The sequence below is a fragment of the Armigeres subalbatus genome, unplaced genomic scaffold (assembly GCF_024139115.2).
Source record: "Armigeres subalbatus isolate Guangzhou_Male unplaced genomic scaffold, GZ_Asu_2 Contig1232, whole genome shotgun sequence".
NCBI lineage: Eukaryota > Metazoa > Arthropoda > Insecta > Diptera > Culicidae > Armigeres > Armigeres subalbatus.
In genome coordinates, this window is record NW_026941993.1 from 37,051 (window position 1) to 181,229 (window position 144,179).

A 144,179-nucleotide genomic window follows, 5' to 3' on the forward strand; every position below is an offset into this window, starting at 1 on the left:
GTCGCTTGAGTCCTTAGCGAAAACTACTTTTCCCGTCCCACTCATCGCACTCCTCGGATTCTCGCAGCCACATTTTCCACCATCTAACCACTCACGCAGTAGGCCAACTACAGTAGTGCGACCGACGAGCACATAAAGGAAGGAAGGAGGAAAAACTGCCGGCGCCTGCCCAACCCATCCAACCTTCCTTGCGTGCTGCACCCTTTTGCCTGTCATCATCGCATCGTCGGTCGCTCGGTGAGTGAGTGCCAGTGGTCTTTCCGCCCGACCGAACCCGACCACGCACAACATAAAACCCGAACGGACGATTTTTCCGCCCAGCACGGCCGATGTCGACGGTGTTCGGTTCAGTTCTAGGTTAGCTCCCGTTCGGTTCGGTTCCATTTTCACCCGAGTTCGTCCCTTCGTCCCGTGTTGATGTGCGAGAGGGGGAAAAACTGACAAAGCAAAAAGGGAGTTGGTGGTGCCCGAACATAAAGGGAAAAGGGAAACAAGAAAGAGTAAACAAATGTTAAGAAGAAACGACGAAAACTGCAATATTCTGCAAACATAGCTAACAGTTGTTCGCTCGGGTTCTCGGTCGGGTCGTTAAGGGAATCGTTCCCTATGCAGTGCAATTGGATTGGATTGGAGCAGTTGTGATTTTTACGATTTGTGAATAAAAATCGTAAGAGTTTTAGGAGTTCTTAAGAATTTATTCACATCTCGATTCGATGGAAATGGCCAGCAGTAATTCAACAAAAATGTGAGTGTCTTTTCCGGGTAACGAAGAGATCAGTGAGTGGGCGGTGGGATGGAAGGGGGGTGTGAAGTAGAAAATCGAGAAGTTTGTCTCGTCGTGATAGACGTTGATTTTCAATAAGAGAGTGTGCATCGGACGCGCCAAGAGGAAATGCGTTTGAGGAAGAGCGGGGTGCAGGAAATTGAATCGAATGACGGTGTCGTGCAGAAGCCGATGACGACGCTGTAGAATAGAACAAAACGCGACCGAACGGAAGGATGAAGCGCTTTTTAGATGGCAAGGAATGCACATCGCTGACGCGCGCGTGCATCGACGCAGCTGTTTGATTAAAATTCAATTAAATTACCGAGGGGAGAGGCCCGGCTAGACCGCCATTGGCTTCTAGTTGAGTGTGCGGAGTAAAGATTAGGTTTATTGATGGCGCAGCGAAGAACCGGAGAGAAACAATGGAAAAAGTGTCATGCGATATGAAATATATGCAGTTGAACCTCCATGAAACGATATTAGAGGGACCATGGAGCACAAGTTTGTAGCAAAACACGCAATCGCAGTAACTCAGGAAATGTTTTTAATGTGTAAAAATTATAGAACAGTAATTTATGAGCAATTGTATATCAGCGATACATATAAATATTGTATATTTTTTAATCATTTATGGAAGAAGAACATCCCATTATTTATACAAGCCTATCACCACATATGGATTGACAAATACACGTTCTGCTTGTCAATTCTTTTTTATTTATTTAGAACTTACATATGTTTACACATCTTTTCTACGAGACAACAAAGTGCTGCATTGATCTCTTCTGGTAATTAACTTTGAATGAAATCCAAATGCTGTTGCTTTTGACGCCAATGTTGATGATCGTACTCAAGGAATAATTGCACACCTGACGGCTTAAGAATCGAAGATTTCCACCAGCCTTGACAATTATTCTAATTTTCAACAGTTGAACGTTATTCATCAATTTTTTCAAATAGCTTATCAACATTACTTGCATTAGTGGCAACTCGGCCATGCGAAAAATATTTTTTTGTTAAATAACTTAGCTGTACAGATGCATAGCATATGTTTCCGAAATGCAAATTGATACTAAATTTGCGAAAAAGAATGCACGTGTCTTGGAGGGCCTCAAATATCAACCATGATAACTATAACAAGACCACTTTTTCCCCAAACTAGGCCTTTAAGTGGTCTTGTTGTTCAGTCGTTATCACGCCTATCTAGAGAGTAGGAGGTTGAGGATTCGAGTCCTTTTAAGACATACAATTATGCAGCAGTGGATGATGAAATATCTAGTAACTAGCAAGGAGCTCTAGCCCAAAAAGTTCAAAAAACGTCCGAAGAATGTCTTTGTATGGGTCTTTTTAAAATCAACTTTAAACTTCCCACTAATTACTTTAAAAAATTATCTAAAAATTTCTTAAGCTATTCAGCCCAAGAATTTCTTCAACAACCCTTTCCGAAATTTATTCGAGAATTCCTTCAGGAAGTTCATTGAAAAATTCACAATTCGCAATACCATGAGAATTCAAAAAATCATCCGTAAGTATTTTCACGAACTGAAAAAAATCTCTTCGTGAATTTCTCTAAGCATTTCTTCAAGAAATCCCACATTAACTCTAGGGCGTTCAGGGAAGCACTTGTGGAGGAATTCCGAGAGGAACTTCCGAAAGAAGGAATTCAGGAGGAATTTCTGAAGAAACCTCCCGAGGAATTTTCGGGGGAACTTCCTAAAGAATTTCTGGAGGAACTTCAAGAGGATTTTTTGACGGAACTTCCGGAGGAGTTCATGAAAGAGGATTTTCTGGATGAACTTCCGGAGGAATTTCTAAAGGAACTTCCGGAGGAATTTCTGAAGGAACTTCCGGTTCCGGAGGAATTCCTGGAAAAACTTCCGGAGGAATTCATGAAGGAACTTCCGGAGGAACTCCTGGAGGAACTTCCGAAGGATTCTAGAGAAGAACTTAAGAAGGAATTCCTGGAATTACGAATCTGAACGGAGGAGTATCTGAAGGAACTTCTGGAGGAAATTCTTTAGGGACTTCCAGAGGAATTCCTGGAGGAACTTCCGGAAGAATTGCTGGAGGAACTTCTAGAAGAATTTCTGGAGGAACTTCCAGAAGAATTTCTAGAGGAACTTCCGGTGGAATTCCTGAAGGAATTTCAGGAGGAGCTTCCGAAAGAATTCTTGGAGGAATTCCCGGAGAAACTGTAGAAGCTTCCGGGGGAAATCCTGGAGAAACTTCCGGAGGTATTCCTGAAGGAATTTCTGGCGGAGCTTCCGGATGAATTTCTGTAGGAGCTTCCATAGGAGTTACTGGAGAAATTTCCGGAGGAACTGTAGAAGCTTCCGGGGGAATTCCTGGAGGAACTTCCGATGGAACTCCTGGAGGAGCTTCCGGAGGAACTCCTGAAGGAACTTCCGGAGGAACTCCTGGAGGAACTTCCAGAGGAATTCCTAGAGGAACTTCCAGATGAATTCCTTGAGAAACTTCCGGAGGAACTTCCGCATGAATTCTCGTACGAACCTCCGGAGGAATTCCTGGAGGAACTTCCGGATGAATTTTTGAAGGAACCTCCGGAGGAATTTCTGAAGGAACTTCCGGAGGAATTCCTGCAGGAACTTCATGGAGGAATTCATGAGGAATTCATGGAGGAACTTCCGGAGGAACTTCCGAAGGAATCTATAGAAGAACTTATGAAGGAATTCCTGGAACTTGCAGAGGAATTGCTGGAGCAACTGCCGGAGGAATTCCTAGAGAAACCTCTGGAAAAACTGAAAAACAATAATAGGTTAGAGGAATATCAACGAAGTACGGGTTGAACTGGGAAACCATAATTACGGTTTCACGTTGACTTTGGGTTCATTCGCTGTCGAATACGGCACATGCAACATTTAAATTGCAGGGCACCCTTACAAATGTCAAGCCGGCAAGCATCTCCGAATGATCCTGTTCGCCCTACAGAACCGAGAACGACATTCAACGGATGAGTGTAGACCCGTTAAGCCAAAAACGTGTCTACGAGGCCAGGAACGGTCTTAAAGCCTTCGCCAAAGTTGCTCAAGCAAACGGATCGTCATGAGTAAAGTGTTTATTAATACGGTCGAATTCCTTTTCTCGATCGATCGATTCACCTCGACCCTCGTGGGTAGAGATTGCTGAGTTCGTAATGTGATGTGTCGCATTTGGAAGCTATTTACAAGCTGACAGAAAAGCGAAGCATTTGTATCAAGTTTATCTCGGAGGATATGATGTTAGAGCCTCGGAAATTCAAATACATTAGTAGTAAAACTGTGGAGGTGTGTATGATGGTAGCTGGAGGTAATATTCGTTACCTTCGAGTGTTTGATCTATCACCACCGGAAGTATCAGACAACGCACTTTCAGCGGTTCTCAACCAGTACGGAAAAGTGCATCGTACGATTCGCGAAAAGTTTCCGTGAGGCGTGTACATGGAAATGGAGATCGAAGTGAACTTCCGAAGCGTAAAAGTTTTTCACGACGGTTTAAAGAACACGTGCTTCTTATGCCAAATGACAGGACATCGTCAAAACATTTGCCGTACGAGGAAAATTCGAGAAACGGCATACAGAATAAGCATCGCACCTGAAAAAAGTCAGAATTTGTGGAAACCGATGACGAATACAGGACAGGACATTCGGAATTCCCAACTGGTTGCAGCTGGTCAACGACTTCAATGTAGTTATGCAGCAAAAGACACGGAAGCTAGAGGCAAGCCAGCGTCGAGCTCAATTCGCTTCGTCAGCACCGAGTGTGCTCCGCCAAGGAAGAGTTCACACAAGATTAAAAAATAATTTTATTTTAATTGTATTCGGCTCCGTAAAGTTTTAAGAAACGTCTGAGCCTTAATAAACAAATGATTAACAAAAAAAAAGTTGCCCAAGAAGGTAAATTTAAGCTACTCGACCATATGAACAACCGGATCGATAGGAAAATCTACCAGCTTAGAGAGAAAAATAAGACCATCGACATTTTTCACAATTCGCATTGGCTGTCCTCAAATTAAAATTATCCAAGCAAAATTACGGAACATCAGGGAATTAAGGATCTTCGAAAACTAGTCACGCAATCCGTTAACCCAAACTTCAGAGAAACAGTTCACAAACCCTGATATTTCTGCCGTTGAAAAACGTATATTTATTTATTTATTTATTTATTTCTTCGTCTTGAATTATAAAACTCCTCAGACTGCTTCTTATCTAATATTTCTTATTCTATTCTTAAAAACTAGTTTAGACACAGTTTTCCAGAGGGTTGTTAAAACCATATGACGTCCTGTGACGCTGAATCATAATAAGATTGCGTTCACGCAGATGCCGAGAAGGAGCGTGAAACGTAACGTTTTGCAATAAATATGGACACTGCACGACATTTTTTAAAATATCAAAAAAAACAGCCTTTGCAGATTAGTCCAACGAAGCGCAAGTGTCTCCAGGCCTATAAGTTTGCAGCGGCTGGAATAGTCCGGGAGGTTTACAGGATCATTCCAGGGAAGCCGACGGAGGGCGTATCTGATGAAACATCGTTGAACCTTTTCAATCCTGATAGATTGTGTCACGTGGTATGGGGACCACACACATACTGCATACTCCAAGATACTTCGCACCGTTGAACAGTATAGTGCTTTGAGTGCATAGATGTCCGTGAAGTCCTTTGTATTTCGACGAATGAAACCCAATGCAGCAAATGCTTTCGCGGTAGTCATGCTGATGTGCTCATTAAAACGAAGCTTGGTATCAATGGTCACCCCCAAATCGCGGATCAAATCTACACGTTCTAATTGAGTGGAACATATCGTATACCCATTTTCGATCCGTGTATTTCGGCAAGAAAACGATATAGCTTTGCATTTGCTTATGTTGAGAGCCTTTCCATTTTCCGTATAACCCCCAACTGTAATACGGAGAGTCATCCCATACCTCGACCTGAACAGAATATACAAAGCAATGCGTAATCGTCAGATTCGCCGGTTACCAATGGTACAGCACCTAACAAACACCTAAGCGGCAAAACAGAAGTGTTACATACAGTCGCCTTTCCACTTCTCGATATTGAAGGGACCATCGAGATAAGGAGAGATCGAGAATGGTAGAAGTATTGAAATAAGTACTAGATCGAAAAAAGTTGGTTGCTATGAACAGTGACTACGAGCCAAATGTCATCTCATACTGCTGATGTGTTTGTTATTGCCCAAAGATGGTCTAGTAGCTTAGAAATTTGAATATATCTACATAGGGAGAGTGAATCCTGAATGAAATATGACCAGAACACAGATATAGGAAGATATCGAGATAGGGAGGTTATCTAGATGTAGAAAGCCCAAATATATGTAGATCGAAGGGACTGAGGAAATCATCGACATAGGGAGAGATATCGAGATATAGAACATCGAGATGTGGAGAGTCGACTGTAATTCGGCACATTTTCAACTCGAAATTAATTTTTTGGACAAAAATCTAAAACCAGGAAATAATTTTTTTTAAATTGAATGGATTCGATTCGTTGTTTTGACTAAATGGTCAATCACTATGTGATGGTTAGTCAAAATATATTAAAGGATGAGAAAGCCGTTTTGCTATTTTGTAAAAAATACAATATAATAGTAATGAATGCCTTTTATATATTCAAACTAGAAAAATTTCAACGCATAAATCAAAACGGTCTCGACAAAAATCCGGCTGGCTGGTTCCATTCTTCGCCGTCCCGATCACTGAGTGAGTGTCATTCCCCTATTTTTTTAAAACAATTTTATTATGCTGCCCTTCCACACCGTTCCGGGAGGGAAGTGCGTGTCGTGTGTCCACATGCGACGACGTGTGTGTGTTTGTATTCGTCGTCTGTTGCCGAAGTGTATCAAATTGCATTTCCTGTGATCGTCCAAAAAATATGAAATCAGCTGAACCTGATAGTCCGCTGCGTGAACTCAGCGACGAAGGGGGAAACAACGTGGTGGATCCCAGCGATATTCAAATTCATTAAAACTGATGATGGCGGTAGCGACATGCATGCCAACGAACTGACGAAGAACCAACCATGTCAGTGAGTGAGAATGAAACCCGCAGACGGAGTGAGAACGAACGAAACTTTTAAGCAAACGATTATTATGTGAAACAGACGCAATGTCACGCAGTGTGCGAATCATATTTATGGTTTACTTTAGCGTCACTGCACAGTTCGGTTTGTCAGTTGTCAGTCACTCAAATATGCAGCAACTGTGAACGACAAAGACCCGAAAAGGGCAAAAAGTGTCCTACACGGGGCGAATATGTTCACACACACAAGGGTTACAAACATAGCGATAGAGAGACAGAAATGGAATAAAGGATAATGTTACCAAGTTTATGGTCACCGATTAACATCGAATTAGCGAGGGGGGGATTTATGTAAATATGGGAAACATACCTCGCGTGGTTACGCGTTGTGAGGACGAAATTTAGCACTGATGCAAGCTGACTCCGGTGTTACAGTCTGTAATGTTTGAAATTCAATGCCAACCGGTTGGAATATTTGCATGAAAATGAATTTTAGATTAAGGTAAAATGTGCTGTACGAAAATGCTATTTCGGTTCTCGAGACAAAACTGTGAACACCAGCATAAAAAGAGGAAAGTTATGAAGTTGATTTGCGGTTCAAATGTCAAATGTAGAGCAGCTCCACACTAACGATCAATGTCCACGCTACTTTGTGATTGACAAAGCAATCGAATTGCAATCACTTTCCAGAATCAATGTGGACAATGCGAAAGTTCTAATCTATGAAGAACCAAAGACGGCGTCAGCCGCTTCCTTATGGTATTAAATATGTGCAATATGCATACAAGGTGTATTATAGGAGTAGGAAAGAACGTTAGTCTGATGTTCGTTGTTACCAAGAGACCGAATATACCTCCTTCCAGAGATGCATGTCGTAAACCTTATCACAAAAACAAACGAAATATTCAAATTATTTATGGTTGGTGTTAAATTTGTGATTCTTACATAGAATTTATGATGATATACGAATAATTTTTCTCAAACATGAGTAGTGAGTACAAACATGAGTAGTAGTACTATGATTACAAAAGCTGCGTAACTATAAAAGGACCCTCGATAGCAAGTACCAATTCCAACGAGTCTGGTTCACCAGGGGCAGCTTCCACAGTGATATCGGAATCCATAGGAAACCATTGCCAATAGAAGCAGGGCGGTGCACCAAACGGTGCTGGTCTTCATTCTGAAACTGTCATGTATGCTAAACTTCCGATGGGAACTGACTATCACGATACGGCCGTTGTCCTTCTTTTATACGGCTTGAGTTTTTATCTCAATGCATTCTGCATCCGCTTCATACTTGGTCAAATGTTGACTTTGGTCAGCACATGATGACGGTAATAAAACATAACTAAGCTTTATTTAGTGCAGCTGATAGCAACCATAACCATGTTAGATTACTAAAACTTTAAAATCCCTACGTTAAAATTACTGTTTTTATTAAAAACTAACAGGCAATATGTAATCAACGAGAAACAGTTTGACATGATCATGTTTCAGAATTGTATATCATTTTCAACTGTTAACAATTTTGTCAATTTCTCTGAACCATTCCAAGGAATTTCAAAATACAAGTATCAGACTTCCACAAAATAAGAAAGTCGTAGTCCTAATAAGCAGGCTAATCAATGCGATGTTACATTTCTGTTTAAAATGTTTACCAATATGTAATGTTTAAAGTTTAATAACAATTAGATTTTTTATCGTGGGATTAACTCATTACCAAACCAAAACCAAATCAGAGCCCATAATGAATGAGGGAAATACAAACCGCGTAAAAACGTTCTTATGTGTAAATGCTAATTTGAACTGGATAATTTATCCATGTTTCCGGTTTGTGCCGGTTTTGGTCACGCTTCTGTGCGACGCGTGAGCTGTTATCAGCGCGGCTCCATACCACCAAGGTGCTTATCAATGGAGGTATGATACTTCTTCAAAAGCGTAAAAACTATAACGGTTACATAATATTGAATTTTAATCTTTTTTCGGTCAAATGTTATACATGAATTCAAAATTGCATTTAAAAACTTTGTAGGCAAAACTGGTACACTCCCCCATAGTAGAAGCTATTTAACATTTTGAATGAATTTGGTTCAAAACATGATATAGTAAAAAACTGCGCAGAAGAAATTGCGTTTTGGTTCATGAGAATGCTATCGCACATTCTTACCTAACTTGGTTGGTATTGTACTACTCGAGAGGGTAATTTAAAGGCCTTTTGAAAAAAAAAACAGTTTGTTATGACGAATTATTTATGTAGCATTGCAGTTTGCCAAATACTTAGGATTGAGTTATACTTCGAAAGACAAAAAAATACTCACGAAAGACAAAAAAAATCTGGATTTTCCTGTTCTATTTTTAAAGACTATTTTTACGATAAGAAAAAACAGCATCCAAAATTGAAACCTGGCTTTGCGTGTCTGCCAGTAACGTAGCTGGTTTGACTTCTTTCCTTTTCCGCTTTCGTTGTTGCCTTGGCATCTTCGATATCCTTCAGTTAATTCCTTTCCATGGGTTCACCTTTCCATTGGTTCACGGTCATTTGGCCGAAGCCCACTAGGCTGAAAGTTGTTTGTCGAATATACCATTCGGCCGAACAGACCATTAGACTGAAAGAGTAATTTGTCCGAAAGAGTCATTTAGCCGAGATAATCATTTGGCCAAAAGGGCCATTTGGCAGAAAGGGTCATTTGACCGAATGGGTCATTTGAAAGATCATTTGGTCGAAAAGATCATTAGGCCAAAAGGGTCATTTGGCTGAAAGGGTCATTTTACCGAATAGGACATTTGGCCGAATTGGACATTTGGCCGAATAAGATAGACCTGTGCGCCGCCGTCGCCATCAAAAATGAATCGACGCAACACCATATGAAAATTGACCACGCCGCCGTATATTTTTTTTTACCACGCCGATGGCATTTTTCCTGTAAGTCTAGATTTATCTAGCGTCTGTCGGATACACACACAAAAAAATTACAAAAATTCCTTGGTGAATTCTTCATGAAAAGGGAGTTTCCCGGAGCAGTTCCTTGAGGAATTTTGTAGAGAAATTTCCAGGGGAACACAAAGAGATATTTCTGGAAGATTCCTTGATAGAGTTTCTTGTAGATATTTTTGAGAGACTTTTTGGAGAATTTCTTAAGAAGTATCTGAAGAAAAGAGGGGTGAATTTCCGAAGTAATTTCCTTATGATATTTCGGAGGAGTTCTCAAGGAAATTATCCGGAAGAATCCTGTAAGGTTTTCTGGGCGAATTCTTGATGAAATTATTTAGAAGTTTCCTTGGGAATTGCCGGAGAGATTCTTGGAAGAATTTGTGAAGAAGTTCTTGGAAAAAAAAATCTGAAGATATTCCTTTAGAGGAGCATATGGAGGAATTCCTGGAAGAACTACTGGAGGAATTCCTGGAGCTTTTGAGGATTATTGTGTTGAGCTTAATGTAAAATTAAAAAAAAAATTAATCCACCTAGCGGTGATGGTGCCTTTCTCGTTTCTTTCAGTGAGTAATTTCTACACTTTTGGTGAAAAAAGTATTTTGACCATAACTTCTGAGCCTATAGTCCGATCTAGAGGCCTGAATAAGAGAAACGCGGATAGAAAATATGACTCTGCCAACACTGTATTCAATCTTCTTCATCAAAGGATAACACATGAAAAGGAAGAAATGATTTATGTAGATAATATCTTACAATCCCCTATTTTATGTGTCCACATCACATAACAATAGAATCCTATAAACAATGGAATTTCATTTCATAATCTATTTATAACTTGCATATATTATTGAAAACTAATGTAAAATACATTCAGTTTTGTTTATTGAAAAATGGCACTGAATCGAATTTGGCCGTTTTCAGTATTTAAGCAAACATTTTGGCTGCTTGACAGGTCTCCTGCTTGATTGGCTGCTGTTTTTTGACGGTTCGATTGGCGGCACATACCTATCCACGTTTCTCTTATTCAGGCCTCTAGTCCGATCCGGCCAATTTTCAACAGGAAACAATGGGACCGGATTCTGCATCGAATGCAACTTCTTGCGATCAAATCGGCTGAGGATACATATGTGACTAAAATGGCCATAACTCCATAGTCCGATTCCGTCAATTTTAAATACGAAACAATGGGATAAGATTCGCACGTCGAATGCAACTTGTTGCGAGAAAATCCGTTAAAGATAAGTGCCTGATAAATGAGTGAGAATTCTGTACGTGTGTCTTACGTAAAAAACATAATTTTAGCCATAACTTCGAAACCCATAGTCCGATTGGGCCAATTTTCAATACGAAACAATTGGGCAAGATTCTACGTCGAATGAAACTTGTTGCGAGTAAATCAGCTAAGAGTAAGTGCCTAAAACGTGAGTGAGAATTTTTCTTATACATAAATATATTTTGGCCATAATTCCGAATTCCATAGTCCGGTCGGGCCAATTTTCAATACGAAACAATGAGACAAGATTCTACGTCGAATGAAACTTGTTGCGAGCAAATCGGTTAATGATAAGTGCCTGAAAAATGAGTGAGATTATTTTGCGCGCGCACACACACAGACATCACCTCAATTCGTCGAGCTGAGTCGATCGGTATATAATACTATGGGTCTCCGGGACTCCTATCAAAAGTTCGTTTTGGAGCGAACATAAGGTACCCCGGGGCAAGTGAAAATACGGGGTAAGTGGGTACTATGGCTTCCGATTAATCGGTGAACGTTTTTAATGGTAACAATGTTCTAGAAAGATGAAGCAGAACTTTCAACGATTTCACCTGACACAAAAATATTTGGAATCAAACCCATTTTCGGCCCCATACTAATACTATTGCCTGATCATGACTTTCTACTACCGCGAAAGGCTATTACTTTTATTTTATTTCAATGGATTTTCAACACAATAGTCGTTTCTATATCCATCATTGATGTGGAAAATGAAATTTTTTGGCAATTAAAAAATAATGTGACATTGGAAACGATTTAAAAGTTTTGATTAAAGCCAAAATCTTAAATTTTTACTCGTACTTGAGTTTTAACATACATGGGGCAAGTGGGACATATTTGAACAACATTTTCGATAGAGCTGTTTTACCTGTTTTTAGATTGTTGTCCAGTGAAAAAACACTTCGACACTCATATATTATATGGATCTGAATCAAATGCAGTTGATATTGTTGGTTTCGTTGTTAGGAAGTATTGTAAAGTTGATTAACCAAATCTGTATTTTACTTCCTGAAAATGATCTCCCTCATGAAAAAAAAACAATGGTAATAACTATGCGAAATTTTCCGTTGACAGTGCAAACAATCCATTTATTCTACAATAGATCAACAGGTTTTGTCTTGTGTTTTGCTATTTTTAAACTTCGCATCAGATTAACAGTTTTCCAGATAAATAAAGTGCTTAAGACATAAATTGGCCGTTCTATTACAAATTTACAACACCGCCTGAATAAAAACGTTCCTTTTGAAGTTCTAATTTGATATTTTGTGTTCTAAACAGAGAAACATCCATTCGAAAGGTGATCAAAGATTTGCTTATCCTTTCCATCCAACACATTTGGTAAAAAAAGTAAGCTAATGGAAAGCAAGGCAACAGCCAATTGAACAGTAAACCGGCTGTTGTCTTGTTTTTATATTTGCTAACTTTGCGATCCCTTTCTTTTTGCATAAAAAAAACAAAAACGTCTGACAAGCAATCAACCTCCATCCATGATCAGAAATACTACGATTCAGAAATTATATGAACATTTTATCTACATTCTTCAAATAAGTTACGTTCGACAGTATAAAAGCAGAATAGGGTCCCACTTACTTCCCCGTTTGAAGGGGTAAGTGGGTCCCACAGGTAAATTTATTTATGTCACAAACAATATTTTTGTAACTGAATAAATGGCTTACAACACGTCTACACTTCAACAACGGAAGCATATTATGATGTATCCGTGGTTAACGTCCTGAAATAGCCTGTTTTCTAAGTATGCGTTAACAATTTTGCTGAACTTGCGTTTTTTAGGTCCTACTTGCCCCGGGGTACCTTTTATAGCCTTTACGTATACTATGTATACGAGAAAGGCAAAACACACAAATAGAGACATAAAAAAACTTTCTGAGGATTTGCTGGAGGAACTCCTAGAGGAACTTCAGAGGAATTCCTGAAAGAACTTCCAGAGTAGTCAACCGTCTAAGACGAGTTAAGTAACTCCATTTAATTCCACCAATTAATTTTCGATATCTTTGCAGATACGTATTTCAACCACAACTGTGTGGTCGTCTTCAGTGTCTCGTACTTGACTCGACTGACGAGACACTGAAGACGACCACACAGTTGTGGTCGAAATACGTATCTGCAAAGATATCGAAATAATTGGTGGAATTAAATGGAGTTACTTATCGATTGAATACATTCCACTAAAAAGAGCTGAAAATTCCAGAGGAATCCCTAGGGGATCATCCGGAGGAATTCCTGGAGAAACTTCCGGATGAATTTCTGGAGAAATTTCCGGAGGAATCCCTGGAAGAACTTCCGGAATAATGCCTACAGGAACTTCCGGAGCAATTCCTAGAGGAACTTCCTTTGGAATTTCTGGAGGAACTTCCAGGGGTATTGTTAGAGGAATTGCTGGAAGAACTTCCTTTGGAACTCATGGAAGAACTTGCAAAAGTATTCCAGGTGGAATTTTCGGAGGAATTCTTGGAAGAACTTACAAGGGAACTCCTGAAAGCTTCCAAAGAATTCCGCAGATTTTAGAATAGGTCTAGAATAGTACATTTGGCCGGATAGATCATTTGACCCAATAAGACATTTGGCCGAATAGGACATTGGCATTTGACCGAACATGTCATTTGAAAAGTGAGAAATGAAGAGTGAGAAGTGAGACGTCTCACTACTCATTTCTCATTTCTCACTGCTCACTGTAAAAAGTGAGAAGTGACAAGTGAGTAATGAGACGTCTCACTTCTCACTTCACTTTCTCACTTTCCACAGTTAGAATTGGAAAATGAGGAACGTCACACATCTCACTCCGCATTTCTCACTTCTAACTATGGAAAGTGAATAGGGAGATGTCTCACTTCTTACTCCTCATTTCTCACTTATCACTGTAAAAAAGTTAGATGCGTGAAGTGAGTAGTTAGACGTCTCACTCCTCATTTCTCACTTTTCTTGGTAAAAAAATAGAAGCGCGAAGTGAATAGCAAGACGTCTCATTGCTCACTTGTCACTTCGCACTATTTACAGTGAGCAGTGAGAAATGAGAAGTGAGTGTGAGACGTCTCTCTCCTTACTCCTCATTTCTTATGTTTCAAATGACATGTTCGGTCAAATAATCTACTCTGCCAAATGTCCTATTCGGCCAAATGTCCCTTTCGGCCAAATGACCTTTTTCAAACTTGTATACAATTTCGAGAAAACAGAATCCATTCACATATTCTAAAGTAAGCAATAAAATTCTCTACACTGCAAATTTTCAACGTAGCCTTCAAGGTCATAAACAAGCTTTTGGCTTTTTTAATGCTATAGTAGATGGCGAATCCCTACTAGTGTTGCACGGCACACTTCGATCTGCAATGGAAACTGTTTTGGAAGCAGAACACAAAATCTCCGCCTTCACAACATTCCCTTAAGAACAATCCTCACGGAATCCACATTTGAAAGTACTCAAGTTTGTAAAGGCCCATCACTCAATACGGAAGCAACGCACTTTGAGATTTTTTTTATCTGTTCAACACATTGACGGGAAAATTTCCCCAAAATATTATTTTAGAGATTGTATTCGTATTTTCCACGGGAAATATTTTTGTCAGGCCTACTTCGATGATTTCGAAGCAATCGAATATTTCATTTCTGCTCTATATGGGTCATTCCGCGCCAAGTGACCGAGAAAAAGTGAAAACTTGCAGGTGAATACTATGAATTCCAACCAAAATAGGTGTATCTACTTACTTTGGGCCTACATTTCGAAAAAAACATTTGATCCGACCGTTTTAGCCGCCAAACACTCCTCCTATTTTTGAAGATTTTCAAAAACATGCCATTTTCAATAATCGATATCTCCGCCCCTGATAAAGCTACAAAAACGTTAGTACCAGTTTTCCGCTTGAAATTTTGTGAAGATCTTACAAAAATATTTCAGATTCAAAGCAGTGTTGCCAACTACATTATTTTTATAAAAAAAATAAAAAATAGCATTTTTCTCAAAATACGTATAAATATTTTTTTGATTTCTCATCGGATTTGAGTTTATCAGTCAATTTCCTATCAGGAACACTTATCGTTACAAAGTAAAATGAGCAGTTACTGAGTTATGACGGTTTTAGTTAGGGATAATCGAAGGTTTTCATTCAGCATATCGTTCAATTCGTTCTGTAAAGGTAAACAACTATGATAATGCAGTTTTTTATTTTTATTCGAAAAATTTACAAAAAAAAAACATATTTTTACAGCACATAATGCTTTTGAGGCCAGTGATGCCAGATTTCAACTGAATGTTTCAATGGTTTAAAGTTATTTTCGCAATTCCTGTTCATAAATCCTGGTTTACAGTTCGTCTTTGTTTGATAAAACGGCCTACTTTTCCATACCAACGAAATGGGTGATTTAATGACCATTATGCAACTCAAATGGGTTGCATAAATTTCATTAAAGCACTCATTTGGGTGCTGTAATGACAAACCAACATTAGGACAGTAGTTACATGACTACATTTTGCTCAATTAGCTCTGCCGGTGGGCTACAAAGGTTCAGTTTCAATAGATCTTTAAACGAGGGAAATGCTTTGATTCCTTTAACTTCAAGTTTCAAGGGAGATCAAGTTTTGCTCCCGTAAACATCAGTTTGAAGTACTCGTGGATTACACATACACATAATGTATGAGTGCCTGCTGCTCCTGCTAAAACGCATTCGGGCCGATGTTTGTCGAATTTGATGAATCCAATTTTGTAAAAAAAAAATTCCTTAAAGAGGGCAATATTTCAGTAAGATTCGCTAGAACCAAACGCTTCTGCTTCTGCACCCGTTTTCCTCCATCACGCACGCTTTTGTACTCTTTTTTCCTGAACTTTTTGTACGATTTCTTGTTGGAGGGGATTACCCCTCTTAAGATTGAGGCAGCACAAAATACCTTTTGTGTCAACGCATTTTTTCATGTTCCTTACTAAGCGTTCTGAACACTGAAATTCGTCTGAAGATAATAAAATTTTGATAATTATGTCAGAACATAAATTTATAATCAATAAGGGTTGGCCCATAAACCACGCTACATTTTCGAACCCCATCTTCTTTAATTCCTTAGTACAGATGTTCCCAAACTTTTTGTTTGCGACCCATAAGGTGCAAAATGAATTGATTTTTAGAAATTTAATAAAAAGTGAGTTATATTGAGCAAATTATAATAAATTACTTTATATTGGATTGGATTTGGATTGGATTTCATTTATTGGATTTGGATTAGTTGGATTGGATTTAGATTTGGATTGAATTTCAAACGATTTGGATTAGTTTTGTATTGGATTGAATTTGGATCAGCTTTGGATTGGATTAGATTTGGATCTGAATTGGATCAGATTTTAATTGGATTTAGATTGCATTAGATTAAGATTGAATTTGGATCTGATTTGAATTGGATTTGTATATGATTTGACTGGATTTTGATTTGCTTTAGTTTGAATTTGGTTTAGATACGGATTGGATTTCGAATAGATTTTTCAATTGAATTTATATTGTTTTTGGATTGGACATGGATTTTGACGACCAGCTCAGTTCAGCATTCATATTTTCACTTGTTTTGGATACCTAAAGAAGGCTATTTACTTCTAAAAATTTGTTGTTCTTTAGTCATTCGTTTATTAGTATTCCAAATCTAATCATTACTTATAAGATTCAAATCTAAAAGCTGGTATACATTTTTAGGACAAAAAAGGGACTCAAGTATGAATTAAGAGTTGTCTTTCGCGGCATATCAATATCAATCTTTACAAAATTTCAAGCGGAAAACTGGTACTGATGTTTTTGTAGCTTTATTAGGGACGGAGATATCGATTATTGAAAATGGCATGTTTATAAAAATCTTCAAAAACAGGGAGGAGTGTTTGGCCGGAGGGGCGGTCGGATCAAATGCTTTTTCGAAATGTGGGCCCAAAGTAAGTAGATACACCTGATTTGGTTGGAATTCATAGTATTCACCTGCAAGTTTTCACTTTTTCTCGGTCACTTGTCGCGGAATGACCCAAATAAGATTTACTAAAGCTGCCATATCTCAGCAACGGCGCATTTTACTTTGTAACGATAAGTGTTTCCGACTGGAAAAAGTCTGTTAAGCTCGAATCCGTTGAGAAATCGAAGAAAAAAATATACGTATTTTGAGAAAAATGCTTTTTTATTATTTTGTGAGAAAAATAATATAGTTGGCAACACTGCTCAGCATTTAAAGTATTTTTTCTAAAAACTTCATCAAATTTCAAGCGGAAAACTGGTATTAAAGTTTCTTGTAGCTTTATCGGGGGCTAATATATCGATATTTGAAAATAGCATGTTTTTTAGAATCTTCAAAAACAGGGAGGGGTTTCTGGTCGAAGGGGTGGTTCAATCACCATGGTCATATGGTTATTCAAAATAATGTACCAAAATTAATATGTGCTAGGTATTTTTCATTATTTTTAAATAGGTTAATTGCGCGTGCTCGGTCACTTGGCGCGGAATGACCCATATTGTAAACAGCATCTGCTATTTCGCTGTCACACAACATGCACTTACTGATCCTATTTCGGATAGGACGTTTTGTTGAAACGAAAAGATCAAATATTGATATTCCCCTTATAACTATTTCGTATGACTTTCAAAGGTCTGTTTTCAAAGCACTAATTAAAATCTTTTGGAGTATTGTGTATATTTAAAAAAAAAGTCACAGAATCCTACAAGAAAAGTAGACTAAAATCTGTATTTATATTATTTTATTTAGCTCAACATATTTATTCCATTTATTTGTTTTGATTACAATCTACTATCAAAAGTAAAAACAAGGCTCATAAAACCAATAAGGGCCAAAATAGCACCGACGCTTAACTTGTAACTGTTCTGGCGATTTATGTGTCGTATCCGTAACGATAGTTTGTCCCGGTTCGACTGCTCCACTAATAGCCGGCACAGCAATATCCGAAGGTGCGGCAAAGCCATTCGCGGCCAACAATACCACAATGCACAGTATACTGGCGCTTTTCATTCTGAAATTGAAACGCGAAATATCTGATAAGAACTGACTGTCAAGATGCACTGTCTTGCTGCGTTTTATACTGCTCGTACTTAGATAAAACATGGATTTTGTGTGCACAGTCTTCTTCTTTATTTGCATTACAACCCTCACTAGTCCCACTGAGACATTGCCGCCTCGCAGCTCGGTGTGCATGAAGCGCTCTCGCAGTTATTAACTGCGAGTATTTTAATCAAATTAATCATTTTTGAATTTGTATATCATGAGGCTAACATACACCCAAACTGCAGATGGCGAGTTTTGTACATTTCTGCTTAAGAACCTCACATAAACTATTGTATTGAAATCTAACAATTGTGTGTTATTTTAATACAAAAAGCTTCCTTTTCTTGTATTAAAACCTTGCAGAATGGTAAATGCCAAGATTTTATAAAATAATTGTCAGATTTGTTTTTTTGGCTTCCTTTTCTTGTATTCAAACCTTGCAGAATGGTAAATGCCAAGATTTTATAAAATAATTGTCAGATTTGTTTTTTGGGTCTAGATTTCGGAAAGCCTCATCGGATGTCGCTGCAATCAAAAACTTAACGATGCACAGTGTGACGAGGATCTTCTTGGAAAATTTCCGATAAGGAATGAAAGCTTGCATACTGCTCAAGTTTAGATAAAAACTGGATTGTGCATTCGGACTTGTTGATCAAATGACCACTTCTAGAATGATGAAATAATGTCATGCCTATACTTTCGAACGATATCAAAGTGGAAGATGCGTATCGTCGATTCAAAAGTTTATATCTTACTAACCTTCCAACACGAGCACACTTCTTAGTCAGGATGTTAAAGGACATAGATGTTTTGTCAATCCCAGAATGGATGTATATTCCATGATAATTTAACTTTTTTTTAAATCTATGGTTTAAAATAAAAAAATATAGAAGTAGATCACGGAACTTCTCACTTAGAAGGAAGTTTTCTTCTTTCTTCGCTGATCTGTTGAATTAAAAAAATGAGCTCTTCTTAAATTTCGATTTCTTTTTTGATGCCCAATATACATTTTATAATATTATAAATAGACTTCGAAAGGCTGGTTGGGCAATATTGATTTCCTAAAACACATTGAAAATAAAACCTGTTCTCTTGTTTTTGACAACCACTGTATTTAAACTCATCGAATCACCACCATCTCTATATAATTTCGGTTAAAATATCGATAATCACTCCATCACATCGTGTGTATCATATTATTGACTACGCTATGTTCACCAAGTTATACAAAATAGAAAACACACTGTTCCAGGTTCCGGTGATCTTGGTTTAATTCCGTCAGCCAATCCGAGATCTTGATCCGAGAGGTCCGCATCGGGCGATGCTGCTGCAAGTGCGTCATCAGAGGCACTTTCCCGAGCCAAATCCGCAGGTGCGGCGAATCCATTGGAGATCATGGCTATCAAAGCCAGAACTATGAACAACTTGGCGATTGTCTTCATTTTTGGAACTGTTTATTGACTGTTAACTGTTTGATTGCAACTAGCCTTCGCGTTCGACAGTGCTTCTTGTTTTATATTTTGATTTGTTTATTTTTGCCTTTCTCGTACTTTTTTATGCATAAAGTACTATGTTTGAGATGCACTTCAACTCGATACGATAACTCAATACAGATACTTGTTAGAAACGTCAAACGGAAATCGATAATGCTTGTTATCATTTAAAAATTACGTAAGCGGAAAGAATTTTTTTTCAGTCAACAACAAACAAAATCTAACTGAGCTGAACTGAAACTGTACAAAAAATGGTATGGAAAGGCAAAACTTCCATCCCGGAAATGAACTTTTAGAACACCCAAGAATGCATGCATGCAACTTCAAAATGTGTAATACAGTTACATATGCTTAATCGCTGAATTCGGGTTCTGGAAACATGGGAGATAATTTTGTCAATAAAAAAAAATCGAAGTAGTAGGACCAGTGGGAGCTCCTTGGTGGAGAGTTGACACGTTGTAGGATAAAAACTCGGCGAAGGTTCTGCTGAATTGCGTTACCTGTGCGTCGGTGACTTCCAATGGGTCATCGCAAAAACCCGAAAGTTCCTCTGGCTAATCTCTATCCTTTTAATCACTTCCGTATAAGTGTACTGACCTTTTACCTTATGGGCCTCTTCCACCACCTTCAGCTATTCACCTTCACATCCACCATCGCCTTATGCCGAGCAAAAGTCTTCATTTTATTAATAGATTACATTCACAATTGTCGTAATTCGAGCAACGCCTACTTTCAAATCCACCATTGCCTTAATCCGGGCAAACGCCTATTTTTAGAAGAAATCATATCCACCGTTGCCCTTATCCGGACCTACGCCTAGCCTACTTTTAAATAAGTAGTCACATCCACCATTGCCTTAATCCAGGCGAGTGCCTACTTTTAAAGAAGGGGTCATATCCACCATCGCCTTATGCCGAGCAAACGCTTTCTTTTAAAGATTAGATCACATAAACCATTGCCTTCCTTAATAGGAGCAATCGCCTACTTTATGAAAAGAGGTGGCATCCACCATTGGCTTAATCCAAGCAAGCGATTATTTTTAAAGAAGGGATCACAACCACCTGTGCCTCAATTCGATCAATCGCCTACTTTTAAATAAGAGATTACATCCACCATTGGATCAACCGGGCAATCGCTTACTTAAAAAACTCAAACTTAATCCACCTAGCGGCGATGATGCCTTTCTCTTGCATAGTAAAATGTATCACATAAGAAAAAAAAATCACTTTAGGGAAAATCGCATTTTTTCTATCATTTTGCACATTTTTGTATAAATTACTATGCATTGCCACCAAACTTTAAAAAAATCTGTTTTGAATTTTTTTTTTTCCAAGAGGAAAAAACAATGATTTTTCAATAATTTCGAAATACAGTGCCAGATCGGGCCCTGATTTCATTGAAAAGATTATATCTGTTTAATATTATTATCAAGCTGTATTATATTCACCATTCCGGGTTCTTAGCGCTGTTCTCAATTATGCCAAATGTCCGTTATGTCAAATGACCGTTATGCAAAATGGTCTTTATGCCAAATGACCCGCTCCCGCTTGCTACCAACCATGTCAATAAATATAAATAATAGTTGGTAGAATGATAACAAAAATTTACATTAAATAGTAAATCGACGTAATGAAATCCAAAAAAATGGCGACGTTACTTTCAAAGCGTTAATTTTTACACAGGCTGTGCAATAAAGCAAAGATGAGAAAGTAGTTAAATAATTGGGAAGTATTGAGATTCGTATCGAGCTTTCAGAGGTATCTATAACAAAAGGTCGAAAGGATAAAAGGTCGTCCTCCACCTGATCGATCCACCTTGCCCGCTGTGCACCTCGCCTTCTTGTTCCCGTCGGATCTTTGTCGAGAACCATTTCACCGGATTACTGTCCGACATTCTGGCTACGTGCCCAGCCCACCGCAGTCTTCCGATTTTCGCGGTGTGAACGATGGATGGTTCTCCCAATAGCTGATGCAACTCGTGGTTCATTCGCCTCCTCCACGTACCGTCCGCCATCTGCACCCCACCATAGATGGTATGCAACACTTTCCTTTCGAAAACTCCCAGTGCGCGTTGGTCCCCCACGAGCCTCGTCCAACTCTCGTGTCTGCAGAGAAATACCGATCTTATAAGTGTTTTGTAGATAGTCAGTTTTGGTACGGCGGCGAACTCTATTCGATCGGAGCGTCTTGCGGAGTCAAAGTACGTACGATTTCCAGCCACTATGCGTCTCCGAATTTCGCTGCTGGTATCGTTATCGGCGGTCACCAGTGAGCCCAAGTACACGAATTCTTCAACCACCTCGATTTCGTCACCACCGATAGAAACTCGTGGTGGGTGGCTCACATTGACCTCTCTTGAGCCTCTTTCTATCATGTTTTTCGTCTTCGACGTGCTGATAACTAGTCCAATCCGTTTAGCTTCGCTTTTCAGTCTGATGTAGGCTTCCTCCATCCACTCAAACCAAATAACTGGATGGACTTCGTAAAAATCTTACCACTCGTGTCATTCCCTGCCCTTCATATTGCTTCCTCCAAAGCGATGTTGAATAGCAGACACGAAAAACCATCACCTTGCCGTAACCCTCTACGGGTTTCGAAGGGACTCGAGAATGCCCCTGAAACTCGAACTACGCACATCACCCGATCCATCGTCGCCTTGATCAACCGTATCAGTTTATCCGGAAATCCGTTTTCGTGCATTAGCAGCCATAGCTGGTCCCGATCGATTGTATCATATGCGGCTTTGAAGTCGATAAATAGATGATGTGTGGGCACGTTGTATTCGCGGCATTTCTGCAATACCTGACGTATGGCGAACACCTGGATTGTGGTAGAGCGTTCACCCATAAATCCCGCCTGGTACTGCCCACGAACTCTCTTGCAATTGGTGTTAGTCGGCGGCATAAAATTTTGGAGAGTACCTTGTAGATGGCGTTCAGCAATGGGATTGCGCGGTAGTTGCTACAATCCAGCTTATCGCCCTTTTTGTAGATGGGACACACGACACCTCCCATCCACTCCTGCGGCAGAACCTCATCCTCCCAAACCTTGGTAATCACCCAATGCAGCGCTCTGGCCAGTGCTTCATCACCGTGTTTAAACAGCTCTCTCCTGGTGGTTGGTCAACCCCAGGGCTTTGTTGTTTTCAGCCGGCCGATCTCCTCCTGGATTTCCTGGAGATTCGGGCCGGAAGTCGCATGTCCTGCGCGCGTGCTCCTAGGTTCATTACCATACCGCCACCGTTGTCTGCCATATAGCCATTCAGGTGCTCTTCGTAGTGCTGCCGCCACCTTTGGATCACCTCACGCTCGTTCGTAAGAAGGTTCCCGTTTATGTCCTTACACATATCGGGCTGTGGCACGTGGCCCTTACGTGAACGGTTCAACTTCTCATAGAACTTTCGTGCGTTATTAGCGCGGTACAATTCCTCCGTCTCTTCACGGTCTCGATCTTCCTGCTGGCGCTTTTTCCTCCGGAAAATCGAGTTTTGTCTGTTCCGCGCCCGTTTGTATCGTGCCTCGTTCGCCCTCGTGCGGTGTTGCAGCAATCTCACATTCGCCGTCATACCAGTCGTTTCTCTGATCCGGAGCCACCATGCCTAGTGCAGCGGTTGCGGTGCTTCCAATGGCGGATCGAATATCCCTCCAGCCATCTTCAAGAGATGCTGCGCCTAGCTGCTCTTCCGTTGGGAGTGCCACTTCCAGCTGCTTCGCGTAGTCTTGGGCTAGTCTACCGTCCTGTAGCCGCCCAATGTTAAGCCGCGGCGAACGACTCCGACGCGTGTTGATCACCGTCGAGAGTTTTGAGCGCAGACATACTGCGACGAGGTAGTGGTCGGATTCAATATTCGCACTGCGGTAAGTGCGTACGTTCGTGATGTTGGAGAAGAATTTACCGTCGATTAGAACGTGGTCGATTTGGTTTACCGTTACTTGATTAGGTGATTTCCATGTGGCCTTGTGGATATTCTTACGGGGAAGAAAGTGCTTCGGACTACCATTCCGCGGGAGGCTGCAAAGTTTATGCATCGTTGGCCGTTGTCGTTCGATACGGTATGCAGACTATCCGGTCCGATGACCGGTCTATACATTTCCTCCCTGAGCGTTCATGTCACCGATGACGATTTTGACGTCCCGCAGTGGGCATCCATCGTATGTCTGCTCCAGCTGCGCATAGAACGCTTCTTTCTCGTCGTCGAATCTCCCTTCGTGTGGGCGGTGCACGTTGATGATGCTATAGTTGAAGAAACGGCCTTTTATCCTCAGCTTGCACATCCTTGCGTTGATTGGCTGCCACCCAATCACGCGTTGGCGCATCTTTCCCAGCACTATGAAGCCGGTTCCCAGCTCGTTGGTGGTGCCACAGCTTTGGTAGAAGGTAGCCGCTCGATGCCCGCTTTTCCACACTTTCTGTCCTGTCCAGCAGATTTCCTGCAGCGCTACGACATCGAAGTTGCGGGGATGTAATTCATCGTAGATATCTAAATAGTTCTGGTTGTTGCTTTGTTTTAAGAAATGAATGAAACTTGTATTGATTCTCTCCGTTTAGTTTCTTGTCTAGTTCGACCTTTTGTCCCTTTCGACATTTCGACATCTTCTCGACCTTTTGTCCCGTCCGACGTTTTGTGCTTTTGACCTTTTCTCTCTTTTGACATTTTGTCCATTCGACCTTTTGTCTTTCGACTTTTTCCCTAACCCCTTTCAGAGGCACATATCTCAAAAAGAAAGATGCAGGAGGAGTGGACTATTTTCCCACCTCTGTTACGTCAGGCATTAAAAAAATAGTTTTCAGATTTGTTGCTCATCTCTTATTAGGGATTTATGTGCCGAAAAATACGAGGTAAAGGCTAAAACAGCTAAAACGGCATTTCGCGAATCAGATCTCTGGTCCTACCATATAGCTTTTCGTCCGCTAACACACAGTAAATCAGATAAGATTGCTTCGCGCTGCATCAAATCGTCTCGAAAGTTAATTCTGATTACTTTTTGTTTCTGAACCCACAATGATTGCCTTGAGAATTAAATAAAACACACTTGTTAGAGAAATTGATATGTTTACTTCACTATTTATTTGGTTAGGATTTTCCTAAATTAAATATTTTATAATATGCGTAAAAACTTAGCAGGCGTAATCATCAAGTTCCAGTGTTCACTATTGTAGTAAGCACTATTCACTATGCATTGTTACAGGAAGAAGCAAGGCCGATAGTACGGCCCAGGATCACCAAACAAACTGCACAGACGTCTACTTTGCACTATCTTCGGTATCTCCGCATCCTGAAGGTCCTGTTCGGCTGCTGCTTCCCCAGCCGAAGTGTCAGTGATTGGCGGAGGAGCGGCAAATCCATTGGATATCGAGGCCACCAAAAGCAACGTGATGCACAGTAAGGCGATTGTCTTCATATTTTAGCACTGGTGATGTTGACTTCCAGATAGGAACTAATCACGACCGGCTATCCGGCTGCTTTTATACTGCTTGAAATTAAACAAACAGTGCCTCTTGTATCTGTAATAGGGTAAAACGACGTATCGTTGAAGTATTCTCTGTTATAATAACTCACATATAATAAATTTTATACAGATTTCGCAAGATTCTCATATAGAACTGTAAGAAAACCTCTCATTCGCTGCTTTGGTGTACCAATGGGCTTCTTCGTTCTATTATCGTGGTCGCCAATATTTAAATTATCCGTAATAGGTCGTGTTACTCTAGTTGCTCAAATGACCTATTTCTCTGACATGATAAAATAACCCATTACTGTCTTGTTGTTGACTTCGTCAACTCTTGTCTTGTTAATTGTGTCAACTTTGATTTGAACGTGGTACGAAATATGAATTTGCACGGTATTGATAGCGTTCCATCAGTATCTTCCTGAGTTTAAAAACATCATCATTTATTGGCGTACTATCGCAACGTCAACTTGTATTACCAACTTTCTTATTTCATCTGGTCAACTTACAATTTGGAGATGATTCATGTGCTTAGCTCATCGGGAGTCAAAAGCTGTAATGATCCAGATGTGAGAAATTGAAGATAAATGGCGTGATAGATTTAAAACAGCAATAAGCAATTGCATAAAGATCCACGGCGTCAAAATAATACCCAAACTGTTGGCATCTTACACGTCTAGGCTGAATGATTTTTTAACTGTGGTAAATCTAAGGAAAATATACTCAGTTCTGATTATGTTTTAATGATTTCTGTACCAATACAATCAATTTATTTTGTATCATTTGGTCGGGGTTCTGCAAAATCACATCAATCGACTGTATGACTGTTCGTAAAAGGAAAACATAAATTAATTCATATCAATTCATGCGGACAGTTGTTGTAGGATATCCTCAGTTATGGGATTGTGATTTGTGATCAATTGAAGCTGAGCAAACTTGAGCAAAAAAAAAATGAATATTTTCATTAACGTTCGTTGAGGAGTCGCGGCAAGTTTGCTAAGTGAGGAGAACATGTGTGGGTCACGATACTAATGGCTCGGCTATTCTTCTTATCTGAAGTAAATAATATCTCCAATGACGTCTATTTGGATCGACCCCAGATCAACTGAATATAATAATTACTATGTCTAAACTACTGACAATAAAAAGCCAGACTACTTGAGTTATATAAACACGGTTAACGGTGAGATGCTAGTAAAGACAACCACTATCACTAGCCAGTTTAATTTATTTTCTCGCCCATTATGAATGTGTTTCAACCATAAATTTTCTTCTAACTTTATTAGACGACGTTGTAATGTGCTACACCAGAAAGCAGAAATGTGCAAATCCAATCCGCAATTTTGTCCTTAAACGCAATTTCCATGTTTCCCATTTTCATCCTCACTCTCGCTATATGTCGGACTCGAACCGCAATAATGCACCATCCACGTACTCGGCACCGTCACAAAAGGACCCTTTTGGGTGCAAATGCAGCCCAAGCGCGTACACTGTGCCACTGCACTGCAAGTTGGCATTCCTGTTCCAGTGTAAGTGATAAATGTGCCAGAGAAAACAGAAACAAACATGCAACTAAATTGTAATAAATTCCAGAAGCATTCCTCTTCGCGCGTTCCACCGAATGCATTTTTATTAAGAGACACTCCACTTTGAACCGTCGTAACGCATGCAATATTCCTACCGCCGTCCATTGCCATCATCTTCATCACCGTCAACATCAGTGTCACCAAAGAATAATGTGTCGTTGCTTTAGATCTTCGTGATTAATCAGAAGTGACTGTGAAATGCAGTGAGTGAGTTCTCCGGGTTTGCTGCTACTGTTGAAGAAAATGAGTGAACTTGGTGGAAATCGTCGAATTATTTTCGCTCGCTTGGATTGCTTCACGATGGCGCACGACAACGGAACCCAACTATACGGACGGGATGTGTACGTATCGCTTTTCTATCCCCATGCACTGTAACAGTTGAGACCAAATTTGATTGACCCAAGTATAAATTGTATATTTGCAATACAAGGGAATTGAAATTTTCGGGAATTGTCATCCTTTATATAGTTTTAAGTTTTTCAAAAAAAAAGAAGCAAAACGGATTATTCACAAAATTGAGATTTCACTGTACTTTCAACCGAACTTGTATATATTTGTAATTAATTATGCTCGGATAGTGCTTGCGAGGGGATCTACATTTCGTCGAACACACCATAAATAACGCCAAGCTTCGTCGTAAATAAACTTGGCGATACAGATAAATTTTGCCAAGCGCGAAAGCGAATTACGCTGACTGCGAAACTTTCGTGTCGATAAAACACACACCCACACGGCCACGATAATTTTCTTTGTTTCGAAGCGCAAGTTTTATCCAAAGTCGAAAGTTTTAATGGCTTCCTACCGTAGAGAATTAGTGGAACCTAATTTTGGTGGCAAGCTGATGAAAGTTTTTCGTTCAATACGAGTTTTTTTATTATTCCGATTTTTCATTCTCGCTGTAGAAAGGGGAATTGAATCGTGGGAAAATGTCCCTTCGTCCGCGGGTGCAGCATCCCATTATTGTCGCAGTAAGTGATGGCGATGCAACGGGCAGTGTGCATTTTCTCACCGACCGAACAAGAGCGAAAAGAGTCCTACTTTTTAAAGGAGGGGGCGTAAAAGAAATCACTGAAATGGAAGCACCGCCGTAGCGGAAGTCCGAGAAAAGTGATTAAAGAAAAAGTTTTGAATTTCAATGTGCTGCTGCTCCTTCTACTCCGTTTGCTTGTGATGCAATGTTTAGGTGAACGGAAGAACGTTCACAGCATTCTATAAATTGGATATTTATGAGATGGGAATGGTCTGGTAGCTACTATAGTTGCTATAGCGGATTCAGAGGAGGAGCACCATCCTCCTTGTTTTAAAGACAAGCTCATTGCCAGCCATTTCTAAAGCAAATATCTTAACGGGCAATTGCGCAGGACTATCAATCACGAGTACCATCAAAAGCAAGTGAAAGACTTTATCAGCTTAGAAATTCAGTTCTATCCAAATGAGCTTAAATTTGCAAATTTTAAAATTTATTTTTTTAAATATAATTAAAAATGTATGATGGGTTTATTTATATATAGATAAACATAACATAACGTCGAATGATATTTAGTCGAGTGACTTTTGGTCGAAAGGATATAACGTCGAATGGACATTTGGTAAAATGGAGATTTAGTCGAAAATGAAAAATGAAAAGTCCACTAGAGACGTAGGATATTTGGTTAAAAGGACACTACGTTGAATGGACATTTGGTCAAGCTGACTTTCGAATGAATCAGTACATTTCGTCGAATCGATATTTGAAAGAAAGAATCTTTGGTCAAAGATAATTAAAAATTAAATGTTTATTGCCGTGTTTCAATAAGTCACATAATTATTGCTCCAATAATGACCAAAGAATGATATGAATATGAATAATAAATAATAGGATAACGGTTAACAATCCGGACATGAAACTGCCTTTGGAGAATCCCTCTCACCAACTACAGAGTCACCTACACCTACACTACACCTGGTCAAAAGAAATTTAGTTAAATGATGTTTCGTCCAATGACACTTGTCCTGTGGGGTTTGAGTAAAATGCCTTCAGCGTGTGTCAATAGTATCACACATCAGCGTGTCAATCGGCGAGCAGTAAGCCATGACTTTGCCTCTTCTAGTCAGACCTCCGCGGCGTGCACACGCATCCACGGAGAGTCGCTGTCCTAACTTCGTTCCGGCCATTTAGGGTCATTAGGGCCAGTCTATTTTTTGGATCCTGTCGCTGATTTCATGAGGTGAGTTGAGTTCAAGTGGTTAAACTGTGACGAGTGATATTTTTCAGTTTGCAGAATCACAAGGCCATCGATCGAAGACCGGAAAATGGTTTGTGGTTTGCTAAATCACAAGACGCGTCTCGAAGACCGTCGGAAAATGGTTTGTGGTTTGCTAAATCACAAGAAGCGTCTCGAAGACAGTCGGAAAATGGTTTGTGGTTTGCAAAATCACAAGACGCGTATCGAGGACCGCCGAAAAATAATGTGTGGTGGCGCGTCTGAAAGACCGCTGGAAGAATGGTTTGTGGCCTGAAAGACCGTAAAAAAATGTTTGCGCGTCTGGAAGATCGGTGGAAATGGTTTGTGGTTTAGAAAACTATAAGGCGTGTCTGAAAGGTGGCCGAAAAAACTGTTTGTGAAACTACAAAGTGCGTATGGAAGACCAACGGAAAATTGTTTACGATCTAGAAACTTTCCAAAGTCCTACGAGCATTGATTTTGATTAAAACAAATTTAGATTTCATGAAGCCACTTGGCGACGTACATGAGACTACCAGTTGAGCTATGATGTAATGAAATCTGAGAGAAATGGAGAAATATTCAATGCTGTACTGTTCTGAACTGTTCGGAAAGCCAAATATCTTATATATAAAAATGAAATGGTCTGTGTTCGTATCCGCATAACTCGAAAACGGCTGGATGGATTTTTTCATTTCTTCAGCAGAAACGTTCGTTATAGTTCCCGACTGGTTTATATAATATTTCCCTATGCGAAAACTACGAGTAAAATTGAGTAAATCGTGAAAAACTAAAATTGTGATTTCTAAGCGAACTTTGCATGGGCAGTTCGGAACGCACATTCTCGCCTACTATGCAGGACAACGTCTGCCGGGTCGACTAGTATTATCTAGAAATTAATCTTGGAATGTACTGACTTAGTAGCCATAGCATGATTACCTGTAGGAGCAGATATCTTGGAATTTGAAAAATTAATAAGGATTTTACAAAGCTATTCGGAGGGTTTAATATTAAACCACACTGGTGGCAAGTGTACGGTTTTCAATATCTGATGATGGCTGAATGAAGTAAGCCGAAACGAAATATAAAGTTTAACGGTGACCGAAACCCCACCAAATGAAAGCAATATAGTTTATTAAAACATTCAATCATTTTGTTTAAATAATGATACACACGGCTGAGGAGGGCCCCGAGAATCCTTTAGTGATTCCGACGGAAATTTTCCGACGAGAAACTCCAGAGATTTCGACGAGAATCCTCCAAGCATACCGAAGGGAACTTCCTGAGATTTCGAGACGAGCCAGCCCAGGGCTGAAAGTCTCGCTAATAAAGACACAAAAAAACTTCCTGAGATTCTGAAGGCAATCCACCAGGGATTCTGACAGGAATGTTTCAGGGATTCCAAATGCTCTCGGGATGTCGGCGGAAATCTTTCAGGGATTCCGTCGGAAATATTTCAGCAATTCCAACAGGAATATTACAGGGGTTCCGACAGGAATGTTCCAGGGATTCCAATAAGTATATTCTAGGCAAGGGGTGTCTCACAGCTATCGATGGCAGCAAATTTCAATCGAAATAAAGTCGATTGATATTGATTTTTATCAGAAGGTACTATTTGATCAATATTGCAACACACCTTCTGTAACACTGAACTGTAATTTTGATCTTAGCTAAACGGGGACTTTACGTACGTTACCAATGACATTGACCGGATTGTTTATTTTTCCATCATCAAATAAACTTGGGGATGATTTCTGAAATAGCCATTTTTGTGTACCTATATCCATGACTAATAAATTGTTTTCTAATTTTAGGTTTTAGTTGGAAAAATATGCTTGAGGACGATACTAAACGGAGCTTAGATGATTTATAAGAAAGTCCTACCCAGTGCTAATTATTGTATTTGCAAATATAGAAACTAAGCTTTTGCAATTGCCGGCGGCCGTAAACGTGATAGTTTATTGTCGAGTTGTTTCATTGAAGTAAATACAACTTTCATATTCTTTGAGCTCATTGTTCATCTATATTCGGCAGCATTTTCATATAGTTGATATGGTTTACTCTTTTCAGAGACCGTTCGAGACTTAATTGATATGATCTGACGTGGTTCCCGTGTAGAAACACTTGAGTATTATATTCCATTTTCTAAACTCAAAAATCACGAGTCGTTCTTTCGTCATCAGTTCAATTCAATCTGCGAGTTGTGTGGTTGAAGTCCTTAGTCCATACTTCAAACTACAAAGATGTTTCTAATGTATTTCGCTAGGTATTTCCTGTAGTGAATAAATTTACCTCGAAATCGAATGCGCTATTATTGAACTATGGTTTCTGTTCTGGTGTATAATGACAAAGAATTGTTTGGGCGCAGCTGTAGATGAACTCAAAAAGCAGCAACACAACGTATCTATCAAGAGACAGGACGAAATTTCTAAAAAGTACACAGCGTGCACTGGCACTTTAACAATCCAAACGCATCACATTTTTTACTACTCTGTGTTGGAAGTGACGACATCTATGCTATGAGTCATCAGACAGAATTCACTTATTGCATTCTTAAAAAAAACTGTTTCCGGCTAGCTCTATATATGTTTTCTATCGGTATTTAACAAATTCGAGAAACTTAACATTATTTGTGCGGGCGTCGTCATATTTTGACAATCACTGTTCGATCTGACAGATGTAAAAATCGTTGCGTTGCTAAAATCAACTTTTAAGCCTAAATAATTTCGATTTGCATCGAAATAAAGTCGCTTCGGTTGCTTGATTAATTTTCAGCAAATCAATTCAATTTATTCCATGTGAGACACCCCTTGATTCTATGGATCCTCCAGGAACTCCGACAAAAATATTCCAGTAGTTTGAACAGGAATGTTCCATGAATTCCAACGTGAATGCTTCAGGAATCTCGTAGGCAATGTTCCAGGGATGTAGAAGCAAATTGAAAAGGATTCCAAAGCAATTTGTTGGGGGATCCCGAAGCAAGTCGCCGGGAGGGACCTCGTTTCCGAAGGGATTCCGAAGCAAATCGTCAAAGGGATTCCGAAGCAAATCGTCGAAGTAGCCTAACACAAATCGTCAAAAATCTTTGAACGATTCCGGAGGAATTTCGAAGCAAATCAACAAGAGATACTGAAGCAAATCATCCATGGATTATGAAGGGTCTCACCCACAGATACCCAAGGGTATCCTTCAATGAAACCGAATGGACTGCAGTGTGAATTCTTTTGAATTCCATTTGGAATGTTTCGATGAAGGAAATTATGAAGATTATCATGCTGCTAGGCAAGCGAAAGCCAGCTGTAAAACTGTCACTTTAGTCCGTGATGGATGACCACATGTCTTTGACTGCTGGTGATGTATCACGCTTGCTTTGATTGATATTATGGTGGCTCTCCGTTATTGTTCATATCAAGCTTACTTTGATGCTTTCAAATCAATTATGTAGATATTGCTTTTTTATAATTAGCATCAAGTGCAATTTCACAGTGATCTTTTTCAAAAATGAGAAACGAGCTCATTTGTCTTCCATTCATTTCATTATGATAGGGTGAATATGGGAAATAATAAATTTGTCTTCAAACTTTTCCAGTAATTCATTATGCAATATGTTAAAATTGATATCACTGCTAACGCCAATACTTTCATGTTAAGTAAAGTTTGTTGCAGTAAGTAAAATGTTTCTATGTAGGAAATAATTCGATCTAGTTTTGATAACACGTCAAGCCTTCAATTTGGTTCAAAACCATAAGGAAATGCCCTACCAGGGTCTCCAAATTATCCATTTACTAAAAAGTTTGACCAATAACCGACTTGTTATGCTAACATGCACAAAACAGAACTGAACTACTGAATCTACGGCCGATACAAAACATGTTCAATCGCACACTCATAATATTATATAACTAAATAAAATCAATATTTTTCTTTCCAAGGCAAGCACAACTCAACCAAAAAATGAAACTAGTTAAAATAACACGTGCGAAACTCGATTTGTTTTGAAGCACTAGTAAACCTCCTACAGTATTTGACAAACATATGCAACTAAAGTTATTGATCTATAATCGAACAAATGTCAATGAATACTTAAATATACATAATGTATGAAAAAGAAGGAAATCGTGCTGCAATTTCCTCCTGGACAAAACAAATGCAACATTGTATGTCAATTACTAAAAAATACTTTTTCTTCAATATTTCGTGGCGAATCACTTGTTTTCGATTTTGTACAATGCCTTGGTGGCAGGGACTCACTCAGGTTGTCAATGAAGGTTTCTGTAATCGCTTCCCAATCTTTTTGAGGATACTCAAATTGTTTATCTTTGTTTCTTAATCAATAACGATCCATACTTCGATCCTCAATTGTTGATCGTAATCTGGCTGAAGGGAAGCGGGAACCACTTTGAACACCTTATAACATTTGACGGTTTACTATATGTGGCTGTCGACATATTGCCCGATTGCTTTGATTACTATTGATGTGACTAACAGATGTGATTCGCTTTAGGCCTACTTCAATGGTTTCGAAGCAATTGAATATTTGATCCAAAGTGTATGTAATTAAGAGTGGCGACACTGTCAGAATTGGAACAAAATTCATCTGTCATTCCCATACAAAATCGTGTTCCAAACGAGCAGGAGACATGTCAAATGCGGCACATGTCGCCACTCTTAATTACATACACTCTGATTTGATCTATACACGGGTAGAAAAAAGTATCTAATTTTAGGTACTTTTTTTCTCTTGCATCTCTCTCCCTCTTCCCTTTGTTGTCATAAAATGAAGAGCATAACTACTCAACAAGGGTAGTAAAGTGCAGAAACAGTGCTGTAGTTGTGAACTAAAAGCTAGTTAGTCGGCAAAAAATAGGGGCGTTACCACACATAGGCAATAAAAGGGGCGCACACGACTCCGCAGAAAGTGAGAACGTCATAAAGCGCCTTCCATGACCAAAATGAAATCTACAACCACAAATCATAAATAAAGACCCAGGTACTGAAAGATTGAGCAATACATCAGAGGGTGGGTTGGGGATGTTTTGTAGTTGCCATACTCCTAGGTGCAGGGGCCCATGGAGTGTCAATTGGCACATCAGGATCAATACCAGTGAAGTCCTGATTATGGCATTCTGGCCGCGAGTTAACGACAAGATATCGCAGTAATAGTAATTGTATTTTGTAATATTGTGAAAGCGAAGGCTGGCAGTCGGACATTCTACTCTTTTAGTAGAGCCGGGTGACCCTGACTTGAATCGGCGAGTGGGCTAATGACTAGCCTGTCTTCCGCTCGTCCGTGGCGAGCCTTGTAGCACGCTGTCTAATCCTGGCACCAAGCTTTTCCTTCGGGGTGGGAGTAGGCTCAGATGCCGTTTCCAAACTTGCGCTGATCTGGATCTGAACATGTAAGTGTAAACCAATGCATGAATACCTTGCATACCGATAGGTATGCAAAGATAACCATGGGATCTTTGAGGGTGACTACTTCAGTAGGATTCGACGACAGCCACATGGGGGGCCTAATAATAATGAGTGATTGTGATGAGTGAAAAATTAATGCTACCTAACGATAATGAGTTATTCAAAAATTAATAATTAATTAATAGCCCCAGAGTTTCCTGGCACGTTCCGCAAGTGACTACGGGATGCGGGTGGTCACCGAGCATCTCGATAATATCATCAAGTTCGCGAGTGCAAGGCAGAACATCAGTAAGGAACTGCAACAGAACCTTCGGATGCTTCGCTCGAGTTGCAAGACAAGAACAGGACGCGTTTATCAGGGTGGTGGGAAGAGAGAAGGCCGACAAAGGTGACCAAACTGATGCTTTCTGCTGATGATGATGATGATGATGAGCGACTATGGCCCAAAAGGCGATTGATTTCGCCCTGACGGCCTCATTGGCCGGCCTGAAACAGCAAGGGCAGCAATCCGGCGAAGACGCTCAGAGCAAAGCCAAACGACGTGCGACCATAAAGGCAAAACGTTGTCTGGACGGAACAGATTGGGATACATAGGGCATCGACCCAAGAAGGCGACTTCTCGGCCCAAAAAGGCGAAAGGCGCCTACCAGACCCAAGTCACCGGGCCAGAAGAGGGTACCAGCCGGCCGGTGCCATCGGCACAAGAGACCGAAAATCCATGGCAGCTGGTCAGTAGGGCAAAGCGAAAGTGGAGCGTATCTCGACCTGCAAGAAAGCAAAGGATAAAGACGAGGCCTTGTTGGTGAAAACAGATAAGGAAAAGTACACCGAAGTACTTAAATCGATGCGGGCGGCAGAAAAGCTTTCGGTGCTGGGTCAGGACGTACGAAGCGTCAGACGCACCAAGACCGGTGAAATGATCTTGATTCTGAAACGCGGAACGCAGGCTAGTGGGACATACTATAGGAAGTTGGCCCAAGAGATCTTGGGTGACGACGTCAATGTGAGGTCGTTGGGTGCGGAAGTGACCCTCCAGTTCAAGTAACTGGACGAGGTTACGAACGCGGACGACGTCGTCTCTGCCATCAGAGAGCAGTGCGGCACAGAGGTTGAGAAGACCTCTGTACGCCTAAGAGGCTTTGGCACGCAGGTAGCCTACCTTAGATCACTCACGGAAGCCAAAAAAAAGTCATAGAGAATGGAAGTTGAAGATCAGCTGGTCAGTATGCCCAGTAAGCAAACTCCAGCCGCCATCAGTGAACAAGTGCTATTCGTGCTTAGAGTCGGGGCACAAGTCCTACGACAGTATGGACCCAGACCGTAGTAAGCTGAGTCATCGTGCGTTGTGGTGAGGAAGAGCACAAGGCGCAGGAATGCAATAAGGCACCAAAGTGCCTCATCTGCGCCAACAAAAAGCAAGCATGTAACCACGTTTTGGGTGGACCTTCGTGTCCTATCGGAGAGACAAACAAGAAGAAGCCGTGCTAGTAACACAATTGAATTTTAACCACTGTACATCTGTTCGACTCGTACAACGTTCCTGTCGTCAATTAGGTGACGAACGGATTTAGGATGGCGGCTATTTGCACAACGGGACGGTATCTGCTCCAAGAGGTGGTACATTCTTCCGCTGAGGGTGTCGTGATGGCCAAGATCAACGGTGCTTACCCATACGCTTAAACCTGGTTTAAGCACTAAGCGGAGGGGAAGAAATCGGCCCTAAGACTCATTGGCCAATTTGTAATAGTTTCTGGGTGATCTGCGAAAGTTACATCTGTTCAGGGCCAATCCCAGACCGTTTGGAAATGCCCATATTTCTGCGTATACCTTACGGATTTTCGATCAGCCAGCATTGGTCATCATACTAGTTCTAGTTTCTGGGGAAAGGATAAAACATGATGGAAGTAAACGTCACTTAAAATGACAAGCAGAAGAAAAAATGCATTAACATACCCTCGAAAAATCCGGAACATCTCCGGTGGCCAAGGACCAATCTGAGGTTTTGGATAAGGACAAAATACTAGAAAAGTTTCCAATCCGCCAGTGTGTTGATCGCGTATGCTGCCACAAAAATTGAATCTCCGTAGACTTCTAAGGTCATAGGCGAAGCCGACGATCTTGACATCAGAAGGGAACTTTAGCTTCAGAAGTCCGCCGTACATAATATTCCATAATACCGGGTCGAATAATGAGCCTTGCGGTACTACTGCATTAATTGGAGCACTTCTCTGACTGGCATCGGTGTCGTATAATAATATACGGTTCTGAAAATAGCTTAGAATATATAGAATACCTCGCCTTTTACATTGGATCGCTATCTCAGCGGTCTTTACCACGCTGTCAACGTCAAACGTGGACTTATCCTTACGAAACCCGAACTGATTGCTTGCGAGGCCGCCCGTACCCTCTGTGTACGGGCTCAGCCTTTTGAGGATGATCCTCTCCAGCAACTTGCCCGTCATGTTAGACGGTTTCCCGGCTTTCGGTAACAGAACCAACTTCTGCCTTTTCCATCTATCAGGAAAACTACTACAGTCATGGAGACATCTCTGCATAGATGTTCGCAATGATTCCTGCCTTGAGAAGGGTGTTCGGAACTCCATAAGGCCCTGGAGCCACCATTTTGGCCTACATACACCCGAATACTAGAATAGAACGACTAACTCATGTCAAAGACTTGGGCGTAATTTTGGATTTCAAACTAACGTACAAGATGCACATCTCGTACGTTGTGGGCAAGGCCTCCAAAACCCAAGGCTTTATCTTTCTTTGGCCAAAGAATTTTCTGACATTTACTGTCTGAAGTATCTGTTTTGCTCACTGGTGCGGTCTATACTGGAGTATTGCTGCGCCCCGTTCGGAATGCAGAACAAATTGAGTCCGTGCAACGACGTTTCCTACGATTTGCTCTGCGTAGACTACCGTGGAGAGGTCCATTACGCCAGTCAAGTTATAATATCTGCTATCGGCTTATCGATCTGGAGCTGCTAAGGAATCGCCGTAACATTGCTTGGGCCGTACTGGTTACAGTTGTTTCGCAAGGCCAAATAGTTGTAGCGATATTTTGAGCAACATATATCAACGTACAGCCGAGGACACTTCCAAATAACGCTATGCTAAGAAGGCCATTTCGTCGGACTAACTACAGTATGAACGGTAGTATTGAAGGGTTACAGCGGTTATTTATTACGGTATCAACAATCTTCGACTTCAACTTGCTTTATCAGACGCTGCGTCGGAGATTCAAAGAATTTTTCTCATCGCGTCAGGTCATGTTTGAACTCAAATTTTTACTGTAGGGGCCTCCATGCTGATCACGTTTGGACTCCAATTTGCACTTCAGACGCATCAATGCTGTTTGATAAATACTTGATCCACTATGAACGCCTCGACAGGTCACGTTTGGACTCATATTTTCACTGCAGGCGCTTTCGTGCTGATTGATAAATACTTGTATATAAACGCCTCGCAGGTTATGTTCGAGCTCAAATGTGCACTATGAACGCTTTTTTGATGCGTAGATTGGTATTCAAATATGATTTTTTCATCAAATTCTGTATCAAACAATTCGTTCATTTCGAATCATCTATAATTTTAATATTCCTCTTTGTGGATCACATCATAACCGGCAACGGAAAGTGCTTCACATCGTCTTGCATAAATTATGTAAGCTAATATTACAATATAAATGTTACACTGCTCTAGCATTTTAAGAACATTTAAATTATAATTTTGAAAATAAAAATTAACTCGAGGTAAAATATAAAGCTTGTTAGTCGCCGACTAACTCCGACCCCCCGCAACTACAGCACTGGTGCAGAGTCTATTATATAGATTTGCGCAAAGAGGATCTTCTTACACTTATTCTGAATGATCTTCTTGTTATTCTGTTTGCAACTTTCATTTTTGTTCAACCCTTAAAGTGACTTCACGGGAGTGTTCACTGCTAAAGTTTTTTTTAATTCGATAACCAAGTCACCCACAGAGTGCAAAGTTTCTTTTTGCTACTTTATTGGGGGGTGTATTGAAGTTTTTTGAAGCTGTTTCTAGAACAAATCTAATACATTTCAATTCATGCGTTTTAATTCGCCATAATAATCATTAGGCGATAACAATACTTCCGCCTTACCAACAAGCATTTGTTTACTTTGCTCGATAGGTAGACGGTTTGACAGTTAAATAGATAGATTTGGCTTCACTCTTTGCGTAACTCTATATATAATAGACTCTGGTAAAGTGTGGGAATCCAACGTTAAGTAATCTCATGTTTACAAAAGTTGAGTGAAATTTACCTAACTTTTAGTTAGTTTCTATTTAAAATTAAGTAAACCGTGTATATTAAACGGCAAGTGCTGTTTTACTGCCACACAAAGATCTCACAGAGTTGTTCGATGGGGTTGAGGTGATTGAGATGACCAGTTCAGGTTTAAACTGTGAAATCACTGAAATCACGATTTTCACGGTATGTTTTAGATTGTTAATTTACTGATGGCAAACATGTATCAGAATTTGCAGAATAACACCTTCAAGTATATTGTTTGTACATTAATCAATTTTATAAATCAAACCAAGCTGGAAAACATCTGCAGACCAGACTAGACCAGATAATTATATTGCCTCCTCATGTTTGACGATCTTTTGACAGTATCGTAGATCCAACAATTTTCCAAGCGGTCTCTGCGCACGTGATCGCTTAACTGTTTACCATTTCTAAATACTCCAACTAGTATTCGATTGAGCAAGCAGGTGTACTTTCTTCTGATCCTTGAATGATATCAGGTCTTCTATCAGGCAGAGCGCCGGACGCTACCAATATTGTGGAAAGCCTAATATGACCAGTTCGAAACCTTGATATGCTCTGGCTGCTCTCTAAGATTTTCCATCTCGATCCCACAGACAGTATACCCTTGTTTATCTAAGTCGACCTTGCCCATTATTTAATAATCCTGCTACCGACCTACGTAGAACTTCGGCGCTTGCGCCCCTTTAGAAACGCTGTGAAATAGAATTTTTACATTACCATTAGTGGAATGCCAACTCCTCGCTCCGTGCCAGTAGACACGAGCCACTGGAGATAGACAGGTGCCAGCCACCGTGCGCCGAGTCCGGTCCCCTTGCACAAAGAAATTTCTGCAATCTCCGGATGTGACAGAACCGTAAGCGGCGGGTTTTCGGTAAATAGCCACCAATACACGATAGCGAAATGGAAGGTTCCCTGCTTCAGCGCAGACAACCTCGGCGGGTGTAGAGGGGAGGTGCCAGAAGGCGATACGTTGGTATACCAGCTCTTGGTGTTCTGTACAGGTAACCTCGAGCCCGTACAGCGGACTGCTGTCGATAAACGGCTGAGCTATCCTGGACCGGATGGTCCTGTTGTGTGTCCTGTGTGGCTTAGACGGTGTCTTAATCGAATTGATCCTAGATCTGCAGCCTTTGATCGCTCTAAACTGGCGGTTGAAAGCTAGCCCTCGGTTAATTGAGGTCTCAGAGGCCTTCATAAACTTCGGGTTGGGAATAGCCTGGTCGTTTAGTTAGGACCGGCAAAACAGTGGCGCCCGTTAAAGACGTGCCAACGGGCTCTTCTCCTGGCTGACATTGTAGACCCCACCAATGAGGCCCAACAGTAACCGGCGCTAACAGCTGCTTGGGTTCGGATCTGCGTTCGGACAGGAGTGTCTCCGGCAACAATCAGAATATCATTTGGGTAGACAAAGATGAAGATCTTTTTGAAAAGCTTTTGAAAAAGTACGGTTGAACGCCTCCAAGTTATCTAAGGGAATTAGGAAGGTTTCCGGGAACACATCCCCTAGGCTAGCGAAGCATGCAAAAGATCCGTAACCGGACCGAAACATATGTTACCGGAAACCGTATCTTCCGTTCCTTTCAACCACCTTGGAGAGACTTGAAGCCAGGGGCTAAGTCATCCGAGAAAGGATAGTATAGGATAAGGATAGGTTTCTTGTGGCAATCGACCTTGTGAAGATCGGGAAGTAGTCACGTGGAAAAGCTGGCGGTCCAAAAAATCCCCTTAGGTTGGATCAGAAAAAATGTGTCCGCCAACTTTGAGGTGAATAAAATCTTTAGTTCCCACTTGATTACGTTGGTACGTTCTCGGAGCTCGAAGACTGGTTGTGACGAATTTACTGAATCGAATAATTCTCCTCATTGCTTCCTCTTGGAATAGAATAGGATAGGAATAGGATAGGAATAGGATAGGAATAGGATAGGAATAGGATAGGAATAGGATAGGAATAGGATAGGAATAGGATAGGAATAGGATAGGAATAGGATAGGAATAGGATAGGAATAGGATAGGAATAGGATAGGAATAGGATAGGAATCGGATAGGAATAGGATAGGAATAGGATAGGAATAGGATAGGAATAGGATAGGAATAGGATAGGAATGGGATGGATGGGATGGGAATGAGGATAGGAATAGGATAGGAATAGGATAGGAATGGGATGGGAATGGGATAGGAATGGGATAGGAATGGGATAGGATAGGAATGGGATGGGAATGGGATGGGGAATGGGATAGAGATAGGATGGGGAATGGGATAGGAATGGGATAGGGAATAGGGATAGAATGGGATAGGAATAGGATGGGAATGGGATGGGAATGGGATAGGAATGGGATGGGAATAGGATAGGAATAGGATGGGGAATGGGATGGGGAATGGGATGGGAATAGGATGGGAGATGGGATGGGGAATGGGATGGGATAGGGAATGGGATGGGATGAGATAGGATAGGAATAGGATAGGAATAGGATAGGAATAGGATAGGAATAGGATAGGAATAGGATAGGAATAGGATAGGAATAGGATAGGAATAGGATAGAAATAGGATAGGAATATGAATAGAATGGGAATTTCCTGCAAGACCTTTGCATTTCGCGTTTCGGCAAAAATTGCAATAATCTTATGTATGTACCGTGGGAGTCAAATTTCAGACATATTCAAACCACGTAGACTCCAATTAGTATGGAAAAATTTCTTAAATATTTCATTGAAATATTTTATCAAGCACGATCGAAATAACTAATGATTCCAGCTTAATTTAGAATGGTTATTATTATTTATCTTTATTAACGAGACTTTCGGCCCTTGGCCGGCTCATCTCGTTTTAAGAATGGTTCCATTCTAGTAAGCTATACTAATTCAATGCGACGAAATAATTTAAAAACGATATTCCGATGAAATATTGCATAAAATGCTTTCATACACCATTACGATTTTGTTGTAGGTAGTCGTGTTGCTGAAGATAAAAGTGTACATAACTAGACTTGCCGTTTCTCGTTTTCCAAGTTAGATGTCTGATATCGTTACATACATCAAGCAAATGAAGGCATAGATAATGTATGATGGAAGTAGTTTATAAACTCCCCGGAACATCCATCACGTGTGTGGCAAACAAGCAGAAAAGTGACTGAGCGGGCTGCTGGGCGGGGGTTTGTGGTAAGCGCCACTCACGCACCACATCCCATTTTCATTCTGGCATGCATCCGTTTTGTTTTCGTCATCGCTCTTTTCCGTTTGTTTTTCTCTCCGGGGATCACGGCTGGGAATGAATTATGTACCTCTACCTTTACAAGAAGCGTCGGAACGCATGGAGCACTCACTCACTGTTAGAAAACGCTTCAGATTTCCCCATAGGCGGAAAATCTCCGAAGAAGGGAAAGCAATAAAGTTATTATTACCATTCTTGGTGCTGTTATTATTGTTAGTGCTATTATTTAGTTAAGTGCAGTCGTTTGGCATCTGTTTGAGTCGCTGATGCTGTTTGCGATACGTGAGCGATTTTGTTTTCTCGGCGCCGCGGCCGCCCATCCCAGGGTCCGATGTCATCTGCGCACACAATTATAGCACGGTGTCTGAAGCTTGGTTGTTATCCAACTTCTTGGCGTAATATGTGAGAATCATTTAGTAATTTTAATGAAAAATATCAAAACGATATATTTTAAGCTTGATATTCAAATAATAAGGCAACAATGATAAAAACAATTTACTCATTCAAAACATTAACATAAGATTTACATTGTCTGAAAAACCATTTTATGATAGACTTGATTCTAAAATAAAAATATGCCTGACATGCAAAAATTTAAAATATTCAATGGGTCTTGAATAAAAATTGAAAAGCAGACGATTCAAAATTTCTGAAGCAGAGACGAGTTCTGCTGATATTCTCGATTTTAACACCGTGCGCAAGAGAAGATCGAATGTTAGTGCAGTTGGGCGGGAATGGCTTTCGTTTGTTTTTGTTTCTGTCTCCCACTTTCCATTAGTTACAGTGTGTGAAGTTGATCTAATTAAATGCGAGAAGATTGCACGCCGTTTGTCACTCCGCATTCAGAAGTCAGTCGGTTGTCACGGCAACGCATCAACGAGCACAGCAGACTGCGGGATAGGTTCCACCGTGTGATGCATTGACCTGTCGCCCCATCTAGACGAGGTGTGACTAATCAGTCGTCTAGAGTCTACGATTGCTTTGATGATCGCGTTTTTGTTTTGTTGTTATACCATAGCGATATTTACCTAAATCACCTTTCTCATTAGGCCAAAAGAATGATTCATTAGGTGCAGAAATGGGTAACCCTCTCGATGATTGCATTGCATAAGTTTCCTTAGCAGGAAGAAACATCATCAAAGAAAATATATTTCGAGCTCCCACCACCCACTCGGGGGCATAACCAAAACCAATGAACGACGACAAGCAAAACGAGAGAAACCCAAATTGCCCGGAAAGTTTTCTTTTGCTTGCTGTTGTTCCTGCCGCGCCGCAAGCTGCTGATCGTCAACGAACTTAATTTCTACATGTCATGCAATTGCAATTTCGATAAGGCATCCCAGGAGCCAACGACTTTCGCACAGCAGGCACTCCAGCCCACAGCCACATGGTTTGCTTCGATCTTCGAGAAGCAATTTATGCAAATATTGTTCTGCACAATCTGGTTCCGTTTTTGGTATTGACCAAACGAAAATATTCGGCACAGTGGTGTTCTGCCTGGGTCATTGAGAAGTTAGTTTATGAAGTTGGTTAGTTCTGATACACAATCGACCGCACCCAGAACGTCACACCTAAAATGGTTGAATATTTATTTCATTGATTCAAACGGCCTGTCCAAAATTCAACCTTAATTAGCCATAAAAGCCAGCAGTTGAACATGTTAAGGATATAGGACTTCGTCACGCACCTTCTTGAACGGGAAATCCTAATGTGCAAAAACAGAATCGACTCGACTTTCTGCGCCAACGAACGGAGACGGCGAATGCGGAAGGTCGGCACCATACCATTCCTACCACAGTCTTATGATGGTGTTCAACGAAACGAAACGAAACGAGACCTGTGCTGACAACCGTCGTCAGCGAAATTGCGAGGATATTGAAACAAACAAAATACCTAAATCAATTATTTCAGTTTCTCATCTTAGTTTTCCATATTGGTTTCAGTTTGCTTGTTTTGTTCAACGTCTACTTCATGGTTTGATTTAGTTGAAGCAAAAGCGTGCTGTAGCACGAACGCAATATTGGAACAAAAACGACCACTTTTCCAAATTTGTGTTAGGTATGGAAAGATCTGTTAATTATGTAACGCCAAATTTTGAACTTACAAACCTATTTTGGAAAGAATGTGTTCGCGTTACTGGAAAGATTTTTGGAATTTTAAAAGCTTTCATGAATGCTGATTTTTTTATTCCGATTATTCCGATATGAGTATTAAATTACTCCTTATTTGAAATTCTGATGTTTCTCGTGGGTTCTCAATGGCGTTAAATAATCAACAATATTCATGGGCACCAAGAATAATCACTGATGTCGTTACAGAATATTCGTTGCTAACAGACTCAGTGGAAGGGTAACCTCTAATATAACAAAAAGCTGAAAATCCACTTGGTAGGACATAGAGGTGTCCATGACCGGGAGTTTAATCATGACCAACATTTGTTGATTTCAATTTTCTTACCACACTTGTGTCCAAGAGTTGTTCCCAGCATCAGCATCAGAAGCATAACCATAACCATAATTGAAATCACTGAAACAATGGTGCTCAGTATCTATACCTTCTACAAACGAGTGCCGGACTGGTGGACATTTTAATTTAATTAGAGTAAGTTCAAGAGATAAACCCGATTGGATTATTAAACCGTGTCATGCTCCCAGACCATAATCCGACACAAAGCATATCCAGCATAGAGGAGAAAAGTTGCACCCCAGCGTGACAATTACGTCAATTCACGCGTAAATAATCACTTTTATCTCGTCCATTACCGGGCGAAGTCGGCTTTTATCTCCAACAATCCAATCTCTCAAACGACTCAAAATAGCCTACTTATTCATACACGTCATTGTTGGAAGGTTGATACATGCCTATGACTACTTGGATGCATACAAGAGTCGCCCCAGCCCACTGCAACACAAAACGGGGGGCCACTTGGACTGGACGATGATGGTACGCCTTTCACCAGAACTATTCTCAATTCCCATATCAGCAGCACTCCCATTGCAGCACACATGCAGGAAAAGCACATATGACCACCGAGGACGAGGACGCCAGCACACCGTTTCATTTTCACAGTCCAGTGAGAGGGGAAAAAAAGCCGACCCATCCGCCCCGTATGTGGTGATGTGCGGAAAGCAGATACCATAGAAACCGGTAACTGCATCGGATTAGTCTCCCGGGAGGAAGTGGTGCTTTATTAATACACAGCCGGACCGGGGGCTGCTGGGCGGCCGGCCGAGTCATATCCTTTTTTGATTGCCGCTTTTATGCAGGGGGATACGATGCAATTTCCTGCTCACTGTAATGCCGTGGTAGCCCGACCAGTCGGCATGCAACGGAATGCTAGTGTGCGTTAGATTCGAGCAATGGGAGCAAAACTAGAGCACATAATTGCAAGTTATGACTACACTTCCGGAATGCAATTTTCCATGCAATCGGCTGTAATACTGCCGCTGAAGGAAATAATTGCAATTGCGAGCCGTCGGCTGGAATGAATTTTTTTCGAAATGAACTTATTGACTACTATTAAGTAATAAAATTTGGATGTGCGAACTCGTAAAAGTCAATACTTCCAAGCATTTTTTTTTTGTTATTAATTTTTTTAAAGAACAAAGTAAACATTATCGTCACGCAAATTATTATGAGGAAGTAAAACAGTGGAACAGTTTGAATTTGTTTAGATAATTTTTCTATTTTCAATTTAAATTTGCATTTTTGCATTATTTTTTGTTAAAGCAAAATGGTATTCATTTTTTTCTAACAGTGATTATAGTTGCGTGGAGAACAAAGGACGACGTTCATGTCCTCGCTTTTCACTGCGATAAAAACACGAAGTGAATATCTGGATGAAAGCAACTATAAAAGTTCAAAGCATCCGTAGCAAACAGCTAGTATTACATATTTAACTTCTATGGAATCTATCTGCAATATAGACAGACGGACAGATGAAAAAACGTCAACGATATAAATGATGAAATAATGACCGAGTGAGCATAGGACGAAGCCATGTTAAGGTAAAACTGTCCATAATTCAAATAAATTATACCTCGCATTTTCAGAGGCACCAATCTCGATAAAGAAGCGATTATTACCTGTCATCTGTTTTATTTTGGCTTTGCTGCCTCGCATCCGAAGGTTCACTTCCGCGCCTAACAACTTCACATCGACGCCGCCCCTCGGTACCTTCTGGACAAGGTTGGCGCGTCTGATGCTTCGCACATCTACTCCCAGAGCCGGAAGTCTTTCGGCCGCTCGCATCGAATTCTGGACTTCAGCGTATTTTTCCCTGTCGGTTTTAACTAACAAGGTTTCACTCTCACCTCTGAGCTCTGTTCGGTCTACTGTGCCGATGGTACAGGCTCCTGAGGCCCGGCGACTTGAGTCGTGTTGGTGCCTTTCACCTTCTTTTTAGGCCGAGAAGTCGCCTTCTCGAGTCGATACTTCTCAGGCTCCACTGCTCTTTTCATCCTTTTGGAAGGAGACCTTGCCAAACTCCTTTTTACGAAGGGGTTTACCACCTCAAAAGCCCTGCCAGCCCTAGCTTTCACAATATCTCAATATCCAAAATAAGGTCCGTTAACACGCGGCCGGAATGCCTAAACTGGGCTGTTTATGTCTGTTTTTTATGTCTTTATGTCTGTTTTTTTTTACACTTTCGTCTGCGCTTCCTAGCAAAACTGCTTGAGAAAATTCACCATCTCCCCTTGCTGCCAGCCAGGGGGATTGGGCTCTGGGGATCACGTTTGCTAGGTTACCTAATAGAGTTTGGTAATCCTTACTTTTAGGGAAACTTGCTTTCACTGCGTAGGGAGGAAAAACCTCGTCTAAAAGAAAAAAAAAAGCTACTTTCCTTGCTTCGTAAACTTGCTTTCCCCGGGACCGCCAGAGTTCGTGGATTATATGATCTGAATTTTCTATTTTTTTTCATAGTGTCTTTATAGTTGAACTTCTCCGGCACGACAACTTAAAATTACTTCGGAGAAGACAGCCTGTTGTGTTGTTGAGCACCACTCTTTCGTCCTACTGCCATCTCTTCATTGAACAATTTTTCACCATCTTTCTCAAGTTTCTGGAGCCTTTCCGCTGTTAGCACTCAATATCTTCTGCCAGAGTGATGCATAAAGGGACCATCCCGGTGATAACGCATACTGCTTCCGACGATATCGTTCTATACGCGCTAGCGACTCGTATAACCATCAGCCGGAACGCACTTTGTAACCTTCTACTGTTCCGTTTGGTTTCCAGCACATTACTCCAAGCAGAAGTATTACTCCACACTGCAGTATCGATGACGAGACACTGGCTAGCAGACGCTCTGTGCTGCTTTTTGAACCGCCGATGTTTGGCATTATCCTTGCTATTGCGATCATAGAATTTTCGCAGACCTGCTTTAATGCAATCATATGTGCACTAACGACGATCTCCATCTGCTGAATCACTTTGTAGTTGTTGCCTAATAGCACCTGCGTCTTGTGGTGAGGTGTCTGCAGCTTAACTCCGTACATCCGGCTCTCAATCGTTCCTATCGTTCGACCCACGGTTTTAACTCTTCCTAGGCAGTGGCCATGTCAGGACAAGTCAACTTCCACCTGATCGATCCACCTTGCCCGCTGTGCACCTCGCCTTCTTGTTCCCGTCGGATCGTTGTCGAAAACCATTTTCACCGCATTACTGTCTGACAATCTTGCTACGTGCACGGCGCACCACAGTCGTCAGATTTTCGCGGTGTGGAAAATGGATGGTTCTTCCAGCAGCTGATGCAACTCGTGGTTCATTTGCCTCCTCCACGTACCGTGGTACCGTCCGCCATCTGCACCCCCACCATAGATGGTACGCAGTACTTCCCTCTCGGAAACTCCCAGTGCGCGTTGATCCTCCACAAGCATTTTCCAAGTCTCGTGTCCGTAGAGGACTTCCGGTCGTTTTGCGTTTTGTAGATAGTCAGTTTGGTACGGCGGCGAACTCTATTCGATCGGAGCGTTTTGCGGAGTCCAAAGTACGCACGATTTCCTGCCATGATGCGTCTCCGAATTTCTCTGCTGGTATCGTTATCGGCGGTCACCAGTGAGCCCAAGTACACGAATTCGTCAACCACCTCGATTTCGTCACCACCGATAGAAACTCGTGGGTGGCTTACATTGACCTCTCTTGAGCCTCTTCCTATCATGTACTTCGTCTTCGACGTGTTGATGACTAGTCCAATCCGTTAAGCTTCGCTTTTAAGTCTGATGTAGACTTCCTCCATCCTCTCAAAGTTACGTGCTATGATATCAATGTCGTCGGTGAAACCAAATAGCTAAATGAACTATGTGAAAATCGTACCACTTGTGTCAATCCCGGCCCTTCGTTTTACCCCCTCACTTATGCTCACCATTGACGAAGGACTGCAGAACGTGATGTCCATGATAAACTACTTCCCATCTCTCCGAAATGTGCTAATGGAACCTTCATTGCACGATCGTACATCTAGCTTCGCCAGAATGTATCCTTTCCTATTAGCTACTACTACCCCACTCCACAGCCCAGGTATTGAAATCACCTCCCATTACTACCGGCATTTGTCCGATCAGGTTGTCGGTTAACCGCTCTAGCATCTGGCTGATCTGCTCCACTGGCCACCTTGGAAGTGCATAGCAACTGCATATTGCATTGCGTGCAGTATTTCGCAAAATGATCTGTTTCACAGCATTTCTAACACATTTAGGATCTGTCCGGACTTTTACAAGCCCCTGCCCGATGTTGCGTTGCGTTGTAACGGAGTATTTCGTAGATTGCATATTGATAGCTGTCATGTCAACTTTCTTACCATTGCTACCGTTGCTGGCCACGCCCATCTTCTCCAAGTGAAAGGAAGGAAATGATGATATGACATCTACTTAAAGATAGGCCAGCGACTCACTGACGCCCTCATAGATGTCAATGAATTGGATGGTTGGTAGGGATGTGGCTTAGGAGTTTATCATTATAAGCAAATGATAGAAAATTTGTGAAAAGACGTTGGGAGTGACTAAGATATTTATGACACTCCTGGCTGATGATTTTCATCGGAAGGGGCGAAGGTATTAGCCTTGCCCTGGCTTAAGCCAAGGTTTAAGCGCCTTTGCTTGCTCTCTGAAACGATACAGAGCAAACATAAATTAAATCATCATATGTCTCATTTTGATTATTGAACGAATACTATGAGGGCGAATATATGAACAATAAAATGACCATTTCAACGTCAATCCAATGTTCCAACAATGAAGATCACAAATGAAAAATGATGGTCTTGACGTTAGGAAAAAAAATATGGAATGAAATGTTGAATAAATATTTACAGCCTGCGGACTCGATCGAATCCAATTTTCATTTGGTTTTGCTCGAAACCCGCAAATTTCCTCTAAGTGTTCGATGCACAACGTTATGATTTCCTCACATTGAATTCTAATGATAATTATTATTATGTTTTTTTTAAATTCATGTAAATATTATTCTCACAATTTCACACCTTTTCATACGTTGCCATTTCATCAGTTATTTGCTCTGCTGATCGGACCCTTCCCCAAAAATGTATGAAAAACCCAGATTAATCCACCTAGCAGTGATGATGCCTTTCTCGTGCATTATAAAATATATTGAAAGAATCACATTAGAAAGGTCAAAAAAGCTCTTTAGGAGAATAGATCACATTTTTTCGATCATTTTGCATGTTTTTGTATTAGTTAAAATGCATCGCCACCATTTCCGGAAAAAAAATTTTTTGGTTTTGAATTTTTTTTTCCAAGGGGGGACCCTTGGGAAAAAACAATGATTTTTCAATAATTCCAAAATGCAATGTCCGATCGAGCCAATTTTCAATAGCAAACAATGGGACCGCATTCCCCGTCGAATGCAACTTGTTGCGAGTAAATCGGGTAATGCTAAGTTCCAAAAAGTGTGTCTACAAAATTTGTACACATACACACATACACACATACACACATACACACATACACACACACACACACATACGCACATTCAGACATCACCTCGATTCGTCGAACTGAGTCGATCGGTATATAAAAATCGGCCCTCCTATCAAAATTTTGTTTTTGAAGCAATATTATAGCCTTTACGTACACTTAGTGTACGAGAAAGGCAAAATGACTCCCGATGAAACATTTTTTAATTTATCGGGCTCGCCCTCTACGTGGCTAGATCTTATCAATTTGTCGGTCTAACCCATCTACCACAGGCCTCCAAACACCTACCTCATGATTTTTCTCAATTTTCCGTGAATTGCTTCCCAGGTTCAACTCAAATAAAAAAGCCAAAAACAAACAAAAACAGTATTCACCCAGTTGAACGCGTCCGTGCTATAATACCGAACACTGAATTATGGTAAATCTATCGTAATGAATATTAGGACTGTATAACACAAAATATGGTGAAAAGGGACGGGAACGGAAAAGAGGGACGGAAAAGACGGAAAGGACGGAAAAGAGGGACGGTAATGAAAAAAGTGTACTTACCAAATCTATTTTTTTTTCAAGTTCGTTTATTTGGTAGGCTCAGGCGTGTATAACACTTTACGGAGCCATGGTTCTTTATGATATATACAATCAATATCATTTAATTTTTCAGTTAGTAAGAGAGGGGTAGAAGCCAGCGTACTCGTGGTGACTCGAGGTTAGTTTACAATGTTTAAGGATGGACGGGGCTAAGGATTTGGGATCAGGGAATTTCAGCTTCTCATCCGGGTATTTGGCGTCAGGGACGATGTGGCGTGTCGTCGTGCTCGAGGAATGGTTCGACTGGGAGCATCTTCCGGATGGCAAGAGCTATGGTGCTCTACGGAACAGAAAGCAGAGACTAATCACAAAAAAAAACTTTGAAGAAAGAAAAAAAAATAAACTATTAGATTTTGATATCAGAAGCACAAAGAAAACTATAAATGGCCTGCATATAGACCACATCACGATCTCCCAAAACATCTCGAACTTCCCTGAAGGGTTGTTTACCTCGGGCCACTAGGGTATCCAATAATTGCTCTCTGGAGGCATCGTTTTCCGAGCAGGACCAAACTACGTGATCGATGTCATCATAACCGGCTCCGCACCTACATAAGTTGCTATCGACAAGGTTTATTCTGTACAGATATGCGTTTAGTGAATAGTGATTAGACATAAGTCTCGACATCACGCGAATGAAGCCTCGACTTAAGTCCTCACCTCTGAACCACGCTCGCCCAGAAACTTTTGGAACTATAGAAAATAGCCACCGTCCAAGTTCGTTGTGTGTCCAATTTCTTTGCCAACTTTGAAGAGTACTCTGACGGACTAATGGGAAAAACTCGTTGCTCGAGAATTGTCTATCATAAACCTCACCTTCCTGTGCGCCCACCTTTGCGTTAGCGAGTCTGCCTTCCCATTGCCGTAGATTGAGCAGTGAGAAGGGACCCAAACAAAGGTAATCTTGAATGATCTTTCGACCAAAACACGCATCTGCTCTCTTATGTTTGTAAGAAAGTAAGATGCGTGCTTAACAGGTTTCATCGACCGGAGTGCCTCGATAGAACTAAGACTATCCGAGAAGATGAAATAATGGTCTACGGGCTGAATTGAAATTATCCCCAAAGCGAAGTTAATTGCTGCCAGCTCAGCAACATAAACCGAACACGGTTCCTGAAGTTTTCGGAAGGTGGTTGAAGTTACATTGAAAACACCGAAGCCAGTGGATCCGTTGATGCGAGAACCATCAGTGAAATATCTGTTATTGTAATTGACATGTTCATATTTTTCAGAAAAAAGTGAGGGAATAGATATTTGTCGAAGATGATCTGGTATTCCTTGAATAGCATGTTTCATGGACAGATCGTATACAATTGAGGAACTGTCTTTGGTGAAGTGAACTCGAGGGGGATTATAACACGGAAGACAAAGATCTGATGATATGTAGTTGAGATAAACTCTCAGGAATCTTGAACGACAAGTTAGTTCAAGCATATTATCGAAGTTATCTAGAACAAGTGTGTTACTTGTTCCACATTTAATGAGTATTCTTAGTGAGAGCTCCCAGTAACGGTGCTTTAAAGGAGTGACTCCAGCAAGCACCTCCAGGCTCATGTTATGCGTCGAATGCATGCAGCCAAGGGCAATACGCAAACAACGATACTGAATTCGTTCCAATTTGATCAGGTGGCAATCAGCTGCTGAGAGGAAGCAGAAGGAGCCATACTCTAAAACAGAGAGAATAGTCGTTCTATAGAGTTTGATGAGGTCTTCCGGGTGAGCACCCCGGAGATAGAACGTAGAAAATGGATCCTTTTTCGGCATTTTTGTATCAAATACTCAATGTGGAGTTTCCAGGTACATTTGGAATCAAACACGACCCCAAGGTATTTAGAAGATAAAGATTGGTTGATGTCATCATTCAACAGCTTGAGTTTCAGTTGAGCAGGATACCGCTTCTTAGTACACACAACCAACTGAGTTTTTGCGGTGAAAACTTGATCCCTAAATGCCTGGCCCAAACAGTCAGATTATTTAGGGTACTTTGCAATGGTCCTTGCGAGACAGCTGTACATGGACCTCTTAGAGAGACCACGGCATCATCTGCAAGTTGTCTGAGCGTGCATTATCCTTCCAAACAATTGTTAATATCTTTAACATAGAAATTATAGAGCAAGGGACTTAAACATGATCCTTGGGGAAGGCCCATGTAACTATTTCTGGAAGTTGTCAGAGTGACGAGTGTGAAGTTCATTTGTTTTTCTGACAACAAATTGTACAAGAAATTATTTAAAAATACAGGTTGTCCATTACTGTGCAGATTGTCTGACAGTACTTCAATGGAAACTGAATCAAAAGCGCCCTTAATATCCAAGAAAACTGAAGCCAATTGCTCCTTGTGCGCATAGGCCAGCTGTATATCTGAAGAAAGCAACGCTAGACAATCGTTTGTTCCTTTACCTTTACGAAATCCAAACTGAGTATTTGAGAGTAATGCATTTTGTTCAACCCAATGGTCGACTCTTGAAAGGATCATTTTCTCCAATAATTTTCTCATGCATGATAGCATGGCAATCGGTCGGTATGAATTGTGATTAGACGCTGGTTTCCCAGGCTTTTGAATAGCTATTACTTTGACCTGTCGCCATTCAGGTGGTACAATGTTGTACTCCATGAAACAGTTGTACAGGTCAAGTAATCGTCTTTTTGCGATATCTGGGAGGTTTTTCAGAAGATTGAATTTGATGTTATCGCATCCCGGAGCAGAGTTATTCGATGAAAGAAGAGACATAGAAAGTTCCAGCATTGAGAATGGTCCACCCAAAGAACCGGGATCATTGACTGATTCTCGAAATAGCGGTTCTGCTGGTACGGAATCTGAACAGACCTTTTTTGCGAAGTTGAATATCCATCGATTGGAGTATTCTTCACTCTCATTGGTGGAAATGCGGTTCCGCATGTTGCGAGCCGTTTTCCAAAGTGTTGTCATTGAGGTTTCTCGTGATAGTCCCTCGACAAAACGTCGCCAGTAGCTACGTTTTTTAGCTTTAAGAAGATTTTTGAGCTTTCTTTCAAGCCTCAAATACTCTTCGAAAAGCTCAGACCTCCCGTATTTACGGAAAGCCTTGAAGGCATCAGATTTCTCAGAATACAACTAAGTACATTCATCATCCCATCCAGGAGTGGCTGGTCTTCTTATGACAGATGTACTTGGAACGCGTCGTTTCTGAGCTTCTAGTGCGCTTTTTTTAATTAATTCGGTAAGGAATCGATATTCATCCAGCGGTAGAAGAACATCAGTTGATTCAATACCAATATTTACCGCCGATGCAAATTTTTGCCAGTCAATGTGCTTCGTGAGGTCGAAAGGAACATTAACTGGCTCAGATTGTTGATAGCTACTTTTAATTATAGTAACTATCGGCATATGGTCACTACCATGGGGATCTTGAATTACCTTCCACGTGCAATCTAATGATAGTGAATTTGAACATAAAGACAGATCAATACGGCTTTGGTCCCATTCGAGTTACTTCACCAGTGTTCAAAATATTCAAATTGAAATCGTCACACAAATCATAAAAAATAGGCGCTCTATAATCGTCATACGTTTCGCCCCATCCAATACCATGTGCGTTCATATCTCCCAATAGCAACACTGGGGATGATAAAAGGGAGACTGCGCTCCAAAGATGTCGACGATTAAGAGAGGCATTTGGAGGAATGTACACTGAAGCTATGCAAAGATTTTTATTCTTCACATTTACTTGGCATGCGACGATTTCTAAGCCATTAACAGTCGGAATGGGAATTCTTTAGAAGGAGTAGCATTTTTTGATCCCCAAAAGAACGCCACCATAATGATCATTCCGATCTTGGCGAATAATATTAAAATCGTGGAAGTTGATTTCGTCTTCGGAAGAAAGCCATGTTTCACAAATTGCAAATATGTCGCAATCGGAATTGCGAATCAAAAACTTGAACACGTCTAATTTATTTTTAAGACTATGACAGTTCCACTGCAGCACAGTGATTGTATCTTGTGTAATAGCCGTATTATCCATCGAAAGATACAATTCCTGCAAGAAGGGGCCATGAAACAGTCAATTGCTTCAGATAACTTTCCACTGTTGGTATAAAGAGGTCAATGATTGCCCTCAATGAGTTCGGAATATTGAATAAATTCAAAAAACGGTCCACAAGGTCCTTAAAGGAGATCAATCCTCGCTTGGATGGAGTACTTTTTTGGGAAGAACGAAGTGCAGTTTTTCTTTCATTGATTCTTCTAGCCGGATGTTTCTTGGAAACATTGGTTTTGGGCAATGGCGAGAATGTCTTGCTGCAAGATGGATTCAAAGGAGCAGTAAATACAGGTTGCAGAGTTTAAATAATCCCCCATTGCCTACAGATTTAAGCAAAGCTTTTATGAATGACTTTTGATTTCTTACGGCGCAATCCCGGGAAGGCGGTTGCTTGCTCTTTTCGGGCACGTGTACCTCCGTAGAATCATCCATATCAGCTGCGTCAGAGTCCAATTCGTCAATGCATATGGAATCATAATAATCACTTACTTGAACGGTAGCTGAAATAGCAGCCTTTGCAGTGGTATCGGCGGATGTGTCTTGCGCTTTAACCATTTCCGCATAAGTCTGCTTGGAGCGCTGTACCAACGAGCGCTTTTGGGTGCGCTTTCTGTACACCGGGCAATCTTGCAAACCATGGGCAGGAGCCATACCGCAATAAGCACATTTTGTGGCTTGTTGCTGGCAGGATTCCTCCCGATGTCTTTCGAAACATTTACCACAACGTGGTTTGTTGTCACAAAACTCGGCAGTGTGACCAAGTTGATTGCAATTGGTACAATTAAATACCCTTGGTACAAAAAGACGCACCGGAAACAACATATTCTCTAAATCGACATATTTTGGGAGAATTGAACCGGCAAACGTCACCCGAAGCGAGCCTGACTTAGAATATACTTTTTTGCCATCTATCATGGTTGCTGAATGCAATTCCTTGCAATCCAGAATATCCACGGTAGACTCCATTGCGTTCTTTAAGCGGCCTTTTCCCGCAAGTACATCCTTGCAAGACAGGCTCGCTGCGTTGATCACACCTTCGATTTCGACCTCCCGCGAGGGGACATAAACTAAATATTCTACATTGTAGGCCTTGTCTTTAGCAATTTCGTTCGCCACCTGATATGTAGGTACGGTGATTCGTAGCTTGTTCCTGTTGATCTGATTAAAATCAAGCTTCGTAGAACGACGCGTCAAATCTCGCTTGATGCCGAGAAAGTCTAGACTTTTCACTTTCTGCCGAAAGTAAACAACCCAAGGCCCAGGCGAAGCCGCATGGTACAATCGTGTGCGGACATCTTTTGGAGGACTATCGCCCCCCATGGTCTCTGCCTCCATTCTCACCTCGCAAGGTGGAAGGACAATTAATTCTTATGCTAACTTAGAACTAATAGCAAATTAGAAAAAAAAAAAAGTAAAAAAAAAACTAAATTAATTTATTATAATTAATCTCACTCTGTATCAGAGATATGGGAGAACAATAAAACAATGCCTTCCACTTATCTGCGCTGCTGCTGTAGGTAGCAGCAGAAACAATATCCTGCTTCACTGGCGTCGCCAGAAGCAGCTACTTCGCTCGCCGACAGTGATCGCCTTGGATCCGCAGGTAGGCACCACACAATAAACTCGCACTACCGAACAAAACCCGCGATGAGACACAGCACACACGTCTGGCTCGTTCGAACTATCGGCACGGAATGATTACCAAATCTAGAATGGACTTACAACAATTACCATTCCTTATCCAATCCTTCCGTCCGGATGCCGAAAAGAAGTGCATCGGCGCTGTTCAACGTGGAGATCCGCCGCATAACCGCTCCGTCTAATCCTCTGCCGCTGACGCAATGATCCTTGCCACCATCGCGTGCAATGTTCTGCTCGTCGAAATGCTCCACCATAATCCTGTAATTCTCTCATCGCTTTCATGTTCCGTAACAATTTTGGCTATCTCAGTCTTAAAAACCATTAAACGATTAGTGTTTTACTCTGCCCGACGTTTCGGCCATTAGAAGTGGCCTTTTTGATCATTTTTTCCCTTGAAAATGGTCACATCCAATGGCCGAAACGTCGGGCAGATTAAAACGCCAATAGTTTAATGGTTTTTTTTAGACTGAGATAGCCAAAATTTCTACATAAAAACTATTTCCAGTCGATTCTAATACCATGCTTTCAATTTCTTTTCTGCCTCTGGCCTACTATGGTACTCCAAACTTCTCCCTGTAAAGTAGCGTCTGTCCCTTCGATGGCGACAGCGTCCTTCCGCGGTTGCCTCTTGAGTCCGCCTGGCCTTCCATCTCCCGTCGAGGTTCAGGCCCTTTTGGGAGTCATGGAGACTGATGTACTCCCCACCCCAGCCAATTTCTCTTTCAGCTGCTTCTGTGCGAGCTCCGCCGCCGATAGTTTTTAGCACGCTACCGCCGCCGTTTAAAATTTTTCACGCAGATACGAAGTTGCAGAAGTTTACATAATTTTCAGTGGAAAGTTTGTAGATCCAATGGAATTAGCGTAGAATTTCCCGATTGATATCTTCACAACCAGTACTGGAAAAGGTCGTGATCGTCATAAGACAGAGAGTAAAGCGCCTTTTTCTATTTCAGACGACCAAATGAAAGAATCGTGGATTCTTTGATCAATTTCGCATGAAAGGCAGTCATGAAAGGATGTTGTGCTTTATTTTAAAATTAAAATTTCTTAGTTATTTTAATAGATATATTCGAAGAATAGTGACTAGTCGATAAATTAATCATACTCCTTCAATTCACCGAGTTAAAAGTGGTAATAAACACAAAAAAAGCAGATATGGCACACTTTCATGCCCTATCACGGAACAAATATTTTTTGAAATTTTCGTAGCATGCCATTCATTCTTCGCGTTTCTAATACCTATGAAAAAGGCAGATATGTAAATATCGCGAGACATATCTCACTGAAAATTAGAAATTGCAGTACTGTTCACAACATAAAGTTAAAACTGCGCCCACATGGGTCTCACTGTCACTGTTGGTTACTATCACCTTCCCCAAAGTCAACATTTTGTGGAGAAGGACCGTTTGGCAAGAAGCCATTTGTTGTTGTATAGCCGAATATGTCATTTAAATGAACAATTTAGTCGACCAAAGCCCATATAACCTGAAGTTTTTTGACCGAAAATGTCATTTCGTCGAAAGGGAAAATGTCGTTCAGCTGAACAGTTCCTTTGTCTGAAGGAACTGCGATTGCCTAGCAGCAGAATACGTTACATTTTTTCCTTTTTGCAAGTCCAATCCCCGGTTTGTTTTAACAGGTAATTTGGCAGAAGATGCCATTTGGCTCAACTAGTCGTTTGGCAGAATGCCAAATGATCTATTCGTCGAAAAACATTTCATTTCAAACGACCATTTAGCTAAATGACCTGTCAAGGCAAAACTGGGACGGGACTTGTAAAGAGGAAAAATTGTAACGTCATCTTCTGCCAGGCAACCGGTGTAAGGAGCTATCAAATACATACTGCAGCCTTTTGTGTGAAAGTACATATTGGTATCCAATATAAAGTATTTAGCATTATTTTTTTCTACAAAGACTTTTCCACAATGAAAATAATTTATCGGCTGCCCGATTTATAAATATGGGTTTCAATCCCGGTATAAAAAATATTATGGGAATAAGTTTACAAATTCGCCAATTGAAAACACTTTTACTGTGCTACAAAGGACTGAAATGAAGAACAAAAGTCAAAACAAGAAAAAAGAAGCATCGTTTTTGCAAGTCTTGTCTCAGGGACAAACAGCTCTCTTTCGGCTGTATGTTGCTCTCGGTCAAATAACATTTTCAGCCAAACCCTTTTCGACTTAATAACCGTTTCAGACAAACGTTCTATTCTGCCAAATGATATTCGGCGAGGTGGCTTGCGGCTTAACGTCTTAGTCGGCCAAGTGGCATTCACACAAATGGCTTTCCACCGAATGACTTTTGGGCGAAGGCAAGAAGGCCGAATGGTGTTTGGCTAAAAACCCATTTGATCGCAAATGTCGTATAGCTGAAATGGACATACGGCCGAAAATGTTGTTTAGCCAAACTAAAGCTCAATGGATCTAAAAAGTCAAAAATTTCGTTTGCCGAAATGATCCTTTGGTCGAGATTTGGCCGAATTTGTCAGTTATCCAAATGAGTCGACGTTTTCAACCATATTACCCGTTCAGCAAATGATATTTTCGGCCGCATAAAGCGTTCGGAAAAATGACATTTTCAGTAAAAAGGCGCTTTCTGTCAAACGACCATTTCAGTCGAACGGCACTTTCATCCTGATGTTTTTTTCAGTCAAACGACCTGTTAAGGGGCCGTACACTAATTGCCCAAGCTATTTTCTGGGTTTTGAACCCCCCCTCCTCCCATGTAAGATTTTTCCTATACAAATAGTTTTTTTATTTATGTGGAGTGTAAGAAAATGGAGACCCCCCTCCCCCATAAGTGCTTACGTAATTAGTGTACGACCCCTTAGGGCAAACGCTTTGGCCAAATGAAATTTTCAACTGAACCGTTTCTGATCTAATTACCGTTTCGCCTGAACATTACGGCCAAATGAATTTCGGCTAGAGGACTTGCAGCTTGACGTGCTATCTGGCCAAATAGCTTCCCGTTGAAATATTTTCCGTGGAATTTCCGAAGAATTTATTATGGACAATACAAAGAATCCAAAGATTTTTTTTTAAATTCCGGAGAATGTTCTATTCAAATGCCAAAAAGCTTTCTGTGGAAATTTGAAAAAAAAAATACATAGAAGCTTTTAAGAATTTTAGTGAAAATTCCCTGTGGAAATTCCGAAGAATTTTCCATAGAAATTTAAAAAAAATGCCTCCAGAATATTAAAACATCTTCCATAGAAATCCAAAGCATTTTTTTAAATCCTCTTGATAACTTTCCGTTGAAATTCCAGAAAGTTTGCCGCGGATATTTCGAAGAATTTTCTGTGTAAATTTCGAAGAATACTCAACAGCAACTCCAAGCAATTTTCCTTGGATATTTTGAACAGTTTTCTGTAGAGCTTTGGAACATTTTTCCGTGAAAATCCTGGGGAATTTTTCATGCTAATTCAAAAAAAAGCTTCTCGAATTTTTCATGCTAATTAAAAAAGAATTTCTCGGGAAAACTTTAAAGTACACGTGGAAAATCTGAAAATGTTTTCCACATTAATATTTTAGAAAAAACTTATAGATTTTATTTGGGGAAATCCATCAGATTTTACCGGTGAAATTAAAAAAATTCTCCCCTGTTCGAAACCGTACCGAAAAAATCGAAAATTGAAAAAAGAAGAAGATCACAGTAAGAAGTAAGAACATATTGAAACAATCTCACCAAATTGATCTAATTTAGGTTATTGACCACTCTTAGTGTCCACAAATAAATCGCTTCACTCTTCCAGAGGAATTATAAATGTCACAAACGCACATTTTATAACAAAACACATACCCATAAACAAGTCACAAGAATTACACTTTGGTGATAGTTATCAAATGCGTGAAACGAAAACTTCAGAACGTTTTTTTCTTCTAGTCAGCTATGTGTAAACATCAGCCGAATCTAATTCTTAATTTTACGGGAACGAACAAAATCGTGACAGCAAATTCAAAAGCAACCATCCGTGCCCATGGCTTGCTCCGACTCCAAAGTTTTGTTGAAGCCCTACTTTAAAATTATATTTATTCAAAAATATGTTGCTGAGCATGGGTTAAAAAAATGAGCTGTGCAATAAAATTATGTAATGCATGCAATAAATGACGATGGTGATGCAGCAATAAAATTATGTAACCGAGGGTTGTGATTTGGCATTTTGGTTTTATATAGCCAATCCAAAGTATAGCCCCAGCGTTTTGTAACTTCTCCAATAATTGCGGATCGAATTGTCTTGCTAACCTGATGGGTTAAAATATTACAATGGCCACAATAAATACAGTCTAACCTCCATAAGACGATGTTCTATAACTCGATATCGACTCATGGAAGCAAATTATGCCATAATAAAAAAGTATTTTCTAAGTGGCTGTGATTGTCCCTTGAAACAGCTTTTCTAAGAATTTCTATTCCACATCTCGATATTTCCATTAGTCGATGGTCCCTTTAAAATCGACTCATGGAGGTTTGACCGTACATTACGACGTACGGAAGAGTTGGACAAGATGATTCACTTGAGGCGAACTCTCAAACATTCTAATTTTACTTTTTTAACATGGATCTATCCATATCGCTCATAATCTGTATGTGATGGGGATTTTTTTAATACGGAACATGCTGACCCAACTGCCCTATTTTGGTTTGAATTTCACACGAGATTGCACGTTTTTCTGATAATCGTGCGAAACAAAGCTGAAAAGTATTTTAATTTGCCTTACTCTACCAAAATGAAATTTTATTCGCAAATCCAGTGAAAATAATGTAGATCTACATCATTCATCTTACAAGATTATGATCTCTGCACTAAAATGTAAACGATGCTCAAACGATGGCACCCAAGAAAATAACTCACATATTAAAAACAATAACATCCTTTCAGGTTGCCACTTTGAAATCGAACAATATTCTTAGAAAAATCTGATTACGGAGGGACGTACATAAGTTATACTCGAAGAGAGGCTTCGAAGTACGTGATGATCAATACATAATTTTGAAAAAGCAAACTGAAAATATGATGCCGGAAAAGAAAGTTAGATAGCATTAGAAAAATATCAAATTTACGTTTCTGTCTCAAATATCCATACATTCGCTTCCAACAAATCTCCTGAATCTCCCCAATGAATAATTTGCTAATCGTTGTATTATCCTTCTCTCATCCCACGCTAGGTCCGGGCCATGGAGCAGCGACTGTGTGACTGGCCCAAGCCACAGAGCATAACTGGGCCAGCCGGAAGCAGTAGCGGTGGGACGCAAGGTCAAAGCTCCAACGCCAAAGCCCCCATCGAAAAGGTCAAAATCACACAGCTCGAGTCGGCAGTCGAGGAGCAGAAACAGCTTAGGCTCCAGGACGCCCGCCAGGTCGGTGCCAAGGCGGCCAAAATCAAGGAGTGGGTCACCAACAAATTACGCGAGCTTGAGGAGCAAAACCAGCTCCTGAGGGAGCAGAACATCAAGTGCAATCAACAGTTAGAGTTGTTAAGGAACCACATCGCAACCCAAAGCAGTAGACATAGTATACAGCAACCCGTTAGATCTAGTTTAAGCTTAGACGTCCAGGACTACAAGCGGCGCAGCGGTCGCCGACGGAGCGAATCCCTTGATCCGCCGGAGCATCGCTCTCCTGGCGTCATCGTCCGTGCACCATCACCGACGGAACCTTTCGATGGAACCTCAGGAATTAGCTAGAGACTTAGCGGCCGCCGTCGACGGCCTTAACCTTATCCCCCTCGTCCCAGGTCATCAGCCCAGTCCCAACTCCGATGTGGACACCGCACATGACTACGCGGAGATCTACACGCCTTCGCGTGAGAAGGCCCCCACCTGGTTGAAGGGTCTCCCAAGCGGGGGATCCAGTACGACCACCTCGGACTCGGTGGCCGACTTGAGAACCCCGCGACCTCCAACGCCTCCACTTCATCGATTCCCCAGCTGGGAGGCGAAGATCTACCAGGTAAGTTTAGAGTAACTCAATGTAGGAGATCTTGCTTTGACTGATTCGCTTGTATGTAGGTGGCAAATGATGGCCTAGCAGGTGACGAAAACGAATCTCAGGACCAGGAGTCCGGGTCCGGCATGACGTCCAGCGTAGGGATGAACTCCCGCTCGCAAACCGTGTCCGGTGGATACTGTGATATTAGTGTACCGGTTTACGCCACCGTTAAAGGGGTGCGTAAAATTCAATAATCTCCCATATTGCCGTTGATTTAACGATCGTTTCTAATTCGCAGCGTGCCTCCCAGATCCGATCGATGCCATTTACCGGAGATTCAAGCGACGACAGCAGTGACGGCGAGGATCACGGTGCCATTATGACCTGTGCCACATCCACTCATAATTCGCACAACTCAACCAGCACGGATAACACCGAGACGAGCACCTCGGGCAGTGCGTCTAGTCCTTCGAAGAGTCTCAAAACCTCCTCTAGTCTGAGTCCCGCCAAACGTAGTGGGTCCGAAAGTCCAAAGAACAAAGCCCGAGGTAATATCATCGTAGACTGCACCCGTGTCAAATATCGCTTATTTGTGCTAACATTGGCTTTTGAGCTCACTTACACTAACCCGCACTAAGTTTTCTCTATCATAACCTACTTTTCGCAAATGCTTCAACTTCCAAATTGTATGCTCCTGCTGCTGGCGTTGCATTGTACTTACTATGTCTTATAGCAACCTTGGTTTTAGCGCTGGGATTCCATTCATTTCGCAGAGTGTGATTCGACCGTATCCACAACGATTGACCGATTGGTTGGCGAAGAAAATTAATTTTCCGTTTTTCTCTTTGTTTTCATCTCCACACAAAAATTCTACCCCTGACACACCCCTGCACACTTTCGACACCCATTTCCCACCACCACCATCGATTGTAGTAATTTCAGAAATGTCCTTTGAATCAGGGCTGTCCGATGACTACGCGATACCACCGGATGCGGTGTCTACGGTGGACACGACCTGCATGGACGCGTCGATGCCGTCGCTGCTGATGAGAACCTCCTACGCCGATTCGCCGAAAAAGATGGAGACCTTGGAAAAGGTTCGGCAAGAATAACTCGGTTGAACGATCCTGATTGAATAACACATCGCTTTTCCATAGGTGGGCCATCTGGCCAAGCTGGGCGGTAAACTGAAAACGTGGCGCAAGCGATGGTTCGTACTGAAGAACGGTCAGCTGACGTACTGGAAGAGCCAGCACGACGTGAACCGGAAACCGCAGGGAACGATCGCATTAGACGAGGCGTGTCGGATAAACCGTGCGGAGGGAGCGTCGACGTTTGAGATTGACACGGGCAAGAAGGTGTACTATCTGACGGCCGATTCGAATGCTACGATGGATGACTGGATACGGGTCCTGCAGAACGTGCAGAGGCGAAACGCTACGAAACTGCTGCTCAGTCGAGACGATCAGAAGCCAACGGTACAGGGGTGGGTTACCAAGGTGAAGAATGGACACGCAAAAAAGTGTTGGTGCGTGCTGTTGGGAAAGATGTTCCTGTATTTTAAGGCACCGGGGGAGACGGTAAGCAATTAAGAAATTAAAAACATCAAATGCTACAAGAATTATTATTTTCAGAATCCACTCGGTCAGATCAACATGCGGGACGCTCGGGTTGAAGAAGTGGAGCACGTTTCCGATTCGGATTCGGAAGAACGTGAAGATCAAGCGCAAAGTCAAGCAAGGCTCACCGTTGCGATTTATCCGCAGCAACAAGGAGTGGTATGTCCATTCTACAATTTCCTAGGTTTAAGTGCTAAAGATTTTAAAATTCATTTCATAGGGTCCGACGTATCTAATTCTTCCGGGGAAACAGGAACGTGACAATTGGCTGTACCACCTTACGGTTGTTTCGGGTGGGGGCCCAAATGCCGGTACCCAGTACGAGCAGCTTATTCAGAAATTGATGGAAACTGATGGCGACCCCAGTGAGTGAACAATTGATATGAAATATAAAATTAAGTCTAACAAATCTATTTTCAAATAGATTGCGTCCTATGGCGACACCCAATTCTACTGCACACTAAGGACAACATAACCTCACCACTGACTTCGTTACATTCCGAAACGCTTCAAGCGGAAGCTATCAAGCTTTTCAAGGTATGTTTGGTCATTTTTAAGTTCTTGAAAAAACATTGTTTATTTTCTTGTGTTGAAACCATCGCAGAGCTGCCAACTGTTCATGTCGGTGGCGGTCAACCAGCCGGGAATCGATTACCACGTGGTCCTTGCCCAGAACGCGCTCCAGCAATGCTTGGATATGCCCGAACTTCAGTCGGAACTGATTTGCACCCTGATCAAACAAACGTCCCGCCATACCGGCCAAAAACTGGGTGTAGGTGTCCAGGTAAACAAAAAACTGGGCATACCGGCTCGTGTAAGTTGCAAGTTGATACTCATATTCGAGGGGAACGCTTGCCAATTTGGCGTGCTTCTTCTCTTGGTTAAACTGAATGCTTTGAATTCTGAATTAGATTTCGTAGACACTGACCCCAATTTGTTTAAGTTGACCCATTTAAACTATATTTTTGAATAAATTCTATTTTAGTTTTACTAATAATAATAGTTCATATTTCAGTTAGTCATCCTCATCCCATGTTTCATAATTGAATGATTGATTGGCTGTTTATACAAATTGGCACGAATTTCTTTATTTATAGTTTTTTTAGAGTTCAAACCTGTAACAAACCTTTTGGTTATCAAAATTTTTACCAGAAATAAGGTGTTTGATGCATGACCAAGTTCAAAGAAGGATGCCGCATATAAACTTGTATCAATCTCAAAGAAATGTATGTAACTATATGTAAAGTGATATGGAATATGTGTATAGAAACGAACGGGATACAGAGGTAAATTTCTCTACACCACCCACATACCTCCCTCTTTTCCTTATAACCGGCCCACCCCATCTTTAATCGTCCGCTAAGGATAGAGAATATATGACCAATATTGGTGTAAATCGGTTAAGGGGTTCAGAAGTTATACTAAATTGTTCGTTTTCTGAACAATACTCAACCCCAATAACCTTCCCTAGCAGCACAATTATAGCCGATTTGATTGCAGCAACTTATATATGACTCGTTCCAGTTCTATATGGGTCACATAAACTCGTCTACGACATGTGTGCTGCTCGGGTCCTGCATTCCAAATGATCCTTCCAACTCCTCTATAATCGTTTCCATGTCCCAAATTTCCCAAATATCCCATCGACCCATGGAATATCGCTGGTTTAAATTTCACTCATGCAAGTTGCGTTCATGCAAGTTGCGGGTCAAACAAAAGCCACGGCCTGGCACCCTGTAGGGACGGGGAATGTATACTCCCACTCGTCCCACTCCCACAGTGGTTCGTGAAGCAGCAGACATGAACAGCAGTTTCCCTCAGCAATTCCCGAAGGCTAGAGCTGACGTACGTAGTCAACCAAGCCTGGCTGAAGAGTTGTGTGTTATGTATGGGTGATATCCGGTTGGCAAGCTCACGTGGGTCTCCCGTGCGGCTTTACATAGAATCAAATCGACTTGATGTACGGAATAATGACTTAAAATATGGGGTAACCTGTAGGCTTCCGTTATGACAATAAATAAATTACAAATTACGGAATAAAGGTAGTGCCGATATCGCGAATGACCATCGCCTACTCATCGTCGAAATATGCCTGAACATCACTCTAACTTTCACCTACTCAGTGACTGAGTAAAATTGTATTGCCATCTCTTTTCTTCCTTCGGAAATTTTACTCAATTTCCGTCAAAAGCAGGATTACTCATAGTTTTGAGTTGTCCTGCTTTTAACGGAAATTGAGTAAAATTTCCGTGGGATAGAAAGAGAGAGCAATACAATTTTACTCAGTCACTGAGTAGGTGAAAGTTAGCGTGATTGCGCAGATTCGTCGGCAGATGAGAGCGACACCGAATGTAACGTCACATTCCAGGTCGCTCGTTTTCGGCCGCCTATCGCCAGTCTCCGTCCACAACGGTCGCACGCGCATCTTCCTCGATTGCACACAGCAGGCGAGTGCGAGGTCTACTCCGGAACCAATGTCATCTTTCAGGTTCTCTGCTAAAGATGACTTCTGGCTGGTCTGGTCTCACATTACATGGCCACCCCACTGTAATCTTTCGTATTTTATCAGCCTGCCGATGTCTGCATTTTTGTATACTTGGTACAAATCGTGATTCCTACTTCTCCGTCATTCATCATTTTCTACCACGCCGCCATATTGAGCGCAGTATTTTCCGGCCAAACACCCCGAGAATTTGATAGTCCGAGTCCGAGAATTTGATAGCATCTTTCAACGTCCATGCTTCATGGCCGTACTGGGCGACTGGAAGCATCAATGATTTGTACACCCAACCGGCGGTTGTTAGATTTTCCAACAATTCTGTATAATAATCTACCAAAACCTGTATAAGAACTGAGCATATGCGAAATTGCTAGATTCTTATACAAATATTGTATAAGAATCTAACAATTTCGCATATGCCCAGTTCTTATACAGGTTTTGCTAGATTCTTATACAGAATTGTTAGAAAATCTAACAATCGCCGATTGGGTGTACAGAGACTGGGAGACTTTAGCTGGCTACGCAAATTGCAGAAAGTCTCACTTGCAGCCTGAACACGTCTTTTCATCTCGCGGCTAACGTCATTATCACATGTAACGAGTGCTCCAAAATATATGAATTCGTCGACAACCTCGAATCGTATCCCATCCACTACCACCACGGGACCAACGCCGTTTGGACTGCCACATTCTTTGCCACATAGTTTTGACAGAGTTTATGATCAGTCCTATCCTAAAGGCGCGAAAGTCACTTCCACTGCTGTGCGATCTACACCAATGATGTTGATGTCATCCGCAAAACCTAGGAGCATGTAAGACTTGTTGATGATGGTTCCGTTTCTTTGCACACTAGATCTTTGAATTGCACCTTCCAGAGCTACACCTGTGTCAAAATGACATACATACAAGTTGATAATTTTTCTATCAGTTGTTTTTCAGATATTTCTTGAAAAAAATGTTGAATAGCAGATTAGAAAGCGCATCGCCCTGCTTCAATCCATTTAACGTCACGAACGGGTCCAATCCATCCAGCGTCACACGAATCAGCTTAATATGCTTTGCCGGAAAGCCATATTGTAGCATTGCATGCCATGGTTCGTTCCGCTTCATTGAATCGTACGCTGCCATGAAATCTACAAACACAAGATGAGTCCGCAAGTTGTATTCCCGGAATTTATCAATGATTTGTCGCAGAGTAAACATCTGGTTCGTTGTTGATCGTATTTCTCGAAAACCGCTTTGATATTCGCCTACACAGGTCTACGCAAACGGACGCAGTCTGCTAAACAGAATTCAGGAGGTTACCTTGTAGGCGGTATTGAGGATTGTTATTCCTCGATAATTAGCAAAATCGGGTCTGTTCCCTTTCTTGTAGATAGGACATATGAGGCCATCACGCCAGCTCGGAGGCATTTCTTCTCCTTCCCAAAACATTTCAATCACTTGGTGGATTTTTTCGTTTAGCCAGTTACTCTCAGCTTTTAGAAGCTCGGCCGGGATTTCGTCCTTCCCAGCGGCCTTGCCGTTCTTCAGCTCCCGAACAGGTTTTCTCATTTGGTGTAGCGTTGGTGGCTCCACTGCTTGTCCATCATCCGCAATCCTGATTCTGCTTGAATCCTCCTTTGTCCGAATATCCATTCAACAATAACTCAAAGTGCTCCTTCCACCTAGCAGCCACCCCTCCTCAATTGGTCAACAGATTTCCGGAGCTGTCATTGATCATGTATGGCACATCATGTCAACTCTGTAAGTTAGAGTTTAGCTTACGTAGAAATATAGAACATGCGACTCACCTTTTGGACTCATCCTAGGGGCAATCTAGCTTTCCTAGCCGAGTGGAAATTTCTACGTTGGGAGAAGGGCTTCTCCTTTCTGCCGTTGTAACCGTGTCACTCCGCACTATCGATCGAACTCGACCCGTTCACGCGTTACTTCCTTGGACGAGCAGGTATTCCGACAACGAGAGATCACGAAATTTCACAATTTCTCAACAGTTTTACACTACGGGAGATGTATGGGGGGAAATCTTCACTCGCGATAAACGAATAAATTGTATAATAGGTTTTAGATAATTTTAAGTTTGTTATTATGGGACATTTGTTGAAATGTAACAACTCACATCAGCCAGTGCGCCACGAATATGAAATTCACCACAGCAAATGACAAAAATTCACCACGCGTTTAAATAGGCCACTCACATTCATGCCCTCCAGGGCCCTCCTTAGTCGTGCGGTAAGACGCGCGGCTGCAAAGTAAGACCATGCTGAGGGTGGCTGGGTTCGATTCCCGGTGCCGGTCTAGACAATTTTCGGATTGGAAATTGTTTCGTCTTCCTTGGGCATAAAAGTATCATCGTGCTAGCCTCATGATATACGAATGCAAAAATGGTAACCTGGCTTAGAAACCTCGCAGTTATTAACTGTGGAAGTGCTTAATGAACACTAAGCTGCGAGGCGGCTCTGTCCCAGTGTGGGGATGTAATGCCAATAAGAAGAAGAAGACATTCATGCAGTAACGCTCGAACTGAGCAGCCTGTCAGAATGACTTGTGTTGGGTTGAAAGCTTAAGGTGATTATACAATCAGTCCCGTGGTGAATTTTAAATTCACCACATGTTTTCCACTCTCATCTTCAGTAGGTAAAATAGGACATAATACTTTTCATACAGTGCTGAAACTGAAGTCGATTGTATAGCATAAGTAAGCAATTGATTCTACGATTGAATCAGCACTATGTGCGTTATAGTTCTCTCAATCCGAGCTCTTGGAAATCGACTGAAAAAAGCACATGCTTTCCAAGATGGCCGACTTGTGGCTTTGTTGTATAACCACCTTAATTGAATGGTTGGTGCTGGAATGATTTTTGGCTGCCATACAATCGCACTCACGGCGATGAGATTTACCGGACAATATGCTGAGATCCATGTTTTCCACTACATTGACTTTGACATATTTCAACCCTGGTTGCCACAATGCGTTCAAATCATCTCCAGTTAGATGTCCTTCGATTCTTTCGTCGAGCTTATGACCGAATTGTTCCGTAACGCCCTCGCCCGACAGTCGCTGTATGTTCGGCCGCATGATTCTCTCACCCCTACAACCGATGATGCTGGACAACCTTGCGTGAATCTTACATACCACCAGATAGTGGCCAGAGTCGATATTTGGGCCTCGGGAGGTCCTCACATCTATGACATCTGAGAAATGCTGACCGCCCACCAAAACATGATCGATTTGAGATCACGTATCTTCATTTGGGTGTCTCCATCAGGTGTGATTTTGAATATTCTCGCGTGCAAAATACAGATAGCTATTACTCTGGCTGCGGCAAAATTGATCAGCCTCAGGCCGTTGTCATTGCGTGGAGGCTCTACTTTCCAATGACCTCCCGACCTGTGCGTTTGCGTCACCGATGGTGAATTTCACGTCGTGTTGGGCATTTTTCGTAGGACTTGCATTGATACAGCATTGATCAAGCTGTAGTTGAAAAACTTGCTCTTAACTCTCAACACGTAGAAGCAATCATTTACCGGCCTCCAACTAATGATTCGACGCTGCTGCTTACCACCAAGCCCTACGAAACCAACTCCATGATCTACCTTCTCACCGCCACTGTAGTAGATGTGATACTTGAATGAAGTATCCGCAATTGGGTCAACTGCGCGGAATTCCCGTTCTCCTGTTCCATCGCCATCGGATCTCCTGAAGTGACGCAACCTCCACCTTCACCTTTTGCAGCTCCCGAGCAAAGAGGACAACTCGTCGTAAGGGGGCCTAACGTTCCAAGTATCGAGTTTTCAATAAGAATGAATGACCAAATTTTCAAATTCGTCCTAGAGAGCTGCAACTTTGTTCAAATAGTTAGGTCAGCAATCAATAAGCAAAATAATCGCGGGTGTGTCTCATTGCATAACAATTGTTTTGTCAAACAAAGTATCCGAAGAACCAATCTCGGTCTATGAAAGAACTCATAGATTTGCGGGTTTTACTTAGTGATTACGGATAATCAGTATCACCCGGGAGGCAAGTGACTGATTTTGAAGGCAAATTTCTTAGATGGCCTTCTCTTAACCCTAGAGCGTTTATTTTTTTTTTAATTTCTTTTTAAAAAATGAGTATTGAAAGTCTAGTGTTTCAGATCTATCGCAAAGGGGACTTGATGGTCTCCCGCAGTTAATTTCTGCTCACTTAACTTTTCTTTCGGATTTCTATAACACAAGAAAAGGATATAAGCAGTGTCAGTAGAATCATGCTCAAATCCCAATCATCGAGGCCTAAGATCGCGCTAATTGACCATCAATTCTGCAGAGGAGCAGTTCGCTTGAGTTTTTTGACGTAAACTACGTCTAAGGGGAAGCCTCGGATACAGGGTGCAAAATGAAAATTTCCAAATTGGAGACCGTCACGAAATCATGTAAGATTTCAAACGTTAATACCGACTTTATGGATCTTCGAGATTTTCTTATCAATAGATTTGGAAACTTTCCACCAACTCGCTAATTGTATTAAAACTATTGATTGTCAACGTCAAACTATTGAAAATTTTAGTTCTTTCACGTCTGGTAAAAATTTCGGAAGCCCGTTCATGCATCCACAACACGGTCATCAGATTGCTGTAAAGTACGCACCTTTTGGCCCACCGCTTCATTTTCTCTGTGCATAAAAAGATTCGTGTCTTGCGTGCGCGCGTCATTTTCGTTCGAGATTTCACGGCGAGCGAAACGCTCCGCAGAAGCGTGGGCCATCTGGTAGCGGTATAGTAATAACAGCTTGATGGCGTTGGCGTTCGGTGGTGTGTTTGACGGTCATGGCAGCAGCAGCAACACGCCATTTACGGTCAATATTTCACGGAGCGTGTACCATCCGGCGTCCGCTGCAACGAACCATCGGACGGCGCTCGTAGTACAATTAAAATTAATCGGTCCTTTGTTTGGACCACCGTTATACACAGTAGAGAAATTGTTTTACCGAAAATGTCCACCAAAGTGAAAATTCATCCAACAATGGTGGCCAAAAAGAAAACTCGTCGTCAGTAAAAACATCACTCAAATGCAATCGTTCCGCACATGTTGTAAGCAGTGCTGTGAAATATTTTTTTTGCAGTAACCACCACCGATGGACAGCTCTGATGCTGCTGGAACTGCCACCGACGCCATAATTGCCACTTTCAATTTGAAGAAAATTCGTTCAAATGAACTATTTTCCAATCAAAATGGGGATCATTAAAGGAAGCGATATATGCGTCTTGATGCGCCTTTAGAACCACCGACAGCAACCAAAGGATTATCCAAATCTGAAAAGAAAATTTCACTTCCTACCGCTAAATGGCTGCAGCAGCTACCACTGCTAATACATTTTCTTCACCTTCGCCAACCGCCATCACTGATGCTGTTGGGATCGATAACGACGCAATCATTGCCATAATTGCATGTCTTTTCAAAGTAAATACAGTTCAAATCAGCTCTTCCGTTTCAAATGGGGGTTCTGAGAAGAACTGATTTATGCTTCTTGAGACCTTGCTGAACGTTTACAACTACTAAGAGCAACCAACCGATTGTCCGAATCTTGCGACAATATTCCACATCCCATATCAGATTTTTCTTAATCCACTTTTATATACAAGAGCAAGTTTATTGAGAGAAGTTTCACCACATTACTAAGCACATTCTTATGGTGACAGACTCCGACGACTGCCACTGATGCCGATGCAGGGACCACTCTTCAAGGAATCTCGAACAAAAGCACTCTCGCGCGCGGGAAAGCTCCTTTCTTATATTCAATTTAGTGCGACCGTTGCCCACCCGCTTTATTGTTTTTTTCTGGGTGTAAATTTTATGTGCACTCATTACTAATAACGAAGGGGCGGAGCTAATGAGCTTACTTCATTAGATACAAGAAAGCTGTTTTACCGCTTACGCGAGGCAGTCAGTTCAAGATTCTTCGCAGAGCGTTCCCAGTATCAGCATCATCAAGATATCGAAATTCATCTAACATTGATGACCGACGGCGGTGGTTGCTGAAGAAATCTCGTCGTCGGTTGCAGGAGTACTGTAGCGAAATTTTCTCGCATACTGATTGTGAATGGCGCACTTGATCGGTGGGCCATTCACAATTTTTCAGGACCATCATTTTATTAAAAAAAGAAGGTTTGGTTTGCTTTATTGGGAATTGTCGCACAAATGAATTTTTCTCACAATGTTCTTTCTTTAGTTTTGCTGCTGCTAGTGACTGGGAAGGGCATTAAGAGGAATTTTGCAGCAGAATTGTGCAAGTGCAATTTTATCTCTCATTTTTACTGGCTGTCGACAAACCTGTTCTACTAAAATTTGTTAAACAAATTCTTTTGAACGCTCCCAATGCTGATGATAACCGCACGATGATTTCAAGCAAAACCGCAAACGCGCGCAGGAGAGCAGCTTTTTAATTGACTTGAGACAATGTCTGCTAAGGTAGCGTCCAAGTATCATTTGTGATGTGTCGTCGGTGGTGATTGAGAAAAATGTTTATGCTGAGATTATGATAATTTTTGGTTAAATTTACGATTGTACCTCCAGGTACGGCCAAGTACCTCCAAAACCGGGGGAGGAAGGACCTGGAAAGGTCCGTCCACCCAGGAAAGACGGTGGTAAGGGGCAGCAGGCTGAGAGCTCTCAGCCGCCCCAGACCAGGGAAATAGAGGGGGATGACGCCTCCTGGACCCTGGCCAAGAACAAGAGGAAACCGAAGACGTCAAGGGCCGAAAAGAATGCCCAGGCGAATGAGGGTAGCAAGAAGTCTAGGGTAGGCGTCAATCGCTCCAGGGGCGGTGCCCTAGTCATCAAGACGGACGAGGCTAAGTACTCGGACGTCTTGAAGGCGATGAGGAGTGACATCAAGCTCGGTGAACTCGGCGCCGACGTACGTCGAATAAGACGTACCCGGATGGGCGAGATGATCCTCGTGCTGAAGCGTGGCGTCTCGCAAAAGGGCGCCGCCTACAAGAAGTTGGCGAAGGAAGTCCTAGGCGAGACGGTCAAGGTGAAGACACTCACGACAGATGTGAATCTAGGGGTTAAAGACCTGGACGAGATCACCGAATTCGAAGAGCTCGTCACGACACTGCGGTGACAGTGTGAAGTGGAGGCGTCCACCGCAGCCGTTCGGCTACGGAAAGGTCCGGCAGGGAGCCAGGTAGCATTGGTTCGGCTATCTGCAGCGGACGCCTCCAAGGTAGTCAAGTTAGGGAGCGTCAAGGTGGGATGGTCGGTGTGCCCTGTGGGTTCCAGCATCCGAAGTTTGCTTCAAGTGCCTGGAACCGGGGCACAAGCAATGGGACTGCAAAGGCCTTAACAGAAGCAATCTCTGCCGACGCTGCGGATTGAAGGGACATAAGGCACAATGCTGCACGAACCCTCCCAATTGTTTGATTTGTTCCAGCAAAGCTGTGAACAGCAAGCACCCCATGGGGAGTTCGATGTGCCTGGCGTTTAAGCGTGCTGCAAATTCACAGTGCAGGTAACGCAGCTGGCTTGCTCGGCCTCGCCGGAGTGCTTGGTGTGCGCAGGTTTAGAGGAAACGACGGAACACGTGTTGTTCGTGTGTCCCCGTTTTCGCGCAATGCGTGACCACATGCTTGCCACATGTGGTCTGGACACTACCTCGGACAACCTAGTTCGGAGGATGTGTAAAGATGCAGTTGGCTGGAACGCCGTTTTATCGGCTATCGTCCAAATCGTCTCGGAGCTACACAGAAGGTGGCGCGCGGACTTAAGGATGGCTAGCTCAGGCGCAAATAAAAGGTGGTCCAAGGGGTCGGAGTCGGCTTCATGGGTCAGTAAAACTGTAGTAAAACTCGATCCTTTTATCGAACAAGTGGCCGCGCGAAGAACAACACGGTATCGTCGCTTTCGCGGCGTCGGTCAACCGAGCGGGTTCCGAGCCCGAGGACGGAAAGGGGTCCTCGTCAAGGTTGGGGCAGGCGTAGGCACCGCGTCGGCAAGTCCCTCTGTGTGTTGGCGAATAGACCCTATCGCAGAGAAGTCAATTTGGGGTGCACCCGGCATCATCATTCTTGATACCAGTCGTGCAGAGGGAAGCAGGCGCGAAGTCGACCCTTCCCACCTTCCGAGGACATAGGGCGTGGTAAGGCCACCTGGAAAGCCTGGACATCACCAATTCGTCGAACTGATATATGATCGGTATATAACACTGATGGGTCTCCAGGTCTTCTATAAAAAGTTTGTTTTTGGAGCGATCATATAGCCTTTATGTATACTTAGTTTACGAGAAAGGCAAAAAACTTATAAAAATCCTGCAATAATGTTGTGCAAAAATTCAAGTTTTCTAGTCGAGTTGATAGGATTTGACTCGCGCTTGATGTCAACCATGCATAATTTTTAATCATCAGACTTTTCAAGGCTATCGAAAGTATAATTTTGTGCAATTATTCTAATTCTATACAAACAAATACAGGCATTTCATTGAGGTTGATACATGAGTATCTGGCAATCCTACATTTCCAATAGATTCTTCATAGCCATTACTCATAGCTAGCAAATTAACATTGCTTAAGCATCAAACACAGTGACACACATCCAGTGTAGCTGGCCACAAATTTCCATCTATAATGTAGTCTAGTAGATAAATAACTGGCATTCGGAACACATCTGGCTGCACTGGAAGTACATCAAAATTAAAACATTCAAAAACAATTCAAATCAAAATCCCTGCTTCCCCATTCCAATTATCGACTATAGTTTGCAACAACAAATCTTAATATTAGCGATTCCCCTCCCACAAAAGAAAATAGACAAAAAAATATCGAGCTAATCATATTTAGACAAAATATAACAAATGAACACGAGTAGGTGTCCAAAAAATTTCGATTTCTAATCATAATCGTAATCAGTAACTGTACCTGCATGGATCTGATCACGTTGTTTCCGCTTGTGGCACTTTTGTACCGTTACTTTCCTATCTCTCCAAAAATCTATTCTGTCACGCTTACGAGCTTCTAGTTTCTTCTGTTCCAAATTCTTCTATTTTCTGAAGTAATCTAATTTAAACGTTTTTATTTTCACTCTTTTAATCCTATTTTAAAAAACTTTTGTTCTATCTACTGCCTTCGATTCTCTTTAAAAATGCCGCGAAGTTTACTAAAATAGAGCCGTCGAACGAGAGCAAGTGGCAATAAAGATTTAATCGTTGGTTTCAATATCAAAACACTCTTTTTCCCTTTATTTTTCCTTCGATCCAATCACTTGAGATCTGAAACATTAAAGCTATATTTAGATCGAACCATGTACGCGATAGTAAATCCATCAACGCAGCGATAGCGGAGATAGTTTTCAGAATGATATTTGCCATTGGTGTTAATTGACAGCTGTCAGTTGAAGGCAGCGGAAATTACGTCTGGTTAAAATATGCGTTAATGCGATTTTCTGTAAACATTTCAGCATGCTATGATTTCTTTCGGTTTTAAGCTACTCTAGAAACCTTTATTTATTATGTTTTAAACCTAGTCGTGTATCCAGAAGTTCAAATTGGTTTTATTTCCATTTTATTCATGTTAGTTCTTTTATTCAACCAATAGTCTGTCTCAAAATAGATAGAGGAAATCATCATCAAATTATTCACATTAGCCCTGTGTTACTGTTCGGAGTCAATAGTCAACCGATCTTACTAATGATGCTCAATTTTTGCCAACCATGTTTCTTTTCTTTCTCTTTTTCTCCGCCTCCCCGAATGCTTGTAAACTTAATATGAAAATTCTACGCTAATGATAAAAAAAAAACAATAAATTCCAAATCTCAAAATGCGAAATACAACAGCAATTGCTGTTGTGTGCCACGCAGAGTTTGTTCACTTGCGATACGCTACAAGGCAATGCATCTCAAGCGAATGGGAGCTCACCAACTTCCATTCAGGTAGGAATTACAGTAATGTTATTTTATGTTTTTGTTCGTTTGCTCTTTCTTGTGTTCTCATCAAACTTGTGTTCTCTTGTCTTTTTGTTTTAATTATATTCTGTTAATAATCTACTGATTCATCGTTTTTTCCTATGGTTTTGCGTGTAAGCAACGGCTGCTAACCAAGGTTTTCCATTTTGATAACTCACATTTCAACTGTAGCCAATTTGATAATCAATGCGTCCCAATTCGCTTCATACTAACCAAATTATTTACTCTTTCCTGTAATTGAGGTTTGCTGATAAAAATATTTAACTAAATCATCAATCACTCTTTTTCGCCCATATTCACCTTTTGAGTTATTATTTAACAATCGTTCAAAACTTTCGTTTTGTTTCCTTCAACTAATTTTAACCATTTATGACATAACTTATTCACATAAACCGTAGGCACCAGCGGTACCTCCGATCGACTGCAAATCTAATCCGCCGGCCTACACGTTTATCCAGGGATGGCAGCTACTATCGCTCGCCGTGTCGCTATTTGTGCCAAAGAACAATCGGTAAGCGAATTCATTATAAACCTCTCTCCCCACCTCTCAATTTTTTAAAATTTCCAAATTACCCACCCCCAAAAGCCTGCTGTGGTACCTCAAGCTGCACCTGTCGCGCAACGCGGATTCGAAAACTGAGTGCGGAAAATACGCGGCCTACTGCGAGCGTGCGCTAGAACGAACGATGCAGAACGGAGGTCGTGAAACGAAACCCTCGCGGATGGAGGTTCTGTCGATCCTGCTGAAGAATCCCTACCACCACTCGTTGCCGCATGCCATACCGGTGCACATGATGAACGGCACCTACCAGGTGGTTTCGTTCGATGGGTCGTCCACGATCGAAGAGTTCCATGCGACGCTGGCGCAGGAGATCGGCTGCCGCGATGGTGCGAACGGGTTCACGCTGTTCAGCGACGATCCGATCGAGAAGGACCTGGAGCACTACCTGGATCCGCAGGCTAAGGTGAGTTTAAAAATCCAGATTAGTCCACCTAGCGGCGATGATGCGTTTCTCGTGCATCATAAAATGTATAGAAAAAATTCTTTTAAGAAGGTCAAAAAACCACTTTAGGAGTCTAGACGGCATTTTTTTTCATTTTGCATGCTTAAAACAACATTTTTTTTAAGGAAAAATATTTTGAGCTTTTTGTGGAATGTCTTCACTTGTCATAAGACGAGCTTGTACCATCCCATTTAATTCCACCACTTGATTGTACCTTGACAGATACGTATTTCGACCTCAAGTGTAAGCTCGTCTTCAGTGTCTCGTACTTGACTCGACTAAGTCGGTCCCTTGACCTCCTTTGTAAGAAAGGAGTAGTGGCATAAAGGCACCAAGCCCTTCATCAGAATATTGTGTAAACTCGTAAAACGCGTGAGACCCAAAATCCGCATAAAGCCTCATACTAAACCGTATGAAAAGCGACTCTAGTGTATATCGTTTCGATCGATTATTACAAGATTTCTCGCTTAACTTTTCAAAAGGTCCTAAGTAACATTTTTTTAATGAATTAATTTGAATAGCGCAATCGACAGAACAACATGAAAGCTTTTCATTGCGCTACTCAAATTAATTCATGAAAAAAATGTTACTTAGGACCTTTTGAAAAGTTAAGCGAGATTTGTTCTACTGCTTGAATTTTGATTGAAAATTGTTTGTTTGTTTGTTTGTTTGTTGCTTTTACGGGAATGTCTTCATTAGCATAAATCAAGTTTGGTGCTACCTATTCCATTTACAACAATGTGTAGAAATTAAATGGAACACACACACTTCGATCTCCATTTGGCAGAAAAAGCCATTTGGTCCGAAATTGTCCTTTCTGCAAAACAATCATTTTGGCCAAATGACAATGTAGTTTGCCAAAATGTCCATTTCGCAGTAAAAGGCCTTTGGCCAAACGGGTGGACATTTTGACTATATATTATCCGTTTTTTTTTTTCTTCCTAAGCAATGGAGGGTGAATCTGCTCAACAGACATCCTGGGTTGACCAGGAGGTGCGGGGTTAGGGATCACCGAGGGAGGCAGGACTACATCCCCGACCCGCTAAACCGTTTCCATTGCCGCCAAGCCCATAGTCCCTTCGGTACAACCAGAAAGTAATGCTTCAAAGGGGGGCCAGTGCACAACGCACCCTCAAGGTTAGCTGCGTGTCCTTGCAGCACCGAACATCGTAACTCGCTTTTTTAGAAGAACAGCATGGTATCGTGCCAGCGCGTTGCCGGCTTTCCAGGTGGCCTTACCACGCCCTATGTCCTCGGAAGGTGGGAAGGGTCGACTTCGCGCCTGCTTCCTTCTGCACGACTGCTATCAAGAATGATGATGGCGCGTGCACCCCAAATTGACCTTTCTGCGATAGGGGCTATTCGCCAGCACACAGAGGGACTTGCCGACGCGGTGCCTACGCCTGCCCCAGCCTTGACGAGGACCCCTTTCCATCCTCGGGCTCGGAACCCGCCCGGTTGACCGACGCCGCGAATGCGACGATACCATGTTGTTCTTCGCGCGGCCACTTGTTCGATAAAAGGATCGAGTTCGACCACAGAGCATGACCACCGGTATGACCCATGAAGCCGACTTCGATCCCTTGGACCACCTCTTATTTGCGCCTGAACTAGCCATCCTTGAGTCCACGCGCCACCTTCTGTGTAGCTCCGAGACGATTTGGGCGATAACCGATAAAACGGCGTTCCAGCCAACTTCATCTTTACACATCCTCCGAACTAGGTTGTCCGGGGTAGTGTCCAGACCACATGTGGCAAGCATGTGGTCACGTGTTGCGCGAAAACGTGAGCACACGAACAACCCGAGTAGCACAATTTAGGTCGATTTGGTTGCAGAAACTCATTTATGACTGGATTTGGTCATACATAGGTCACAGTAACTCATTTATGACAAACGTGCTGCTTGGGAACACGTGTTCTGCCGTTTCCTCTAAACCTGCGCACACCAAACACTCGGGCGAAGCCGAGCAAGCCAGCTGCGTTACCTGCACTGTGATTTTGCAGCACGCTTAAACGCCGGGCACATCGAACTCCCCATGGGGTGCTTGCTGTTCACAGCTTTGCTGGAACAAATCAAACAATTGGGAGGGTTCGTGCAGCATTGTGCCTTATGTCCCTCCAATCCGCATCGTCGGCAGAGATTGCTTCTGTCAGGGCCTTTGCAGTCCCATTGCTTGTGCCCCAGTTCCAGGCACTTGAAGCAAACTTCGGGTTGCTCGTATATGCCCACAGGGCATACCGACCATCCCACCTTGACGCTCCCTAACTTGACTACCTTGGAGGCGTCCACTGCAGATAGCCGAACCAATGCTACCTGCGTCCCTGCCGGACCTTTCCGTAGCCGAACGGCTGCGATGGGCGTCTCCACTTACCACTGTCGCCGCAGTGCCGTGACGAGCTCTTCGACTTCGGTGATCTCGTCCAGGTCTTTAACCCTTAGATTCACCTCCGTAGTGAGTGCCCTCACCTTGACCGTCTCGCCTAGAACTTCCTCCGCCAACTTCTTGTAGGTGGCGCCCTTTGGCGAGACGCCCCGCTTCAGCTCGAGGATCATCTCGCTCATCCAGGTACGTCTTATTCGACGTACGTCGGCGCCGAGTTCACCGAGCTTGACGTCACTCCTCATCGCCTTCAAGACGTCCGAGTACTTAGCCTCGTCCGTCTTGATGACTAGGGCATCGCCCCTGGAGCGATTGGCGCCTACCCTAGACTTCTTGCTACCCTCATTCGCCTGGGCCTTCTTTTCAGCCCTTGACGTCTTCGGTTTCCTCTTGTTCTTGACCAGGGTCAAGGAGGCGTCATCCCCTTCTATTTCCCTGGTCTGGTGCGACTGAGAACTTTCAGCCTGCCGTAACCTTTTACCACCGTCTTTCCTGAGTGAATGGACCTTTCCAGGTCCTTCCTCCTCCGGTTTTGGAGGTACCTGGCCGGGGTTCAGCTTCCCAGCCCCACTACCCTTGATCGGGGTAGTAACCCTCCGCGTTTTGGAGCGGCCCACAGGGAGCTCATCCCCTGGAGACTGTCTCCCCCGTTTTTGTGTCTGCTCCGTTGGAGCAGTTATCCCCGACGTACCCGCAAATACTTGACCCTAGTAGCACACTTATCACATATCAGCCACTGTGACTGATATACGACCAAATCCAGTCACATTGGAGTTGCAGCAACCAAATCGATCTGAACTGTGTTACTAGGGGAGCCTCAGTCTGGGCAGACTTTGGTATAACCGTCTTCGCTGGCACGCCTTCGGTCGATTTAACCTTGCCCGAGTCCGCGAATCCTTGGCCTCAGTCTGGGTAGATCTCCGCTCCACCGATATCACGGGTTTACACTTGGCCGTCCCGACCGCCCTCTCCAGCTTGGCGTCCAGCATCGACTTTCGAAGTTTCTGCAAGCTCCTCTTGAGGTCCTTGCTGATATTATGCTTCGATGACGCAAAGTCGATGATGGCGTCCAGCTGTTCCGTCGCCACCTCGAAGGCCGAAAGCCCATCGCGTTTGCGGTTCATCGCCTCCACAAGCCATTGGCCGTCAATAACCCCTGCCGGCGTTTTTTTAGCCGAGAGGAAGGTTTAGTGACCCACGCTGGCGCTGCGCACTGAGCTGCCGACTATTACCTCTGGCCGCCTAGGCGGAGACCTGAACAACCCACCTCTTGCGAAGGGGTTGTCGCCTACACTACTACAAAAATGATTAAGTACAAGATAGTCCACTCTTCAATACCCCGTACATGTCATTGGCGAAATAATTTTTATTGAATGCAGTGCCAACTGGTGGTGGAAAGTCGGACCATTACAGCAAAAATGATCAAGTAGACTCTGATTTTTAATTGTTTTCAAATTGTCACTGCGCCCTTTAAAACTCATTTGGGCAATCATGTTGACAGCCGAAAGTGTGGAGAGACGAGCGGTAGGAATAGTGAAACATGATGAAAGGCTTTGTGTCAGATTGGGACTAAATGGGGAGACTGATTGGGAGTAAATAGTTGTGGAAAATTAGGATCGTGAGGGCCCTGCTATAGCAGTGGTCAAGACTAACACCAGTGTCTCGACGTCCGTGTACCACCTTGGGAAGCTTTTGGTACAGACTAGGATCAGCCCCGGGAGTACTGCTGGAGAGGTGTCCCAGAATCCCTGTATGATTCGTATCCCTAACAAGTGCATACTCTTTCCAATACATGCTTTTCTAATACAAATAAAGAAATGAATACTCGCTTAACTTTTCAAAAGGTCCTAAGTAACATTTTTTTCATGAATTAATTTGAATAGCGCAATCAACAGAACAAGATGAAAGCTATTGATTGCAGTATTCAAATTAATTCATGAAAAAAATGTTACTTAGGTCCTTTTGAAAAGTTAAGCGAGATATAATCTTTTTTCATGTTTGTTCTTTTTAAATTATCTAAAATATGGGACCTGTGTTGGTCCGGTTGAGCTAGCCAAATCTGCAATTGCATGTACCGAAAGACTAAATTTTTGTTTATTAACTTAATTAGGCAGTTAATCTTTTCAGTGAAGGCTGACAGTATGATACTGGATCCATCTTGTTTGTTGCTGGGTACTGGCAGCGGCGGGTAGGATACCAGCCACTGTAAGTAATTTATTAGGAATCATTACAGAATTACGCGAACGATAACGATAAAAAATATAGAAAAATGAGTTGTTTTTTAAGCTTTATTAATGTGTAATCGAGTTGTTAGAAATCTGTCTTTTCATATTTGTTTAAATCGTTACTTAACCAAAGAAAAGCGAGAAAAAATAAATTGGCTAGAATTAATGGACGTATGACGTATAACATTTCATTTTGTTTTGATTGTTTTGGAAGCAACGAGGAGCTTGTATGCGTTGATATGAAATCAACGATGCGCTTCCACGCGTTGCTGTGATTAAATAGTTCGACCGCCATCCGTTATAGCGCTGTGGTCGTGTTCGCCTGTTTTTAGCAAGAGTGGGCTATATTGTTAATATATAATATATGACTACTACCACTAATTGAAGAATTGACTTGGTTTTCCAGTTTGGTCCCACGAGTTGCTCGGGAAAAAAAGGTCCACCACGCCAGAGCCCAGCATGACGCGGTAAGGGACAATTACTGTGGAGGGTGCCCAGGTACCCCACAGGCTCCGTTAAAGGCCTACACACTTAGTTCGGCTCGGCATTTTTTCATTCTTTTACCGAGATCCGCACAGCCGAGCGCTCGGTTCGGGACTTTCTGCTGATATCTCAGCTGAAAAAGCAATTTGTTTACTGTGGCACTCAAAGAAGCCGCCGTAATCAAACGTCGATTCAGCTGATATTTCAGCTAATGAACTTCAACCGAGATTTGCACAGCCGAGCTCGGTGGAAATTTTTAAGTGTGTAGCTTATTATTTCACCTCCCTGGCCATGCATCCCCTCGGTACGGGTCGCTTGACGCCTTGGGATTAGGGGTTAGGGACGATGGTCCCGGTCTAACTCGCAGTAGCCATGGGGAGGGGTCGTCAAGCCCTTGGACAAAGTCCCTGCTGCCCCCTATATTATCCGTTCAGTAATTGGCATTTGGCTGTATGACCCGTTGGGCCAAACGGCATCTTCGGCTTAATGGCCCATTCTGTCAAACGACCATTTCGGCCAAACGGTATTTTCGGTCTGATGACCTATTATTCGGCCAAAGACCTGTTAGGGAAAACGACTATTTCAGCCAAATTATCAGTTCGACCGCATTTTGCTTTCATCTAATGGAACTTCCCAAGAACTTCGTATGGACAATACACTAATCGTTAGATAACTGCAACATGTTTACGCTTCAATTCGCGAATGCCGTTCGATAGCTGCCTGTCAGTCGCCGTCAGATGCAATAGAAGTGCACCTGATTGTGCAGCGCAATTCAGCTATCATCGACTTTGACATCGTTTTGAAGTTCAGTGGTCCGACAACTGCAAAACTGTTCCAACTATCGTATTCCAGTTGAAACTGCAACTGACTTGCAGTTATCTATTGTACAAAAAATTCTCAAAGAAGTCCAAAGAAATTCCTAAAAAAATTCGAGCAATTTTCCGTTGAAATCAAAAGAAAATTATTCTGATTACATTTTGAACAATCTTCTACGGAAATTCTAAATAATTCTACTATGAAAATTCCTCCTCTCCCGCGGATGTTCTGAAGAATGTTCTGTTTTAACGTTAGCCATGCCAAACTAGCCGTCCTACTTAATTATTCAATACTGAGCAAGCCACCGTTAAAATACCCATTCTATCAGCCGTACTCTTATTACAATTATGAAGAATTTTCTATGTAAATTTCGCTTCTGTTGGTAATTTCAAAGAATTTCCAAATGAATATTTTGGAAAAACTTAAAGAATTTTCTGGAGATGCTCATCAGATTTTTCAGACGAAATTCGAAAGATTGTTCCGTTAATTTATTGAAAATATCCTGAAAGAGAGCAAAAAAAATCTTTAGGAAACGTAATAAAAAAAAGTTGCCAAAACACCGCCAAATATCGGACCGGCGCACAAATAGATATGTCACCGAAACAAGATCTTATGATTTTCATAGTTCGATTCTCGTGAAACATTTTCATAAGCTTCCTCATAAGAAAATCTTACGACCAGTATCCTCAGTGTAGAAAACTCTCAACTCTCAAAACTCCTCAAGTTTTTTTTTTTCAGAACGCTGGATGGACAACGACGGAACGTGTTAAGTGTTCTTGAAACAGCTTTCGTGAAGTCCTATTCAAAATGCAGGAAAGCGGCAAGTAAAACTCGTTTTGGATGTTGCCACTGTGCCGGCGCTGCTGGTTCGGTTACGTAGCATAAGCCTGTCTTCCACCCACACGTTGAACATTACGTTTCAAATTCGCCCCATCTCCAGGAATTGTTGGTGTACCTCTTGACGTAGACTTGATCACGTTTTCTGAATGACTTTGATCCAGAGTGGTCGTTTACTTGCGGAACGGATGGCGAAGTAGGTCCAGGCTGGTCGGAATTCTGCGCCCAAATATTACTTCGGAAGGAGATGTATCTCCTGGTGCTGAAGGATTGGGTGTGGAATGGTAGATCATCATGAAAATGTCCAGTGCCTCTTGGATGGCTCCTTTCACGATTTTTTTAATTGCTGAAACCTTCCATGCAGCGTTCTGCCTGCCTGTTGGTTTGCGGACGATGCGGCTGCGACGGTCACGTTATTGACACCGTTCTCCACACAAAACTAAGCCAAATCGTCACTGATGAATTGCGCACTGTTATCACTGACTAGCGTCTCGCGCATGCCGAGGTAAGCTAAGAGATTCTGCAGGATACAGATGACACTCGAGTAGCACACATGTCCCAAGACAGTTACCGCACTTTATCTGTCACATAATTTGGTCACAATCAAGTTGCTGGAACCAACTTTGAGTTGAATGCGCTGCACGGGTAGCTAAGGTAGTGATCGACTTGGTTCGAACGATTTTCACCCACTTGGAATGCCAGTCCATGCCCAGCAAGAAGTACCGTGCACGCACCCAACTTTGCGCAGCTCCTAACTTTGCGCATTTTGCGGTTATTTTTGTAATAGAATGCGTTTAAATTGAATTTCGAAATAAAATTATAACTTGTCAGCATAATATACATGTTATCATAACAGTGCATGCATTTTTTCGTTGTTAAATGACACATTTTTCATTTTAATAGTCGAAACTTGTACTGAAAACAGTGAAAATGACCAAAATGGCGTGTTCTTAGCACGAATGACAAGTGACGGTCAAACCGAAAAACTGCATTTCTTGTATTTTTTTACATTTGCTGACAACTGATTACACATGGACCCAATAATTATAATATTGTTGAAGCCATCTCACATGAATTTGGTTTGTTATTTACATTTTTTGTTAAAATATATGATGCGCAATGTTAGGAACAATTTTTCAATACAGTGTACCTAATTTTGCGCACAACTCGTATTTCTTCGATATTTTCAACATTTATGATATACCTCGTCGGAATAGGGTTTACGCAAAAAAGAACTTTTGTTTGCTGTGGCCAATGTACATAAATGAGGCTGTACATACATCAACAGACGTGAAAACATACTAAGTATGTCGAATCATAAGAAAATAATGCTGGGCATCCTCATATTCTCAAATACGCTCAAATATGCCTACAAATGGAATGAACATGAATTGTTATAGAAGTATTAGCTGAAAAAACAAAATTTAGATGAAAAATTGTATAATAGACGCTTGCTTCGTGTTAGAAATTTTCCAAGTTATGTGCGCAAAGTTAGGAATATAATAAGGGGTCTACTTTGAAGTTCAATTTACTATTTATTTTAAATTTTTGTACCAAATTTAATTCTCAAACAATAATATGATAATAATACTAGAGCATGAAAACTATTTCAGGCAAATAGCTACTTTCTGTAAGTTGTACGAGTTGATTCAATTTTGCATTTCCTTAACTGCGCAAAGTATGGTGCGTACACGGTATTTGCCCTCGATCAGGCCAGCGTAGTCGATGTGAACACGCTGCCATGGGTGCGTTGATGTGGGCCACGACAGCTACGCTGATTTAGGCGGAATTTTTTCTGCAGCTGCGCAACTGTTGCATGCTTTGACGTGCGCAGTGATGTATGATGTACGTAATCAGCGACCAATAAACATAGCTTTGCGCAACCGCCTTCAAGATGGCAGAGGCAACGCATCCGGAACTCCGCTGGAATCACAAGGCGTTCTGCAAATATGGTGCACCCATGAACCGTTAATAACGGGCAATGTTGAAAAAAACTCAATTTCTCAAATCTCATCCACGATTCAAATCAAGCGCGAGGCAAACCCCACCCGACTCATGGCCCAGAGAATCGTCCATGATTCGACTCTCGATTTGCATCATTGCATAATTTTTGCGTGTTCTTCTTCGTTAAATTCATCCGAATAACTTTCTTTACTTAAAACAATAAATCTATAAACATAAAATATGCTTCGATTGAGTTTTGACACTTTTTGAGGCGAAATCAATTTTTGGCAAATGAGCGAAACGATGCGATTCTTTGTGAAAAACTCATGCGTGATGCTCCCCCCGGCAGAATCGCGAGCGAGTTAGCTCACGCATGAGCCTTCGGTGAGTGAGATTTGAGCATGATTCTACCAACACTGATAACGAGTCGCAACGGTCGAAGAACAGCTGAACCGTTTGGTCTGGGATGACATTCTTTGATCGCGGCCAGCCATGCTGAATGAAGCGGTAGACCTTGCTAAGTATCGGGTCCGAATGGGCTGCTTGCTGGATCGCCCTGAAATGGAGAGGAAGTGCTTCAACTGCATCCAACACGATTGATCTTCCACCATTCTCCGTGATGACGCTACGACGAAGTCTTCCTCCGGCTTGACGTTGCGTCCGTCTTGGCCACGCTGGCCACCACGCTGGTCAGTTTACATAGCAGTTAACATAGCAGAACTCAGTTTTGAGTCCTAGAAGAAGTTTTTATTTTGAATTATTGTACGTGGATTTCCCTATTGGACCCGACAGTTCGAAATAGTCGCTCCTTGAACGGTCGTTGAAATCGCCGTTTCCACCTTCACACGCGTCTTCATAGTAAAATCTGTCAAAACTGACAAGTCTGCCATGTGGTTTTTGCTGTTTTCCTCGGACTTCTCTTTCGTTTTCCGAAGTTTTGACATCTGTTTTGATAGACAAGGAGCAAAAAACAAGGTAACCTACCAAACATTTATTGAGTTTGGCAAACCTTGCAGGAAAAGGGAACGTTTGAAATAGGCAAGTGAACCGACCAAGATGAATACACAGCTAGGTGTTACAATCTGTCCAATTTATGGACGAGAAGAAGGCGGGGGTGAAAAATTCATTTTCGGTGCAAAACATAAACAAACTGGCTGGCTCTCCCATACTAAAATCCAAGATGGCTGAATCGTGAATTTGGCAGATTGGAGCACCTAGTGGTGTATTCATCTTGGAACCGACCTTCGAATCCATTGGCCAAGTAAATCCACAATACCATTACTCAATTCAATAAATATGGATATTTATAATTATGAGTTCAAATGTCAAATTTAAAATCCTTCAGGCATGCCAAAAGGTTTTTTCTTCTTTCACTAATCGACAATAACTGTGTTGAATAGAATATTTATACAAAACAACAAACGCATTTGTTTTTATTTTGTTTGCATTGTCGGAATACGTATTTAATATTTGTGAATCGAGTTGTTGATGAAATTGAAAAAATAGAAGGGATTTGCAGAAGACATCTAAATTCTAATCCTTTGCCTTTGCCGCTTCTTTGAACAGGGCCGCAAGCTTATTTACAGTAATCCTGTTGCTCTGATTCTTCGTTTTATAAGGGACAACGGCCAGAAAGTCCATGAGCATTATCAGTTCGGATGGGACAGGAACACCGAAAACTGTGAAGCTCCGAAAGAGGATGCCAGTGGCGATGATTGAAGTTTTTACTGGAACCGTTACGTTTCTATTCAAAACTACATGCAGTGGGCTTGTTTTCATTGGTTCTGCAATGCACACGATGTGTGGATGGGACTCGTTCGACATCGATTCCAAATATGAATCGAATTCGTTGGTGGCTGTAATTAGGCCACCATTTATAAAATATATTTTCTGATAGCAGGGCAATTTGTACCTTGATCCATCGAACCAAATGGTCCACGGCATGCATTTCAGTAGACGGGAATCTATTAAGTTTCCGTTGGACTCCCCGAACTGTCATTAGATCATAGATCCTTAGCAGTGCGCGGATATATTCTGTGAATGTAAGTATGATGTACATATTAGAGTATTTTAAAGAAGATATCAAGATCAAGATGAAAAATGTTACATTTACATAAATTACCAGTATGCCTTGAAATTTGATCAAATAGGGAAACATGTCCGCAAAGTCATCAATAGCTTTTTTTCTCGAACAGGAACATCTGATGGAGTGGAAAGCATGCTTCCATTTCTTTAGAAACAAATGACTTTTCCGCTGCTTCCATTGAGCGCAAAGAACGAGCGCCAGCCACAATTGCCGAATCGACAGTCGTGTGCGACTCCATTCTAGCGCGTTTGAATTTTCGCATTCCATCAGGCAATCGTTTGATTGCATTTCGGATGTGGTGATAAATCTATGAGGTCCTCGTTCAAATCCTCCATGAGGCCAGAAAAAAAATCCACTACAAGAAAAATGATCTTTATCTTTAAGCTACCTATGTATTTGAAACAATACTCGCTTAACTTTTCAAAAGGACCTAAGTAACATTTTTTTCATGAATTAATTTGAATACTGTAATCAATAGCTTTCATGTTGTTCTGTTGATTGCGCTATTCAAATTAATTCATGAAAGAAATGTTACTTAGGTCCTTTTGAAAAGTTAAGCGAGATCCTCATCTGGTGCACCAGCCGGCTTCGTCTCGTCATACCTCAGCTGCGGGAAAAGTGCAACTATATCCTTAGCAAGGATATGCTGTGCCTCTGCAGATGGGTAACTGCAAATTTAATTAGGTTGTTTAGAACAAATGTATTGTATTATGCTTGTTTTTTTTTGTACCTATGACCTTCCCAAATTCGTTTAACCATTGCCTGACATGCAGTTTTGGTAATCCATTTAAGGTCATTTTTATTGGGTACTTTACCTTGGTCAAGTATTGGCAGCAAAATATCATATCGAAACTTTTCGTCATCCTCAAACATTCGACGAGAAACCTATGAGATATGAATAAAACATGACAACTAACATTTTTATTTTTACTATTTCGGTTTAAACAGAAACATGATTGTAGTTTGATTCAAAGTAAACAATATAAACATATTATATTATATTCTTAAAACTAGTGCCTTTTCGCTAACTGCATTTCATAGACTAATCATCGTTATATTTTAAACTAATGAAAAATGAATTACTGTCATCGCCAGTTCAGGGCTGGTAGCGACCAAAGCCACTCAAAATAGTGACTTTAGTGACCAAAGCTGACGAAAAAAGGGACCAAAGAGTGACTTTCAGTTGCAGAAAAAGTGACCAAATAGTGACTTCCAATTTCAATTGCATGTTCGATGAGACGAAATCAAGCGTTTTACGGTCGAAGGAGAATATTTTTTTCGTAATTTGTGGCGGAAAACACCTTTCACTCACCACTCTTTTCTCTTAGAACGAACCTAGAAGAGAAACGAAAATCGTACTCGCTAACTTTTATCTACTTAGTGACGTAAAATTATTGCCCTCTCTTCCACGGAAAATTTAATCAATATCAGTAAAAAGCAAGACAACTCAAAACTATGAGTAGTCTTCAAGCAAATCAAATTTGTACGCCAGTGGAAGTAAGCGAAATATGGTTATCACTCTTAAGGACACTCCTCACAGAATCAAAATTTGAAAGTACTCGCCTTTTCAAGGGCACACCACTCGATACGGAAGCAACGCACAACTGTCATTTTTATAATTTCAGATTGGCTGCGTCGCAGCATGCGTAAAATTATAAGAATGAGATTACTTCGAAATTTGGATTCCGTGATGAGTGTCCTTAACACCTGGTTTTCTTTCCTGAAAATTATTTTTCGGTGAAAATCTGCGTAAATGAGCATTCTCTTCTCGTGAGAATGAGTGAAAATTATGATCATTGGATTAGCTGGAACACCTACTTAAGAAAGATGCAGGGAACTCTACGATTTGTCATAGGTTCCACGGATGTTTTTGGAATTTTTAGTGAGACAGGAACAACAGTAGGATCGTTTTGGTAGAAAACGATACAAAAATTATGAAGATTCATGTACAACGAGCCTGGGATTGAATGCTCGACCTTTTGCTTGTAGTGAGGACCATGCTCTCTGAACTTTTAAATATTTTTACTGTAAAATATGAAGATTTTCCGACTTGCTTTGCGTATTCATGAACGATTTTTGCTATGGAATTCGACAGCGCATCCAATCTTCAAAATTGAGGAGACTTGAACGCCTTTCTATGATATCTACTAAATAAATATATACTTTCTTGAATTTTTTAGACAAATTTTTATATGGATGCCTAATGAGGGATAAAGTCTCCTCAAATTGAGGCAACAACTAAAGTCCAAATATCCTGAAATTGTGGTGGAATGATGGCATTTTTTCAGTGACGATCATTTAGCATATTTATGGATTTGTGCTGTGAAAAAATTATAGCATTTGGTCATTATTTGGAGAAGTTGTTCTAATTTTGCGTGGCCACTAAAAATTATCTTCAGGAGGAAAAAAAACACAGTAAATAATAGAGTAAATAAGGTTGTCAATTAAAAAAATAACTCGCCACATAACGATCATTTATCTAGAGGATCTATTATATAAATACGCTATAACAATACTATTTTACTGCCCATGATCGCATATTTGTGAAATCGTTTGTCAATCCTCCCCACAAACTCAATCATTTCCAGCTTACCACAGATAAGCAAGATAGTAAAGCTTATTTTACTGTTGTGGGATTAGATCCATTAAATTGAGCTTTATGAACGATTCACAGGATTTTTACAAAATGAACAAGAATGCGAGTGTTACAAACATGCGTTCATGAGCAGTTTAGTTCTTGGTAAAACAGGGGAGAATCGATTCTCCCCACCTTCCCCTACTGCATAAAGTTTGAGTTTAAAAAAAACTCGAAACCGACAGGTCTCTTGCTTGCATAACTGTATACCAATTTATAAATTGTGTCGTAAAACACCTTCAATTAGCTACTGGTGAAATGCCAATAAGAGCAGCGAGTTAAATGGTTGGCGATGTTTCAGAGTGATCATTTTTCCAAGATCCGTAATTTCATTTCCGCCATGAACAAAGCATCTTCCGATGGATACATAAAGCTTTATAAAAAAAATCTTAGTCAATAGTTTCAAAATAGTTGAAAATAGTGACTTTTTGCGAGAAAAAGTGACTTTAGTGACTTGAGATCGAAAAAAGAGACTTTTTAGTGACTAGCCCGAAAAAAGTGACCAAGTCACTAAAAAGTGACCCGCTACAAGGCCTGCAGATAGCCACCATAAACTGTACGTTTTTCGCGTGAAAAGATTATTTTTCGAAATCCGAGCAAATTTACTCACAAAACGCTAGGCAATGCAGCTCTTCTATGAAACATGCAATCTTCTCATCATGTAAAGCTATCAACTTTAAAGCACCATAAAATAGTTCGCCGTACATAACGTACTTTATAATTAAATCTGGTTGGAAACTAGTTTTATTGATTTTCATATGTTTGATAGTTATTATAGTACCGTCGTTCGGGGTGACATTGGGCCTAGGGGGTAAGATTGGGCCAAAAACGAAAAATGTTTCAACTCCTAATATGAAACTGTTACGAATTTTGATCAAAACTTCAAACGGTTCGAAATTATAGGAAAATTCATGTCTAGGACAAAACAAATTCCAAGAACTAATTGTGCTCGTACCATAATGCTTGGAATTTTAATGTAAAGCTGTTGATCGGATGAGCCCGTCAGTAATGCCCCACAAATCTATTACATAACTAGTTTTTAGATCGATGGATACCTTGTTATCATGTTACGATAATTTGTTGTTGTTTTATCAAATTTTATGAATATTTACATGGCGGTTCTGTTTTTTTCGTAGCAACGAGCAATGCACGCTGAAAAGGGGCACGCTGAGATTGGGCCAAGCCTTTGGTTGATTTGCCATACATAGTTGGTAAGAGCCATAATGTAGGCAATTATGTTTAATGAACGATTGAATCGTTGCATCGTCACCGTTGAACTTTATTCGCGAAGTCGAAGCAAATTCTGCTTTTCCCTCCTATGGGAAACTCCATTGCTATCTGTCAGAGTTTGAGTGAAACATGGCCGCCATCTCCTCCTCTCTGTTGCTCTACTGTAAAAACCCATAAAGAACTGTCATTGTTTGTGTGAAGAATTTTGCTTCGACTTCGCGAATTGTACTTGGCCCAATGTCACCCCCTGTGAGGGGTGAGAATGGGCCAATTTTAAACAACATATAACTTTGAAGAATTTCCCTCATTTATTATTTTTTCCCCACACAGTGATAAATTCATTGTTGAAGCCTGTACCAAACTAATTAAAACTTGATTCCAATGTTAACTACTAGAGCTTTGTAACATTTATTTGCATACCACATTTTGGCCCAATGACACCCCCGTTGGCGGTATCTGGGAAATCAAATAGTAAACAAGAGAACTCTAATGTATTTTTAGCAATGACAGAAGTCAATATTATAGATGTAGAATTGATGTCATATTTATGATTAATGATGGAGTTTATTTGCTTCAAATTTAAACGCTTCGTGAGGCTGAAGGTCAAGTTATTGAAATTAGGTGTTACATGTTTTTGCTTGTTTCTTCGATTCTTTAAATTTACCTTCGTAGGGCATACATGAATGATTTGCCACGGAATGATCCATCTTCACGGATGATAGTGGGGTAGTGTGAAATGTGATGCAATTTGTTAATAGATTTAATATCAGGGAAGCATGACTGGAAATGGGAGTAAAATACATTGATCTCAACTTCTAGCTCTTTTACATGTTTAAATGTTAGCTTATTTGAAAAGGAGAAAAAGCATATTTTCAATCAAATAAATAATCAAACAAATATAGTTGATATTATTAGTCAATTCGGTGTGAAGGATCAACAAAAAAGCTCTGAGTAATGTCCATGATTGAGCGGCAGACTGGCTGATAGCATGGTTTCGTGTTTTCAAACTTGCTACTGAAAAATTTGGAGAAGGCTTATCTTTTATTTCAGCAATACCATAATCAAAAGTTCGAATTAAATCATTGAGCTTTTCAACAGAGATTAGTTTTTGGCCATTCACTAGATTGTTTAAAATCAGTTTCATGACCATCATAGCTACGCCCTCAAGGATGTCATGCGTCGGGTCGAATGTATTGTTAAGTGATAAATTGAAAAATTTCAATTGGTGCAGTGAGCACTCTCGAATTATGCCGCATTCCGAAGGCATTTTTACCTTGGACGCTATTGCTCTTAAATCTGTTCCGATAGAATCTGCAGTTCTCAAACGATGCACCTCTCCAAACAACCCTTGATGCAATAGATCTCGTGTTATGTAACATCGCCGACAAAACAATTTCGCCTGTGGTCCCATCAGCTCAAAAACATCGTGGATCGCTAAGGTGTCACCAACCATATGTACTAGCACTGCTCTTAAAACATGCACTTCTCCACGCACCTTGATCCGGACGCCATCGTCGGATTCTAAGCGAAGTAAATCTTTAATGAAGGGTCTCAGTGTCCTCGCATAACCATATCTCTTTAGTTTGCACTGATAAAGTAAAATAAATTCTATCAGGCTGAGAATTAATTATAGAGTTAAAGTTCTCAATTTTGATGCTGACATTCGTTAGCTTCTTGTTCCCCTTTCGTGAGCCCAATGCGTTCAGATATTCCACATCGTCGAAATGAACCGACAATCTTAAGGCATCGGGGTAGCTGATTAGAAAAGGATGATTCTTGAATCGCTCTCCATCTTTGAATCCTTGTAGAACACCATTTTGAGGTACATCAGCCAGGATTGAATCCAAAGCCTGCGCGTTTTGTAGAACAAATGCGAGTGTGTCGATTATTGGTATATGTAGGCGTGCGAACATTCGGAATTTCAAATTTATTTAAAGTGCTTATGACATCGACATCATCATAGGCTATACACCTGTCCCGCAAAAAAGCTTTGAAGATCCCAAGATGATACCTCGCAGACTGACCAAGAAGTTCGGATGTGGCGTTTATAAAATCTTGTATCTTAGTTTCCGGGAGGCCAACATCACAGCGCATGTTTACTATGATTTTTTCCGCTAGTTGTGCCATTTCTGAAGTTGAAATGGCAGGTTGAAAAAAGAATCGTTTTTTTATTTGAGAATAATTTGGATCCTGGATTGATTCGTTCTCCATAGAAGAATCGAAATCCGGATGGCAAGACATGTTCGGAGTGCTAGGCTCACCTACTGATTCATTCAGATTGCTTCCTCGAGGGTGAAAATCCATGATGTACCTTTTTAAATTTTTAAATCGATTATAGGTATAAAGAGCCACACTCGTAGCAAAGAAAAGGAACATCTGTAACAAGGCTCGTGTTTAAATTATGTTTGTTCCGGAAATGCATTTTTAAATCATCCACATGGCCAGGTACAATTCTTCCACGGTCATGAATATGACAACGAAAGCCTTTAAAAAAAGTATTCAATAATTATTTATATGAATCTAATAGGTATATATTTTTATTTCAACAAAATAAATTGTAAAAATTATCAGACATACCTTACAGTTTTCGGTACGTTTCCGAATCTACCGCTGCTGCTACCTGTTCAATTTTATCACATTTCTTTTTATTTCCAATTCCAAGACTTAAATAACAGCAAATATGAAATTTTACTTAAAACCGGCGGATAACCTTACGCAACAACTGAAAGCAACTTTGGAATAAAAATCACGTTGGAAACGCCATTTTGGTTTTGGGTTAAGAAATATAAGCCAAGTAACTCAAAATTGAGGTTTGAGCTTTTTTATGATAATTTGAGTAACTGGTACTCAAATCCAAATCGTTTGACGTTTAGGAACATTTTATCTTTTTGAGTTATGTTGACTCAAAATTGAGTTCAGCCGAACGAGCGTGTAGTGCGTTTCTCATCCACTGAATTAAAAGATATTTTAGTTACTAGATAAAGATTGTCGCTTCGGTTCCCTCAGAGACGATGGTATTATAAACATCGTCTCTGGGTTCCCTTTGTTCTGCTGTCCGAAACATGTGTGGTACATACCTGTCAAATCGTATGGATTTTCCTTCTTTGACATTTAGCTCCCCTATCCTCGCCAGCAAAAGATGTTCCGGACAGCGACGACAGCGACAATCTTTATCTAGTAACTAAAATATCTTTTACTGAATTCTATCAAGAAAACTGCCCTGAGGTTTGGATTCTTGCCGGGCACAAAAACAGACGGGCGGCCCTCAATGTTGATTGAGGTGGCGCTTAAGCCGCTCGTTTACGGATTCAAGGTCGAGAAACCCCATAGCCGCCATGGCGTGCTATAATGGGCACCGACCCGAGATCAAAAGCGTCGATGAGATCGAGCACTAGCAGATAAAGTTTGTGCTTAAGGCCTCTTACGGTGTCATTCAGAATGGCTACCCTGTGGCTCACCAACACAATCTTACAATTACCCGCCTCCTCACTGCGAATAGCACCGATCACATTTGTTTTATTATAAAAAACCAAACCTGACCACCATTTCACAAGAAAAAGTATCAGAATTAAGTTTGAACCTAAACCTACTTAATGACAAAATAATCGAATCATTTAGTGCACATTTGGCGTCGATTCAATGAAAATAAAACCAAGTGAAAAAAATTTCTCTTCCCACCGCGCATGCCAACGACGTCGTCGGCAGCGTCGTATACAAGCAGTCATTGATCATTACCTATCGCAGCAGGCAGTGATGTCAACATGAAATTCTGTGAATTCATAGCGAAAACATGTAAAATATCGAAAAAATAATAAGTTTCTCCCCAACCTGTTATCCATTAATGTCATAATTCTATCTTCATTATTCTACTTTGGAACGTCTTGAAAAATTAAAAAGAAAACGCAGTAAATTTCAATTATGCTATTGGTGTGTTTGAACAGCTGGCAACAATGTCACGATATGTAAACATAAACAGCTAGCATCATGAAAAAATAAAACATGAATATCAACGTAAATCAAAGCTAATCTGTTGATTTTCGGACACATTTCGTTAGTTTATGTCATAGTTAAACCGTATTGAGTAATCATGCGTACAACTCAGGCTGAAATCGTTCACATTAATGCAATGTTTACGGTAGTCGGATGTTAACAAAACAAGTGGTTATTTTTGTCTGCCTTGTAGATTGGTAGGTGTTGGTATTCAAGTTTCTCACGACTACTAATCTTAAGTTGATGATTTTTTTGGTACAACTACAAAGAGATTGGAGTGCCACCGAAAGTCACCTTAACGATAAAAAATCGACCGATGCGCTTTTTCCCCTGATGGCCACTTTGCAGCCACACTGGAACTTCAGCTTCTTGGGCTTACCGGACGCTGTGGTGGCCTGCAATAGTGCCGGACTTTCTGCAGGTTTCCCGATTCTCTTCCATGTCTTCTAGAAAATATGATGCTGTTATTCGGCGCAGTATCGAGCTGCCGGCTGATCTGCCTGCCATTTACGTCCGCTTAAACGATTTTTCTTCGCTTCCGAACGTTCTTCACTTGCACGCTTCGTGTTGCCGCTTTCTATGACGAGAACCGTCTGTTTAGAGACTTGAACTTTGTATTAGACGTCTGTATTAGATGTCACTTCACGCTAAGTCCAACCCTTGGACTCTTGATACTGTAGGGTAAGAAAACTGCTTCGGACGGCGTGTCCGCACAACTAGACTTCTGTATCGAAAAGACTCAAATGGACTTCTTCATTGTGGACTTGTAAAAAGACTTCTCTTTCGAAAGACTTCTATAAAAAGACTTCCTCGATTTACTTACACCAAACTTAAATACTAGTTTACAGTTTACCTAGCCTAAGTTATTGTTATGCTACCTGATGATTGTTGTGTTACCACGTTGACCGTTCGTTATGGTTTTATGGCCCTTGGCATTTTTGGCTGTTCCGGGTTTTTACTGTTGTAAAGAAAGTTTACCTAAAGAATGCAAGCGTTGGGGTTTTCGCTTGTTTGCCAAAAAGGTTGTTGATTATTTATAGCTCTTGAATGTGTGACTGTTTTGCTGGGTTATCATTAGTTTGGATTGTTCAGGAGGAAACCCTGAACGTTGGGAAAATACAGATAGTTCGGTTGCAGTTTGATTGTATGATTATGTTTTAGGGAATTACAATGTTAACTATGTTAAAGCATACTAGTTGCGTATGCTACAACTTCTTCGCACTGGAACAATATCCTTCGTTGTGACCATGTTGATCATAGTCGTTGGACCGATATTTCTGGAACGGACAGTCCTTGGAGTAATGCACAGCAGCTCAAGCAAGGCGTTGCTGGACCGATGTTCTTCTGGTTCTGCCGGATCTTGACTCCGGCGAAGCTCTTTCGGAACGAAAACTCCTGTTGTACTGCTTCTTCACTTGCTTTGCTGCACTCGAAGACGCCGTCTTTATCATCGGTGTTTGATGTTCAGAAGCCGCTGACATTCATCCGAAATGTGCTCCAGGGTTATATCGTTCCGCTCTTCAACGCGGCAACCTCGTCTGATTTCCGCATCACTTTCCGTCTTCAACCCACAAACCAACAGTGCCTTTTTTTAACTGATCCTCCGAAAGCTCCTAAAGTGATTTTTTCAATACATTCTATGATGCACGAGAAAAGCATCATCGCCGCTAGGTGGATTCATCTGGGTTTTATTCATATAGTATTATTCGTGATCAAATCACTTTTAATTATGGGCTACCTCCATAATCAAAATAATCATAATTTTGTGAACTGTAATCCATTAATTTTACATTTTATTCATTCAGCTTTGCGATGTCATCTCCAAGTGGGAAACAGCACTCCGTGAGAAGGGATCCGGAAAGTTTGAAAACTCGCGTGTCATTCAGCTAACGTACAAGAACCGTCTCTATTGGAAGCATGCAGCCAAGCTGGAAACCGAGAAGGAGCGACTCCTTCTCAGCTACCAGATCAATCAACAAGGTTAGATAAGATTACTCAGTGGGAGACAATTCCATAACAAATCTATTTTTTCTTGATTTCAGTTGTTCAAGGACGATTCCCGTTGTCGCGGGATTTGGCCTTGGAGTTAGCCTCACTGATGGCTCAAATCGATATGGGAGACTACGCAGCTGACAAGTCCAAAACAAGTTCCTTGCAAGCGTTGGACAAATTCTATCCATATCGATACAGGGATGCGCTCACGTCAGAAGGTTTGAAAGAGCTTCAAGAAGTCGTTGCGGGCAAATGGTCCCTGTTGAAGGGTCGTTCCGTTGTAGATTGCGTCCGAATATACCTGACTTGCGCTCGGAAGTGGCCATTCTTCGGCGCTGCTCTTTTCCAAGCAAAACCCCGACATTCCGATCAAGCGATGGCATGGCTGGCTGTCTCTGAGGACGCCCTCAGCGTTCTTGAACTCTCGTCCATGGGATCAATCGCACGATATCCGTACAGCTCTGTGATGACCTTCGGAGGTTGTCAAGATGATTTCATGCTGGTAGTCAGTGCGGACGATACTTTGGCCGGAAGCCCTGAGCAGAAGCTTCTATTCGCCATGAGTAAACCAAAGATTCTGGAGATTACACTCCTCATAGCGGACTACATGAATGCCCTCGGTCATACACTTCCTGGAACGCCGCAGATGAACACACTGACGAGGAACGGAAGCCATCGAAGTATTAGGTAAATCACACCAAACTAACGGTCCATCCCATTCCGAACTCACCCAACCGCTTTTTGTAGATCCCGAGTCCACCCGGGTTCGTGCACGGGAACGCCGGCGCACAATACGCTCAACTCGTCGCATGCCAACACAACTCACGCCCACAACACGCTCACGTCCCACTCACATACGCTCAATTCGCACGTCAGCCACACGCTCAGTTCGCACGGCCAGCCGGACATCCTCAAGAGCACACCGGATCACCAGCGGCGTTAGAATGGTTGAGCAAGGGGAACGCAGCATAAATACGCACAACATATGCCGTCACGTCGCAATCATTCGGAAAAAGAAATATTCACACTCACAATCGTTCAGGTTAGACACCGAAGCAAGTTAGAGGATTTTGACCAGTGTAATTCGATTTACACAAGGCGTACGCGATCGCTTGCTGCGATTGAGAATTTGGTTATCCCCAACGTTGCCATGGTAACGAGTATGCAAGTTGATATTATTTGTGTACAGAATTGATTTACCATATTTTAGGCATTTATTTTCCAATATTTTTTTTTACCAAAATAACACTTTTCTAACAAACGGATCTAGTATACATTTAGGCAACTAAGGAAATACATTTGTAATATTTTACGAAAAGTTTTGAGTTTTTGTTTGATTTTTTTGTTTCCATTAATAACATATCTAATTTAATGTAAATAATTCTCATAACAACTAAGTGAACACTCAGTGAACTCAAAACTCCCGTACTCCAGTGTTAGAGAAATAAAAGTTCAAATGGTTTTCCAGAGTGCTCGATTTTTTTTTATTAAGATGATTTCAGTAAGTACTTTACACATTCTTAATTTATAGACTAAAGAGAATCTAACCAAATCCAATAAAAGTGGTAAGCGTGAAATGATAAACAAAATGAAAAAAATATGGAAGACTTTTCCGGAGGCGAATTGTTACAGATATGAATAAAAATAGGAAAAACATTGTGATTTTTTACGCAAAACTACTATATTTAGACAGCGAAACAGATAAAAAAACAGTTATACTACGAATGTATGAAAGAAATATAAATGCGAACAAAAAAGTTAACTAGACTAAAATTGGCAATTATACATAAATTCACACATACACACGCGCTCAGTAACTAAAAGATAGATTAGCGGCTGGCAAGTAGGAAAGCATGAAGTAGGGCCTCCATATTGGTCACCAGGGCAAAATACAACGCAATAGTCACAATGTAAACGCGGTTTTTCGTTGTTCAACACAAGCCATCTAACGGGAGTTTTGTAATCTCAAACTGTAGAGAATGAATCAGTAGGGAAGAAACATATTGTACTCCTCGAGGTTCTGTATCAATGCCTCCTTTCCGCAGAAAAGAGTGATTGAAATTGTTCGCACCACGATGAAATGGAGAAGTGAAGGTGGAAAAAGTTGGGCCGTCAGAAGGCAAGCTACCAGTAAGTGTGTCATAGAACCAGAAATGGGACAGGGAAACGCGTAAAATCAAAGAAGATGTAAAATTGAGTGGAGTGTAAAAATATAGGACATCGATGATTGTTTACTATATTGCAAATGAATTCCTAATGAAAGAAAGCCAGGGATATGTCTAAGGGCTTAAAAACCACGCCCTATCGCCTAGTTCCTCTTCTCAGGTGAAGAACTGTTTGCTTGGGAAATTCCTTCCAATGAGTAGGAGGGCTTGCTTAGCATGTGATGGTATATACAATGTCTTTTTTGTACACTTGGTATAACTCGTTACACGTGCGTCCACGCCAAAAATAATCTTTTATCTTTCCGCAGAGTATTGTACGCAGCACTGCATGCCATAGTATATCTGACTCATATGAAGAGGAAATCTGAACCTTATTTATCCTTGCGGTTGTAGGGTTTGGGACTTCGGGATTTCACCAGCCAATCACAGAAACAGGAAGTACTTTCACAACCACTCTTTATTTGCGACCGTACTCTTTTATAGACAAAGACTAACTGCCCTCTCTTGCTTTAGGCTACTATGATCTATCCAGATTACTATTAGACCCTCCAATCCCTCCTATATTTTATTATATTAATGCACAATGGTCGGATTCGTCAAATTTCACGACATAAATCGATAACTCGAAAACCATCAGTGCTAGAGTTTTGACGTCTTCAGAAGAAATGATCTACAAGAAGAGATCTATTTTTGGTGTAAGTTGTCATTAGGGTGGCCCTTCGGTAAATTTTTTTTGGAAATGTATTTTTTTACCCTTTTGAGTTAGGAGTTCATATAATTCTACAAAGTTGTAGAGAATTTCATTCTAAGCATTTTTGCTTAATATACATTTATTTTATCTCATATAGGTGATGTTTTATGACAAAATTGCTATATTTAGATAGGGTGGTCCCGAAAAAAATAGTTTTTAGCGTCCACTTTCATCAATTCAGAATATTTTCAAAAACTGTCTTAGCATCGCTTCACGGTCTTTGGATGGCGCATCTTTTGGTTACATAAGATGGTTGATAGCTTCATTTTCAAGCATTTTATAAGCGTTTTTTCATGAAAAAGTTATATTATTCTGAGCATTCTACTGCAGCTAGTAGCAAATATTAGCAAAAATTTCAATCGTAATCTGAAAGTATACATGCAGGCCCATCAAATCCATGGTATTTCATTTGTCCATGTTTGTCCACTTTTGTATTATAATCATATTAGTTTTTGTATGAAAAATCAACTATTCCATGGGAAACACATATACCATATCTCTGATTTCGCAATATTTGGTAGAATCATTCGTTTTCGAAAATAAATTAACTCACTTTTTAATTTTGCCCGATTTCGATCCAGAGTGGTCGAAAAAATCAACATTTTGGAAAACATATTTTTTTAAAACATAATTTTTGAACTACTGGACCAATTATCAATGTTCATGGAATCATATGTAGTATTGGCGACCCTTACTTAGAAACTGTGAAAATGAAATTATTCTGCGAATTAGCCATGAAAAACCAACTTGAATTTTATGATTTTGTATTTCGCCACAAAAGTAGCGCTCTTAAGCATTTATTTCATGAGAACATCTTAAAAACCGTTCCCGTAGTTAAAATGTCAAAATGATTTTTTCGACTTATTTTCCACACGAGTTGATTTAAATATTTTAGATAAAGAACGATTCTTTGTGGGCTTTGTGGCCTTGCGGTTAGCGCCGTCAATCGTCTAGAGGCATGGAGCGTGGGCTCGATTCCCGCCTCGATAAGAAGGAAACTTTTTGTGATCGAAATTTTTCCACCGGTCCACTGGGTGTTACGCGTCCTGTCAGTTGTCTAGGTGTTAAGTGTTCAATCTGTACGACCTCTGGTCAAAGGCGGTGTTCTTGTCTTTTATTCTACCAAATATTGTGAAAATCCAAAAGATGATATATGTGTTTCACCCTAATTTTTCGTACAAAAATAATACTATCGTCAAACAAAAGTGGACAAAGATGGACAAATGAAATGCCATGGATTTGATGGGCCTGCATGTATACTTTTAGATTACGATTGAAATGTTTGCTAATATTTGCTACTAGCTGCAGTAGAACGCTCAGAAAAATATCACTTTTTCATGAAAAAACGCTTATAAAATGCTTGAAAATGAAGCTATCAACCATCTTATGTAACCAAAAGAAGCACTAAACAAAGACCGTGAAGCGATGCTATGGCAGTTTTGAAAATATTCTGAACTGATGAAAGTGGAAGCTAAAAACTATTTTTTTCGGGACCACCCTATCTAAATTTAGCAATTTTGTCATAAAACATCACCTATATGAGATAAAATAAATGTTTATTAAGCAAAAATGCTTAGAATTAAATTCTCTACAACATTGTAGAATTATATGAACTCCTAACTCAAAAGGATAAAAAAATACATTTCCAAAAAAAATTTACCGAAGGGCCACCCTAATGACAACTTACACCAAAAATAGATCTCTTCTTGTAGATCATTTCTTCTGAAGACGTCAAAACTCTAGCACTGATGGTTTTTGAGTTATCGATTTATGTCGTGAAATTTGACGAATCCGACCATTGTGTAATGTGGTATATAATCCTTGTACTTCACTGGTTCGGTTCTCACATGTTTCTCTCTTTGATTCTTACAATCCGTATTTCTTGATGTATCGGTTGGGTCAGGTGGCAGAATCTTTTTCAAATGAGTTACCACTCTGCGATATTCTTTCCCAGATTCACGCGATGGAATTTTTGTGTCCCCGCCTACTTTTCTTATTACTACGAATTCTTCTGGGGAGAAGTCTGCCTCCAGCTTGTTGTTCTTCTTCATTCTTTTCGCCAGAACGTGGTCGCCTATATCGATGTCACTCTCCCTAGCTTTTCTTCTGTTATCTGCATATACTTTGCCCTTTTCCTTCAAAATTCTGTCGCGATCGCGTATTTCGCCATCTTCTAATATCATTGGTGGAATTACGGGTAACTTGCACCTAATGTTGCGCCCGAACATAAGCTCAGCAGGTGATTTTCCAGTAGTGCTGTGGCTAGTGGAATGATACGTTAGAAGATATTTTCGTAGCTCTGTTCTCCATTCCTTTGCAAGTTCCTGTGCAATTCTAAGCCTCTTAAGAAGCGATATGTTCTGCCGTTCAACCCTCCATTCATTGCAGGCCAGTATGGTATCGTATTAATGAGTATAATACCGCTATCTTCGCAAAATTCGCGGAATTTTCATTGAACTGTGGACCGTTATCTGCTCTCATTGTGTTTGGAAGACCATACCGACCAAAAATTGTTGCCAACTCCCTTATAGTGTCCGAAGCAGTTATTTCCTTCATTTCTGAGACTTCCATAAAGCGACTATAATAATCAACAACAACCAGTAAATATTGACCCTCAGGAAGCGGACCCAGAAAGTCCACCGCGACATCGACCCACGGTTGAGTCGGAAGTTCTCGCCTTATCATTGGTTCTGGTGGATTCGGCGTAGATACTAAAGTACAACCTTTGCATTGTTTAACGAATTTTTCTATATCGTAGTCCATTTTCGGCCACCAAACATTTGTTCTCAAATGGCTTTTCATCATCCTTACGCCCGGATGACCTTCATGGTCAATTTGTAATATACGTTTTCGTAGACTCCGTGGTATGACAATTCGGTCTATTCTTAATAGAACGGTATCGATAATAGACAATTCGTTTATAATTACTTTGAAAACCAAAGGCATACTCTGCTTTTCTCCAGTTTTCAGCAGGTGTATTACTTCGGATATTTCTTCGTCTTTCTCACTTTCATCTTTAATTTCATCCCACTTCAATGCTATCAATGAGCCCGCCATTTCTGCTATTTCTCTTATTATCAATTCCTCCTCTGGATCAAAAGCTTGTGATTGTATATTTGATAGACGAGAAAGACAATCTGCAATATTCTGCGGTCCTGGAATATGTATCACTTGATAATCGAAGGATTGTAAACGTAATACCCATCGTTCGATTCTAGCACACGATTTCGATTTTGGTGCAAACAAAAATTGCAATACTTTGCAATCCGTCATCAGATCGAAACGTCTCCCATACAAATACATTCTAAACCGTTCAACACTCCAGACCAGCGCCAATGCCTCTCTTTCTGTCAGCTGGCAGTATCGACGTTCAGTATCCGTTAGAGATTTTGATGCAAAACATATAACGCGTGATACCCCATCCTTATTTTCTTCACATAAAACTGCTCCCAGATCCGATGGACTTGCATCGGCGATTACAATTGTTTTGTGCCTTATATATATATATATATATATATATATATATATATATATATATATATATATATATATATATATATATATATATATATATATATATATATATATGTTATACCTTTCTTCGTAAGTTCTCGCAGTGGTTCAGCTAGGGTAGCCAGATCTAGTATAAACTTATTCATATAGTTTGCTAGTCCAAGAAAACTACGAACTTCTGACTCCGAAGAAGGGAAACGAAAAGACAAGACGGCTCTTATCTTGGATGTTGATGGACTCATACCTTCCTTAGATATACGGTTTCTAGGACACCCCAGTGTCCCCCCAGTTTGAAACCCCGAACTCGCATTTAGTCCAATTTAATTCTACGCCTCTATCTTTGAATCTTTTAAGTGTGTGTGTGTATCTTCAATCTAACCCCCACTGCCCGGCAGTGGTATTATGGAAAAAAGCTGTCTTTAATAGAGTCAGCTTTAGCCCGGGTGTTAGAAGGTGCTAGCTCTACTGCAGCTCCAGTGACCCATTTCAGACTGCCTGGTAACTCACGTCCAGTCCGAGGTCACTTTCACTAGCAATAAGCCCCGCCTGTTTATGCTACCATTATCAATTGGATAATGGATCCATAAACAAACTTCGGGATTTTTTTAATCCAGCGCGCATTTAATTTTGGAATCATATAAAAACATATTGAAACAATCTCACCAAATTGATCCAATCACTTCCACGAACAATTTACTTCACTATTTCAAAGCTATACGGAGTAATTCGTTAAATAAGGGATAAATAACCATCTATATCTGGCATTATCACACAGCCACACATATTTCACCAAAAACATCCCCGCACCGCATACACAAACGACTTCGCGCACTCAATTAAGAAATACATTTTATTAACGGTAAATTCCAAACTTCAAAACACTTTTCTACTACATGCAAAATATAAACATCAGCCGAATCTGTTTCTTGCGCGAACGAACAAAAACGTGACAGCAAATTCAAAACCAACCATCCGCGCGCATGGCTTGCTGCGATCATCTCTATCTTTGAATCTTTTAAGAACCTAAAAATAGTTATTTGCATTCCATTTATAACCTTTATATTAACCTAAACAAAGAAAATTCAAATTAATCTACCTTTTCCAAATTGCTGTCATGTATCTCCTTTGTTTCTCCTTCAACGATGATATCGTCTAAGTACCAATAAGTACCCTCACAACCTGAAAGCATTTCTTCCATAATGCGTTGGAAGATTTCTGGAGCTGTTACCAATCCGAAAGGAAGCCGCTTGAACCTGAATAACCCTTGATTTGTTATGAATGTCGTGATGTCTCTCGAATCCTTGTCAAGCTCTACTTGATGGAACGCTTCTCGGATATCCAGTTTACTCCACATCTGCCCTTTTCTTAATCTTGCCAAGTACTCATCTACAACTGGCATGGGAAAATGCTCCCGAACTACAGCTTCATTCACGCGTCGTAAATCCAGACAAATTCTCGGTTCACCAGATGTCTTACCCACAACTACTAATGGCGACACCCAGGTTGCTGGCCCTCGCTTCACTTCTATAATGTCGCGTTTCAGTAGTTCTTCTAGCTTCCTGTTTACTGCTTCTTCCATAGGAATCGGTACTCTTCATTTTGGCATTTTGTCCAATGCGTACCTCAGCTTCAAACGTTCCAATAACGGATAACGGTTTATCACTTCCGTAACCTTTCAATATTCTTGAGCATCCTTTTGTCGACTTCAGCACACGAACTTTTTCAGTTTTCAACGTCTCCCACGTCTCCATCCTAATTAGATTTGCATCAGCGCCCGAATCAATAAGTACTTTAATAGATACATCTCCTATTGTGCAGTCCAGAATGTTGCTTTCGTTTCCACCATAGAAAGCATAGTATACCTTCGCCAAGTCCTCTGAGTTGTTTTCCTGCTCTTCATCATACATCTTTTTAGTTGCAGGTACGTGCTTCACCTCGTAAAGCCTCTTAGATTTCTCTCCGCCAGCGGAGTGTTGCTTACGTTTTCTGCACATCACTTCGAAATGATCCAAACCATGACATCGCCGGCAAGTGCGTCCTTTCGCTGGGCAATCCGAAGACTTCGAAAAATGTCCCTGATGGCCACACGAGTAACAAACCAACTTATCGTTCTTATGATTAGATACTCTTCGCGTAGCTTCCGGATATACCGGATGTTTTGATGGAGCTCCGATTCTCTGCACACGATCTTTTCCTGTGATAATAGTGTAAATATTATTGAAATATAATTTGAAGATAATAACATACCGTATACACCAATTAAACTAACGTTTATTCTTACCGTTATTCAGATGAAATTTATTAGATATAGTTGGAATCTTGCGTGTGCTACCGATCTCATAAACGGGTGTATCACGTATGTCCCTGCAACTTTCCTTCAAATCTCTTAACTGTTGGTCCGTGTTTTCAATCGCTGCAGCAATTTCTTCGATTTCTCTCAGCGTGCGATCTTTTTTAAGAATTGCTTTACGAAGCTCATCTGAACGGCAATTTTCCACTACCACATCAACCAAGTAAATTTCTTTCAAAATCTCACCAACCTTATCCGAGTATTTCTCGAAACCACAGTTCAATGCACGAATATATTATTTTATGATTCAGACGAGTGAAATAGAAAAATTAGGAAAACACGAACTCATATGCAAACATACTTGTTCATTTATTAGATCTTCTAAATCCTTATTCCACGACAAACGCTACTGGTTCTTATAGTCCCAAAAATGCTACTGGTTCATATTACTCCATGAACGCTACTGGTTCATCTACATTTTATTTGACGCTACACGTTCCTATAAATCATGTTTTTGTTTTTCTGCATACTAGGATAATTGTTTAATTATTTGATAATTATTAGAAAGTCGTGACCGGACGAGGTTTCTAAGCTCGACCGTTCGCCGCAACAATACTCAGCAAACTGACCAAACCAAAAACATTTTTGCGTTACCATGGAGCTCAAATTAACACAATACACGTTGATTCGAGTTACTCAATAAATTAGTGCATATAATTAGAACATATGTCAAATGCAGATTTCAAGGAATTGATGATAATGGCATTTTGCTGTAATAATTTTATCACAACATCTAATGCCAATCTTATCCACTACATTCTCCCCCTCCTCTACTCTTGAGGTGATTTATTGCAAATTTTATTGAGATGCCCCTGTTGCAAATATCTTTGATCCTAGATAAACATTATTAACCAATTCTTATGAATCAATCTTAGATTGACAATATGACAATCCGATCCAAATGCCATCCAAATTCAATCGGAATCCTGTCCGAATTAAATCCAAATTAAATCCAAAATCAATCCGAATGCTGTCCAATCCAAATACAATCCGAATGCTGTCTAATCCAAATCCTATCCAAATCCAATTCAAAATTAAATCCAAATCCAATCCAAATAAAATCCAATCTAAATCCAATCCAAATTCAATCCAAATCCAATCAAAATCCAAATCTAATCCAAATTCAATCCAAAACCAATCCAAATAAAATCTAATCCAAATCCAATTAAAATCCAATTTAAATTCAATCCAAATCCTATCCAAATCCAATTCAAATTCAATTCAAATCCAATCCAAATCCAATCCAAATAAAAATCCAATTCAAATCCAAATTCAATTCAAATCCAATCCACATCCAATCCAAATAAAATCTAATCCAAATCCAATCCAAATTCAATCCAAATCCAATCTAAGTCCAATCCAAGTCCAATCCAAGTCCAATCCAAGTCCAATCCAAATCCAATACAAATCCAATCCACATCCAATCCAAATCCAATCCACATCCAATCCAAATCCAATCCACATCCAATCCAAATAAAATCTAATCCAAATCCAATCCAAATCCAATGCAAATTCAATCCAAATTCAATCCAAATTCAATCCAAATCCAATCCAAATCCAATCCAAATCCAATTCTAATCCAATCCAAATCCAATCCAAATCCAATTCAAATTCAATCCAAATCTAATCCAAATCCAATTCAAATTCAATCCAAATCCAATTCACATCCAATCCAAATAAAATCTAATGCAAATCCAATCGAAATTCAATCCAAATCCAATCCAAATCCAATCCAAATTCAATCCAAATCCAATCCAAAATCAATCCAAATCCAATCCAAATAAAATCTAATCCAAATCCAATCCAAATTCAATCCAAATCCAATCCAAATCCAATCCAAATCCAATCCAAGTCCAATCCAAATCCAAATCCAATCCAAATCTAATTCAAATCAAATCCAAATTCAATTCAAATCCAATCCAAATCCAGTTCAAATCCAATCCAAATTCAATCCAAATCCAATCCAAATCCAATCCTAATACAAATGAAATCCAATCCAAATTAAATCTAATCCAAATTCAATCCAAATCCAATCCAAATTCCATTCAAATCCAATCCAAATCCAATCCAAGTCCAATCCAAATTCAATTCAAATCCAATCCAAATTCAATCCAAATCCAGTCCAAATTCAATTCAAATCCGATCCAAATCCAATCCAAATTCAATCCAAATCCAATCCAAATAAAAAATAAAATCTAATTCAAATCCAATCCAATACAAATACTAATCCAAAAGATCAATCCAAAATCAATCCAAAATGCAATTCAAATCCATTCCAACTCCGCCCATCGCCACCCAGTGACGAGTACTGTAGACATGGTGCACAGAAGGTTGTTGTCTACACATTTTACTGCTGTTACCAGCTGGAAGCAAGTTTCATCGAAGTAAACAGTCGATACCTCATTATTCCGTGTTTCTTCAAATCCTAATTTCAAATATAATAGTTGTATCCAATTTTCATATCAATTCCTAATCAAATTTAATCCAATATTAGGTCTTTTATTCATTATGCCATTTTTCCACCTTTTTCCACTTTGGCCATCCATCCACCGATCACATATTTTATCCTAATATTATATCTAATGTTGGTTTTCCATTTGTGTTTTAATTTTTTTTTTGCCAACTTTTTTGGCTTTAATTTTTGTTTTTCTCAATGTGCCATCTTTTTTTTTGCATCTTTCTTGTCACCCGACCTACTCCTCTGCCCTTTCGCCAGGGAGCCTACCAGGGACGCTAGCATTCTTCATTGTTTTTATTTTTGTTTTTCATTTTGCCAACTTTTTTGCCTTTAATTTTTGTTTTCCTCAATGTGCCATCTTCTTTTTTTGCACCTTTCTTGTCACCCGGCGTACTCCTCTGCCCTTCCGTCAGGGAGCCTACCGGAGACGCTAGCATTCGAACGTCATTTTTCATCTTATCTTCCTTTCTAACAATTCCTCGGGACATATCCTTCCTTACCTGATCTCGATGACACCGATGTTCCGAAATTCCAGGGAGCTCAACCAACTAAAAAAATCACTATTTCAACACTACCGGCTGCGTCATTGTCGTGACCGGACGAGGTTTCTAAGCTCGACCGTTCGCCGCAACAATACTCAGCAAACTGATTTCCGTCGTCGATTCGTTCTGACACGAACTCGAGGAAACCAAAAACATTTTTGCGTTACCATGGAGCTCAAATTAACACAATACACGTTGATTCGAGTTACTCAATAAATGAGTGCATATAATTAGAACATATGTCAAATGCAGATTTCAAGGAATTGATGATAATGGCATTTTGCTGTAATAATTTTATCACAACATCTAATGCCAATCTTATCCACTACAACCAAGATAAGAAATAAAACTATACCCGCTTCATTTTTTTTTGCGATGGTTATTGATATGGATGCATGGTATTTATTTAGCTATATATTCTTATGTACGAAATTAATAAACGATGCAGTAGTAGAGCGGATGTCATGGGGTAGGCTTTGAGCATTTCGGCTGATATGCGGTCGACCCCTGGGGCTTTATTCGATTTCATGCTATGGATGGCTGTTTGAATCTCTATCACTCAGCGAACTGGACTATCGAAATTTTTTTTTTTTTTGTGTCTTTATTAAGGAGACTTTAAACACTATCGAAATTCATAACTGGCGCCTTATGAATCTTCGACTGATTATTCCACCAACAGTGCTTCTTATACGCAGTTTCCTTCTCAAGTAATCAAGCGTCAATGGGCGCAATTCGCCCAGATTGTTCTCGCTGGTGGCGATGAAGGCATTCTTGATGGCGGTCCATTGGTCTTCCACGCTGCCACCTTCCGGAATATCTGCAGCACGCGTCTCCAGTTCTTCAACGAAGGACCGTTTCACCGTGGCATCTTCCAGTCGGCGTGTGTTGAATCGTCGTCCAACTCTTTTCTCCTGCCGACAAATCCGCGCAATGCGCAGGCGTATTTCGCCGATGAGGAGGTGATGATCAGACGCGATATCGGCACTACGTTTATTCCGTACATCAAGAAGGCTCCGTTTCCATTTTCGGCTGACGCAGATGTGGTCAATTTGATTTTCTGTAAAGCCGTCACCCTCCTGAGCCCTCCTTAGCCGTGCGGTAAGACGCGCGGCTACAAAGCAAGACCATGATGAGGGTGGCTGGGTACGATTCCCGGTGCCGGTCTAGGCAATTTTCGGATTGGAAATTGTCTCGACTTCCCTCTGGGCATAAAAGTATCATCGTGTTAGCCTCATGATATACGAATGCAAAAAATGGTAACCTGGCTTTGAAACCTCGCAGTTAATAACTGTGGAAGTGCTTAATGAACACTAAGCTGCGAGGCGGCTCTGTCCCAGTGTGGGGATGTAATGCCAATAAGAAGAAGAAGAAAGCCGTCAGGGGAGACCCACGTGACCTTGTGAACCGGTCGATGAGGGAAGAGCGATCCCCCGATCACCATGTCATTATTACCACAACATTCTGCGAACAGCTCTCCGTTTTCGCTCATTTCTCCGAGACCATGGCGTCCCATAGTGCGCTCATGGTTCGAGTTGTCGGATCCGATCTTCGCATTGAAGTCGCCCAAACAGATCTTCATATCAAGGGAACAGATCCACCTTCGGAATTCTATCTACGACGGCATTGAGTTGACTGTTGTCTTGCAGATCGGCAGCATCGGATGGCGCATAACATTTGATTATAGTAAGGTTCGGACCCGTGTTCTAAATCTGGCAACGATTATCCTTTCACTTATAGGTTCCCACTTCATAAGCGCAGAGTGTGCCTGAGCGCTTAGTAGGAAGCCAACTCCGCGATGCCGGGGAGCGTTCACCTCGTAAAGTATAGCAGAACTTGTCCCGACGGCGTTCTGTGTTCTCCAAAGTTTGGCCAACGGACTTCACTCAGTCCCAGGATCTCAAGCTTGATGCGGCGTGCCTCATTGGCAAGTTGTGCCAATTTACCCTGCTGGGCTAGGGTTAAAACGTTCCACGTTCCTATTCCTGCCCGTTGTCCGCTTATATCCTAGTGTTCTTAATTTACAATCTTTTAGAAAGAGAATCCTTAAAACGAGACATTTTAGATATCAACCTGAGTTATAAAAATTAGACGATTGCTCAACAACCACACACTTAAAATAAATCGCAGATTTCTGTGAAATTTCACCGAAATCTCAACAGCAGAACTGTTCGGTGAAAATTTTACAGATTTTTTGGTGGTTTTGACAGTTGAACAAAGGAAAATACCGCAGAAAATCGGTGAAATAATTACCGAACAAATCTGCTGTTGAGATTTCGGTGAAATGAAGCAAAATTCACCGAAATCTGTGAAATGATTTAAGTGTGAACCACCATCGATTTGCTCTCAAGCTATTCTTTGGTAAGCAATGATGGTAATAGAACTATGACACCACAAAGGACTAGATTAGCAAATAGTTCATATAAGCAGCTTGGAGTACTGGGAATCACTATATGGAGCAGACCTGGGATTCAATAGAAGGTCAGAGAGATGAAGAACCTCTCTCTCTATCGCTCAACCGAATGGACAGAGTTGATAATAACCAGCATGATTACGTGCGACAAACCGCATGCTTTAGCTCAGTTCAGGAGCGAATTTCAATGCGTTTGATCCGGACAATAACACCCTTTGGGAGCAAAATATACAAAGTGTCGTTCCCCAAATTGTAATAATAATTCGCGATTTTCGCAAAAACATTCATGGGAACCACTGTCCAAAATATTGAAAACAAAGACTTACTTCTAAACACCATTCGGCGTCCCTGATCAAATATCGTGTGAATTAAACAATATAGAGCAGAGGTTCCCTAACTTTTAGACATGCGACCCACCTAGCAGAATCCCATATTGCTTGCGATCCACCAGGTACCAAATGCATTCACTTTGTGAAATTAGATAAAAATGAGTTCGCGTTAGATTGGACAAATCATAATAAATTGCTTTATATTCTATTAGTGTATTTGTCACAAATTTCGTCAATTTTTTGGATTGGATTGGTTTGGATTTGGATGGGATTTGAATTGAATTTGGATTGGATTTTGATTGGATTTGAATTGGATTTCAATTTGATTAGGATTGGATTTGAATTAGATTTGGATTGAATTTGAATTAGATTTGGATTGGATTTTAAAAAGATTTGGATTTGATTTAGATTGGATTCGAATTGGATTAGGATTGGTTTTGGATTGGGTTTGGGGTTTAGATTTAGATTGTAGAGTACTTCTTTATACTTGAAAAATATCGTATAACAAAAAAAAAAGTCCGTTGGCCTCGTCAGGTTTGTTGTTCTTTAATCTTCAAATCATTACTTAGATCCTAATTCAAAATATGGAATAGATTTGTGAGACAAAATAGTAACAAAAATGTGAAATAAGATTTGTTTTTCGCGACCCACCATTGAACAGCCCACGAAACCCCCTGGGGGTCGCGACCCACAGTTTGGGAACCTCTGATATAGAGCGTAAATATAAATCCGCGTTTTTCGCGACACAATTTCAAACAACCGCGATTTTTGCGACTGGGAGAGCAAATCCGCGAAAACCGCTATTGTTGTAACAGCCCTGCACATAAAAACAGGTTATAAAACTAAAAAATAAACTTATATTTCGAAGTTTCCTTTATTTGTATAAATTCTATAATAGTAGCAAACTCGTTATGAATATTTAGCCAATCCATTTGGCGATATTTTTTTCAAAAGGATGATTACGGTGCCTTCACGGTAGTTTTATCTTCATGCGTACTGCATCCTTACAGCACTATAAAATTTAAACTTTCGCTTTTATTAGGGGGAAAGACGGCTTTGGCAGGTTTTGTTATATTATTGGCAGGGGGGTTTTTGTCGACCAAATTTTATGAAATTCGGCCACAATATTCTTTGATATGCAAAGTGTTAGGTGTGATCGTAGCACACCACGCTAAATTTAAACTTTAAATTGGTTACCATAGCAACGTAATTTTCAATCTTAGCAACCTGCGAGTTGCCCGAGCCTAACTCGCTCTCTTTTGCATTTAGCCGTGGTCTAGTGAAGACGCAATAAAATTAGTTATTCCGTAATTAGTAAAACCACGTTTTTCACTATTTCGGCTGATCCCGAAACACAACATTTGGCGACGAGGTGAAAGTGAATAAGATTGTTCCTTACGCAACAAATTCAAATTCGGCGCAGTGCGAAAATGGCGACAAATTCAGTTCCGGCACACGGAGAGGAAATCCAGCAAGCGATTCTGCAAATGGCTGACTTGCTCCAACGGTTGGCCACACCGACGCCGATCAACCAGGAGAAAGTTCTAGAGTCCCTTTCCACAAACATGATTGAATTTGTGTTCGATCCCGACAATGGCATCACGTTTGAAAAGTGGTTTGCACGTTATTCGGACCTTTTCGACAACGACGCCCGGAATCTCGATGACGCGGCCAAGGTACGTCTTCTCTTGCGGAAGCTAGATCATGCTTCACACAGCCGCTATGTGAACTACATCCTGCCCAGGCTTCCGAAGGACATCCAGTTCATTGACACGGTTTCCACGCTGAAGAAAATTTTCGGCACGTCAACATCTGTTTTCAACAAACGCTTTCAATGCTTGCAGCTGGTAAAAAGCGAAGCCGAAGACATTATCAGTTACGGAGGAAAGGTAAACCGTGCATGCGAGGAGTTTGAATTCGCAAAAGTAAGTATCGATCACTTCAAGTGCTTGGTTTTCGTATGTGGTCTTAAGGCATCACGCTACGCGGACGTTCGGGCACGTCTTCTTTCCCGCATGGAGGGCGAGACCGCTAACGCACCGGTGACTCTCCAAACGCTCATCGACGAGTTCCAGCGACTAGTCAACCTCAAGGCGGACACGACGCTCATCGAAAAACCATCGGTTTTGAAGCACGTGGTCCACTCGATCTCGGAGAAAAAGGAGCATCAGTCGCAACGTCCATCGAAAGCAAAAGGTAAGCAACTACCATCTACACCATGCTGGCAGTGTGGTCAAGTTCACTACGTCCGTGACTGCCCATTTTCCGACCATCGCTGCAAAACATGCAATCGCGTCGGCCACAAGGAAGGTTACTGCGGCTGCATCAAGAAATCGCCCGGCGGTAATTCCAGCCCAGCTCAATCGACCGCAAAGAAGCCTGAAACGAAGAAGAAAAAGAAATCTGGTGGTTACAGTTCCCGAGGGGTCTCCGTGGTGAACCATATTGCGAACCGATCAAAAAAGCGAAGATTTGTGACGACAATCATCAACGATGTCACAACGTCGTTGCAACTATTATAACCGGCAAGAGCGACTGAGGTAGACGGAACCGAACGGAGATACTCGCGGAGGAACGATTGGTTAATTAAATTATAATAAATACTTGAAGGGTTTCGGAGCTGTTGTAAAAGGAGATGTTACTCGCTTGGTGGTTCGTGTTGAAAGAGACCGACAAACGCCGGTTCATTTATTCGATGACGCTTGACATACGTCAAGCGTTTGATATAAATATTGTTTATAATGGTTACACATTAAACTGAGATAACTCATTTTAAGGTACATAATAATCCTTCCCTTTTTATAGATGTTCGATTATCTTTTATAATTGACAAGACATGAATTAAACATTGACAGCAATATTAACAAACTTAACTTCGATCTTTGAAAATATTTGAATTTACTTTTCAGATTGTTGCATCGCGTTTTCTTCGAACGCATTGGCAGGCCATCGAGCGCCAAATTAGTAATCATTCGTTTTCGATTCGGCTTCACCGGCAGAAGTTCGTCGTTTCTTCGTCTTAGCAAATCGCTCTCCGGGATTCCCCAGAAAGAGTCCTCGCCAAACGTACTACATGGTGGTGGTAATGGATCGGCATCATCGACATCATGATCGACATGTACCACCATCTTTCGTCGAACCCGGCCGTCCTCATCATGCACGATCTTTATTAGACTTCTGCGCGCCGTAGCTGTAGTCTGTAAAATATTTTTACAAAAACGTTTACGAAAATTAGCTTTCAACCATTTAGACAGAGGGTTACTGTTTCTGTACCATAACACATCATCAGCCATCCGGCTGCCTAAAGGATCTTTACTAGGCGTTTTGTCAATATCGTTACTATATCTCGTCGACAATTTATCATTGCGGTTATCACATTTAGTTAATGGTACATTTTTATCGTTTTTGTTTAGTATTACATTAATCATATCGATTAACAATTTAAAATAATAACATAAAACATTTCGAGAAGAAATAAATCCTTCCATCGTCATATTATTTTTTAAATGTATTAAAACTAGTCCAATTAAATCCTCCTCTGCGTAAAAGTACTTTGGGTCAAGTAAAAACATTCTAATTACATCTTTAACCATTCGAACTATTCTCTCCGCCTTGCCATTAATAGCAAGATTATACGGATGACTGTTTAAACCCCATATTCCTTGCCTCTCAAAAAAGTGAGGACTTAATAGAGGACCACTACTTGACATTCTGTCTGGAAACCCATATTTAAGGCCACCTTACACCTCGGGAAAATTTTCCGGCGGATTTTAGTCCCCGTGCATTTTAAATGGGGCCGGGATTTTGATTTTCCGTGCCCAAATCCCGAAAACATCGCATATGTAAAAACACATGGGGAAAAAATCCGCGGATCAAATTCCCGAGGTGTGAGGCTACCTTTAGCAAAATATGCTAACAGTAGTTTTATCAATTCTTCACATTCATTTTTATTTTTCCTCCGTTCAACTTCCATCCACTTTGAAAAGCCATCAGCGTTCAAAAACCAAATGTGATGCTTATAGTAGAAATATTCTTGGTGTATTCTATCAAAAAGTGTTGTGGAAGGAGTACATTTCAAATTATTCAACTGTTTTGGTTGCTCTGCCATAACAGCAGAAGCATCACAAGCACTAACAATCATTTCCAAATCAGCAACTGACTGCTCCAATGGGAATCGCAAACAAATATCAGCACTATTATCCCTTATTGCATCGGGAACGTCAAATGCTTTCCTATAAATAGGTGTGTCAATTTTTAAAACCAATTCGGCTTCATAACCTTTAATTGGAGTCAAAAAATCTTTAATGAAAACATCAGACAATTTAGTCTTGACATAAATCATTAAATCGTTGTTCTTGTGTATACTTATTCTGTTTCCAGTTACTTGTTTTTCAAAACTATTACGCCAGTTGGGAAAGAAAACATCCAACCTGGTTCTCCCAAATAAAGGAATAAAATCATGATCACTATCCAATACTAGAAGTTTCAATTTTGCCTTTATATTCCGAAATACTACCGAAACAACAACTTTCCCAACAATTTTCAATCGAGAACCGTTTAACACTATCAAACTATTGGAACTTTTTTCAAGTGGAACATCGAATTTAGCCAAAAATAGCTTCTTACCAATCACGGAAACGTCGGAGCCACTATCAATCTCCATCTGCCTTGAATATCTAGTTCTAGCAAACATGGACGACTTTTGCTAATGGAGGAAACATGCATGCACTGTAATTCACCTGGATCCAAATCATCACTTTTGTCTTCCCAACTACTCATCATATTCGACAAATTATCGTCATTTTTCGCACAGGTTTTTTCAAAGTTGATGTTATTGATCGGACCGAGGATCGGACTCCTCTTGAATTGCTCCAGCTTCGGGCACCTCCTGCGAACATGTCCTCGAACTCCACAATAGTAGCACACTCGTCGGTCGATTACTAGTTGCTCATCGCTTTTGAGTTCCACCGGGTGAACCACTGCATCCTGGTACCACTTTTTGTTGTTCATGGTGCCGCTCTTGTCTAACCTGTTCAGTCTCCGAACGATGATTCGCGCGATTGTTGTACCTATTGTAGGGTTTTGTGTTGCGCTCGTCATCGCCTGAAAATGTCTGTAGCCTACTCGGCTCTTCACTGGACCATGCCCTTGATTTAAATTTGCCAGGCGTTGAAAAAGGTTACCACGACTTCCAACAATAGAAGCAATTTGTTCAAGAGAATTGTTTTGTGTTAATGTTTTTGCATTAGAAGCAGCAAACTCCATGTAGAAATAATTTTCTCAACTTGAGCTAGATTCAATTTGTCTCCATATTCCGCTAATAACTTTTGTCTCAAGGCGTCATCCGACAAGCCAATGAGAATTCGATCAAGTATGCGATCCTGTTTATCACCTTTAAAGTTACAATACTCAGCTTGGAGTTTAAGCGAAAGAAGAAAATCACTGGCTGTTTCACCAGGTTGCTGTACTCGGGACCCAAATTTAAACCGTTGAATCAAAGCTGTATCAGTTTTGTCTAACTTTTGTTTAAGTTTATCAATCAGTTCATCTAACGGTGCATCATCAAGCAACTGTTCACTAAAGTACAAATTTTGAGCCACTTCAAAAAGATAATCACCTCCAAGAAGGAACATCTGGTCTTTCTTGTCGGCATCTGCTACTTTATTGACACGAAAATGGTACCCAAGCCGCTTGAACCATGATGCGAAAGATTGTCCCTTACGGTACGGATCGATATTTGGTGCTACGTACGAAATCATTTCTATAACTTTTAAAACCAACCAAAATAATTCAATTTGAATAAGGAATAACCCCAAAATAATTCGGATAAATGTTTCAAATCAATTTGTTACAATGATACCATAAAAGCACACTAATTAAAAAGATCTTAACTGATTTCAAAAAATTCACGCACAACTAATTAAAAGCAAAAAACTTCCATTGATCATCAAGAAAAATAAAAAAATCACCAAATAAATATATCAAAACCGTTTCACGTTAGTGTATCCGCCATTCATGCGATAAACAGCATTTTGTCCAATTGTTCTTCTACACAATGCCCTCTTTCACAAACAAATATAATCCAGAGCTAAAACATTCACTTTTTTCTCAAAACTTTCAAATTTCAAATAAAAGAAACAATGTATAATCAAAAAGGACTTACCGCAATACAATAATATCAAACCCGAAAAAATGATTTACTCCGGTAGTTTCAGCGGGTTCTAATTCCAGAAGGAAAGGAAAAACTTCCTCTTCGCCGGCAATCGCCACTATTTGGAAAATAAAGAAGAACACTAATTAATCAACCTGATAATTGGTTTCTAAAACCTTTTCACTCTTCCTTTGTTGTTCCAACCCTTTGTTAAAAACGTAAAACAATAGGCGTAGTTTTAATTTAGCATACAATTATCACCGGCTAAACATAAAGAAAAGAAAAATTGATTATTTAATTATATTAAAAAATCTTTTTCACAACTTTTTTCTCCGTGTTTTGTTGTTTTGTTTCAATGAAATGAAATCACTACCGTACACCTCATACACCACAAAATGGTGTTTCACTAGCTCAAAAACGTGCTTTCATTAGCTTTTCCAATCCCTTTATACTTTACCAATACCGCTTCTCCGGGAAAATCCCAGTCGGAAATGTTCCGATATCTACCACCTGCTCTGCAACCAGTCTAAACTTTCTGTGCCGCTGCTGTTGAAATCGCGCTCCGCCCCGGAGGCAAAACTGCACACTGCCTATCCGGCAATCGCCCGGGGAACAGCACTTTTTTTTCTCACACGCGCACTTTTCGTAGATTTTCCTCGTCGCCAATATTATAACCGGCAAGAGCGACTGAGGTAGACGGAACCGAACGGAGATACTCGCGGAGGAACGATTGGTTAATTAAATTATAATAAATACTTGAAGGGTTTCGGAGCTGTTGTAAAAGGAGATGTTACTCGCTTGGTGGTTCGTGTTGAAAGAGACCGACAAACGCCGGTTCATTTATTCGATGACGCTTGACATACGTCAAGCGTTTGATATAAATATTGTTTATAATGGTTACACATTAAACTGAGGTAACTCATTTTAAGGTACATAATACAACTTGATTCTGCAAGCGACATCACGGTAATCTGCGAACAAACATGGCATCAGCTGGGTAACCCACAAACGACGCCCCCATCGATCAACGCAGTCAACGCATCCGGTAAACCACTGGGGCTCATTGGCGAGTTTGAATGCAATGTCACGTTCAACGGGACAACGAAACGTGGCAAATGTTTTGTCTCGTCATCCCCTAGCCTCAACGTTTTCGGCATCGATTGGATCGATATGTTCAATCTGTGGGCACTGCCATTCGATTCGATCTGCAACAGCATCTCTTCGACAACCAAACCAGCGTTTGATGACGAGATCCAAAAGCTCCGGAGTGACCATCCGAACGTGTTCGACGACTCGCTAGGACACTGCACAAAGACAAAGGTAAAACTTTTCCTTAAACCTAACGAAAAACCTGTTTTTTGCCCAAAGCGCCCGGTTCCATTCAACACAATTCCATTGGTTGACACCGAGCTAAACCGTCTCGAATCCATGGGAATCATCACTCCAATCGATTTTTCGGAATGGGCCGCTCCGATCGTTGCTGTCCGTAAACCCAATGGACGAGTTCGCATCTGCGCGGACTATTCGACAGGACTGAACAATGCGTTGGAAGCAAACCATTATCCTCTGCCGACGCCTGAAGAAATTTTTGCTCAGTTGGCTGGTAGTCGTGTCTTTAGCATCATCGATTTGTCGGACGCATACCTACAGGTCGAAGTGGATGACGATTCAAAGAAGCTATTGGGTCGTATGAATAAAAAGTAGTAAACCTCAACCCTTGTAGCATCTACTCGAAAGTATTTTCCACAGAGTAAACTACAACTTTGGTATGAATAAAAACAAATTCGAACATGTAGCCGAAGCTATTTCGAACTTGAGCATCTACTACACAAGGTAGAAACGTCAAAAAAAGAAAACTAGAGTTATTTTTAAAAACATCCTAACTATATTTTTTGTACTTTTTGTTTTTCTTATTTTTTTTTCTATAGCGTTATAAACTTATTCTCACGGGTTTTCAAAATTACATAAGAGTTAGTAGGTTTGAAATAAAATGTAGGAAATGCGTCTGGAATCTCGTCTGGAGTACTGAAAATTGAAAACTTATTTTACGAAAAATTATCATCTTTTTCCAGTTACGACATTTTTTTAGTTCACGCTCGGACTCTCGGACTGTTTGTTTGTGTCGCGAATTCATGTCAGCTACGCAGTGAAAATCTTACATTATGGAAGAAAATCGCCAGTTCCACGAAAACCAGTTGTTGAAGTCGAATTTGCATATCCAGAAGTGAACTTGCAGGTGCCAAATGATGACGAAGATGGATTATCCAAGGAAGTTCCAGAAAAATCAACACAAATCAGTGATTTCCATTTTGCTACCGCTTTGCGCCGCTTCGGGAGTGTCTTGTTGCAAAAAAATCAAACCCCCCAGATGAAGAAAATGAAATCACAGGCGGCAAAAGAAATGATTATGCATTTCTTGGTGGAACATGGCATCGAATTAACAGAAAAACAAATATTGAAAAAGGTGAACAATATGAAATCGCGAATCAAATCCAAAACGGACAAAAAGGCTACCGGGAATAAACAAATATCCTTGAATCCGGGAGAGAGAATCATCTATGACCTCCTAGGAGCTGAAGAAAACCCTGCAGTAACGAAAGTGAACTGTAAGTATTTTTATTCTAAGAAATAAAGAGTCCTTTAATTAATAAACTCTAAATGTTTACTCACAGATGGTGTTTCAGTGGGATCGAGCTCCACTGCTGTGATGAAACGGAGCAGCATGATAATTTCGGACGACGAAGAAGACATGCTTAATTCACTGGTCAACGTTGGACGTTCGGTTCTTAACGTTTTGGCAGAATCAGGCCAAATAGGCTCCGGAAAATCGCGTACATCTGAAGAAAACAGAAACCACAAACGCCAAGTGGGTGCTACAAGCGAAAACCTCGAAGGAATCAAGAAAAGCTCTCGAACGCTCAGCTTCAGCAAAATGTCCTAATCAAGCAATGTGAAGTTCTTGAGCAGCAAAAACGGATTAATGAGAGGTTGGAGGTCGTACTCGATAAGGCAGGAGAATTATTGAACCGTTATTTGGAATGAGGAACCGTTGACAATATGGAGAACGTAGTTTCCCCGGAATTTTAATACATGTTTACTGAATTAATCCGTAATTTAAATGAATAAAAGCTGTTAAAGTTGTGTTTATTGTTTTGGATAACGACTGTCTCCGGATTTTGTTCAATATTCTGATGACACTGATTTCCCAATAACAGATACAGGATCCATTTTCCTACCTTTGAGATTTTCGGCCTTATTTTTGAATTTATTACAATTTTGTTTGATTACGAATTTAGAATTATAGAGATTTCGATAGAACTTCAAAGAGATTGATTGCAGGTACCTGGCATGATTGAATTCTAAGAGGTTTTCTATTTCCGTGATGATTTATAAAGAAACACAAATTATTACTCCGGTAATTCATCCAGATACGGCAGTTTTTCTGAAATTGATTCTGCAGAAGATCTTCCAAAAGACCTTCCTGCGGAAGACCCTTCTGAATTTATTGGAATGTTCCTCCAGGAATCCCACTGAAAGTTGTCCGAAGTTTTTTTCGGAAGTTCCCCCGGAATTTCAGTAATTCCAGTAATTCCTCCACAAATTGGTTCAGAAGTTTATCCAGAATTTGCTTCAGAAGTTCCCTTTACTCATGGAGTTCATCCAAGTATTTTTCTGGAGATGCTGTAATTCCTCCGGGTATTTCTCCGAAGGTCCCATCAGGAATTCATCTGGTTGTTTCTGCAGGTACTCCTCCGCATGTTCCTCCCGGACTTCAATCTTAAAGTTCCACCAGTAATTCCTTTGGAACTTCCTTCCTTCCAGAATTCTTCCTGAACTTATTCTAAGAATTCCTTCCATCCTGGAATTTCACCGAAAGTTTCTACAAGAATATCTTCCTCAGAAATTCCACAAAAGTTCCCCCAGATATTGGTTCGAAATTTTATCCAGAAATTACCCTAAAAGTTCCCACAAAAATTTCTCCAGAGTTCTTTTATTAATTCCTTCGGAAGTTTCTCCAGGAATTTAAACGGAAATTCCAATAAGAATTCCTTCGGAAGTTCCTCCAAGAATCCTCAAGCGAAAGTTTATCAAGGTATTTCTTCAGAAGCTCGTTCAAGAATTCCCTCGGAAGATCGTCCAGAAATTCATTCGATAGTCCCTACAGCAATTTTTCAAGAAGTTCCTCCAGTAATTCTTCCGAAAGTTTCTCCAGGAACTTCTTCGTAATTCATTCCAGCAATTCCTTCAAAATACTTATCAGGAATTCCTTCGGATGTTTCTCCAGGAATCCCGACGGAAGTTTCTCCATGAATTCCTTCGGCAGTTCCTCCAGGAATTCGTGTGGAGGTTCCTCCAGGATTTTCTCCAAGAATACCTTAGGAAATTCCTCCAGAAATTTACTTTATTTAAGTTAAAAAAAAAGTTGCTTTAGGAATTCTTCTGTGAGGTCCTCCAGGAATTCCACCAGAAGTTCATCCTCTTATTTCTCCGAAAGTTTTTTCAGGAATTCCTGCTGAAGATCCTCTTGTAATTCCTTCGAATGTTCTTTCAGGAATTCCGCCATTGATTCTTTCTGGAGCTCTCGCGGATATTTCTCCGGAAGTCCCTATAATTCCTCCGGACGTTCATCTAGAGATACTTTCGGAAGTTTCTCTATGCGAAATCCTCCAGAAAATCATCCACTAATTTCTCTGGAAGCTCCTCCAGGAATTCCTCCGGAAGTACTACGGCAATTCCTACGACAGTTCCACCAGTAATTCCTCTGAAAGTTTCTCTGGTAATTTCTCCGGAAATACCTCCAGCAATTTTTCCAGAAGTTCCTCCAAGAATTCCTCCGGAATTTCTAACACGTTTTGTTCTGGAAGTTCCTCCAGGTATACTTCCGGAAGTTTCTCCAAGAATTCCTTCCGAAGTTCTTCCAGTAATTATTCGGAGGACTTTCGAAAGAATTCCTGTAGGATAACCCTGAGGAATTTCAGGAGAAACCTTTGGTGAAATTTCTGGGGAACTTCCGGAAAATCCTAAAGAAACTTTCGAAGAAATACATGATTGATTTCCGCTGTTATTCCTGGAGGAACTTCCTGATGAACTTCCAGAGGAATTCGAGGATGAACTTCCGGAGGATTTGGTGGAGAAAATTTTGGAGGAAATCCTGAGAAATTCCTCCAAAAGTTCCTTCAGGAATTCCTCAGAGTTTTTCAAGTTTTTCCAAGAATTCCCAAGTTCCTTCAGGAGTTCGTCCGGAAGATGCTCCAGGAACTCATCCGTAAAGAATTCTTGAAGGAACTTCCAGAGAAATGCTTTGATAAACTTTCGATAGGAATACCTGAAGAAACTTTCGGAGCAATTCCTGGAAAAACTTTAAGAAGAACTTCCGAAAGAATTCCTAAAAAAACTTCCAGAGAAAAAAAATGTTGTAGAAAATTTCGGAGGAATTCTTAGAGCAACTTTCGAAGGAATACCTGGAAGAACTTTCGGAGGAATACTTTGAGAAGCTTCTGGAGGAACACTTGAAGGGACTTCCAGAGCAATTTCTGCAGGATCTTCCGGAGAAAATCCTAGATTATTATTTAAGATAAATACCAGAAAGTACTTCCAGAGTTATTCGTGGAGGAACTTCTGGAGGAATTCATTAAGGAACTGCTAAGGAATTACTGGAAGAACTTCCAGAAGAATTCCTGAAGTCTCCGGAGGAATTCTAGGAGGAACTTCCAAAGGAATTATTGGAGGAACTTCCAGAGGAATTTCTGGAGAAACTTCCAAAAGAATTCTTGAAGGAATTCCTAAGGAACTTCCGGAGGAATTCTTGGAGGATTTTTCGGTGGAATTTTTGGAGGAAAATCTGAAGGCTTGGAGGAACTTTAAGAAGAACTTCCGGAGGAATTCCTAGAAAAACTTCCAGAGAAATATCTGGAAAACTTCCGGAGGAATTCTTGGAGAAAAATCCAGAGGAATTCTTGGATGAACTTCCGGAGGAATACCTGGAACAACTTCCAGACGAATACTTTGAGAAGCTTCTGGAGGAATACCAGGAGGGACTCCCAGAGGAATTTCTGCAGGATCTTCCGGAGGAATTCCTAGATGATTATTTTAGATAATTACCAGAAGGAACTTCCGGAGTTATACGTGGAGGAACTTCCGGAGGAATTCGTAGAGGAACTGCTAGAGGAATTTCTGGATAAACTTCCGGTTGAATTACTGGAACAACTTCCGGAAGAATTCCTGAAATCACTTTCATGGGAATTATAGGAGGAACTTCCAAAGGAATTCTTGGAGGAACTACCAGAGTAATTTTTTGAGAAACTTCAGAAGGAATTCTTGAAGGCATTCCTTAAGGAACTTTCTACGGAATTCTTGGAGAATTTTTCGGTGGAATTCTTGGAGCAACTTCCGTAGGAATTCTTGGAGGAACTCTAATGCTACGTACACACCAGTCAAGCAGTTTGACGAACATTGACTCCGCCCCCAAGAAAACGCTTCGGTTGCTGCTTTGTTTGAACGTGAAGTTGTTCGAATAACCATTTGACTGTTGGCGGCTCGGTTGGAAAAAATCAAAGCGGTTTGATTTTGATTTGATTTATCGGGGTGGAGTCAAAGTTCGCCGAACATGTTTGAGCATTTGTAGTGAAGTTGCACAAACCCCCATATATTTTTTGATGGTTGGTGATCAAGTTGGTGCTTCGGTCATTCGTGTGTGATATTGTTGGACGAATAAATTGATTGTTCGTGTCGCTGTTGGATAAACTTGATGGATGTTGGAATAAACGAGAGGTGGAGTCAATGTTGGTCAAACTGCTTGACCGTGTGTACGTTCCATAAGATGAACTTCGAGGAATTTCTAGAAAAAATCAGAGAAATATCTGGAAAACTTCCGGTAGAATTCTTGGAGGGAATTCCGGAGCAAATCTTAGAGGAATACTTTGAGAAGGCATTCCTTAAGGAACTTTCTAAGGAATTCTTGGAGAATTTTTCGGTGGAATTTTTGGAGCAACTTCCGTAGGAATTCTTGGAGGAACTCTAAGATGAACTTCGGGAGGAATTTCTAGAAAAAAATTCAAAGAAATATCTGGAAAACTTCCGGTAGAATTCTTGGAGGGAATTCCGGAGCAAATCTTAGAGGAATACTTTGAGAAGCTTCTGGAGGAAGGAGAAACTCCCGGAGGTTTTCGTGGAGGAAATTTTGGGGGAATTTCTGAAGGAACTTTCAGAGGAATTCTTTGAAGAACTTTCATAGAAATTGCCGGAAAACCCTCCTGAGGAATTGAATGAAGGAATTCTCTTAGGATTTCTTAGAGTGAATTCTGGAGGAATTCCTAGAGCAACTTCCGGAGGAATAACTGAAGGAATTTCCGAAGGAATTCTAGGAGGAACTTCCAGAGTAATTCTTGAAGAAATTCCTGAAGGAACTTCCGGAGATTTCGTGAAGGAACTTTCAAAGGAATTTCTGGAGAAACTTCCAGAGGTATTCCTGGAGTGATTTCCGGAGTAACTCCTGAGCAAATTCCGGAGGAATACCTGACGGAACTTCCGGAGGAATTCTAGGAGGAACTTCCAGAGGAATTCTTGAAGGAATTCCCTGAAGGAACTACCAGAGGAATTCTTGAATACCTTTCGATGGAATTTTTGGAGGAATTCTTGAAAGGTCTTTCGATGGAATTTTTGGAGGAACTTCCGTAAGAGTTCTAGGAGAAACTTTAAGTAGATCTTCCGGAGGAATTCCTAGAAAAACTTCCAGATAAATACCTGGAGGAACTTCCGGAGGTATTCTCGGAGGAAAGTCCGGAGGAATTTTTGGAGGAACTTCCTCAGGGATACCTGAAAGAACTTCCAGGAAGTAGGAATACTTTGTGAAGCTTTTGGAGAAATGAAATACCTTGAGGAACTCTCAGAAGAATTCCTGCAGGATCTTCTGGAGAAATTCCTAGATGATTATTTCAGATAAATACCAGGAGGAACTTCCGGAGTTTTTCTGGAGGAGCTTCTGGAGGAATTCTTAGAGGAACCTCCAGGGGAATTTCTGGAGATGCTTCCAGAGGTATTCCTGAAGGAATTCCTAAAAATTCCTGGAGCAAATTTCGGATAAATTCCTGAAGGAACTTTCGGAGGAATTCTATCAGGTAATTCCAGAGTAATTCTTGGAAGAACTTCCAGAAGCATCTATGTAGAAACTTCCGGAGGAATTCTTGAAGGAATTCCTGAAGGAACTATCGGAGGAATTTTTAGAGGATATTTCGGTGAAACGTTTATGGGAAATCGTGGAAGAACTTTGAGAAGAGCTTCAGGAGGAATTCCTAGAAAAACTTCCAGAGAAATACCTGGAGGTATTGTTTGAGGATATTCCGGTGGAATTCTTGGAGGATCTTCCGGATGAATACCTAGAAGAACTTCCGGAGGAATACTGGAGGAGTACTTGAATGACTCCCAGAGGAATTCCTGCAGGATCTTCCGGAGAAATTCCTAGATGATTATTTAGATAAACACCAGTAGGAACTTCCGGTGTTATGGAGAAACGTGGAGAAACTTCCGGAGGAATTCTTGGAGTTACTTCCAAAGGAATTTCTTGAGAATCTTCCGGAAGAATTCCTGGAACAATTTCCGGAGGAATTCGTGAAGTCCGGAGGAATTCTAGGATGAACTTCCAGAGGAATTCTTTGAGGAACTTTCAGAGGAATTCTTGGAGAAACTTCCTGAGGAATTCTTGAAGGAATTTCTGAAGAAACTTCCGGAGGAAATCTTGAAGGATCTTTCGATGGATTTTTTTTGAGGAACTTTAAAAAGAACTTCCAGAGGAATACCTTAAGAAGCTTCTGGAGAAATGCCAGGAGGGACTCCCAGAGGAATTCCTGCAGGATCTTTCGGAGAAATTCCTAGATGTTTATTTCAGATAAATACCAGGATGAGCTTCCAGATTAATTGTTGGAGGAAATTCCAGAGGAATTTCTAGAGAAACTTACGGAGAAATTCCTGGAGTTAACTCCGGAGGAACTCCTGGAGCCACTTCCGAAGGAATTCTTGGAGGAACTTCCAGAAGAATTTCAGGATAAACGTCCGCAGGAATTTTGAAGGAATTCTTGAAAGAACTTCCGGAGGAATTCTTGGAGAATCTTTCGGTGGAAATTTTGGAGGAACTTCCGTAGGAATTCTTGGAGGAACTTTTGAAGTAATTCTTAGATAAGCAATCCGAAGGATATCCTGGAGAAATTCCGGAAGAAATCCCCGGAGAAACTTAAGGAGGAATATCTGGAGAAGCTTTCGGAGGAACTTCCTGAGAGATTCCTGGAGGATCTTCCGGAGAAATTCCTTAATGATTATCCAGGCAAATACCAGGAGGAACTTCCAAAGGTAATCGATGATGAAGTTCTGGAGAAATTCATAGAGGAACTTCCGGAAGAATTAATGGAGAAATTGATGTATTATCTTTCGAAAAAAAATCTTATCTAAGACCACGTAGTAGCAACATGTGAACATCCATAAATAACGTAAACCTTAGAGACGTTTATCAGTTATTTGAACTGTAACTAGGTGCATTCATGTATTTCAGAACATTCATAAGACTGCACGATACAGAATTAGTTAAATACACAGCACCTTACTTCAAAACTTAATCGGTTTGAAAACTCAATGATGGACAATTTTGGTTTTATTCTGAGATTTATAGAGGTACTTTATTCATCTACTGCTACATGACTCGATCTGCTAAGCAATACAGCAATTGCATCCCTTCTGTTACGTCCACGAATTCGTATATCGCCAATTTCATTGGCACCAACATTATTCGCATCGCCAGCATCATCTTCATCATAGTCGAAGTCTTCATCTTGGAGATATTTAGCAACATTATGCAGTATAAAACAGGCTAGAACCATTGACGGTACACGATGTGTAATCATACGTACAGTGTTCTGTAGAAAGGGAAATCTTCTTTTAACTTGGCCAAAAACCCTTTCAATAACAACGCGTTCCCGACAGAAAATTTTGTTGTAGTTAACACGGACTACAGTATCCGGATTTCTATATGGTGTCATAATCCATGGAGCAATTGCATAACCTTCATCACCCAGAAGTAGTGCTCCTGAAGTATTTTCAAACATGGTTCTATAGACGTCTGAATTCTTCCAGATCCTAGAATCGTGAACCGATCCTGGCCAAGAACAATCGATACTGGTGATGACGTCGTTTGCATCACATGTAGCTTGGACGTTGAATGATGCTAATCCTTTCCTGTTGATGAACTCATCTGGATGCCTATGAGGTCGTTCGATTTTAACATGGGTGCAATCGATAGCTCCAATTGCATTCGGGATTTTCCCCTTGCGGCTCCAACTACGTTTGGCCTCACGGAACTCATTTTCGGTGGATGGAAATTTAATCCACTCATTTGATTTTTCAATTATTTTCTGGCAAACATGCCAAATAGTTTTGCACACTGTTGTTTGATGGACACCGACATCTTCTCCAACACCAACCTGAAAATATATTTGATGCGACTTGTAAATTTTGTTGTTGTCTTTATTTAAGAGACTTGCAGCCCGAGGCTGGCTCGTCTCCGCAAAACTTGAAAGTTTAAAATGTTGTATTTAGATTAAGATTAGAAACACCCTACGTACCTGAAATCCCGGGTCACCTAAATATCGTAGGAAAATTTTCATTTTCAGTACATTACTCAATCCACCTCCTCTTGTATCCTCTCGGTCATTAAGAAAATGATCGGATAGCCATTCGACATTTTCGCGAGAAAACCGATAAAGCGCTTTAAAATTATCACCATCCCCACGACGTATACAAAATTTCTTCTCATTTCTTATATTTACATTGATAAATAAAGCGGTGTTTAAATTCATTTTACCATTAAAAGTTGAAAGTATTTTCTCAAATTTCACTATCACTTCGGCAAATAAACAAACAAATTCAATTGTAGCAACCTCCGCAGCTGCCTACCGTAGAAAACAGTAAAAGCTACTTTTATTCATACCAAATTGATTGTTTGTAGTATGTTCGAAAGATGTAGTGTAGTGAAGTCTCTGTTATTCATACGAACAAGTTCCACAAGTGACGTTTACTACCCAAAATGTAGTAAACTCAAACTTACTACTTTTTATTCATACGACCCATTGACCATCAACACACACAAAGGGCTCTTTAAATTCAATCGTCTTGCTCCAGGGGTGAAATCTGCGCCAGGAGCATTCCAGCGATTGATCGACAGCATGATTGCCGACATTCCAGGCATTCGCTCCTTCATCGATGACGCAATAGTTTTCGGTCCTACCTGGGAGGCGCACGCAGAGTCGCTCAACAAGCTGCTGACTCGACTCGAGCAGTATGGATTCCATGTCAAGGCGGAGAAATGTAAGTTTTTCCAGACTGAACTTTGCTATCTAGGTCACATCGTGGACCGTCATGGTATTCGTCCGGATCCAGAGAAGCTGCAAGCAATCGACAAAATTCCAGCACCAACCAACGTGACCGAACTGCGCTCATTTCTCGGGGCCGTCAACTACTACGGTAGGTTTGTGCGCAACATCCACGAGCTAAGACAACCGCTTGACCAGCTACTAAAGAAGGATGTCAAGTGGCAGTGGAACGACCGATGTCAGCAGTCGTTTAAAAAGTTCAAAGCGATTCTACAGTCCGAGCTTTTATTGACGCACTACGATCCGACGCTACCTATCATCGTTGCAGCAGATGCCTCCAACACTGGTATTGGTGCGGTGATCCTGCACAAATTTGCGGATGGCAAACTGAAAGCCGTTCAACACGCTTCTCGTTCGCTCACACCCGCCGAGCAAGGTTATGGTCAACCGGAGAAAGAAGCACTGGCGCTTGTCTACGCGGTGACAAAGTTTCATAAATTCCTCCTGGGACGCCACTTCACATTGCAGACTGACCACAAACCACTTCTCGCAATCTTCGGCTCGAAGAAGGGTATTCCGCTCCACACAGCCAACCGACTGCAACGATGGGCGCTAATTATGCTCAATTACGATTTTGACATCCAGCACATTTCTTCCAACGATTTCGGTTGCGCAGACATGCTGTCCCGGCTTATCGACCGTACTGCTCGACCGTACTGCTCGACCGGAAGAGGAATACGTCGTAGCAGCAATCAACCTGGAAGAAGACATAGTGAGTATCATTAACGACTCGTTAGACAAACTTCCAGTGACATTCACAGCATTACAACAAGCGACGAAGAAGAGCACCGTTCTACAATTGGTGGCCAAATTCATCGAGGAAGGTTGGCCACGTGATTCGAAATCGATCACAAGCCCAGATCTCTCGCCGTACTACAATCTGCGGGACTCGCCGTCAGTGGTTGCGTGATACTACATGAACGTGTAGTAGTTCCCTACCAGTAGAAATCTTGAGGCAGTTTCATCCGGGCCAGCCGAGAGTGGTTCGTATGAAGGCAATTGCTCTCAGCTTCGCGTTTTGCCCTGGCATTGACAACTAGATTGAAGAATTCACCCCAACTGCAGTCCCTGAGGCTGCATAGGCGGAAAAGCACCGTTCAATATAACGCTCGAGTCGTGGCCTGCACTGTCGAAGCCATGGTCCAGAATACACATCGACTATGCCGGACCGGTCGATAGCGTGTATTTTCTGGTCGTGGTGGATCCGTTCTCCAAGTGGCCGGAAGTTTTCGCAACCAGAACGTCAACAGCAAGCACCACTACGCGACTGCTCTACGAATTGTTCGCTACATTTGGTATACCGGAAACCATCGTTTCGGACAATGGTCCTCAGTTCGCAGGGCATGTCTTCCGGACTTTCTTTCAAAACCTAGGTATACAACATCTTCGGACAGCACCGTATCATCCGCAATCCAACGGATTAGCTGAACGTTTCGTTGATACGGTAAAGAGGAGCCTTCGAAAAATTCGTTCGGGGGGAGAATCACTAGATGATGCATTGCGAACGTTTTTGCAAGTCTATCGTACAACTCCGACCAGCGACCTCGAAGGAAAATCACCAGCAGAAGTAATGTTCGGAAGGCGTATACGAACAGTTTCGTCACTCCTGCTCCCACAGTCTGGCTGCCGTAGTCCGTTGACAAGAAAATCTAAAAGGCAAAATGAATCGTTTAATCAGAAGCACGGTGCCATTGCGAAGATATTCCAACCCGGTGACTCTGTCTATGCACAAGTACACCAAGCCAATTCCTGGCAATGGGAATCAGCCACCGTAATCGAACGCATCGGGAAGGTCAACTACAATGTTTTCCTGGTAGACAGACAACGGTTGATCCGCTCACACGCGAACCAATTGAAGAAACGCGCGGCTGATCCAGTCCGAAAGGATTCCACACCGCTTTCCATCTTCGTGGACGAGTTCGGGTTATCCAGTCCTACTCCGGTTCGCGATCCAGTTCCTGCTCCAGAGAGTCCCGTGGTACCTGCTGCATCCGAAAGAGATTCTGGCGATTCGGAATACTTTTCTGAGTCCGATTTTGAAGAAGAGCCAATACTAGAACCAACTGTCAACAACAAACCAAAACGAACAGTGCGGCTACCAGCAAGATTCGAGCCGTACTATTTGAACTAAAGGGGGGAGATGTTAGGTGTGATCGTAGCACACCACGCTAAATTTAAACTTTAAATTGGTTACCATAGCAACGTAATTTTCAATCTTAGCAACCTGCGAGTTGCCCGAGCCTAACTCGCTCTCTTTTGCATTTAGCCGTGGTCTAGTGAAGACGCAATAAAATTAGTTATTCCGTAATTAGTAAAACCACGTTTTTCACTATTTCGGCTGATCCCGAAACACAACACAAAGAATGCTTAGGCCAAATTTTAGTCAGTCATAAAAAAAAACCCCTGCCAATAATAGAACAAAACCTGCCAAAGCCGTCATTCCCCCTATATCATGAAAATGTACGCTTAAGTTTAGAGGATGATCTCATTGTACAATGCGTTTGATATATCATGCAGAAGTAACACACTCATCTTATTAATCAAAATAACCTTGTTGTTATTTCATAATATGTACTAATTTTCCTTTAGACTGAATTTTCCGACAAAATTATATCAAGGATGTTCTTTCCTGAATGAAATAATCATATTTCCAAAATCTTGGTAAGCCTTTTATTTTTAACTTATTTTATGACTGCTGCTTGATAAAACTTTCCAACGCTTTCGGGTAAAGCCCAAAAAACTTGAATCTTTCTCCCATCTGCTCCGGATCGATCAACATTTTTAGCCCATCAGATAGCCGTCCTCTATCTTCCTCGCTAATGGTATTACTACTCACCAAAATATTCAGTCGTTCCTGTGCCCCAGCTGCCTCCAAAAATTCCCTCTGGCTGGTCGGTCCAATGGTTGTAATTTGTGCCGTATCCTCACAAAACCGATTCAGCAGCCTGAAATCTACATCCGCTGTTAGATCAGCACTTCCCGGCTCCACCAATGGGTCGTGCAATTTGTGATTTTTAAATGCCCGAAATGTATCTCCTTTGTCTCCCAGATGACCATAATCTACCACGAGACCAAATCCACCATTGGCCTCAAATCGGGTACCAATTTGCCGAATGATCGCCTCTGTATCAAAAGAAACTTCTATGTGAGTTCTTTCTTCGACCAAATCTGCATAGTTGTTCAAGAACAATCTTAACATCGGCGTTTCCGACTTGGATACAATAAATCTGAACTTATTATCGCTTTTAGGTTCAACATCAATCAGCACTTCCTTCCATACATTATTTTGCTTTATAAATTTATGAATAGGTAGCGCATCGAAGAACTCGTGTGCTAGAACGATTGCAAATCCGTCAGGAACATCATCCAACTGCCGATACCAATAGATCCTTGTGCCGTTTGCCGTGACGCCAGATCGGTAATAAGGCTTGTCCGTAAACACCGTACTGCTTTTACACAAAAGATCCGCTTGAACCTGGCTCAAATGCTCACTCATCTCGACCATCTGCACAGCCAGCCCTCGACTAACGTTTAGCTGATCAAATACTCGCAGCACATCCCGCATCATGGTTCCCTTGCCGGGTCCCAATTCAACTAACTGAAACGGTGCCGGTCGACCGAACTTGGACCATTCATTCACACACCACGCGGCAATCATCTCTCCAAAAATTTGTCCGATTTCCGGCGAAGTGATGAAATCTCCTTTGCTCCCGAAAACGTCACCACTAGTCATGTAGTAGCCCGCGGACGGATTGGTGAGGACCTGTTTCATGTAAGCCGCCACCGGAATTGGGCCTGTTGCCAGGATCCGCGATTTGAGATCATGTCGAAGCGATGAATATACCTTGGGGTCAGGTTTGTGGGGCAGTGTGCTGGCAGGAGGCAGGGACACTCTTTTCACTGGTTTGTAGGTATAGTTCCGAACTTGTTGGTAGAATAATCGCGAGAAAATAGTCGAATTCATCACCGAAATACTGAGATCGAGATCAGTAACAACACTGTTGTCCAAGTTGAATGAAAACAAAACTAATTGATAAGAAATGTCATATTTCTTTGTTTGTATTCATCTCAAGCACAGGAACAGCTGTGCAACACATTTCACTGTTGCACTAGTGTCGCGCAACAATTATAATGGTTTCTTCGAACAGGGTGACCATTCTGTCAATTTGTACTGTTGAGATCAAAATATTGTACTTCCAGTTGAAAACCGAAGTGAGCTCTCGCGACAATCGAGTTTTCTCCCGTTTCGTTTTGTCGCAACTACGTCGCGACTAGTGCGCATCTATGCCACCGCCATGCGCCATGATGCGCACTAGTCGCGACGTAGTTGCGACAAAAGGAAACGGGAGAAAACTCGATTGTCGCGAGAGCTCACTTCGGTTTTCAACTGGAAGTACAATATCGTATTTATTTATAAAAGTTACTGTAGGAACAATCGCAGCTCAAAATAAGCGCCAGCAAAACTTAAGAAAAAAAACTAATTTGATAATTTTTAAATATTTCGCCGCCATGTGGTAATGCGCTCGGTGGATGCTTTGATTAAACAGCACGTGCTATTTTACTCATCTATAAAAGAGCATTGGAGAATGATAACGATAACAAAAGTCATTTTATTGTAGCACAATACAATCAACGGGTGGAAATAAATCAAATAGGTACATTGAATACTGACGCGTATCAATCCGTCTTATGATAAGGGGTCGAAGAGGTTGTCCCAAGCATTATGATTCATACAAAAAAGAAGTACTCCCTAGAAAACAACTAGGATGGGTTGATGGTCCAAAATAGACATATTAGTTGTTACATAATTTTGTGAACAAACCCTAGAGGCCGTACACTAATTACTTAAGCAATTTTTCTGGGTTTTTCAACCCCCCTCCCACTATGTAATTTTTTTATTATTTATATGGAGCGTAAGAAAATGGCAGACTCCACCACCGCCCCCCCCCCCCTCCCATCATAAGTGCTTACGTTACTAGTTTACGACCCCCTAAGAGAATACATTGATGTACGATGTACGGAAAAAGCATGGCGAGGAAAGGTGAAGATGTATCTAAATCTGGCAAGGCAATAAATGACGGAGAACTACTTCACATTTCGTGGCAACTACTACGAACAGACGAAGAGAGTACCGATGGGAAATGCGCTTTCACCGTTTTTGTGCGAACTGTTCAGGGTGAATTTGGGAAACAACCTACAGGAACAAGAAGTACTACCCGAGAAATGGTGGAGATACGTCGACGACATCTTCAGCACCATCAATAGAAAGGATCTACCCATGATTTTGGAAGCGATAAACAACGTGAATAAGGATATAAAATTTACCTTCGAGGAGGAAAAAGAAGGTAAATTACCTTTCTTGGATCTACTGATCATCACATGGTCCACAGGATGCAAACGATACCCCTGGGGAACTACAACACATCTTCGAAACAGCGATACCGGATACCAAGAGAGGTCGAAAGCAATATTGTTTAATTTGAAATTAAAAAATAAACTGCTTCCTCGACGAAATAATATGATTCAAACGCAATAGCAAAACACAGCAGGGCAGTTGAGTCAAGTGTGAACTGCGATTGTTTTCTTAAAATCAAGTCAAGTACGAGCCACCGAAGACGGCCCTACGGTTGAAAAGAGAGAATTTGGCAGAAAATGCCGTTTGGCCGAACTAGTCGTTTGGGTAGAAATTTTTGACCGAAACGTACATTCGACCGAAAGTGTTGTTCAGCTTAATTGGTCATATTGCCAAACCAAATAGGTCTTTTGGCCGAATGATTGTTTGGCAAAAGTACAGTTTCGGGCCAAATGGCTTATTTATTTATTATCAGACTAAGGCCGGAATGGCAGTGCAAAAAAGGCTGCTCTATTCAGCTCGGTCTATGGTTGTACGTCACAAACCATGCTTTTCGTGGTTCATTCGCCTCCTCCACGTACCGTCTGCCATCTGCACCCCACCATAGATGGTACGCAGCACTTTCCTTTCGAAAACTACCGGTTTAAAAAGCGTTTTGTAGGTGCCTAGTTAGTTTGGTACGGAGGCTAACCATATTCGATCGGCGCGTTTTGCGGAGTCTAAAATACGTACGATTTCCTGCCATTATTCGTCTCCGAATTTATCTGCTGGTTTATCGGCGGTCACCAGTGAGTCCAAGCACACGAATTCTTCTACCACCTCGATTTCTACACCACCGATAGACACTCGGGGTGGGTGGCTTACATTGACCTCTCTTGAGTCTCTTCCTATCATGTACTTCATCTTCGACGTGTTGATGACTAGTCCAATCCGTTTAGCTTCGCGTTTCAGTCTGATGTAGGCTTCCTCCATTCTCTCAAAGTTACGTGCCATGATATCAATGTCGTCGGCGAAACCAAATAACTGAACGGACTTCGTGAAAATCGTACCACTCGTGTCAATCCCTGCCCTTCGTATTACTCCCTCCAAAGCGATGTTGAATAGCAGACACGAAAGACCATCACCCGAGAATGCCCCTGAAACTCGAACTACGCACATCACCCGATCCATCGTCGCCTTGATCAACCGTATCAGTTTATCCGGAAATCCGTGCAGCCATGGACCGAGCTGAATGGAGAAGTCTTTTATGTGCAGCACAGGCCACTCCGGCCTTAGTCTGATGATAAAAAAAAATACTTTCGAGAAGCTTTCTGGTGTTTCTGGAAGACTGAGATATGATTCTTGTGATACTGATTTCAGAAGAGAATAATTTAATGAAGTTGCTTTGCTTCTTTGATATTTGATTGATACCAATAATTCAAATCAAAGACTTGAATTATAACTAATTTTCCTTTGGTATTCCTTTGACTTTCATACAAACTATTCTGTCAGTCGTGTATTTTTTTTTTAAATTATGAAGTGATGATTTATTTATTTAGTTTACATCTAAACAGTAATGATGTTGATAGTTAATAGTTATATTTTAAAATCATGAACTACTGTACAAATAGTTCTTAATATCACCGATAATGTTGTACACGAATATTTTGAGTTTATATGTAGGAATGTGACTTGAGACAAAAAACCCATTTCAAAACAACTTTTCAAATAGATTCATTTTAAATGCTTTCAAATTATTTTCTATGGGAAAATATATTATCCATTTCTATAAGATCGTTATAATTTAATTTTTTAGTTTATTTATTTATTTATTCTTTTCCATCAACAGGCTTAAAATAGCTCCAATGATGTTGGTAATAGTTGCAGAATTATATAATTGATTTCTTTGCTAAACTTGTTTAATTGAATATCCATGATGTGACGTTGATTTAAAATGGGATGTGATGTAATTTTTGATGTGAAAATCATCTCTCATACAATCCAGATTTTTTCTATAATCTGTATTAAAGATATTTTCAATTCGAGGCAATACAAATCTAGGAATCTCCTAAACGTGCCTAAACTCTTTCACAATTTAGAAGTCTTCGATTTGAATAATCGGCATGTCCATCAAGTATCAACGCAGCAGAGCAAGTTCATTAAATTATTCTCTTCGGAAATCAGTAAGTACAAGTACACAGCAAAAAGTTTTGAAAATTCAACGACTTGTAAAATTGCTGCTAATTCTATCAAACGAATTAACATTTGATATTCAATTAAATTTGACTGAGTTTTACAAGCAGGCACAGTTTGAATTTAATTCGATTTTAAGGAACAATAAGATCGATTAGATATTGCGTCTATTTGCATGCTCCACAGATAACAGACATTGAAGCTAGAACAAATTTTATTGAAAATCCTGTGTAAACATTTGAATTGATATACGTTGGCCCACTACTGCCATCTACTCAACTGATTGCGGCAGTACATAAGGATGCAACTGAATTACAACCGTCGAACGCAGCCAATGCATTTGACAGCCGCAATCGGGCTGCGTTTTCAATAACAATGATTCTTGCGCCATCTCCAATCGATTGCCAAACGCAGTCCCAATTTAAAATACATTTGAATTAACGGTTGCGGATGTTTACACACGTATGGGATGCTAGCCTCAACATCTGTTATCTGTGCATGCTCCAAATATGTGCATGAAAATACGTTTGAAATCCCAACATATTTGTATCTGTGTATCTTATCTAAATATTTTAGTAATACTGGAAATCTTCTCAAAAATAAGAATTTGGGAATATAAATATAAATATCAAAAAGATTACCAGTACCAAAAAAATCCCCGCTCAGAGCAGCTTCGAACTATTGACGTCGCGATTCAGAGGCCCCAACTAATACATCGCATCTATTATCGCTTCGTTGCATCATGTGTGGAAAGTGTTCGGTACATGCCTCTTTTTGTTAATCACACCTTCATTGAAATTTGGAAGGACGAAAACTCAAACAGCAAGGCCAATAAACGTATCCCTAGTAACCCGCTTTTCATTCATGCTAAGCGAATCCTCCACGCAAAGTGGTGCCTCGTACAAACAACAGCAAGCAGCAGACGGCAGTGATGCTGTCTTGTCTTGTCTTGTCTTGTCTTAGCACATGCACAGCCAGTATTGAAAAGCATCCTGGAAATGTCGGTTGTATTCCCGAGCATTTTCTTATCTGTAATTAATGTTTGCAGCATATCATAAATATGACACAAATATCAAAACGGCCAGGCCCACCGTGCAGGCTTGAATTTGGGAGAAAACTCAAAACTCCCCGGCAATCAGATTATTTAGTAATAAATAACATGATTAACGAAGAGTTTTGAATCTACGAAAGGAAGAAACGGGGACAGCCGTACCAACCGTTTCACATTCAGGGGGAAAGATGATTGACGAATCGTTGGGAGTGACTTTGCTAAGAAGATTAATGTACACTCCATGGGTCCTCGACGTCTTGGGATGGGGCACAGTTTTTAGTCTAGTGCCCTGGCTTATACACTGATGGGCAGAAGTATTTGCCTAAATTCAGATAGATTACTATGAAAACATGACGAATACTTATGTACATCAGTGTACACATAGGCCTAGGTTTAAGCGCCATTACTCGCTCTCTGGAACGAGACAAAGAAAAAGAAACAAAAGCGATGAAAAACAAGTGAAAATTCAAGACAATAAAATTATACCATATTTTTACTTTACAACACATCTATTCCGTGCTTGGAAGCGTTTTTTTTTTATTCTTCCCGTCAAAACACAATTTGTTGAAATTATTCAGCAAAAATTTTCGCGAAAAGAGAATGAGGAGCGAAAATGAAGAAACGGAAGAAAAAATCATCAAGAAATCCGATTTTTGTTTGCCTCCCAGGTTCATTCAAGAGAAAAGAGGAATGATTCAAAGATGTTTTTCACCACAAACTACGAAACATTCTTCGTAGACCAGAAAATTGCATGATTTCGTCTCATCAAACGAAAAGTAAGAACACTGCAAAGAAATATACTTTTCGGATATATCATTGTACTTAAGACAATTTTACCATCTGAAGTACCATCTAAGGTGAATTACGACAGAGTCCAAAAATGGCTGCCACAATGGCCGTGCTAGCCCTCACCTCGCGTTTTTGCTTGCACAAATGAAAATTTACAGGCGATTAGCACATCTGAAAACATTTTTTTCGTGTATGCTGCGAGTAAGCAAAGGTGAAAAACTGTTTTTCGCTTTTGCCTGTCGTTCGCTTTTGGAGTTATGTGCCCCTGAAAGCGGTATGTAGTTTTGAAATTGGATTCTAACGCGATTCACCTTAACAAATATGTATAAAAAAGAAGTTTGGTATCCGTTCTAAAACTGCGTTTAAAAAAAATCAAGAGGAGATTTTAATAAGCCACAAAACCTAATTACAAATAGGTTTCAGACATCTTCCAGGGCAAACGTTTTCAATTGCGATTATACGTGGCGATGTTCCAGGTATACACACTTAAAATAAATCGCCGAATTCGGTAAAATTTTACCGAAATCTCAACAGCAGAACTGTTCGGTAAATAATTTAACTGATTTTCGGTGATTTTGACAGTTGAACAATGGAAAAAATTACAAAAAATCTGTAAAATAAATTACCGAACAGTTCTGCTGTTGAGATTTCGGTAAAATTTACCGAATACGGTGAAATGAGTTAAGTGTGTACTCTGACAAATAATAAACAGTTGTGAAGTCAAGACGCAGACTGTATGTGCATCGGTAACCGATTCAGTTTAAGTAAGTTTTTAAGGCAACAGCAATATAGACATCGAATCTATTATTTACACACCGTCACATACATGAACCTCCGCTTATACTCAAAAAGAGCAAGAAATATGTAGAATAATAATCGAAAAGCAATTATTATCTCCGATTAGCGGAATTCTAGAGAATAAATTGGATGGATCTTACTTGAATAGATGAATTGTTGCCGAATATGCCCTGGACTACATCCGATATTGAAGCAGTGCGGTAATGGGGAACATCGGGTCGTCTAGTTTGAGATGGTTCCGATAAGAGGGCTGTTTGTTTCATCAGATGTTCATTCGCATTTCAAACGCAGAAATCCGCCGCATGACTGTTCGTCTCTTCATTTTCTGTAGGAATCGTTGGCAGTATCCTCCAATTTCCCGAAATCTGGTTTGCCATAAGATTCGCGGAATGGGAAGCTTCTGAGCCAAGGATCTCTTCCTTTTTACGGCGGCGTACTCCTATGTTTATAGTTGGTCCTGGATCTCCGGATTTTCGAAAACTTTTTTACTTTTTGTACTTATTTTATTTTTCGATGACAGGAGAAAGTTTTGTGCCTGTATTTTACCATGGCTTGCTATTTTTTTCGTCCCTGTGTTACAACCGCAGCAGACGGCAGTGATGCTGGAACAAAAAGTACAAAGAGCCTTGCGTTCATACAGCAATTAATTTTATGTAAATTACATTTTTCACGAGCGTCGGATCACTTTGCGGTCTTCCAATGAAAGTTTGCTGGTAAAATTTCCTATGATGTAGTTGGATCGATTTATCGTTAGAGAATAATGGGACACCTTGGGGATTTTTTCTTTGTAAAGGTAAATTTCCCCATAGTAAATCCTATGGAAAATTAAAATCGCCGGCGCTAAAATATAGTTTCACCGATTGATCTGAAATTTCGCACAAGTATTGTAAGACCCAAAAGGCTTCTGAAAAATATGAGGGAACGAAAATTTATTTTTTTCATATATCCATGCCCCAGGCTAATGTACATGCTGCAGCAGTCTATTGATGCATATTTTATTATGACACATAGGGACACGGCAGGTATTTTCGTCTGTTCGTCATAGTCTCAAAAACCAATAAAAGAGACGCTTTTTTGTAAAACTCATACGTACCAAGCTCAGGAGAAACGTTCTGCTATAGTGGAGTACTAGCAAATGTACGTTGCTTTCATTGGTTTCAGACCCTACGACGATGGACGGAAATACCTGCCGTGTCCCTACCTATAGTATTCAAACTAGGAAATTGTGTACTGTTCTGAGTTGCACAGATGCTCTAAGTCGCCCAAGGACTTCATGGGATACAGGCCTTTGCATCTACAAGCGTAACTGGTTGTCTTCGATAGTTTTTTTTTTCAATTAGTTTAGACTCTTAAAAGTTTAGACTCGAAAAATCGCATCCATGCGAGTAATGGAGTTTTTCCATAAGTGTCCCTATTTCTGTCTTTATCTGAGGGTAAATATTCTAGGAGTTTGAAAAAAATATACACTTTTCCGAACTCTTTGATTCACCCTTAGGGGCGATTCAAATATGACGTCCACTACTTTTTGGGATTTCTAGACCCCCCCCCCTCTGTCAGGCTTTTTTTTGTATATCTAGTACATGTACTGTCACAAAATCTTAGACCCCCTCCCCCCTAAAACCTGTGACATCATTTTTGAACGACCCCTTATTAGTCCATTGTTTTTCATATTTACTTACTTGATTACATAATAGATAATGGGCTGCCTCCTCTTGGTGAGCCAACGCCTAATGGAGTATCGTTGCAAGTTGCATAAGCCATCGTGTACACAGCCTATCACGAAGCCTACGGCATCTTCCAAGTTATATACTCTCTCTATTTAAGCTACTTTTGATGCTCTTTTAGCACATGTATGAAATAGGTATCCAGCCCATCGTAGTCTGCCGAGTATTATAAATATACCCAAATTTAGTGTTTCAAAATTGTTGACATTTTTACGAAAAAGTGATCGTAATCGCAGGTTTGCAGCCATTATCAGCTGGATTTAGTTTTAATGCATTCTCGGAAGTCCAAAGAAAGTCGTAGTTTTGGTCCCTATGCGAAACTTTGAGAAACTTTTTTTGTATGGAACATTTTTTTTGAAATAATTTTTATTTTTTCATCGGGCCATTTTAGGATGTTTTACTAACTTTTTGTAGATCGCAAGTTCTGAACTCAAGTTGGATTTGGATGACCCGAGATATCCCAAAACCATCTGACCATGTCTCATGGTCTTCTAGAGTATATTATGGACATGGTTAAATACATATTCAAGCTTCTAATGGCGAAAACAGCTAGTGTCGTGGCTGTAAATCGCAAGTTCTGAACTCAATGACAGTTTAGATAGCTCAAGATATCTCAAACCATCTTATCATCTCTCTTGGTCTTCACAAATATGTTATGCACATATTTGACTACATATTCAAGCATGGACTGACGAAAAAGCTATAGTCGTGGTTGTAGATCGCAAGCTCTGGATTCAAGGACGGTTTGTATGACTCAGGCTATCCCAAAACCATCTGATCATGTCTCTTGACCTTTAGGAATATAATATGGGGTAGTACACTAATTACGTAAGCACTTTAGGGGGAGGGGGTCTGTCTATTTCTTACGCTCCATATAAATAAAAAAAAACATTTGTATGGGAAAAATCTTACATGGAGGAAGGAATGGTTGAAAAGCCCAGAAAAAATGCTTACGTAATTAGTGTACGGTCTCTATGGATATGATTAAATACATATCCAAGCTTAGGGGCCGTACACATATTACGTAAGCACTTATGGGGGGAGGGGGGTACTGTCGTTTTCTTACTCACCGTATAAATAAAAAATCATTTGTATGAAAATAATCTTACATGGGGGGAGGGGGAGTCAAAAAAACCCAGAAAAAATGCTTACGTAATATGTGTACGACCCCTTAGACTAACGAAAAAGATCGCATTGTAACTTGTAGATCGTAAGTCTTGAATCATTTTTTCAACTTGTTGATCAAATTGACTGAGTAATACCGCTTAGAAAAGGGCCTGAAAGGGTAAACTTTTGTAGTATAGGGTGAAATATTTGTAGTAAGGTACACTGGGGGAAGTGGAAAAGGAAAAATCGATAGTGCAAGTTTGAATTAGTGGAAAACCTGTTTAAATGATCTAAATGCATTCAATCAAAATGGGCTATCAAAAGCAGTCAATTTTGCACCAACTGTGCGGTAATTCACACCATTTCGGTCGCTTGAAATTCATGGAAATGGATTTAAAAATTATGAGTTATTTTTCCACTTGCCCTAGTGGGATGGGGTAAGTGGAAAACCCATGTTACATTGACCTTCAATTGTGATTAGTAGTTACATATAACTAAAATCAAAACAATAATTGCTCTGAGTATCTTTTGTTGAATAATTTCATTGGCTTAACGGAATAGGACCCCAAGGAATTCTCGTAATAGTAAGTGAAGGGCTGGTTTTGCCTCCTCGAATACTAAGTGTACGTAAAATCTATATGTTCGCGCTAAAGATGAAATTTTCATAGACAAAAATGGGCCTTACAGGGTTATGAGCTGATGAACTTAATTTAACGAATAATTTGAAATGATGTCTGTGTGTGCGTGTTGTGTATGTGCGCAAAACACGTACAAAATTATCACCTATTTTTAAGCACTTGTCCTTAATCAATTTTTTCGCAAAAAAAATTGCAATCAACGGCGAAACTTGTTATGAATATAAATGAATGTGAATTATGGAATATATTTACCTTACAGTGCTATTTTTATCTTTCTCATACATTGTTTTCATATGCAAAACATGTGAAAGTCATCAATAAAGATAGGTGGATGAATCAGGCTTTTTCTTATGTATATTAGTTCATTCACCACTGAAATCACAATGATAACAAAGAAAGAACATATGGAAGATTCACAGCTATCGAAATAAACCCTGGAGGGACGGAAAATTTTGCGTGATCGAACATTATCCACTTCCCCCGCAGTGTTTGATACCTGGGGTAAGAGTAAAATCTTTGAATTATTTGCTTTCATGGTACAAACCACTACAAATTGATTGGGATTACCTGTCATAAGACGAGTTTAAACAATCCCATTGAATTCCACCACTTAATTGTATCCTGACAGATACGTATTTCGACCTCAACAGTAAGGCCGTCTTCAGTGTCTTGTACTTGACTCGACTTGAAGAAAATGATCGCAGCTTACACTATTTATACTATGCGTAGGTATAATAATTTATCTAGGTACTTATCTTACTACGGTGCTTATTTCTACTCGCTTGATGCGCTTAATGCTTAGGTATAAACTTGAAGAGCCAGGAGCTACCATTTCCTTGATCTTTATTCAACAACCGCGTTTGTACCTGTCGGTAGATTTCAAGCTCTCAGCAACATCAAGTTTCCACGGAGAAGAGACATTTCTTAAAATTTTAATGTTTGATGTCGTAATTGAATGATTTTCCTGATATAC

At 40.9% G+C, this 144,179-nt stretch overlaps 6 protein-coding genes and 1 long non-coding RNA gene across 8 annotated transcripts; 4 read left to right on the plus strand and 3 right to left on the minus strand.

The window, feature by feature from the left end:
• The first annotated feature begins 375 nt into the window (after positions 1–375).
• Positions 376–99,730, plus strand: LOC134202462 (uncharacterized protein CG43867-like). Its single transcript, XM_062677446.1, is given in 18 exon segments — positions 376–745; positions 26,735–26,908; positions 61,052–61,503; positions 61,505–61,835; positions 61,895–62,050; positions 62,113–62,362; positions 62,775–62,911; positions 62,972–63,394; positions 63,449–63,592; positions 63,654–63,798; positions 63,858–63,970; positions 64,038–64,247; positions 75,740–75,835; positions 76,267–76,379; positions 76,455–76,833; positions 97,305–97,479; positions 97,542–98,178; positions 98,239–99,730. Coding segments are annotated over 16 exon segments (3,948 nt in total). The 5' UTR covers positions 376–745; positions 26,735–26,908; positions 61,052–61,060; the 3' UTR covers positions 98,435–99,730.
• Positions 24,565–75,731, minus strand: LOC134202463 (uncharacterized). Of its 2 annotated transcripts, none has more exons than XR_009977232.1 (2): positions 74,827–75,731; positions 24,565–25,036 (listed from the first exon to the last, which is right to left on the minus strand). It is a non-coding gene; the product is annotated as an uncharacterized LOC134202463 (long non-coding RNA). The 2 variants fall into 2 exon arrangements; XR_009977233.1 differs by lacking the exon at positions 74,827–75,731 and adding an exon at positions 33,023–33,177.
• Positions 99,731–113,439: 13,709 nt separating the features above from the next.
• LOC134202459 (uncharacterized protein K02A2.6-like) lies at positions 113,440–114,448 on the plus strand. Its single transcript, XM_062677442.1, has 2 exons — positions 113,440–114,352; positions 114,426–114,448. Exons 1-2 carry the CDS (start codon positions 113,440–113,442, stop codon positions 114,446–114,448), a joined length of 936 nt encoding a protein of 311 aa, XP_062533426.1.
• Positions 114,449–118,947: 4,499 nt separating this feature from the next.
• On the plus strand, positions 118,948–121,324 carry LOC134202460 (uncharacterized). Its single transcript, XM_062677443.1, is given in 6 exon segments — positions 118,948–119,030; positions 119,090–119,480; positions 119,529–119,863; positions 120,300–120,766; positions 120,833–121,004; positions 121,007–121,324. Coding segments are annotated over 6 exon segments (1,644 nt in total). The 3' UTR covers positions 121,203–121,324.
• A 6,468-nt stretch (positions 121,325–127,792) lies between these two features.
• On the minus strand, positions 127,793–129,123 carry LOC134202457 (putative nuclease HARBI1). Its single transcript, XM_062677441.1, has 2 exons — positions 128,768–129,123; positions 127,793–128,626 (listed from the first exon to the last, which is right to left on the minus strand). Exons 1-2 carry the CDS (start codon positions 128,999–129,001, stop codon positions 127,826–127,828), a joined length of 1,035 nt encoding a protein of 344 aa, XP_062533425.1. The 5' UTR covers positions 129,002–129,123; the 3' UTR covers positions 127,793–127,825.
• Positions 129,124–131,144: 2,021 nt separating this feature from the next.
• LOC134202461 (uncharacterized protein K02A2.6-like) lies at positions 131,145–131,705 on the plus strand. Its single transcript, XM_062677445.1, has one exon. It carries the CDS (start codon positions 131,145–131,147, stop codon positions 131,703–131,705), a length of 561 nt encoding a protein of 186 aa, XP_062533429.1.
• A 516-nt stretch (positions 131,706–132,221) lies between these two features.
• LOC134202464 (protein arginine methyltransferase NDUFAF7 homolog, mitochondrial-like) lies at positions 132,222–133,607 on the minus strand. Its single transcript, XM_062677447.1, has one exon. The coding sequence runs from the start codon at positions 133,536–133,538 to the stop codon at positions 132,261–132,263; it is 1,278 nt and encodes a 425-aa protein (XP_062533431.1). The 5' UTR covers positions 133,539–133,607; the 3' UTR covers positions 132,222–132,260.
• Between the last annotated feature and the right edge of the window lie 10,572 nt (positions 133,608–144,179).

What these genes read in the sequence shown, in the direction of transcription:
- LOC134202459 (XM_062677442.1), top strand. Translation starts at nt 113,440, where the DNA reads ATGGCGACAAATTCAGTTCCGGCACACGGAGAGGAAATCCAGCAAGCG. An exon ending in CATCAAGAAATCGCCCGGCG is followed by an intron (nt 114,353 to 114,425) that starts GTAATTCCAGCC and finishes TGGTGGTTACAG; the next exon opens with TTCCCGAGGGGTCTCCGTGG.
- LOC134202457 (XM_062677441.1), bottom strand. Translation starts at nt 129,001, where the DNA reads ATGAATTTAAACACCGCTTTATTTATCAATGTAAATATAAGAAATGAG. An exon ending in TAGGTGACCCGGGATTTCAG is followed by an intron (nt 128,627 to 128,767) that starts GTACGTAGGGTG and finishes ATATATTTTCAG; the next exon opens with GTTGGTGTTGGAGAAGATGT.
- LOC134202461 (XM_062677445.1), top strand. Translation starts at nt 131,145, where the DNA reads ATGTTCGGAAGGCGTATACGAACAGTTTCGTCACTCCTGCTCCCACAG.
- LOC134202464 (XM_062677447.1), bottom strand. Translation starts at nt 133,538, where the DNA reads ATGAATTCGACTATTTTCTCGCGATTATTCTACCAACAAGTTCGGAAC.